At 38.7% G+C, this 121,896-nt stretch overlaps 2 protein-coding genes across 4 annotated transcripts; one reads left to right on the top strand and one right to left on the bottom strand.

Moving 5' to 3' along the window:
* Positions 1–1,715: 1,715 nt before the first annotated feature.
* LOC124170590 (protein unc-50 homolog) lies at positions 1,716–61,627 on the bottom strand. 2 transcript variants are annotated; one of them, XM_046549403.1, is made up of 9 exons: positions 61,370–61,627; positions 61,148–61,276; positions 55,589–55,740; positions 49,478–49,543; positions 7,818–7,938; positions 5,851–5,993; positions 4,937–5,038; positions 3,131–3,268; positions 1,716–2,034 (listed from the first exon to the last, which is right to left on the bottom strand). In XM_046549403.1, the coding sequence occupies exons 2-8, from the start codon at positions 61,234–61,236 to the stop codon at positions 3,132–3,134; spliced, it is 810 nt and encodes a 269-aa protein (XP_046405359.1). In that variant the 5' UTR covers positions 61,237–61,276; positions 61,370–61,627; the 3' UTR covers positions 1,716–2,034; position 3,131. The 2 variants fall into 2 exon arrangements, with proteins under 2 accessions (XP_046405359.1, XP_046405354.1); XM_046549398.1 differs by having other exon boundaries at positions 61,392–61,627.
* Positions 26,291–44,197, top strand: LOC124170579 (beta-1,3-galactosyltransferase 1-like). 2 transcript variants are annotated; one of them, XM_046549386.1, is made up of 8 exons: positions 26,291–26,530; positions 37,541–37,713; positions 37,948–38,182; positions 39,812–39,974; positions 41,530–41,673; positions 41,815–41,868; positions 41,972–42,306; positions 43,797–44,197. In XM_046549386.1, exons 2-8 carry the CDS (start codon positions 37,641–37,643, stop codon positions 44,113–44,115), a joined length of 1,323 nt encoding a protein of 440 aa, XP_046405342.1. In that variant the 5' UTR covers positions 26,291–26,530; positions 37,541–37,640; the 3' UTR covers positions 44,116–44,197. The 2 variants fall into 2 exon arrangements, with proteins under 2 accessions (XP_046405342.1, XP_046405336.1); XM_046549380.1 differs by lacking the exon at positions 26,291–26,530 and adding an exon at positions 36,789–37,427.
* Positions 61,628–121,896: the final 60,269 nt, after the last annotated feature.

Here is a 121,896-nt window from a genome sequence, read left to right as displayed (position 1 = left end):
CCTGGAAAAACCAAAGTCAATTTCAAAAGGAGGGTACAACTTGCTCTAAGAAAATTGTATCTGGAGAGTGTGAAATGGCAGTATATGAGAATTGGTTTTGCATACTTGCCTAAGATGAAAAACAATCCACATAATAACCTGTAGCTTGCAGACAATTTATTGAACCATTTATCTATGGAGGTTTTAAAACTGCGCCGAGTTCAATATTTGGTTTGTCCTTCTCCCTCGAAACTCCACTCGTTTGTGCTAGCCATAGGATTTGGCATTTTTTAGACTCCTAGAAGCAGCCGAGAAGAAATGTCTTGACAGCAAGAAAAAATGCAATCTTTTGTTTTACCTAAAAGATACTTTCCTTGTATGCTAGAATCAACACTGAAATCAATTAAACCGTCTCTTAGGATAGCATTCACACAGGGTTTGAAGCTACACAAAATATGTATACCTTTTAATCCAAGGACAGTAAACAAAATCCCCCACTCTGATAGTCATGAAGAGGACCAGGAATCAGAGCAACCATGGATAAATGCATTTGAGCACATTGCCAAGAGTACATTTCAGACAGTGTTAGTGAGCTTGAGATTTGCGGTGTCTCTACTGAGGGTACTGGGACTGTGGAATTAAACATTACATATGCTTTTGTGGTTCCAAATTCTTCATTGCCATCTACATCTAAGAAGATCTGTAGTTGTATTGGTGAAGATACATATTTTGCAAAGGTAGATTTTTAGCGAAGGTGGCTTCGTTAGCATGTCTATGGAAAAAGTTGTTTAGATTAAAAAAAATTAAAGAAACAAGAAATTTTGAAGAACCCATACTACATCACAGCCTCAATAAAACTAGACCCCCACGATGCTAAAAAAAATACACTTGCTGCAGCGAATTGTCGCTTAACAGGAGGTGGAGCAAATAATAGCCAATAAACCTATTGTTAACACTTACATAGGCACAGAATAGGCGTGGTGACGGAGATATTTCTATTCAAGAAACTTAAGCATAAATCCAGCAGAGAGGCGATGTTTTTTTGCATCACTTTCTTGCATTTACTTACCTTAATGACAAACTAATCACTCAATTTATAAGTGCCGTACCAAATCAAAAGCATTGCTTTGGCAATCATTATCCCAATGCACAACCAACCAAGCCACTTTTCTATGCTACTAGTGCATTTATGAGATCCTTCTATTATTTCGGTATTTTCCATTGAAAATTCAAACAATTACCAATAAAACTGTATCACTGTTATTTAATGCCTCCAATGGTGTATGTTTATTGTTCCTGAATGTTTCGTGGAAGTTACTTGAAATAATATATTGCATTTGTTTTTGCAGAGGAAAACGGTGGAAGGTGATAAAATGATCCTGCCTCGGAAGATATTTTCCATCATCCAATGTAATATCTTCATTATCTACACTAAAAAGTCTGCTAAGCATGCATCATGATTTAATTACATAAAACTACTGTTGTTTCAAAAAATATTCTCCGAAAAGCTGATGCTGCACTTTTAGTTCATTCAATTAAAAAATATTCAGCTTTCTTTTTCATGTTTTGCAGTCATTATTGAGAACTTTTGATCAAGTACTGCAGTTTTTCATTAAAACAAATATCTGCCCACTAATGACAATTAAGTCCATCTATGAAACAAATGTGGCTCATCCTTTCAATCCATCAGCATACGCTTATGAGCAAAAAGGCTTTGAAAGTAGAAAAAATGTACATAAAAAGAAAAATTAAATTTATTATCATATCATAACAGGGAATAAAAGTCACACGAATCCATGCATACAAATGATATGACCATCTACACCACTTCGTGTGTTAAGAGCATTCATATCCATATATTGACTTCATCAGATTTAAGGAGCCAACATTTCCAGTAACAACGTTAGTCTATTGTCAATGCCATTTTCTTAATGACAAAAGCTCAGCTCATCTGAACTATTCTGGAATAATAGGAGGAAATACACACTGACACTCCAATGATGAAAACTTCTTGAGTGGATGCCACTAATTTCATTTCTTTGGCAAGTCAATAACCTATTGGGATAAAAAGAGTATTGAATTAAACATCCTTTGAATGAAAGAACTGTTTCATAATCTAACTGAAAAAGATCTTGGAGTATAGAATAGAAATACAATTTATAAATTATTTAAACAGAAATTCTCCACTCTCTCATTGCCAAGTTTTAAAACCACACAAAAAAATAAGTTAATCAGGTTATAGTTCTATGCAATCAACAGTTTCATTCCCACTCCATTTGAATACTCTTTTAACTTGGAATTTACTGATAAAATCTTCATGCCACCATTACGATTATCTCTTTCCCGTAAATACTGATTCAATCTAACAAACCTTGAACAAAAATATGTATGTTGCTTAATGTAAATTATGCATATTTATGAAATTACTCAATAAAGTTGAGGCGAATTCCCACCAGCTGGTCAGCAGCTAAGGAGATAACAGCGAAGGGAATAAGTACAATATAGGAGATATTACATATTTTAGGATATTATCACAAACTAGTCAGCAGGGTACTTTTATGGTGTGAACTGCAAGTGTGAAATCAAAGGAAAAATCATTTGCTTTGACCAAGATTCCAATCCCCAAACTGATGTTTTTGGGCTAGGGTGAAGTCTTGGACTTAATGATACCAGCTCTCTTCATTCATCAAAATTATGCACAAATATGACATCTAATGACAAATAGATTTACAGCATCTATAAGGAATTAACTAGCTAGTCTTAAAAATGAAGCATTGTGAAATGGTAACAAGGCAAAGGGAAAGAGTTCAAGAAGAACGATTGGACATAACAAAATGCACAATTTACATGCATGAGAATATCAAAAACAAGTCATAAAACCAGAAACACCTAAGATATTTGAGCGATTAGAGTAGAAACTTCATTTAAAAAATATTGCCCTGAATAAAAAACTTACATCACCACTAATTTGACCATGATACCATTCCGATTCCTTTTTTCTAAACCTGTTCAAACTACCAATTTTAGCATTCATTAAACAATTAAGAAAAATGAATTCAGTGTTCAATGGCAAATGAATTAGAAAAATTTACAATAAAATAATGCTTGATTAATAAATGTATTGAAATTGAATCCCCATGAAATGCCTCACCTTACACAACTCTGTAATGGTAAAAATCCATAAAACTCCGGCTGATGTTCCATCCAATCACGATGGTGACTATATACACAAGGAGTAGAGCTGTTAATGGGTACAACAATACTTGAGTTCCATGGAGAATCGGTAATGCTGTTGAAGACAAATTGTTCATTAAATCATGTGTGAGAAAAATCGCACGCTGTAAAAACATGCAGGTAAAAAATACACATAAAAAAATCTCGACTGAACCCACTGGGATGCCAAATCACATACATACGAGATTATTATTTATTGTCAAGAGGCACGAAAGAGGAAAATAATCAACGAGACACTCATACTACAAAGATAAATGACTGTAATGAAATGCATAAATTGCTCCTTTTTTCCCTTTGCTTATTTTATTACCATACCAAATCTTAGCATTACTGTATCAGTAGTAGCTTGAATAGCCTAGATACATGATAATTGCCCACTCAATTCCGTTGAGCAACAAGTAGAGGCAGCTAGGAAGCAACACAAGGTAGGTACTCTTCTTGAAAACTTAAAGAGCAAAATTTCTTCCTCTGTGAGCCATTGTAGTTAAGATTAGTCTTGATAAAGTTCTGTCTTCTCACAGAGAATACATGGCCTGGTTTTGAATTTTAGGGGTAAGGTTGCATGTTTTATGACTTGTATGCAATAACAATTTTACTGCATCAACTACTGATTTGATTTATTTTGCTTTATTTTCACTTATTGAGTATGAAAAACTTTAAATTAATTTACTTCAGACTTAGACATATTACATTAAAGTTACCTAATATAGAAAGATCTTCCTCAATGAAACACATAGAACACTATGAGTCACTGCTTGGTCACTTGAAAACTTAGTGGAGGGATTTTGAGGAGAATTGTCCACTGAATGAATGAATATTAAAATAGAATAATAATCCAATGAAAGAGAGTGAGAGAGGTGAAATTAACATTTTTTCACAAAACTCTGAAGGAGTATAGACAATATTGTTACTTATACTCCACTGCTGAGATGGCATTTTTGTGTGAATTTATTAATGTATGTACATACATATATGTATCCTTAAAGTCACTGCCCATGCACAGCTAAATACTAACAAGTTTCTAAGATATGGAAACTGCGTAGTTTCTCAAAGAACCTCAGCCACAGATAGGCTTTCCCACATAAATTTTCTTCAACCCATTAACAACTGGAGAATGAGAAAAAAGATAGGCAACCAAATCAATCTCCCACATAATCATTAATTTCAGGTCAGAAAACAAGTCCATGAAATAATCATCGATTTACACAAATCAATATTTCATTAGGGGCATCTTAAAATCCATTACAAATACTGCCTCTAGGCCATTAAAGTTCATTAGATCAATGAAACTAAATTCATGAAATTGCCCTGCTTCAGGAACACATGGAAATCTGCATTTATGAAACAAGTTTTGTCAACACCGAACTAATTGATAAATTTAAGAAAAAATTATTATGGCTGATGTCCTAAGAAAAACTGCTGTTAGAAGAGGCTATAGGTTGGGTTGAAATAAGCAGGAATAAGTTTAGTAAATAAAACAATAACCCAGGAAGCTGGGTCAATCTAACACAAGGATTGATGAAAATCAATTGACAATTATAAATTTAACTGCCTCACTTGAGGAATAATATTGCCATATGGCACCAATTAGTTTATAATGTCAGAAATGACATTTCAGGGTAGCTTTGACCGTTGTTTTGACTAAATGGGATGGGCTATACATTTACTGTTTGATTACAATGAAATCATAAAATTTAAATAAAAAAGTGAATATTGAACTTACATTTATATCCAAGGAATGTGACATAAACATAATATCCCAAAGCAATCAGCCAGAGGGAATTACCAGCTAGGCGTGAGATGAACCAATCATTGTCTAGAAGAACTATAAATAAGTAAGAGAAAAATATTTTTGTACAAACTTTTCATCATTTTTTATCCAATGACATAAAAAATTCTGAAGGTATAGTGAGAATAAACAGTAAAAGTCATTACATGACAAGGAATATTCAATTATTCCATGCTGCAAACACCATTTGGCACAGAATTAATGAGTGAATGAAAAAACAAAACATGCACTTTATTTCAGAGGAAAATCACCTACCCCACAGTCCATTGTATCATGTCAATGACTCGTTATCATATTCAATGACTTATTCAAGAATTGAGAACAAGTATTACATTTCACTCTTAAAACTAGGTTAGAATTGTCAGGTACAGCATTTGATGAAAGTGAATCCTTTAACATACCACGCATTTTACCAGAGACTTTTAAATTTTGAGTTGCAGCCAACCTCAATTTATTTCATAGGATGAAAATATTTTCCACCACTTATGAGAACACTTGGTACACAACCTTGCTACTGTAAGCATGATAACTGAGTTGAGCCAAGGGCTTCAAATCAAATATCCAACCATTAACCAAAGAAATGTGAATTTCCTATCATAATGGAAAACTTCTTGAACATATCAGGCTTAACAACGGAAACGCTAATATCCATTTACCAAGTATACCAGAGAATAAAGTAATTCACCACAGGCAATGCGGGAATTATTTCGGAAACAAAGACAATGAAAGTTTTTAAATGGTGCAGCAAAGTCCAAAAAACTTGGACACCAATGACCCAAAAGTCCCGATAACCCAAAAACTCTGGTAAAGAGGTAAATCCCTACATGCCAAACATTAGGAATAATTACCATAATAAATCAGCAACTGAAGACCATGGAGGATGAGGAGGAGAGGGAAAAAGGCATTCAAGTGAACATCAAATGTAAACCCCCATTCCACCATTTCATGGCCTCTGGCTTGAGGTTTTAATAAGTATCTGTTGCTCACAAACCTTAAAGAAAAGAAGTAACAAAAGCAATATTAGAAGTGGGGACTTGACCGCACAGCGAAAAAAGTTGAACCAATTACAAGCATGTTCAAGCTCCTTATTACACATAAGGCTCCAATATCAATTTTTGAACACATTCCTCATACATTGCCACAAAAAATTTATGAATGAGAGAGCCTTACACAATTTTTTTTAAATTCAAGAAAAATTGTTATCTGAAACTGTTACTTTAACTTGAAATGAAAATAAATAGTTAGAGAAAATAGGGAAAAGGACTAAGTACAGGCCCAGTACCTTAGGCCCTAAAGAATCTATAAGAAGAATAAGATAATGTGACATTATTCAATTTTATCAGTTGTGCATCACTTATCAGGTCAAATGCAGCTGTAGTAGGCAATCTAGTACAATTATTCTAAACTGTCAGCTCACAGGTAGGTAGTTAGTAGATACATCATAAAATATGAAGCTGTACTCATTTGAGTGGATGCACCTTAATACCAAAATAGGAAAGATTTTCAAAATGACAGACAAAGACCAGAGCAAAGTTTAAAACTAATACCGTATTTATATGAATATAGTCCCTCATTTTTTACAAAAATGCCTGTGGGAAAAGTAACGGGGGGACTAAATTCAAACGCATTTTTTTAATTTTTCCCCAAAACTGAAGCCTCAAAATTAGGGGGGGGACTATATTCAGAGGGGGATTATATTCAGAGAAATACGGTATAATGTTTTCTATTCTTTTAAAAAGAAAGGCAGGGCCAAAATGCATTTGGAGACAATTTTACCAAAGGAAAATGTAGCAGCAGAATTTTATTAAAAACTATCCTAAAATGCTAATTAATTCATGTATGACCATACTGTAAATACTCTGTTCATCTCCTCAATCTGAAGGATTGGAAGTTCTCATAATTTACAAGCATTCCACTTCATCTACACTTGGTATTTGCTCTTAACTTGGTATTTAACTTTGAAGATTTGGGTATGGTGGGATGCCTTTAGCAAGAAATGGATTATAAAATCTATATCCCACAATTTGGAGGAACACCAAAACAGTTAAGCTCACATTTGAATCAAGCCTGAAGATTATGTCAGTAAGTAACAAATATAATTGCTTTTTAAAAAGAACTGGTACTGGGGAACCATTGCTCATAGCTATAATTTCTGAAATGGTTTATCTGGGTATTAAATGAAAACAGGATATAACTGGCCATTTTTATACAAAAAAGATCATCTTAGCAAGATAGATACTTTTAAGGGGGTATGGATGTGCTGCATTGATAAATTACTTCAAAAGAGAAGGAAAAAATCAGCTCTGAAAGGCTTAATTACAAAGAATTTCTTATACTATCTTTCATTGTTCTGAAACACTATTTTTATATAATAAAATATTTTGCAGCTCCTTCCATTCACTACATCATTTGCTAGCATAACTTACTTCCTGATATAGTTGTGAAAATAAAATTTGATATAATACGAGGTAAACAAATGTGGGCATCACTTCGTGGAATTAACTTTTATTCATGACAATATTTTGCAATGCTCTACTAAATCTTTGCATGGAAGTACTAATTATCACAATGAATTTGAAATAATTGTCACAAAAGAATTTAGATTCATCCTTAAGAGTAGTACGGCATCCATAAAGTTCATGCAACAAACATTTAAGACTAATAGCCATATATGTAGTGCAATAATTGTCTGATCTCTATGTTAATGACCATAAAAATGTCAATTAAGTTATTTTTAAATTTTACACTTTAAGTCAGTGCACTAAAGTGCGCATCAAATTTATACAGGTAAAAATAAGGATGAAGCCAAACTTACCATAGGAGTGAAGCTATTACAACACCAACAGATATACAGTCAACAAATATGACATACAGCAGCAGCTTCAAAAATGAAACAACTCCAAGTCCTAACGTAATGGCAAAGCCCACTGATGAAACTATAAAAAAAGGAAATGAGAATTAAAATACAACCTTACTAGAATGAATGAACGAAAAAACTAAGATACATTTCATTTTACAATCAATGGTTGTGATAATAGTGCAGAGCTTTACCGAACATAAGAAGGAATTAAACACTAGAGTAGTAGACTAAATATTGGGATGGTGGTGTGAGAAATAATAGGCTATATAGAGCATATTTAGACAATTAATTATTTAGTAAAAATATCCTGATGGTTTAACACCACGGAACTAAGAGAAATATGTTGGTAGGATGAAAACACATGGCTAAATTGCATTCGTAAAAATACATGGCTGAATTGTATCCTAATATGTGTGCAACCCGCGTTGCTCAGTAGTCGAGACCGAGGAGTGGTGTGGTTGGAAAGGAGGAAGGAAACCAGCATAAGAAAATAACAAGCATGATTTATGAACTGAGACATCCTCGTAATAACTGCAGCAAAAACAGTGCATTTTATAAGAAAAATGTGAAAAGCTACAAAGGTTTATCTGCGAACTCTGCATCGCTGGCAGAAGGAAACGAAACATTTCATGAGTTCTAAGGTAGCCAGAAGGCGGAGGCAAACGAAAATATGACTACTTTGGGTAAAATGAAAAGATAGCACGCCAAAAATTTTGAACTATATACCCTGTGGTGAAACATTCGTGAATACACCAATGCATAACGTAGTTCGGTCCTCCGCTTTGATATACTTGCTCTTACCTTCCGTCCACGGCTACACCAATTTCAACGGTGAGGAATCTCATATGATTATCCAATGGCAATGAGCGAAATTTCAATCATTACCTCAATTAAATATACTTGATTAAAATTAGTGCGCAAACTTTGAAACTCAACTATGAATCCTATCCCGGAACAATAGCATAAAGATTAAGCATTGAAGAAGCATCATTTTGATATAAAAACCAGTTTTGGTGACATGCCGCAAATGAAATTAATTTAGAAGAAAAATTTCCTTCCAGATAATAAATATTTTTCAGATAAATAATTGCAAAGTCATGCATCTAAAACAATAAACCCTGAATTCACTTCAAAAATGAAACAAATATCAACCAACTTCTGCTTGATGAAATGGAAGATATAAAATCGATAATTTTGTCAATTTTTATTCTGTCAAAACCTCACGGCATTTACTTTGCTGATGTGAAAATATTTAAATGGCGCGATTCAACGGTGTACTCAGACATTCATGCATTACACCCACGAGGTGTATCAGATAAAATTGTTATGAGATATCCAAGGGTGTACCACCTGACACTTAGTATTATCTGCGGTAGCTCGAGGTGAAAAAGGCATTGAATTATTAAACGTTACCTTAACATCCAAGATTTAAAGATTGCAAATTGACGACCATTAGGGTGTTACAAAAAATTGCAGAGACCCAAAACTTATGACAGCAGTGTAGAAAGGAATGATAGCGGAAGGAAGAGGGGGTGTGTACACGTTTTTACTACGTCCTTGAAAAAAAATTTGGAAAATAAAAATGTACAAGGCATAATCACTTTATAATCCACGGAGACCGTGGAAATCCACAATAGTGACCTACCACGATGACATTAAATACTGAATTTATGTTTACAAGACAAAGTCATCATTTGGGCGGAAATGGTCGCTGTCGGTTCCACACGATTCTTTTATCAGCTGAATATATTGATACCAGCGAAGTTCTTAATTTTTTCTTAATATAGGCAATACTTAACCAACACCAATAAAAACTGAGCAATTATTTCCTAAGTGCAAGCAGCATATAGTTGGACCAAACCACAGATTCATAATCGTTGGGAAGACACGGGTATTTCTAATATACACAGACGTAAAATATTTTAATCCAGGAAAAAGGTATTGCAGAGGAAAAACTAAGGAAAAAAAGGGAAATCTTCGGAGAGCGTTGAGTCGACATCGTCAATTCTTGTATGGGAAAATAGTATCAAAAATTTTCTTCATCAATTCATCCGAAGAAAATTAAACTGAAGAGAAATCATCCGATTTTTATTTCTACGTTCCTCATCAAATAAAAATTCAGGACTAAACTCAAACTGGAACTTCTGCGGGGAAAATGCGTCTGCCAAATGTGATAGAGGTATGTGCAAGAACCAAGAAACAGCAATGATCGTCCCCGCAAATTCAGTTGACGCAAAAATCATAACTTCGTAAGAAACATCCAAAGTAGTGTGGAAGAATTACTTACGTAGACAGAAAAATATGCTAATTATTGTGAATACGAAAAGAGAGGTATCAAAGGGTGTCATCAAAGGGCTACATTTTTATGGAGTGAAAGACTTTACTTTTGTCTGATGAAAAAAGGCAAGAGCACTTATCAATCCAAGTTTAGAGGGGAATGTGTGATGTTGGTTGAAGAAACCGGGTCCCACTGATGAAGTATAAATCGGAAGATGGTAGAAGGTAATAAAGGAAGCTTAGTGAGACGACTTGTCCCTTATTAGGCGCCTCGTCGGGGTTAAACAAATCGATGTCACCAACTTTTAGAGAAGTGATGAAATAGTTTTAGATCCGAGAACGCAGGAAAGGAGCCTAAGGTCCATGAAAAGGCGTCTCGAGTGGCTATAAATGTGTGCTAACTTCGGATATGCGCTCCAATTTCAGAATTGTCCGACAGATGTGATTAAATGGATTTTGGGCGAAAGCCGCTCGCGTCCCCTCCCCGCAAGCCTCTCCCACGGGCCAAATGCACCAAAATTCACACCGAGTGCGTCTTATTTCGTTAGTCTAAATATTTAATGTTTCAGTATCGTCTGTGGAGGAACGATCACGAAAGAATTTTTCAATTACCTGCTTTCCAATCTATATTTCTTATTTCAGGGCCATTCCTCGTCTTTCGCTTTTGTCAACAAAGTTTTGGTGAATTTCTTCACGAATCTCTCGTCCGTATGTATAATAAAAAGAAATATTTAACTTCAAATTTGAACGTTCATCAATATATTTTTGAAAATCCACAGCACTACGGTCAGATGTAGCCGGAGGTACTGCGGTCTCTCTCGAATATGTCATCAGCGAGTAGTCCTTAAAGTTGATATTAAAATCCAGCACTTTAAAAAATCTCGTACCGGCCGCCAAACGCATACTTGCAACAACGCAAATTCGGTCTTTAGATTGCCCTCCCAATGTTTATGTCGCAAATTTAAGTCAACTTAGTGCAATTAGCAAATAGACCTCTGTGAGGGATGAAATATGATTTGATGCTTTCCCGGCGAATGATGTGGGTAAAATCTTCTCGGGATTCAACGAAATTTATCCCTGATGATGAGCCCCGAGTCGGAGCTTGAAACGTTTGCATTATGGAAAAATTATCCCGGTGGGAATCCCGAGAAGAGTTTACTCACATAGCAAGGGATGTTGGAATTATGCTTGTAGCATAGGGATGATGCCTCCTTTTTGGGCGGTATTCACCATCGCATTCAAATCCTTTTTATTTTTGTGTATCTAATTTGCACTCGGAAAGGAATCGACAATCGCAGATTTTATAACTTTTGCTAATCCTCCGACGGGGGAGGCAAACCCAAAAGTGGGACCCTGTTTCTTCAACCAACATCACACACTCCCCTCTAAACTTGGATTGATAAGTGCTCTTGCCTTTTTTCATCAGACAAAAGTATAGTCTTTCACTCCATAAAAATGTAGCCCTTTGATGACACACTTTGATACCTCTCTTTTCGTATTCACAATAATTAGCATATTTTTCTGTCTACGTAAGTAATTCTTCCACACTACTTTGGATGTTTCTTACGAAGTTATGATTTTTGCGTCAACTGAATTTGCGGGGACGATCATTGCTGTTTCTTGGTTCTTGCACATACCTCTATCACATTTGGCAGACGCATTTTCCCCGCAGAAGTTCCAGTTTGAGTTTAGTCCTGAATTTTTATTTGATGAGGAACGTAGAAATAAAAATCGGATGATTTCTCTTCAGTTTAATTTTCTTCGGATGAATTGATGAAGAAAATTTTTGATACTATTTTCCCATACAAGAATTGACGATGTCGACTCGAAGCTCTCCGAAGATTTCCCTTTTTTTCCTTAGTTGTCGAGTTTCTTTAGGACTCAATCCAGCAGCCATCATCTTTAGTTTCGTCCGCTGTCTCTCAACATACTTCTTCATTGGGGGGAACCTTATGCTCCTTCTTGCACTTACACGCAAAAATATTGCATAATTTCAAATGTTCATTCAAAAGTGCTTGAGTTTTGTACTTCAGCAAAAACCCTACTTTTGCCCTATTCGCATTTTCCGTAAGTTTTAGTACTTCCTGTTTTACCCCTAAATCCATTTAGTAATACACATAATGGAAGGGAAGCATCAACATAGTTCGCACACCTTTATAGCCACTCGAGAGGCCTTTTCATGGACCGTAGGCTCCTTTCCTGCGTTCTCGGATCTAAAACTATTTCATAACTTCTCTAAAAGTTGGTGACATCGATTTGTTTAACCCCGACGATCCGCCTAACAAGGGACAAGTCGTCTCACTAAGCTTCCTTTATTACCTTCTACCATCTTCCGATTTATATTATCAAAGATAAACGACCTCCTAGCAGCATACGCGGGATGAATTTCGCTGTATTGGAGGCATGGGAGGGGTAGAAGCGAGCGGGGAGGGGAGGGGATCGGCCTGCGGCTCTTGTATCCGCGACGCTGCGTGGGCGTTGGAATATTTTCTTCGCGGACGCGGACTCAAATTAGGCATTTTGTGGCTAAAGGGTGGCAGATACGTCAACATGCACGAAATTTGGCCTAAAGGACAGTAACTCGGCAAAATCTATATGAAATGACGATAATATACTATATTTTTCGAATTTCAGCCTCCCCCCCCTAAATTGCATTTGAGCGAGGGTCAGGGGTTCACCTAGAGGTCTCAAATTTTTCAGGCCTTATTTTTGATCGGTCCCACAACTTTTTTTCACTGGGCCAGATGGATTTGAAAAAAATCGATTTTTCCGATCCGCCCTAATACATAGGTGTGAAAAGATTATCTGATAGGAGAATTGGGTGGAGAGCAACGCTACACTAATCTTAAGGCCTGTTTACACGGTACATTAACACGTACGGGTTATTGTCTAAATGTATGAACGCGAGAATGAACGTCAAAATGCACCGTGTAACCACCCAACTTGTGCGAATGCATGCACAGAAAATAGAACCTGTTCTAATTTGGTTCATGCATTCGTACATGTTCCGTTCCGGTCCACAAAAATCATTCACGCAAACGTACATTAACTCGTACGTGTTAATGTATCGTGTAAACAGGCCTTCAGGATTGTTAACCAGAGAAGATGATGACGAAGATGAGGCAATATCCAAATTTCGCTCTCAGCGGAAAACGTAGTTGCTCGCATTGGCCGTGGGGATCGATTTATTTTAAAAGTGATGGTAAACCTGAGTCACCGTTGAAACGAATTTTAGGCAAAACACCTTCTCTCAGCATCGCACCATTCCTAACACGATAGAAATACAGATTAATTTTGATGGAGGAATACTTCACTCGGAGAGTAAAGAAAAAACATGTTATATGGAGTCAGGTGAAGGGCTTCGATCGCATGGATAAATGAACGAATAAGAGTGTGCTGTTTAGTTCGTGCTCATTTCTTTCATGGCAGAAGCCGAAAAGGAAAGAGGGATTTGACTTCAGGTCATTTGAAATTCACAGCCTATTGGTTTTCTTCGCTTGTCAACACGTCGGAGAAAATACGCCATTTCATTCTTTCGACTGACTCCGTTACCTGGGAGGAAATTTTGGATGGAAGGATCGATCCAAGAAATAACTTCTGCATTCCCCCGCTCAATGCCACTACTCGAACTCTCCTCAACATCGACAAAACCAAAAAGTTCGATTAAAAAAATGAATTGATTGAAACGTAAGCATTTATTGAGGAAGTTCATTTCCAGTTCTATGTCCAGTACGTTCTACACTTAGATGGAAACTTAGAACTACATCAAAGTTAATTTTACGTCCATCACGTGGATTATAATAAAAAGGTTAGTAGAAATATTTTGTATGATGGTTCATCACTACCGAAAAATAAATAAAAGGGGCCTAAAATGCTAAAGCCACTACTACAGCAAAATTACCCAAGGGATAGACAAATAATTTCACGCTAATACATACACATAACTACTTTTCTCAATTCTGAGATGATAGGTTCTTGTTAAAAAATCAGAGCAAGATTTTCAACAATAATTAATTGAAGCACTTATCTCTAGCATTATGTGGCTACAAATAATGCGAACACGTTGCCTGATAATGCTTGTGATTGCGAAGAATAGCATTGAAAGGTAATTAATTCGATATACCACATCATGATGAGTATAAATTTCGATTAATACCCCAAATTATACCATATTTCCCGGTGAGACTCGGATCACTTTGTCCGTAAACGACGCGAGTGGTGACATTTGTAATCCCATTTAAATGCGCGGTGGGTGACAACATATTTAAAGGCCGACTTAAGGATCGCCTTTTCGTAATATTAGTGCTCATCCCTGTCATACCCTTCCTCGGATTTTCCAAACATCACATTACCCCCTTTTCTCCAGAATTTCGTCCAGAACTCGCCATTCACCCGCTCTTCAATACCTACCCTATTCCACTCAACTCCTTCTCCTGTCTTTCCTATCACCTTCCTCTTCTTTCTTCCCTCATTTACCCCACTCCTTCATCCAAAAATTAATGTAAATTAGCTGCACTTTACAACATTAGTACCCAGACGATGATGGGAAAAACATTGAAACCCCTGACGAATTCATAAATATTTTTGAGGCAAATTGGAACACTTAAGTCCAATATTCTTTTATCTTCTTGAAAAATTCAGGTTACATACATTAGCCATTGGTCAACATTTCTCTTAATCTAGCAATTGAAAAATGTACTCCGACGTTTTCTCAGATTTATTCTTTTTATTTGAGATACAGGAAAATAATGACTTAGGTCTGCGCTATCAACCCTGAATACTGCAAGATTATGGCGTAAGTTATAAATGAGTAATACGTCACCAAAACAGACAAAAACAGAACCACTATAGAGTGAGTCCTCTTAACCCACTAGCCACAAGCAAAGTAAAATACCCGTTTATAGGCGAACGAACAGGATGAGAACAATCAATCGCTCCACGTCCCATTCACGGCGACGGCAGAGGCTCAAAATGAGGACTGCTTCCTCGAACGACCGCACACGTGCCCACCAAATGCGGAAAGTGTGTACGCGCCGCTAGCCGACAGAAAGTGCAGCTTCATCTAATGAAGCGGTTTCATCCTTCAGGGGTCATTGGTCACGGCTCCATTTGGTGAGTTAGAATTAAGGCAAGTGGGCAACATTTGTTCGTGTGGCATTGCTAAAAAATCTCTTTTTAAGCAGTAATAGTGGTTTATTGTGTTTTTTTTTTGGAAAAAGTTCCGGGTCTGCGCATTTCATACAGGCAGGAAAATTCTCACCAAAAGAAGCCATTTCAGTGAAAGAAAGGTTTAAAGTAGAATAACAAATACCAATAATTTTGACGTCTAGCATTCTTATGTCTTTCAATTCATGAGTTCCAATTATAGAATAGAGAGGGATTTTGCATCAATTATGTAAGCTTAACCCTTGCGGAAAATGGCATAAAAGAGGAGGTGAGCTTTGAGCGGGCGAAGAATAATTCCAAACAATATGCCAAGGACGGATGGAATAGAAGTTGAATAGAACAACTATCCTTGGCAAGAGAAAAGTTTACGTTAAAGTGTACACGAGGAGCAAAGACTTTGGCATTGAGTCTGAACATGTGGAAGTAATTCGGGGGAACTACTAATTCGGAGTACTACGTTCTGGAGGTCAGACTCAATGTTTACATCTAAGCAACTACGACAGAAAGCGAATTGAGAGGGAGAGGAAAGAGAAAACCAGTGCACGGCAAGGTTTAAAGCTCCTCACACTTCGACAACATGGAATTCCGTGAGAGGGAAGATAATTATGATTAGTGATGGCAATTTGAAAACACCGGGAGGTGACTGAGAAAAATAATTTTCTAGCACCTCATACCCATGACAAAATTTCCATAAAAACACATCATAATGAAATTAAAAGTGCATACATCTGTACGTGTAAATCTGTAAAATTTATGTGTAAAATGTGTAACAAGTGCATCTGTATATGTAAAAGTGCATACATCTGTATATGTAAAAGTGCATTCATAAAAACACATCATAATGAAATTAAAAGTGCAGAACTCTGGGCCCCTGAATCATAAATGCAAACATTTTACCCTCTAGGATATACCGAGGTAAAATGTTCACATTTTAGATGCAAGCAAATATTCACAAGGGTCTGCACTGTAGAGACTGACAATTTCAAGATGATAGATATATTTCAAGATTCATCATCATTAGTCAATAATCCTAAGATTTGTTTTACGCAGCTCTCCATTCTTCACTCCTCGTGATTCGTTAAAAACTGCTACGGGCGTATAGACAGCGTTACCCAGATGTTAACAGAATTAAGCTGGGAGCTGTTGAGACTCAGGGGCTGCGCGCTAGGCTTAGATTGCTTGAACAATTGAAAATAGATACCTTCAGGGGCGACACGGAGAACATTATCTTAGACCCCGACTATGTTTCCAAGTCCGACAGAAGCTATAAAAATTAACAAAGATATTTGCCGAACGGATAGATATGGGAATTAGTTTTTTCCCCAAACCACGTAGGACTTGCTAAATAATTGCTAGGCGTAATTTTGCTTGAGCATTTGCTTTTTATACATAGACGGCTGGTATCCTTACACCCCTAGCCCCACGCCATTTTAGGCGGCTTGCGGGGTAATAAATAGATGTAGATTCCTCTCTCCTATCCGCTAGCCTTTTCATAGCAACGTATTAATTTTTTTAGATCCTTTTATAACCTGACCTATGAAACAAATTTAGGGCCGTCCGCAGCCCTTCTTTCCTTCCCCTTGTCCTTCTATGATTGTTTTATCAGACCATCATGCCTCATATGGCCGACGAAGTTGTCACTTCTTCTCCTTAAGGTTCTTAGAAGTATTCTTTTTTCTCCTACTCTTCTCAGCATTTCAAGATTAACCGAGTACTACACGCCACGAAAAAAGATCAGTCGCATGAGTCTTCTTATAAGAAAGGAAAACTCCCGCTCGATCAGCCTCTTTTGGTGAGGGATTGCTCGCTTACAAATTTAACTATCACCTTGCCATTTTCACAGTAAGAAGAATAGACCTCCAATAGTGTTTGCCCGCATGATAAATTTGAATACTTAACCTTAATGTTTTTAATACTTCGCCGGCCTCGGTCGCGGCGGGGTAAGTTTCCCCTATCCATGACATCGTTGTTTGTGCACGTTTAATTGTTTTTGGAGGATACCCCGATATAACATGTCCAATATGAGCTGTATTTGGTGTTTTGAAAAATAAAAAATAAATAATATTTTACATGGCCTCCGAGATACACTGGCCGGAACACTGCCTCTTTCACTTTTATTTCTACGGCCTATACGAAGTGCTGGAACAACGTTTTTAATGGAGTTTTCGAAGGAGATTTCAATTAAGTTTAACTCAAATACATTGTAACACGCCTCATTTCATGCGCCAATACTATTCATTAAAAAAATTATTCCCGTGGGAAAGCAGTACCATTACTACGGGGGAATTTCAGGCAACAGAAAACGATAAAAAGTTTCGTCGCTTCTGACAGCATTCTTACGGCAGCGTTCGAGACATATCAGAATATTATATTTAAAAAAATCATAGTATCTCCATTAGGACGAATACAATTTTACAACCTCCTAATTTTAAACAGTTGACAAACGAAATTCGGATGCTCCCGCCTCTACATCTAGGTGACTACGGTATTTTCTCAGATGCATCTTTTTCTACTTTCGCAGCAGGCAAATGTTGGAAAAGATCTATTCTGTGCACCAAAAAAAAATTTTATACGTAGACGGAAGTTTTAAATACGAAAAATGTAATGAAAAAGACAAAATACGACCGCTCAAGCGTTCTCTTTAAGTCGTTCGGCCCGGTGAATCTTCATAGAGAGTACAGTTTAGGAAACGGATTTGGTCTTCAGTAACCTCACCCACCAAAAAGAATCGTCAGTTTGACAGTGCTCGCGTCGATCGTCCTTAACGACTTTATCTTGCTCCCCCCTCCTAACGCCTAGGATGAGAAAATGCCTTCATATACCTCTAAAACAGTCAAGGTGACCGAAGCGCCACATTTTGATTGAATCTGGCCTTTGCACCGTGCGAACCGCGCACTCATGCTCCCCACCTCTCCAAACGGCCAATTTCGATATCGCCCGCGAGGGATGAAAAATTCATCGCCACGCCACCTGCAGCGCTCTCTTCCTCGTGGGCCTTTCCTGCCGGCACACAAACGGGGAAACAACAAAACGTTAACGCAAGCCGCCTCGAGAGTCTTCCGTGTCCAACTGAACCGACTCCTCCTCTTCAAAAGAGCTTAGCCACACAAAACGATGAATTTTTCACTCACAAGTATACTCATTCAAAGAGAGAGACTTTTTGATAGAGTGAAGAGACTAAGTCGTCGAACGCCCGTTTAGGTATCGCGACACGAAAAGGTTCTGGAAAAATATCGCGGGATCAAATATGAACGAACAAAGGAGGAGAAATCCCTGTTTTGTTTACTACCACATGACTTAATAAGTTCCCCAGGAAAATAACTTCTTATATAATCAGAAGCAGGGGCGCAGCTAGGAATTAAGGCTGGGGGGTTTAGGTGCAACCTTAGACCATATAAACTACTTAGCTTAGCTACGTAGCTTATATGGTCTAAGGGTGCAACTAATACCGGGGTGTGTGGGGGTATAGAATACTAACCAGGATAAGCGGTAGGTGCGAGATTTATAAATTGAGGAATTTTAAGATAAATGGTTCAAAATGGTGAGTTTTAAGGCTTTTTGAGGATATTTTATTAATTCTTGCACTATTCTATTAGTAATATCAATCCAATTAAGTTAAATGGATTAAACTTAAAATTTTCTCTGAGCTCTTAGGGGGGGATTTATCCCCCAAAACCCCCCCTCGCTGCGCCACTGATCAGAAGAGCCAAGCATGATGGGGTGGATTTTTTCCATATTGAAATAACCATTTGCAATATTCCACGATAATTTTCGATGTTGATGCATCTTATTCACGGTAAAAAATGGAACCATTTTGTGCACTGAAGGTGGTGTAGTAACAACTACAATTAGAACAGAATAAAAATTTATAATAGAGGAAATTTAAAAGTGCTTATTTCGATAAAAAAAAATGTCTTACCTCACAGGATCCCCCTACGCATTGCATCGCGGGCATCAAAGCACAATTAAACAGTTTAAATAATTTTGTCTTCCAAAGTATTTCTTTATTTTGAGCACAACCAGTTGCTCCAGTCATGACATTATAAGGCACGCTGTCGCATAAGATTTTCAGGCTTCCATATCATAACAAGTAGAGAAAGAGAGGAATGGGATGGTAAGAATGCCAAGAGGGAATAGGGTGCAACGTGTACGGGGATTCACCGGGAAATAGTAAATTAAATCAGAGGTGAGCGCGTTAGCAAGAGTGTCCTGATTGTGAATGTTTGAGTCTGCAAATTAATCTTATGATTAAAAAACTGCTATACCGGCAGTGTTCAATAAATAAAATAGCTATGATGGAAGGAGTATTCACAAATAGGACGCAGGCTGAATGGTTACGCACATTTTCCACAAGATTCTGTTTACCTTCGCTGAAAAATTACGAGTCGTTGAAATACATTGAAGATGCATTAAATACTGACCACTTCAAGTCAATTGTTGAACTCACAAATAACGTGCTCATGGTTAGCAAGATAGGTCTGATTGTGAATGCCAAAGTCTTAAAGTAAACCTGATGATAACAGAACTGGCGATACCGGCAGTGTTCAATATATAAATACATCCGCGGAAGAAAAAAAAGTTACTTTCCTTGGATACACAAAAGTAACACCGTTAACCCTTAATTTAACCAATCCAAGCACAAGGGCCGATTTTATGCGGTCGGTGAGGAAAGAGTGACGGAAACAAACATCATAAAAACTGGGACAAACATCATAAAAGGACCGCCGGAACCACAGAAAAGAGATAAACGCCGCAGGACCCAATCGTTCGTCCCCACCCATTACCAGTTTGCAGGACAAATACGGAAAGCAAACGTGTACAACATTTTGGGAGGATTGACTTGCGACGCTATCACTGGTGGGAGACGACCGAAAAAAAGGATGCACAAAAAGGACGCAGGTTGAATGGTTCCACACATTTTCCACAAGATTCTGTTTCCGCCCTCTGAAGAATTATGAGCCATTGAAACAATTGAAGAGGTATTAAAAAGTGACCAGTTGGAGCTAACTGATGAACTCACAAATAACGTGTTCAGGGTGTCTGATGAACTGGGCCTTAAAATATTATTAAATATGGAAAAGTCAAGGAAATATTCTAAAACACCTGAAAAATTTTACAAGCCATGAAAACTAACTGCAAATGCGTGCATTTGAAATCTCGGCAAATACATACATACAATTGTTGAAGAACGCAATTGCATACAATGCATTGATCTTTTTCAACAAATTGCACTTAACCTATCATTTTCAATAAAATAAAAGGCTGGCTGCGACAAATACTAGAGTCCTACATTTTCCGTTTACGTACTTCATAATTAAGTATTACTTAGCTAATAAACAGGAAGAGAGAAAATTATGGTGAAAACTTGGAAAAAGTTACCTTTGAAGTGGCAAATCTAGGGAAAAATGCGTTCATCGAATCAGGAATTAAAACTGGGAAGTTTAAGGCTACATGTTACAGTTATAAATTGAGTAAGGTCTAAGTAATCGCACACGGGATAAAATTGAATGATTCCACCTTCGGCCCACCATTTTAATGGCATTTTTGAGAAATAGCGTAGTTACTGTTTCATTCAGAATCACCACCCAAGAAAACATTATCCCTCCTGTAATAGGAAACTTTGGGTGCCCAAAAGGCCTAAACCACCTCCTCAGCGTTTCTAACAGGATGCGATGGGAGACAAGAGGCAAACATTACCCAAAGCCATAACGTCTCCAATCGACCCGTTGAATTCTCCACGGTACGCCAGGAACCAAGAACAACAATATCAATTCCGAGTTATCTTACCTAAACTAAGAGTACAGATTACATCAGATTTATCAGACATCATAAGTGTATATGTAAATGCAATCACTTCAACGAAAAATGCACCAAAGCTTATCACTTCTCCCGCACTGACTCATCCAATTTGACCATCCACATCGCCCTTTAGTATCTAAAAGTATCTTTATCGACGCTGGGAAGAACGAAGTGAATATTTTTTTTAATTAATAAGAAATACAAATAAAAGGGTGCCCAACCTCCAATCTCACCAGAATCATGAAAAATATATATCTGTCCATTCTTTCACTACTAGTCACCAGGCCATTGAGGTAATTTAAGAATGAGAACTAATAATAAGTTGAAGTTCAAATGCAATGAATCAACGGATATAAAGCCAGTTCATGTACAAAATCCTTTTATACTACGGAACTAAAATCCAAACTAACAGAGGAGTGAAGCCAGTTCTGCTATCAGTCGACTGATACAAGAACTAAGTCGATAACTCAATGAAAATGGCAAAATACAGAACCAAGGGGACTTCATTGAGGAGACCCAATTCCATCCCACAGAAAGTTGATTTCTGTTGCCACTTCGGCCGCATTTTAATCGGTTTTCAAAAATGTCAGCAGCGCAGTGATAAGTGCTATGCGGTCTATTTTTTTCCAATTTTTGCAGTATAATGTTTATTGGCGGATTTAGGGGAACCGGGGGCACGTGCCCCCCCCCCCAGACACTTAAAAAATAGACCATTTCTTTTATACGGTTACGTTCCTTTTTATTTAGCATTACGGAGCCTCAATCACTTATTTTCATATAACTAACTTTCATGTAAAAATAAAGAGAATGCTTCGTAATAGTTGTATCTTGTTTTTAATCTCAAATATGAGAAGATCGTTTGCCTTTAAGACTCTTCTGCCTCCCCAGAAAAAAATCCTGGATCCGCCCCTGGTAATGCTTGTGATTGCGAGGAATATCATTGAAAAGTAATGAATTTGATATATCACGTCATCATGAGTGTAAATTTCGGTTGACAACCCTAATTAAACGTTATTTCCCCGTGATACTCGGATCAATTTGTCCGTCAGTGAAGCGAGTGGCGACTTTTGTAATCCTATTTCAATGTGCGGTGGGTGACAACACATTTAGAGGCCGACCTAAGGATCTTCTTCTGCAATACTCGCGCACAGAACCATGCATTTTTTACGTCTCTTGGCCAGGGCTGGCCAAAATACAGGCCGAGGAGGAGAGAACTTATAATTTGAAATTAAAAATACCTTTGATTTGGGTATTCGAAAATCAAACAAAAATGTTGTATTTTATATACCTCTTAAAACACAAAATACATTTGCATGGAAAGCAAGAGATGTCAAAAAATATATAACATGCCTTGGCTCGTAATGGATCGTTGCAAACATGAAGAAAACGATACTAACGAAAACGAAGAAATATCTGAAGCATAATGTTACAGAAGTGTTATCAGAGCTACTTCAAAAGCATTAGTTATACGAAGGAATTTTTCATTTTAGAATGGGAAAATTCAAACATTTCTTCTCGAAATACAAAATAGAAGATACATTCAGGTAGTGCATTTGAAATACCAAATACAAATTACAAATGTATATCAAGTACGTATAAAATTATTACGGAGGCTTCCGCGGTGAGTTGATTGGTGATTATTTTTCGGGTTCATTCCACGTTGACTCATATTTTGCGGACGACAGTTTCGGGCGCGTTCCAGCTCCCGTCTTCGGGTCCAAAAGACCCGAGCCCGAGCAAGATACAACACTTACGAAGCATTCTCTTTATTTTTTTGGACCCGAAGACGGGAGCTAGAACGCGCCCGAAACTGTCGTCCTCAAAATATGAGTCAACGCGGAATGAACCCGAAAAACAATCACCAATCAAGTATGTATTTTAAAATACTTGTTATTGAAATACTTCCCGGCCCTGGTCTGGGCCAAAGCTACCCCGGTTGACCGTTCGCAATTTTGCAGCGCCATGAAATGATAAAAGGTGGTGGCGTCGGATCTTATTGCTTGAGAGAACAATTTCCACGTCGATGACCAGCAAGAGAGTTGGATCGCGTGCGTGGGCTGAAAAACTGACCTCGCTGGAAGCATAGGGTGGAGGGAGGCGGAGGAAAGGCAGTGGAGAAGAGAAAAAAAGGAGGAAGGGAAAGGGCCGCCTTGATGGAATTTGATGAGCAGGCCAGAGAAACGTCGTCTTTTTGTGACGAGTTCATCCATCCTCTTTGTCAATTCCACACAACCCCTTCCTTGGATTGAGATCGATGATAGAGAGTCCACAATCATCGAAATTTAATGCCTAGGGTTCAATAACAAGGGAGAAAATTGTGTTTATTTGGAGTTGTGTTAACGTAACTGGCCAGGATTAATCGTAACTACAAGGTATTATTGCAACGATGGACAACCTTACAATTAAGGGATGATACATCACCTCGCAATAGCGGCGTACCTATCCAGCAATAATACCATATACTTATCACGTTCCAATCACCAATATAAAATCACAAACCAATTTAGTAATGCTTAAAAATAATAGTGAATACTAATATAAAAATTATAAACCACTTCATGCACTTGAACTGCGACGGAAGTGCGAAATATTCTGACAATTCTCAACGGAATATTGTTGTTGAAGTTATCGCCTCATACGTAATAATTTGGTGCATCGCGCACGAGTACTTCTCTGGCAAGAAAGCAGCCCATTCACTTTTTACCTCATACATTCATGGACTTCAAAGGGTACGCAGACCTCGGGCGGATGAGAAACCCTTTCCTCGCGCACTCTGGTTGGTCTCCTGATTTATTCGTAGTCGTACTCCCAAACTCGATCTCATGGATTTATTAAGTCAACTAAATACAGTACAACTCGCTGATGACGATCACGCATGTAACGAAATACTGCCTATAACAAGGTGAGTTCCCGGTTCATTGGACTTTCCTATGACCGCCAATGTTAATTTCCCCGCATGTAACGAGCTCTGATGATACGAAATCCCCGCTATTACGAACTAGGTATTCTTTGGTCCCTCATGGAATTATTTCCTCTTTTACAGAGAAATTAAGAAGAGCTTCGGTACTTGACCGTTCCTTACATTATCATCAGCTGTTCTCACGAGTAGCCGTCACCACATAGTCCTACCGTTGATCTTAAAGTCCTTTCCTTTACAGCCGTTTGATGTAAAGGATGGGACGATGGTTAATAGTTACGGATATGCTGCTTAAATAGATTTACGGAATATTAGCCGGCAATCCTGTAATTCATAAGGCAAAATCCTTCATCATGAATGCAATGAAATCCCTTTTATAACCAAATAGAAATATTGTTCCCTGAAATTTGTTATAAGCGAGTTTTACCGTAGTACTCATTTCAAGTGGACTGCATCATCCCCAAAACCGACAGACGGGCTTAAATATCATGAGGATAGGTATTCTCGGGGCTAACTAATGCCTTTTCGTGGGGCTCCGCCAACGGTGGAGAGGAGATGAGATGCGCTTCCGACCGAAACGGAAACGATGACCGCACTCGACTTACCAAGCGTTCACGCGTTTACGCGTCGGGGAACAGCCCTGTGCCCCGAAAATTTGGAGAAAAAAATGTTTGCCTTCGCGTATATATTTTTCCTTCAGTTCAGTTCGTTCTTGGATGCGACCTCGGATGCAGCCTTGGCTATCCTGCATGTGAGTGTTTCTTCCGCTGAGAGAGGGCGGAAAAAGGATGTGCATTTGCTGCGATGGAGGGCAGTTGTGAAGTTATGGAGTGCAGAGGAATGTCAGTTTAGAGAAGTTACACGAAAAAAAGTGAAGAACTGAAGATTTTGGTCAAGTGAGTGTGTGAATTTTAGGGTTCATTTCCTTTTGCTTGCCGTCTCTTTTTATTTGCCTAATTTTCTCATCTTGCCGCCTGCCTTACATCATCCCTAAGACTAGGTCTTTCGCTGACTCCAACGTCGGAGAGTGAAAAGGTGATCCAACACAGGGACATTATCTTCCTTAAACAAGCTAGATGGATAGGCTCTTAACTATTCTAGACATACATCTGCCTCACGGCAAAATGTTATCCGCATATATTCAGTTCGTATTTCTAAAAAAAAGTTGTGCCCACATTATTACTTTTTTTAGCGTGTTTTATATATCAAGTAAAGGAGCGCGGCAGAAATTCAGCAATATTAAATGAAAATGCAACTCTAAGTCAGAAATACTACTTGATTCATTGATGACAATGTGCAGCAAGACATTTCCTAATTAATGTTTCGAAGAAAATAGCAAGGAAAACTTATTAATTTGTGCCCTGTTAACACAGAAGTTTGGAAAATAATTCCATTTTAAATGAGTGTCTTGGAAGTGCGCAGAAATGGACTGCTAGAGGAGCACTGAAATCCTAAAAACTTAGTGTATTCAAGGCATTAAACTAAATTTCAGCTAATTGAATTTCGTTTTGGATAGCGTAGTCTCCGCAGAGGCTTTTTGCGACGCCCTACACGCTCGCGTCTTCTCATTTCCGCGCTCAGCAAGGCATTCAGCAAGGTCTGAGGATTTTCGACGCCATGGACGTAAAATATTGGCATTGTTGTTGCCAACACGAGAAAAAATATTCCCTGAAGTTTCAAGGAAGAAATTTCCGATTTTTTAATAAAAAACATGTACTTTAAAAGAAGTGAAAATGATACCTATGAAAAAAAAACGATATCACTTTGACTTATGGAAGTCAAGGAAAATTTCATCTAACTAAAAAACGATAAACATAAATATATAATATTTTGCGAAGGAACGTCAGCTACGAACCAAGTTAACAACCCTCGACCTTTTCAAATTTTTTTATCCATTCTGACGGGTCGTTCATTTTCCCCGGCATTTACGAAACTGGTCACAAGTTTCCATAAATTCCTGTTTTCCATGACTTTTAGCATACCTCAGTGTCCCTCGAGTTCTCGATCTTTCGATGTATTTATACTGAAGTGAATACCACCTCCTGCCCATCATTGACTTTTAAAGACAAATGAGAACGGTGAGAAGACACGAGGAAAACCTCTCAGCGGGTCCCATTTCCTTTCGTTCAATTTCGCGCCCTCCCTCCCCCACCGCTTCCTTCCCGTAAGCCAGGCGCCAATCACCGTCGAGAGAGCCTCGCGACACACACGACACCATCGCCGGAGGATGGGCTGGATGGGTTAAAAACCAAGAGGGCGCTCGAGGGGGGCCGCAAAAGCGAAGAAGGCGCAGGAGCCGAAAGGACTAAGGAGGTTGGGGCAGGATAATAACGCTCCGATAATTAAGATACCAGCGGGAGGACGGACGGAAAGTATGGCAAACCTTGAACGGTTCATGTTCTCTTTCTGAGGTGCATAATAACAATCGAGAAGATTAGGAAGTAAACCGTTTTGCAAGTGGTGTTAAGGGACCGCAGAGGTTGGGACTGCTGGAGGAATCGTATTGAAGGTAAGTTGAGGAATACTTCCACTGTGACATATTTCATCAGGAAAATAAAATCATTTGTCTCGACCTGGAAAAGAACCACGGCCCGCCCCCCCCCCCCCCAATTTTGAAGTAGGTGCTTATAGCTAGACAACTTCTCGTACACCGGCGCGTGACTCCGTGAAGGTTTGAAGCTGGCACATCAGCAGTCATTACAAAAAATACAAAACATATTTTACACAATAAATTCTAGTTTCCTATCTTCCATATTCCGATTATCATTATCTCACAGATTGACCTGTTCCGGAACCCATGAACCTAGTAATTTCCGATGAATTTTTCCAATAAGTGAATACTACTATTGCGTATCAACAGCTTTCATGATATTAAATGACTTTTTATTCGAAAATTTGAAGGCCTCTCCTATCATTTTCGTCGCTGGGTAAGTTTCATTGTTTAATATTATGTTAATTACTGCGTCATAATAAAGACATTTTTATAGATAATTTATTGCTTACGTAAACCGCAGGATCCGGTTTCTGCAAGTAAAAAATCTTTTTAATTAATTTCACAACTTTAAGTGTTCGCGAAGCGAGTTTTATTCTGATGAGCTCACGCTATGCTTCACTTCACGTATTTGAGTCAAATTGATGACAATAGCTACCGATCGCTAATTGCTGTTTCGCATGGCGTGGGAAGTAGAGTAATGCCTCAATTGGGCCCCTTAACTCGATGTATCTAGCCGTGAAGAAAATAATTACCCTTCACAACTTACAACAGCAAATGGCTGAGACAAAGCCACACTGTACACAAAGTTGAAAACGAAAACATGTTAATGTAACAAACACAACCCGCTCCGTGTGGGAAACCAAAAACTTGATGCACAACATGATATTTTGTTTTATAACACAATGTCACATGTAACATATTACACGGATTTGTAACTTTTTGTGAAACATGTTATATGTAACTTGTTTTATATAACATGTTACACAGTGTAAACGCACTTTAATATCTCATGGTCGAGCCCTCTCTGACTTGAAGTCCCTGATCTTCAGTGAACTAAACGAGCCTACGAAATTTTCTTCTTTTATGGTTACATGTTCCTCTTCGTCCATTAAGTAATTATTGCGCAATTCATATTCCTTGATTCCGTCTCTCCATAAATCAACCCTATCTTTACCACTGAATCCTCTCCACGTATCACTCACTCTTCGGCCCCTAAATATCCTTCCCTAGACTTCACACCATATGCCACTGTTTTCAAAGCCTCCGTAAAACGCCACCTTTTCACCGCTTTCCAACCCCTAGGTCTCTTACTTATTGTTAGTTTGATCTTGATGTTATACATCCACTTCTTCTCCCTTTCCACAATTGACAACCAGTTCTTACAAAATTGACTTCCAGTCCCAAAAAGGTTTACAGCGTTATACTGCTAAGCTTCCGCGAGGAGTGGGCATATTTTGCGTCTCCTCAGCTCCACAGGATACACTGCTGGATTGTACTATAGGGGAAAGGAGACATTGCCAAGATAACCGTCAGGCCATGGCAGGGGAGGTTGACGCCCCCAAATCTCCCCTCCTTGACGATTGATTATGGTTAGAGATACGTGAAAATGGCACTTTCATTTTTATTTTATCGCACTTTCAATAACAGTTTTTCACATTTTGTAGCGTCTATTTTTTATAGAATAAAATAAAATTACTTTGTTTTATTCCACACTTTATTTTAAACAGCACGACCCGGGTTTCAGCATCTAATGTTATCATCAGGTCTAATCCTTACCTGATTATACCTGATGATAGCATTAGATGCTGAAACCCGGGTTATGCTATTTTAAATAAAGTGTGGAATAAAAAAAAGTAATTTTATTTTATTTTATTCTATAATGAAGCAATTCCACAAAGTAATTCCAGAGACCGTGTCTTATATCTATTTTTTTATTTTCATAATGAGGTAGATGACGATAAGATTTAGTAAAACACAGTTATCTGACAAAATACTGAATATTTTAAATAATTATGTTGTAGAAAAATACTAAATTAAGGAATAAGACATACAGTGGCAGAGGTATAGCTAGCCCGCGCCCACTTGTAGTTCGCGGCCACGTAAATTCCCAGCCAACTAGCAGCTGGCCAGTCGCTAACATGAGCGGTGAGTGTCAGCGGAGCATTTAAACTGCGCTCGGCACAAAATGTACGAATTTTGCCGTCGAAAAGGCAAATAATATCACAGAAGTCCAGTCATCGCATCTATTCCAGTCCAGTCATTTTCACGCATCTCTAATCATGGTACCTTTGATAACGCGGTCATCTCGCCATATGCTTCTTCCATTGCCACATTTCCCCTGAAAAACCGTCATCGAACTGCTTCCGATTTACATTTCAGGGCTGCATGCATTATGTTACAGTGATCCGCAATCGTCAAAAGTACATTTACCATGCTGATTTTCCCGGTTGATGCAGTTCTCCACTCGGTTCTCTCATGAGCAAAATGTCCAGACGGCGATTACGTCAGTAGCGCGGACAAAAGAATGATGTATAAATTGTAATTTTTTACACATACATGAGGTTACTTAATTTTCTCTCGTAAGAATGGCAGGAACAATCAAATATTTTGCGAGCACCAACTTGATATTCTAGTCGAGTAGATCCGAATCGTCGAAAAAAGGCTGGTTAACCTGCGGTTAAATTAGTAGAAAGACCCGAGGTAATATTATACATCAGCCCTTTATGCTGCGAGATCATGTGGTACTCGGATAGTTAAATTTCGTAATTCGGGAGGGTGCTATTTAGGGAGGTTACTTACCCATTAACCTATTGGGAAACTGCATAAAAAGTGCTTTTGAGTTAGTAGTATCACCGGGTAGATTTTTTATTTACTCAAATGGAAAAATATGTAATCCAGATAACAAGTAGAGGTTTCACGTTATTATATTAGAATTCAAAAGACGGGAGACCTTGAAGTTAATGAAAATTTCTTCCGATGATTTATAAGTGAATTATATAAGTTCACTTTTCCCCAGAAATGTTGCGAAAATAAATAAATAAGAAAAAAGTAAAAAAATTGAAACTGGGGAAAAATAATATTTTTGAAGACGGCAAAATATATCGCCGTGATGGAGCCTCGATGGAGCCCCACGGTGGTAGTAAACTCTAACCACTACACCTGCATCATCAGGGAGCCACTATTGTTAAGTAATGATACACTTTTTTCCAATATTTTGCATTACCTATGCATTGCATTACCTACCATTATTTCATGTTTGTAGTTGCGAGGAATAGCATTAAATAGTTATGAAATTTACAAATGACATCATCGTGCATATAAATTTAGGTTAACACCCCTAATTATTCCTTATTTCCCCGTGAAAATCGGATCACTTTGCCCGTCAGCGATGCTAGTGGCGGCTTTTGTAAACCTATTTAAATGCGCGCCGGATGACAACACATTGAGAGGCCGACTTAAGGATCCTCTTTTATAATATTCGAGTTTATACTCTTGTGAGTCCGTTCTCTCAATGGTAATTTTCTTCCTGAACGAGTCAATGAACAAGAATCGTAAAGACGTCTTCCACTTATGAAAAGTGGGCGGCAACCTACGCGTTTCTATGCACTTTAAAACCCACTTCCGACCTCTGGCTTAATTAACTGACTGATTCATACAAATATTTGGATTGAACGAGACGAGAAACACTAAAAGTCATACAATCGAAATCTAAAATCTTCTGAAATCCTAGGAAAAATTGTAGAAACACTTAATTTTCTATTTATTAAAGTGGCAGAGCCCCTCACCCCCACCCCCAAGCTATCGAAATTTATCAAAATAGGTACCGTAGAATGGGTTGAAAGCGAGTTCTTACTTGAAATTGAGAGAAAAGCTGGATGAGGATTTTTTTCGTTGTAGCTTCCTTACCTATTATTATCCAAATCCTTTTGATGATGAGCTCTTTCGGGTTTGAGAGAACGGTTCCAACTCTACCATAGCAGAATCAGGTAGGCAGCTGAATCTAGTGGCCTTAGACAAGGAGAAATATGGATAATCATCTGGCCTAAGTGGTCTAGATGGAGAAAATCCTATTCTGTCTCATGGAATCTTACACTTCGCTTGCTTTTTAATAAGCGAAAAATATTCGCAACGCGTCGGTGAGCACAGACCGATCCATTTTTCTCAATGCTAGCAAGTTTTCGCACTCGTAGTGAATATTTATGAATGCGATAAATTGTATCATCAGGAATAAAAATTTCGGCGAAAAGCAAGAATTTTATCTTATTTCTCCGTGAAATTCGGATCGCTATACCGTCAGCGACGTGAAGGGCGGCAGATCCTACCTTCATAATATTTTCTAATTCTTACCGCTTCTCGGTGACAATTTCTCGGAATCAACGACCAGTATCAACTTAAGTCTACCAGTCCACCAAAAACTCCAGGTGTGGATAACTTGACGCGAGATAAGGAAGTCCAGGTTGGTGATCCTATCGCTCCGGATTTTCTAATCTCAATCAGAGAGAGGAGATAAGGAAAGATGGGACATGAGGAGCGACCAAGGGGGACTACGTAGAAAAAGCGCTAGTCCATCAGAAGCATTATTAATTTTCTTATGGCGCATTTTAATCGGTTTTCAAAAATATGTACCTAGATGTGAGTTCGGTGGATTCCGTAGGATACCGTTAAAAAAATAAAAAACACGATTTTAGAGGCTTTGACAAGGAGGTTATAAATATCTAGAGGCGCTGTTTCCGAGTTGTTAGCGTGGTCAATGTTCCGCCATCTTGGTTTGACAATTTTTGGACTTAGTCTCCGATTGATATTTTGATGTGGCTAAGTTTTGTTCTGAAAATGAACTACATTCAGTGAAAAATGCTACCACAATCACCAGTATTCTTCCGGTGATTGTCATCGGTTTTTTTTCCCATCATTCGCGGTATTTCTATTAATGTATAAACTCTGAGTCTGTTAGCCACTTTACTGGTGGGGATATTCTAGAAAATATTAGAATTTTCGTTGGCTATAATAAAATTAAATACCAGTATAAGTGCAGGTAAATGACTAGTTTACTCTCGTAAAATTTTATTTTCAGCTGAGCTGGTTGTAGAACGTAACCGTGGTGATTGATAATAATTTTTCCCTGGGAAAAGATAAGTTTGAGTCATAACTTCGCGAAACCTACCTATGAAGTAAGAGGAAAAGGTTAACAGTGTGGGTTTCATGGTTAATTTTAATGTATTAACGAGTTATGACCAAAAAATTTCACCAATTAGTAAGCATAGACCCTTATGGGATTCTCAATGTTTTGTTTAAAGTGGGCGTGGCTTGTCCTACCCAAGCAACCCCATTTCGGCCACACTTCGCTCCACACTCGAAAACGGTTGTGCCCCTTCCAGATATTTACAACCTCCTTGGGTTTCGACGCCAATTTTATTTATGAATGACATCTTCTAGCCAAATAGTATCACTCCAACAATAACTCTCTCCATTCTTTTGTTGCAGCCCATGTTTCGAACGCATTCACCCTGGACTGTTTGTCCGGTATGCGAAAAAAAAACAAATCCAAATTATTGAAAGCAATATCGATTCGTGTTTGCAACTCCTGCCAAAAGTTCGCTCACGGTAGACAAGGAAGCAAAGCGAGGCCCCTTCTTTCTGTGCTTTTCCTGTCAGGTCCGGGGCCGCAAGGATACTTTTGATGTCCTCTCCTAGGAGCCAATAGGGTGGTTTCCTATTATTTTTTTATTGCCTTAATCGAAAGATTATTACTCCTGGAGTACGTATTTCGCGCTTTTAGATTTTTAAATGACAACATCTATTTTTCGCGATTAAATGAAAAGTGAAAATTTTCAAGCGCGCGAAAACGCGACGCTTAAGTATGAATGTCGGGAAATATCTCCGTACGTCGTATTTCTGGTTCCCCCTCCCGCCCGGTGAGATGACCTTGAGGCGAGGCTTAGCTCTGATACGTCGCAGGATGCTAGCGGATAGCTGAGTACCTTGCTGAACGGTAGCGCTTGGCTTAAAAAAGGTTTATTAATACCTTATCAAACGAAGAAAACTTTCCGACATTAGCCAGTTTTAATAGGTGATTATTAAGACATGTTTCCCTGAGCTCTGTGCCTCATGCTTGCATTGGTAACCTCAGACGATGCATAACTCCTATCCTCTCGTGTAGAAACTAGGTCCCTGTGACGTCATGCGGAGTGGAATCGCATGGGCGCCAATCTGGCCTTTTTCAAATGAGGATAAAATTTGACCCTTGCCATTCGTCTAAACCGGTATTTCAAAAACCAAATAATTTGTGTATTATGAATACACTAATGGTGGGTAACGAATCGCAATCAATGCCTTTCGTTTTCTTTGATGAAGGAAACTACCCTATTCCACATCCAGGGTTGTTACAAGATTCCAGTTTCTAAATTCCCTGACTATTCCTGACTTCCTCCAGACAAAATGTTAAGTTCCCTTGACTTTTGCGCTCCATCATTTCCATCATTCTTAACATCATATACAAAATCTATGCTTAAAATTTTCGCTCAGGTCACCCAACCACACCTGAATTTAACTGTGATTCAAGTTTTCCCGGTAAATACGAACCGCTCGTGATTTTGACAGGTTATTCGAGGTAGCTTGTACTGCGATTAAATTTTCCACGAACAATACATGGCGAACCTAAGTGCGGAGCGGAGGAATTTGCATCGAGAATTTATTTGGTTGATGGTGGTTGGAAGCAAGGAAACATCATAAATATTTTTAGACTTAGTATTAAAAATGATGAGTGAAGCGATGTCATTCGAACCTTAACTTTCGTAAAAATTAAACGAGTAATTTTTTCCGAAATAATGCATTTTAACAGCCGGTTTTAACGTTGATCTTTCCACATCAAAGACGCATGCACTCAGCCAGCCAGCAGCTTGGCGGTTATTTGATTCGCTGTTGATGACATAAATTTTCCACGACTATTCCGTGAGTTTCCAAAATTTCCTCACATTTAACAACCTTGCTATTCATCCCCGCCCAGGAAGTTTTAAAACTATTTTTAAAAGATTTGTTGTCATGTTAGTGTGCCCTTCAAAGCCATCCTAGTTAGCAATGTGCAACACGCTACGATTTTTTTCAGAATCTGCTTTCAACAGCCAATGAAAGCGATTGCTCCAGACTTTAGTGCAGAAGTCTAGGCAAAAAATTGTTGAGATAAGTCAAATATAAAGGTATGTTACTGGCTACCTCGCCCATTTTCACTTTGGCCATGGTGCACATATGACCAGCCTAGCGTCTTCCAGACTATCGACCTATTCTCCATATGGCATTATTTTGCTCACTCACGTTTCACGCTTTCAAACTGCGAATGTTTTATCTGACCTCTATCACTTAGTTTTTAAGGTCAAAGGTAGCACGGAAAGTTACGTCTGTTCTTCAATTTAATTAAAGTACTCTGAAAATAATAATTTAGCTTGTTTGGCATCCTGAATAAATTGTAGGTCAATTTTTCGTACGTCTAGTATTACGCGCCAGCGCCTTCACTTCTGCGATTCCAGGATTTACTTGCGGATGTTTTTCATGAGGCAGGACGCATTCGACGAAGATTGTGCATGATAAAGTGATAGAATCGATGCCACATCTAGGCGGGACTTCGTTAGAGACAAGGGGCGGAATAAAAGTGTCTCAGGTGAGTGATACGCCGGGAAACGGCACCAGGAGAAGTGAAATGACAGATGGATCGTTTAAAGTTTTGTGAAACAAATTTGAGACAGCGTCAGTTCACAAGAAAATCTCCCGTCGCGTTAGAAACGGGAAAACGAATGAACCAAACCAATTGAAAATTGCAATAAATGATGCATTGTCAGTAGATATCAGTTTTGCACGGTGGAAATGTTTGATCTTAAAATGAAACTTGCTAGCATTGGCGTCCATCTTCTGGGTGTCCGTCGCCTCAGTTGACTTCATTTTACAGTAGTTTAGTCCCGTTTCGAAGACGTGCTCAAGTCGAGTCGTACTTATGTATAAAAATCAACTGTTTACGTGCTGGACGTCAGCTATAGGACTCAGCAATTTAAGTCTCGGGTATTTCATGGTACTAAATTCATTGTCATAATGAAAACAACTTTGGTAGATTCCTTTGGATGAGGTAGAAAGAGGTGCAGAGATAACCGGAATGTGTAAGTAAGTTTAGGTTTCAGTACGCAGAGGGCATTGTGAGAGATGGGGACGTGCCACATGTATTTTTTCCATTCCTTTGAATCATTTCTCCCTTGGATCAACTGCTTAAATAATCCTCCATTCCAAGGTGTCCACTTTAAATCAATGAAAAAATTCCCTGAGATGTCCAGTTTTTTGGTCATTACAATGTTGCGTAACATCTTTATATTATAGTTACACAGGGAGGAAAAAATTTGTCACGATATTTTAGCCCTGGATAGCTGATGCCAATAGAAACCAAAATTACCCATGATTAAAGATACGTGTAAAGAGCACTTTCAATTAAAGTTTATACCATTTTGTAGCATCTATTTTTTTTCTTTATTTCCCTAATGTATCATTGGTAGATGAAGACAGTGTGGCGAAACAGTTTTTCCACAAAATACGGAATAGTTTAAATAATTATGGGGTAGATCAATAATAAATGAAGGACTCATTAATCAATTAATCTTTGCATCCACGATGCTAACTGGCGCCCTGATTGTGTGGAGTGCAGCATATCCAAACTTAAGTTTTTTCTTGGCTGATGGCTAGAAACTTTTGCTTAATATCGCAGAAACTACCAGGGTTCTCCCTCAACCTCTCTAGTAGCTGCCGAAGAAAATACAAGTAACCAACTATGAAGCAGTAAGGTCCAAAGTCCAGAGGCGTAGCGAGTGGGGGTCCGGATCTCCTACCCCCTTAGAAATAGAAAAACACAATTTCTCTGCTTTTTCATGGAAGACGACAAAATATTGAAAAACTATGAATTTTAAAAATATTTATTTGAAAAACCAAGTTTTTCCTATTGTGAAAAGAGTTGATATTCGTTTAAAATTCCCCTGCTTAGTACCTTGTTTCTCAAAAAATTTCCCCCAGATCCCCTTCGTTTTGGACTACCCCCGCCGAACGAAATTCCTGGGTACGCCACTGCCAACGTCTCGTGGGAGACTCACTCAAGTCTCCCGCGAGACGTCCACATTCGAGATGAGACCCGAATTGTGACCCTGTTCACGCGGTGCCGACTGGCCTCCTGCCAGGCGCTACCGCCCAGCAATACCGGATCCGTGCCGTATCTACAGCGTCACTATCACAGTCGGTCACTGCCGCGCTCAGCCTAAGTTTCGCCATTATCGCTCTCCGCCACAACGCTATTCTAAAATCGTAAGACAGCAAGCCCCGCCTATGTAAACGCCAACAACGTAAGTCGGGTGGTGGAGGAACAGGGTGATGCGTTTTCCGATCGACGAGTTTGAGACAGACGTGGGTGCTGACGACATCTTTGTCGGTGGCGGCTACTGACCCTCTTCCGACCTGGCGGCGGTGGCACATGCAGCGGGAATCGGGTAAAATGTAACTACGTACTTTCCAGGACCGGATCTTTTTATGACGACGCAATCCCTGCGTGATGACGCCATGAAGGAACCCGATATAATGTCAAATGCAAATGGCAGAAAGGTAAAACACAAAATGTCATTATCGCTAAATATATATCGGTAACGATCTTCGGTAGTGTTTAAATAATCGTAGTCAAGTTCATAGTTAGAAAAAACAACATTTCCAAAAGAAATAGAAAGAGAGGGGAACGTTTCTGTCTTCCGGCAACTGTCGCATAGGTTGGTGAACTCGCAGATTTCGCGCCTTCAAGTTCTCGGTGGAAGCGGGCGAAAATGGCGGCGCGGCGGCGGCGGTGTAGCTTGCCCGCGTCCACATCTAGTTAGACTCCCAGCCAATAAGCGGTAGGTGTCGGCAGAGCATTTCAACAGCTCTCGGCACTAAATTTACGAATTTTACCATAGAAAAGGCAAATTTGCGGTTTAAATATCATATAAGTCCAATCATCGCGCCCAAGTCGCATTTATTCACGTGCATCGCATCAATATCGCATATGCTATTATCACGTATGTCTACTCATGATATTTAGGTCGAAAATGCGCCATTTTTTAATTACAAAACTTTTGAGCCAAGCTCTCCGAATGGCCGCGAGTTTAACTTATTGTCGGATGCTCTGGACAACTAATTATTTCGGGTGATTTGCCTGCCGGAGATCGCGATGTATCCAAGACATCCGGCAAGTGAGCAAACTCGCGGCCAATGGGAGAGCTTGGCTCAAAGGTTTTGTAGTTTAAAAATAGTGCGCTTTCGACCTAAATATCATCAATAGTTTTGGTTCCTACTCGCATCAGCTATCCAGGGTTAAAGTTTCGTGACACAATCTTTCTCCACCCTGTATTTAGACACCTCAATGAGGTAGATAGTTGTTACGCTATTTCATTCTTTATTTATTAATGAAAATGTAACCAGAAGAGTAACCAAAAATCCCCACTAACCCTAGGACGAAAACTGGGTTTGTTTTGCGAGGAGTCCACCCATCGGCACCAACTTCCTCCCTTCTCGTTCGCCACCAACCCCCTTTCACTCTCACCCACTGATAAGCAACCCACACAGGGAAGAAAGCCAGTCACCCATCTAACATCCCCGCAAGCTGAGTCCAAATATTTGAAGAGAGTTTTTTTCAGTCTGGTAAATTCTAAAGACGTATTTGAATTGATCAGTAAAAACATCATCTCTTATCTCGGCATTGGCACACCTTCACAGAAAGAAAACGCATTCTTTTCCGCACACGATAGCTTGACATCACACTGAAAGGTTGTAATACAGTGCGGCGGAACATCCTTCGAAGTTGATAGGGGTTAACACGATGGGCGACCTCAGCTTGTAAATCAACTCTTAGGGAACACATCTGCGTATGGTAAGGAGACAAAGCAATTCTCAACCGAACGGATGAACGTTCCCGACAAGGCTGGGGAACTGACAAAAAGCCATTATCAACTACGCAATGTAATGTATATCACTCTATCACAGGTACCACTGGACAAATGCCTTACAGGATAATGAAGATTGGCTTTTCAAGGAAGATAGATGAGAGATGAAAGATATACTATGAAGTAACATCTCCTCATGAATGGGGTTGGTTGATATCTCGGCCACGCGCAACCCAATGCGACCTCTCGGCTTCTCTATGATTCGCCTCAAACGTAAGCACCCATTGTTCCTCCTCTAATGAAAATGTGAAGTATCGTATCATTAATTTCAAACTTAGCAATACGAAAGAACAAACACACCATATATTCGAATCTTCGTTTCCGAGAACCTTGTTGAGTACAGTACAAATTAAACAATGAGAAATTTTGAATAGAATTTTGCATGAAATATAAATATTTCCCTCGAATTTTTCACAACATGACTCAAAACTGTGGATTAATTTGCAGGTGCGATATATTTCCGGAGGTTTCGGCGGTACCTAACGTTTCTATTGGCGTTGGTATTTGTCACGATTGCCTCAATTAAGTACAATGTCCTCATGCTGCATGAAGAATCGGATCCATTTGAAGCACTCAAAGCCCGCTGGCTGTCAATGAATCTCACCGACATAATCCGCCCAGAGGAGGAAACAGCGCTTATACAGCCGCGAGATCTGCCTGAGGCTTGCAAAACTTCTGTAAGGTTAGTGATTTTTATCGATGAAAATGGTACATATAGAAAAAATACCTAACACGAAAATATTCAGCCTCAAATTTTACTAAGCACACAAAATTGACGAATGAAAAACTGCCGATTATTGAGGATATTTGATAGTGGAGAGATGTTCATGTCACATAAGAGAAAATATGGAAACGTACAGTTGGCAACAGGCGATAACTTTATTGACCGGCAAAAAAGGACAACCATCATCGATCAGGAAGGAAATTTCTCATGCTTCACAAATTTCTCATGTTTATGTTCTTCACACCCTCCTAGAAATGCGAGGCTCAAAATTCAATGTGAGACTCACCAACCAGCAATGTACTTGAGTCCTGATGTACTCTCAAGATTCCAAAACTGGATAGTTGGATCCCTAATAACTACGTCTTTTTTCCACGGAGGAAGCATACATCTACATAGCAGCCGTCTACATAAAAAAAGCAGATGCTGAAATAAGATTACAACTGGCATTTATTAAAGCCCTTTATAGTTCGGGGGAAGAACAAATTCGCATATTTATACAGCAAAATATCTCTCTTAATTTATGGCTTCTGTCGGACCTGGAAATATAGTGGGCTCTAAGATGATGTTCTCTGTGTTGCTCCAAAATATATCTATTCCCAATTGTTCAAGCAATATAAGAGTTGTGCGCAGCCTCCATGTCTCTAGCGGCTCCAGGCCTAATTCGCTTAACATCTGGGTAACGCTATCTATTAGACGCCCGTAGTAGTTTTTAACGAGTACAGTGGGTAAACAGTAGGGCAACTGATTGGAGGGTCCTATTTTCAAATCTCAGAAGAAGTCTTTTGAATGTTTTGAAGGAAACACTACAAAAAATCTTTTGAGTGCCTAGTGACCTAAAAACTAGACCCCATGCCCTGAATGTATGAATTTCACATTACAGTGAATTAGTTCAGCATGACCTTCATCCTCAAAATATCTAAACCAACTTACACATTGAGGCTCTGAATGAGTGATGATGATGAAAGAGGTCAACAAATCAAAATGTAAGGAGAAAAAAATAAAGATCTGGAGTGAAACCCAAGACACATTCGCCCAGATTGCTTACCACGAAAAGCAGCAAAACATGCCATGATCATGCAAAAGATCCACAGAGAAAAAATCATTCGCCTTGACCGGGATTCGAATCCGGATCCCCCGATTTCCGGTCGAGTGCTTTAGCCAGTTAAGCTATCGAGACGTCATTCTTCCCTGTGGATCTGGTGTCGAGATAACTCAGATCATAATCTGATAAACTACATCAATATTAGCAAATTATTTACTCACAATGCCAAATGATTGGTTTACCAAACCATTTAACCTTTGACCATTAAAATTATATTGCTACTAAAGAGGAGATATTCAAATACAACTTATAACTCATAATGGATGTACAAAATAAAAATAAAGTAGATAATGTCCATTCCATTAGCTCAGGGTTAAGCAGTCTTGATTTACATTATTGATGGAATGCAGATAAAATGTACAAAGACTATTAGGAGGGAAGATGGAGAAAACTTGACAACAATGAGAGCATAAAAATAGAAAAATCACAGTTCCTACGTCCAGCTAAAATTCCCAAATCTTTTGATCTTCTGGTCTTACTTTCAGTGACCACAATGAAACCCCGCACCTGATCATCACGGTGTCATCTGCCCCTGGCAACAGAGGTGCTAGAGATGCTATCAGAGAGACATGGGCTGAGAAATCGGTCTTGCCCTCTCTTGTGTCAGTTCTATTCATTTTAGGCAAGTCTCCAGATGAAAACATGACAGTAAGTATAAAACTCTCATCTTCCAACCTGTCACACTAATGTCATTACATCCCTGCATGGATGTATGACCCTTATTTTTCAAAATTGAAAAAAGCTGTTTCCTTACTTGGAAAATTGAAGAGGACAACCATGTGCTAATATCAATCTCAGTTTACAGGAACATGCACCTTAACATATTCAGTGTGGAGCACGTCAATTGGCGTGGTCCCATCCAAGTCAAGATACGGAGTACATCAATTGACGTGCTCTGCCGGTCGGGCCGGGAGCCCTTTCTCTGCCTCTGTACGTGACAAATATCCACTTCTGAGTCTTCCGATTGTGTGTATGGCCTTCAGCAAGCTTCCCTCTCTTGAACCGTGTGTGCCATTTGTAAATAGCAGTATTGGAATGGAAGTTATGGCACGGAAACCTCCCTCTATTTTTCTTTCTTATTTTGAAGGCCGTATTTGACGACTTTAATGAAAATCGGGCGCGCATTGAATGTGTTAAGGCCCTGAGGACTTACAGTTTTTTTCATAATTGGATGGTAAAAACAAGTTATGATAAAAAATACTGAGGTAAATTACGATGTAAATTAAGATGTATTTTCACCAAAGGTGGGTTGACTTGTTCATTTTTTTGCCACTCATTTAAGAGATCAGTTAAAAAAGTCCCACATTCCTCTGAATCTTCCCTGTATGTACCTCGTTTTTTGCCCAAAATCTTTAGAAAAAGTCAAGGGAGGACTGCATTCAAGGGTAAATGACTTTAGTAACTAATTAAGCAACCTAATCATCACCATCAAGGTTTCAACATTGATTGCCTTGTTGTAGATTCGTTGATAGTTGGAAAAAAGAATCCTTTCCCTCAAGTTCAGTTTCCAATCGAGAGCTTTTGAAGGAATGATTGTGAGATTTAAAAGAGTCCCACAGAAAAATTAATGCTCTCCTCTTTGTGCATCATAATTAAAAGTATAAAAATAAAAAGGCTATAAGAATTTCTGATTTTCAAGGCTATCAGCAGATAACAGGCATTTTGATGTAAAATGGGTATTTTCTCGTCTTGTTTAAAAAATATACCAAGGAAAGCAACTATAATTATATTGCATGCACTCAACCTGAGATAAATGCTGAGCAAACATTTAGAATGAATTTCATGTAATAGTGCCCTTTAAAACATCAATTAACTCATTAATCATAATATTTGTTAATCTGATAATAAGAAAGTTCAGATTTACACCATGAGCATCTAGCATGTTGAACATGTTAAGCTTCAAGGCCTGCTCTGAACTAAAGAATTTTTTTCCCCAAAAAATCAAACCTCAAAAATTAGGGGGCAGGGCAACTACATATATTTGGAGAAATACAGTGGTTCTTGATATTTAGTTAACTGACAGCTAAAATTTGAACAACCAGCTTTTGTAGTGTATTTTACTCTTTTGTCTAAGCTTGTATTATGACATACATTTCAGTGATGATATAAAAACAATATGCTGTTTGTTTCACTGGCCTTTATTTCGCTATTACCATTCATTTCAATGCTATGGTAAAAGGTAAAAAATAATTTTTAATTGCAGAAATCAATACAAGTGGAAGCAAGGATTCATAATGATATCATAGTGGAAGATTTTGAAGATAACTATGAAAATTTGACAATAAAAACCCTCTTTGTAGTAAAATGGATGATGAACAACTGTGCTAGAGCTACACACCTGCTAAAGGTAACAATCACATTAAAGAAAATTACTCAAAGAGTCATTATGCATAATTCCAAAAGTTATAACTAATGCTGCAAGTATGAAATAGAGTGAAATGTAACATAATTATAACATATTAAAGTACTAGCCTCTCATTGCTTCCAGACTGATGATGATATGTTAATAATGGTTGACAATTTACTGGAAACTCTAACTAGGGTGAGTAAAATTAGTAAATGCTCTGAAAGAAAGTTTGAGCATATATTTAAATTGAAAGGCATGCTGAAGACATAATAAAATTATGATAATGCCTCATTTGCAGATAAATTTGAATATCAATCAAGAGCAAAAAATGGAAGGAATTGATTCCAAAGACAAAAATAACAACCTGGGTCACTATGTACTAACTAAAACCAAAAGTTTAGCTTCAAGTATGCCTACTGTAAGGAGTTCCAAATTAAAAGATATTAATGCTACAGGAAAATTCATACTTGGCTACCTCTACAAAGATCCTAAACCAATCCGAGATAGAAGTTCTAAATGGTTCATACCCTGCGAGCTTTACACAAAGGATTACTTCCCTGATTTCATTTCGGGCACAGCTTACGTTATAGCTGCTGGAATAGACACCTATTCAACCATGATGTCCATTTTAAGGTAAGGAAGCATTTATGATTTCACTATCATTCAAAAATCATTTAATTCTGAGGATACAATACTAATTGCAAAAAATTATACCTATGATGCTATACTCGATAAAATTACTGACATGCATAAGAGACATCATTGAAAAAGAATTATTTGTGATTTCCCACATTATCAGTTAAATGATTATCTATTCAAAATTCACCTAGGATTCAGGTGGATCTACAAAAAAATCAGCATGTATCCAAATTATTTTTATTGGATTTCTTTTAACAATCAAAAGATAAATTACCTAAATGAACTAACCAAAGAATATGTCTAAACCAAAAATTCAGCTAGGTCTACAAAAACTTTCTGCGGATACTCAAATGATTTTCTTTTTGACTTCAGCTCTATCACTCACTCATTCCTCCATTAGCTTTATCAACAAAAAACTGCTTACTCATCTGAACGGTTTGCTCACTATTTCTGATGAGCATATCAAGAATAACTTCATAAAATGGTATACATGAGGGGGGACCTAAAAAAACCATACACAATTTTTTTAATTCAAAATTTAATTTTTTGTGTTAAAAACGTTTGTAACTTTCGAAGTACTTTTCATTTACACTTATATATTGTTTAAAACGTTTTTTCCACTGTGCGAAACAACCTTGGAACTCGTCATTTCCGATGCCTTGCAGTGCCGCCTACGATTTTCTTTCCACCTCCGTAATGTCACCAAAACATTTCCCTTTCGTCATCATTTTGATGCCAGGGAGCAAAAAGAAATCACAAGGTGCGAGATCAGGAGAGTAGGGTGGGTCAGAAAGCAGTATCATGCTATTTCTACCAAATACTCAGGTTGCGACAAGCAGCAACTTGCAGGAGATTATTTTTTCACCATTCGTCTAATTTGCCAATCTTCAGCTAAAATTCGTTGCAATGAACTCCTCGAAGACCAGATTGTTAAATGAGTTTGTCAATAGTTCGCCTCTTATCCTTGTAATCAAGGGCACGAGTTTTTTTCCACAGTTTCATCAGTTCTGGACCTGGATGGTTGGGTCCCCCCTTGTGTCTATATTTTAATTTACTTTCTTTCGTACCATGGTATGCATGCACTTAGATTGACTGAGTACTTCAGACTACTTCTAAACCTTTTCTTTTCAATGTGTATAGAGCAATGTAGATAACATTGGTCCACAAAGTCATCCTAAAATGTTATATCAATACAGTGATCTTCATTTTAAGTTACATCAACAATAAAAGATATATATTTAAATATTGCATATTATGCAACATGATAAAAGCATGTAAAGACTAATATGTAAATATCTTGCTTTACATGATAAAAACTTAAATGCACAAGTATATTCCTCAAGTTAAGTGATTTGAACCGGATTTACGGTGCCAAAAACATATAAAGTGGAGTGGTGTTTTCATGAAATGTTCATGATGAATTTTAAAAGTAATGCTGCATGTAATATTCTTGTAATACTACTCTTTGAAAACTTGTTTTACAGAAACTCCCTGTCAGCTAGACCTGTATTTCCACTGGAAGATGTATTTATAACTGGTGTCATTGCCAATGAGGGAATGGGTATACAACTTTTGAGAGGCAATGACCAATTTCACAAGACAGAGGCTATAGTACTTCCATGGTCAATCAACGAGCTGGCTACCTGCTTCCACTACAAATCTGTGGCAATCCACGGATTAGATGCCAAGGAAATAGTAAAGGGGTGGAGGTCCATTAAAGGAATAAACAAAGAGAAATGTAATTCCATGAAAGGACATTTTTATACATCTTTGTACAGTATTATTTGGGCTGTCATATCATAGCACCTATGCTGATGCTAACTTACAAGTGAGACTATGTATTAAAAGACTCTATGTATTAAAAGACTCCTAGATGAATAACAGATTCCTCCATTTTAAAAAATGTAAACTTTGAGTGCCAGAAGTATGGCATAGTCCCTTTTCTACAAAAGAAATCAAAAGAAAGTTTTTTTGTTTTACGGAATTTAATAAATTTTCTGCAAATAATTTCACTATGCTGCAACAAAAAGCTAGTTATTATATGGAAAATACGTCAAATGAAATAAGGAATGCTCTAAAATTTGGTATTTATTTATGACATCCTGAGATATATGCAAAACCTGCTATATATCACTGCTTCTTGGCATTATTTGCTTCTAGATGCAAAGGAGATAGGAGCAAAATAAAGTGAAACTGTTGATTTGTAATCAGTACATATCAAAGCCACTAAAATAATTATGATTACACAGGGTTCCCACTCAGAATAAATAATGAAATTCATGGTTTTTCCAGAATTTCACAGTCTAAATGTCGTCAAATACACACTACTGATAAGACATTTTAGGTAGAAATATTGATCACGTGACAATCGCCAGCCGCAGGTTAACTAAACATTTCACAAACATGACAGGTACAGTGAGACCAAACATAGCAATAAAAGTGCTAACTCTTAAGACATCACCCATTGTTAGCAAAATTTATGGGCTGGCAAAAGGTTGTGAGTGAGAAAATGGAGGGAGCAGAGTGGCAGGGAAGTGAAGAAGTGTCTGATTTTTCTCCAGCATTAATGAACACTCTGATTAGCCGTCTTCCAATCACAGCCTTAAAGCAAATGTGTCGTCAAGGCAGACAGACCGATAATTGCACTTTGAACATACGTGAGCAGATAAATGTGTGGACATAGTCTACGCTCGACTGGCCTTGAAACATGATCAAGATATCGATTTTTTATTTGATCAATCAATTGTAGTTCTACGACCAAGTTTGAGAGATTTTTAAGGTTTTATGAAGGAATCCACGGCTTATCCACAGTTTCAAGGTTTTCACGAATGGGTGGGAGCCCTGTTACAACTACTTTACTCAAGAGAACACAGAAAATTACATCAATCAAGCACACTACAGTACCCTAAGTGAGAGGCACTGTTCTTACTTTCAATCTTGGCAATGTTAATTACTGTTATAATCCATCTCATATTTCCAAAAAGAAGTTGGACATTTTTAACCATTAACTTCTTTAAAACATTTTTTTACTTGAGCATTATTTTTTCTGATTACAGTATCTTGAAAACTGTCACAGCAAAATATGGAACGAAATGTAAATTTTCAATGCAATGATCAATTAAGCCTTCCAATACGGATTAACAAGACAGGAGTGCATCAATCAATTTACATGCTTCCACTTTTTACAATGTGCCTCTGCACAATGAATACGCCCAAAATGTATCAATATGGGGTTAGAGAGCATGAGATGCATCTATATATGTATGTACATACTAACTTTGGTCGCAGTCCATTGATCAGATTCTACAATCACTCAAAAAGTAAATTTCAATAATCAAATCCATTAGTAAAGTTTTCTATTTTGGGATGAGTGTTGGGTTGACAGTAACAATAGGCAGATGAAGTCAATCTCCATAAGAACAAAGTTTTGAGGGAGGACAAAAACGAATTGAGTCTTCACAGGCACTGTCCTGCTTGTACATATTAACATTCCCCTTGCCTCAGAGTACTGTTCCCACAAAATTTGATTAGGGTAGTTTCCTTCATCAAAGAAAAAGAAAGGCATTGATTGCGATTCGTTACCCACCATTAGAGTATTCATAATATACAAATTATTTGGTTTTAGAAATCTCAGTTTAGACGAATGTTAATGGTCAATTTTAACCTCATTCGAAAAAGGCCAGATTGGCACCCATGCGATGCCACTCCACGTGACGTCACGGAAACCTAGTTTCTATACAAGTAAATAGGAGTTTTACATCGTCTGAGATTACCAATGCATGCATGAGGCACAGAGCTCAGGGAAACATGTCTTAATAATCACCTATAAAAACTGCCTAACATCTCAAAGTTTCCTTCGTTTGATAGGGTATTAATAATCCTTATTTAAGCCAAGCGCTACCTCCTAGCAGCCTGCATCATATCAGCGCTCAAAGCCTCGCCCCAAGGTCACGTCACATGCCGACAGCGGGAACCAGAATGACGTCACATGGGGTTTTCCCAGCATTCATACTTAGCCATTGTGTTTTTGCGAGCTTGAAAATTTTCACTTTTCATTTAATCGCTAAAAATAGATGTCGTCACTTAAAAATATAAAGGCGTGAAATAAGTACTCCAGGAGTAATAATCTTTCGATTTAGGCAATAAAAAAATAATAGGAAACCACCCTATTCACTGCCCATTGCTCACAAATCACTTACATTGTAACCAACAGATGAAACAAAGAAACTAAGCGATTAATGAAAAATTATCTTCGTGGCTCCGGACATTTAAAAAATTATGTTCCATACTCCATCTGTCATTTTCCTGAGGAAGAAACGGCAAACTGCAGCAGAAATTGTTTTGAAATTGAGTTGAGCTGTTCTTGTGTTACCTTTCTGGTGATTACTTTCTCCATTAAATTATTACACATGTGCAAATTTTCATCACAATATACTTTCTTCTCTGACTCACAGTTTGCATTAACAAAAATTGGAAGAAAAGCAAATGAAATGAATGACTACAACACTATGTGTTTCAAATATTTCACGCTAATTCAAAATTGATTAACCCAATCCAAATTTTAATGCTAATTTCAACAGATTCTGCACAATTTTTTCTGGCGAACGCCGCTATTGACCTAATTATACTGTAATTTCATGCAAAATGGTCCACGATGCTAATTATAGCTAATTAATATCCATAAGATGACCTTCATGCACTGTGTTAGATGTACAGATGACCAGTGAAAGACTAGATGACCGGTTGGAAAGTAAGACACCAATGGTTTTTAGACTATGATCTAAGAGTTAGAAAATTAATACAGAGAAAATTATGAAAGGAGGAGGGTAAATAACATAGCATGAGAATCGGTAGAGAAGTGGGCAGTAACTAGCTCAATAACTACAGCATTAATAATACTGGAAAGTGTTTACAATGAAGGAAGGAGACATTACTCAAAAGGAGAGATTATTTACTATCTTGGTTTGCATTATTTAAGGATAATATTTACCTTTACAAGGAAAGCAAAGATAAGACTCGTGAAAACCTAAGAATGGGGGATATGAGATAGAGAAAAGAGGCTCTTGCGAGAGAGGAAAATAAATGAAAAAGTATTGAACATTGTTTCCAGTAGAATGTACAAGAAAAATAAAATCCTGAGGAACAAAAGTGCAAGTAAAAGAAATTAATCTTTTTTGCTCTCCTGAAAAGTTGCTATTTTTGAGATATTATGTTGTTAGAACATAGCCATCGATAAGGCACTTTTTGCGGGTAGCCCATTGCTCACCTTTTCACACCACTTGAAAGATTCTCTTGATTCATTTTCTGGTATTACCCTAAATAATCTCATATGACCCTTATTGCAATTCTCTTTCCTGCATGCTCCAGGCATGGCGAAAGAAAAATGGTGGAAGATGCTCAAGTAAAAGTTTTCGGCAACGGCAAATTTATGAAAATAGTATGAGACAAAAATGAAAATTTGTTCTAACACAAACAACTAAGATTAATCAAGAAAATGAATTATGAATTATTAACATGATCATGTAGTTTCAGAGAGAATATTTTGTTACAATAGAATCTCCTAAATTGCCGTCATCGTCAAAAAGAGTTGTTTATGCCATCACTAATATGAAATGCCACACAAGAAAAAGTCATATAAAGCAATAAAGGACCAAACTAATGCATAGGAGAGGGACAAAAGCAGGGCATGTACTTTGAAAAATGAAAGGAAAAAATGAAAATTATATCTTCAGGGATGAAGAAAATATATCTGACTGAAAGTATTATGACAATGAGGTCATTCACTCAGACCCAAAATGTAAAAAATGAAAAAAAAAAGTAATGACAAAAAATTTCTTCTCATTCAGCCACCCTACCATGTTTACAAAATAAAAACCTCTGAAGCAGCTCTCCACTGTTCAACACGCATGACGTCATCGAAGTTTCAGATAGTTACCTCCTTCAAAGAACACTGCACAATGAAGAAAGGATTTGCTCATGAGAGGGTAAACAACCACTAATCAGGCCAAGAAGCTAGGTTGAGGAGTAGTTGACACATAGTGACCCTATTTGCTGGAGTGCATGACCTCATCAAATTTTCTAGGAAATTGTTACAGCCATAATTCTTCACATCACTCAAGAATAAGGGAAAAGATTTCAAAGAAGGAAATGCTCATGTCTCTATATATTTCAAACTTAATCAAAATGGATGATAAGAAACAATTGCTGAATGAGCCCATTAAAACTGAGTTTTACCACTGTTTCACCACAATTAACATTAATAACTACCTTTATACCTCATGATTTTGTTTTACATAAAATTTAAGAATTGTAAGACACTCTCTCTCTCGCTCTCCCTCTCTCTCTCCATGAAAAGGAGGCAGTGAAAACATGGATGAAACTAATGCAAGTAACTTAATTTGAACATATTGTAATTCCAGCAAAAATAAAAGAAACCATACCTGACAGCATAAACATACCGTATTTCTCGTAATATAGTCCCCCTCTGAATATGGTCCCCCCCTTAATTTCGAGGCTTCAGTTTCGGGAAAAATTATAAAAATGCGTCTGAATATGGTCCCCTCTTTACTTTTACCATTGGCATTTTTGGAAAAAAAGGGGGGACTATATTCAGACAAGTAAGGTAAATGTTTGCCACCAAAATACATATCCCAATAATTTGAAAAAGGAACCATTTATTTCTGGTGGTTGTTGTGAAATTTGAGTTTCATCCCAGCTTCTACTGAATTTGGCATGTGTAAAATCAACACCTTATAAAACTTCAGGGTGTAAATTGGAGTTTTTCAAAATAATAGTTCACAGAACACACACTACCCTTCACCCCAATTCCACCCTGACCGAATAAGGCAGACAGTGCCTCAGGTAAACCCACTTAGATGAGTCCAAGGAACAATGGTTCCAAACATTATGATGGCCTCATCCAATCCAACAATTTGCCAATTTTCCTACCGCATGGTAATACAATGTATGTATATGGAATCGCCATTTACAAGAGGACCTCAGCACACACACGTAATCTAGACGTAAAGTAAAACACCTACATGGTATAATGCCTACATTTAAGTTTGGCTCAGGGAAAAATTCACCCACTACCTAATGAACTGGAAGTGTATTTGTATTCTTATTACTCCATAAGATATGGCACATAAAATAAATTTGTACTTACTGCAGAGCCATAAGCTGAGCAGGACCAAGAAAGCAGGATCATCCCTGGCGAACTGAGCCTTGTTTTCTGGAATACAACAGACAAAAAGTCATAAGGAGATGAGTAGACTAATTATGATGGAAAAATAATACATGCTAAAAATAATAATTCAAAATTATAATTATTTTAATTTTTTAGATACTTTCTGACCTTCCAATACATGCAGCACTACACATATTGAAGGTGAGAAGTCACAAAAGGAATAATTCCAGTCAATAAACCCAAGAAGTGTGTTTTAAAGCAACTTCACATCAAAACTTATCCTATCAGCATACTTGGGTTCAGCACAGGGAATTTAAGAGCCATCCATGAAAAAAATGTTGATGTACTTAAAATAAATCCTAAGAACATAATGGAAACTGATGAATGTGATGAACATGATATGAAGTGATAAATAACAAGGAAGGTAAACTGAATATTTTTTAACTGTCACAATTTCGAGCTTTGCAAAACCTATAAAAATGCAGTCTAAAATATGATATTGTTGCAGGCACTCATTTTATTTAGTTACACACACTAATAAAACAAAATTACACCTATTTTTATGGAATAAAGCCCAAATACTTATCAAGATTTGAGAAAAATGAGTTGGGTATCTTTTCAATCACTACCAGTATCATAAGCAAATCAAAAAAGGCATCCCACCAGAGGGCAAACCTTATTTATGACCATTTTGTTAAATGACGAAAGATTCACACATTGCAACTATTTATACTTTTGCATACTCCTTAACTTTGTAAAATTACTTGATGTGCAGGACTAAAAAATAACTAGGTTTCAATCCAAATTAAACAATTTCTTAAAATCAAATTAGGTTTCACAATGAATGGGCCATTAGCAAGGCACAGAAGTATAGAGAAATCAGTTATGTACATGGCTGAGGATGCTGGAGTGTGGGGGAAATAGGTAGAAGAAGAAAGTTCAGCTAATCAGTGGCTTTTTAAAGTACAACATGGAGGATCGTAAGTCAGAGGCGGCTCATGGCCTTTCAAGAGCGTGAAGAGCTGGCGTGACTCCCTTCATGGGACAGCTTTTGCTACTGCCCCTACACTTCCCCTCCCTTAATCATGGACACGAATTCAATAACAGCAAACAGTTTTATATTTTGATTCGTTCAGGCTGCTATGATGATATACTGCATTTAGATGGCATAACTAATTAAAGTATTGGCTACAATATCCAGCAACTGATGTGTAATGAAAATTATATATTCACTACCATTTTCTTTCTTGCCTTCATCAAATTACTGATTGGACCTCAAAACATAAGTCTTCTAGGAACAATATAGGATATATAGGTCAGACAGGAAGAGATTTCAACACGAGATTCAATGAACATAGGAAGTGCATCGCCCATAGTAACCCAACTTCGATGGTGGCCAAACACATCATTGAGAGCGGCCACAATCCAAACTTCACAACCAAAGTTCTCCATAAAAATACCAAAGGGAGGAAATTAGACGCCTTGGAACAATTAGAGATCCACCAACGTAAACATTCCCAGGTTTCCCTTCTCAACGACAACCTCTACCTTTCAAAATCGCCCTTGCTTTCCATTGAGTTCCAATAGTGCGTTTCCCAGAAGTGTTACAATCCCTCCTCCCCCCCTCCTGTCGCCCACTCGACGTGAATGAGATCCCACAAGAACCATACAATGTATCCTAACCGCCGACCCCCCGCTCCCCACCCCCACCTACACACCCTCAGAAGAACGCGTCCCCCTACTAATCCGCACGGCAGCCTACGGGCACAGAAGACGTCTTTCCCCCCCACCCCCTTCCACACCATTCACCGATGGCCCTCGGAAACAACACCTGAAGATAAGAAGACCGCCACGTGTATTCAAATGCTTTCATTTCTATGTTCAAAGTTTGTTAACCCTGGAAAAAACCCTTCAATTTCCAACCTTTTTACCTCCTCTGGTTTTTCCACTCTCCCCTCCCCCATCCAAATTCTGGATTGAATTACTGAGTGAGTTGGCAACATTATTTTTGACATTGAAGCCTGATAGAGAAGGTTTCACTTCGAGTGAGGTCAACCTCATTTTTGACATTCTGACAAGTAAATGCAGTTTACAATAAACTGAAAATGATGGAACATTGTCACAAAGAATTGCATTCTAAAGTAAAGTCCACAAAAATTTGAACATGGAAGACAGAAGAATGTAGAAGGGCTGCCAGAGCACAGGCAACGCAAGTGACATTGTGTAGAAGTTCACTAGGTAAGGGAAGTGCTATGAAAAGCACGTCACCTGGCAGGAGGTAGCCACAGAGACTGAAAATTCTTCTTGGCCTAGCATTCCGTTCTTTTTACCTATTTTCATCACATACACTTTCAACAACCACAGTAGTCTTCTGGGATCAGTAACACTTACAGGAGTGATTCAGAATCCACAGTTTCCAAAATCTCAGCCATTAATAAAAAGAAATGCGTATGTTCTTCGACTAAACATTGAGTTTTGATATCCTATTCAAAAACTCTCGCGGCTGAGCTTAAAGCCACCGAGTGCGTCCACCGGGTTGCGGATGGTGGGTCGACCTTTAGATATAGAGGTTAGCTGCGAGATAAGCGAGTTCTCTCGTCGAATAAGCAGTCGTGGACAAAAAGCGGCGGTATTCTGAGGGGGTATTGGGCTACCCTTGGGTAAGGTAGGCCATTTAAAAGATACCAAAACCTGTGAAGATACCGTGACTTGGCGACTGGGGGCCGCCAATAATTATGCCTCTCATCACCCGGGGGAGAGGGCAGCAGCTCTTCTTCACATGTGCAAAGGTGGAGACCATACTGGTCGGTACAGCGACACACATTCCACTACTGGCGTGGTAACATTTACTTTAACGGCTGTAGTACTGCAATGTGGAAGGCAAGGGGAAACCACCACATTATCATCCCGAGGAGTCACGGCTACTCCACTCAATTTATATAATAACATGATGGAATTCTCTCGGGTAAAATATTCCGGAGGTAAACTAGTCCCCCATTCGGATCTCCGGGCGGGGACTACTCGAGAGGGTACATCGGTCAAACGAGATAGAATGCTACGGATAGGAACATGGAACGTCAGATCACTTCGTACCTGCGGTAAGCTAGAGAACTTGAAGGTGGAGATGCGAAGAATGAACCTCGATGTATTAGGCATCAGCGAAATGAAGTGGCCCCAGGAAGGAGACTTCTGGAGTGGAAGCTACAGAATGATACACACGGGATCGCTAAATGGTAATGCTGGAGTAGGCATAATGCTTAGAAAGAGCGCCGGGATGCGTGTTAAAAGCTACCTGCAGTTTAATGAAAGGATAGTAATGGTGAAGATAGATACTAAACCCGTAGCTACTGTAGTGGGACAGGTTTACATGCCTACGTCAGATTATGAAGACGAAGAAGTAGAAGATGTCTACCAAGATATAGCGGAAGTTATCAAGCAGGTAAGAGGGGAAGAAAATCTTATTATTTTAGGGGACTGGAACGCTGTCGTCGGCGAAGGTCAAGACGGAATAATAACTGGGAAATATGGGTTGGGTAACCGAAATGAAAGAGGAGAAAGGCTACTTGAATTCTGCACGGAGCACAGGCTAGTGGTTGCCAACACTTTATTCAAAAATCCCCTGCGAAGAAGATACACGTGGAAAATGCCAGGAGACCGTAGAAGATTCCAAATCGACTACATTCTAGTGAAACAAAGATTCAGGAACCAGGTGAAGGACTGCAAAAGCTATCCAGGGGCAGATATCGATAGTGACCATAACCTAGTTATGATGAAATGCCACCTTAAATTTAAAAAGTTGAAGAAAGCCGTGAAAAACATATGGCAGGTTGAAAAATTGAGGGAGGTTCAGCATCAACTGGCTTTTAAAGAGGCTGTAGAAAATAAAATAGGGGAGGATCCGACCAACAAACCAATGGAAGAGAGTTGGAAAACCATTAGAAGTGGTCTGCAGGCGGCAGCTGAGGAAGTTCTTGGTAAAAGAAGAGTCGTTATGAAAAAACCATGGATCACGCAGGAAGTATTAGATCTCATTGAAGAAAGAAGAAAATACAAGGCTGCGAAAACAGAGGAAGGACAGAATCGTTACAAGAGGATAAGGAACGAAATATGTCGTAAAGCGCGGAAGGCTAGAGAAACGTGGATGAAAAGCATTTGCGAAGACGTGCAAAACAATCTTAAACATGGAAAAGTAGAGGCCGCTTATAGGATAGTGAGGAACCACTTTAAGGAAAGGGGCGTAAGATGTAATACCCTTAGGGACAAAAATGGAGAACTATTGATTGAAAACGAAGAAAAAGGGAAGAGATGGAAGGAATATCTGGAAGATTTGTACAAAGGAAGTCGCCTCAGAACGAATGCTATCGAAAACGAGAGGGAAGTGGATGCCGATGACATGGGAGCCCCAATTTTAAGATCGGAATTTGATGCAGCTGTAAGAGACCTCAGGATAAATAAAGCGTCTGGCATTGATGACATTCCTGCAGAACTAATCAAAAATTCAGGAGAGAAGACGTTGAACCAGCTATACAAAATCATTAGTGAAATGTATACGACAGGTGAGATACCAAAGGATTTCGAGAGGAACATTATAATCCCTATTCCTAAGAAGAAATGAGCGGAGAAGTGCGAAGATTTTAGGACCATAAGCCTTACTACACATGCATCAAAGATACTGACAAGGATCATCTATAGAAGAATAGAACGAAAAGCAGAAGAGTACTTGGATGAGGACCAATTTGGATTCAGGAAAAACAAAGGCACAAGGGAAGCAATATTGGCCCTAAGACTGCTCATAGAAAAGAGAATGGAAAAGAACAAGCCAACATTCGTTGCGTTTGTGGACTTAGAGAAAGCATTTGATAACGTGGATTGGAGCACAATGCTTGGAATCCTAAAGGAAATTGGGGTTCTTTATAATGACAGAAGAATCATCCACAGTTTATACAAAAACCAAGTAGCCGTGATAAAATCAGGGCCCAGCTGTGAAGAAGCAAGAATTAAGAAAGGAGTGCGACAAGGCTGTACATTGTCACCCGTAATTTTCAACGTTTACATTGAAAAAGCCATTAAGGAAATCAAAGAAAAGGCATTGGGAGTGAATATCCATGGAGAAAAAATAAGCATGCTAAGATTTGCCGATGACATAGCCATTATTGCAAAAACAGAGAAGGATTTGAAAAATATTCTGGTTAATATGGTTAGGGTAATGAGTAGATATCAACTGAAAATAAGCACGAAGAAAACCAAGATCCTAGTATGCAGCAGAAGAGAAGAAGTCAAGACCAACATTAAAATAGGGAGGCAAAAACTGATAGAAGTGGATGAATTCTGTCATTTGGGAAGCAAGATAACTAGTGACGGGAGAAGCAAGAAAGAAATTATCAGCAGAATAGCCCAGGCGAAGAGAGCATTCCACCAAAAGAGAGACCTGCTTACAGCGGGAAACTTAAATATGGATGTAAAGAAACAATTTATAAGAACCTACATCTGGAGTATGCTCCTATACGGAAGTGAGGCATGGACAATGACCGCAGCAGAGAAAGCAAGGATAGAGGCCTTTGAAATGTGGTGCTACAGAAGAATGATGAAAATCAAATGGATCGACCGAGTTAGTAACGAGGAAGTCCTAAGAAGGGTAGGAGAGAAGAGAAGCCTCATGAAAACCTTAATAAGAAGACGGAACAACCTTATAGGCCACATCTTGAGACATGATGGCCTGATGAAGACAATCGTCGAAGGACAGGTGGAAGGCAAGAATGGAAAAGGAAGACCTCGAACAAAATATATGGAACAAGTAAAGAGAGATGTGAAAGAGAAGAAATACGTAGGAGTGAAAAGATTAGCTGATAGGAGAACTGAGTGGAGAGCTGCATCAAACCAATCCTAGGATTGTTGACCAGTGATGACGATGATGATTCAAAAACTGTCGACAGCAAATGTATAAAATTAGATTCTATGGAATACATTCGTTTAGGGGATAAAAAAAACCTTATATAATCATAATAAATACTACAGCATTAAATAATAACAGAGGCTTTGTGGAAAATCATATTCATAAAAAGAGATCATCGCAGAGACAAAATTACTTACGTTTTCTATACTGAAAATCTCGGTATACCTTCTGAGGCGCCACAATTAAGTGTAGCATCTGCCATGCAGCACTCTCAAAGTCCATTTGCTGAAATTTGAAGAGACGCCTAAGGTACTTGTAGCGTTTGGCTGCGGCAGACATGCAGTCTTGCCTGGAATAAAGCAATAACATAAAGATTGATATAAAATTGATGGTGTAAACTTCCCACCACAAACCAATTTCTTATAAATTAGCAAAACAATTTCCTGCCAAAAATAACCCATTTCTTTCTTAACACAGGAAAACATTTCAAATTTCTCACCACCATAAAGACTTTTAATGAGGATGATACAAAGTGGAGCGTTCAAATTTTCACACTCCAATGCCCATCAAAGTGTATAGGGCAAACGGGACTACAGTAAAACCTCTGTTTAGGGACAACCATGAATAAACACCAATACTCAATTCCCGGCAGAAGGATGTACATTAGATGATGTACACCATTGCCTAAGGTTTTCTGACCTATCTCCAAGAAATGGAAAGCTATTTTCCTCTAAAAGTAGTGTTCATTAACCCTAGAACGACGGGCTGGGTCCAATGGACCCAGTTGGTAGTTTTGAAAGTTTATAATTATGTAAAAAATGCACGGAACTGATTTTGACGCCGTGACTTTTCCTAAATATATGTCCTCTAAAACTTAGCAAGAAATAACGAGAATGGGCTCATTACATTTTATAGTATATTACAAAGTTACATAGTGGGCGGACTGGGTCCATTGGACCCAGTCGACTATTTTCAATGCTATGGGTAATTCATTTCAACTTATCAGCAATTTTCTTATTTACTTTGTATTTTTGGGAGATTCAATGTTTATGGAGACATAAACAAAGCCGTAGGCGATAGTTATTACCAATTAGTGGGCATTTTTAATGGATTGGCTTGAAGCCTTTCGTATGCTCTTCCAATGTCACATTTAGAGTGACACAGTCAGAAACATGTATCCACATCGTTTCGTAATGGGTAGTTTTTGTAACTTTCTCTGGTTTGACGCACACACATTGTGAATGATCAACATTCAGCCCCATGATCTGTTAGTTTTATATGTGAGACCGTTCATCTAGCGTCTGCGGTGCTTCCGTGGTGGACAGTCAGAAGCTACGCTTGCAAGCTGGAGTGGTCTCGCTGCCTACCGACATTTGCTGTTATTCCAACTATCTAACTGAAGAAAACTAAGAATTTGAATTCTATCATTACATTTTGATACCATGCATGGTAGGTACAAAACTTTATGGATTATATAAAAGTCTATATTCCTTCATTCTAATGTACTTCTTCAGCATTTACCTCATTTACCAAATCGTTTACTCCTCAGATGGATTAGTTAGATGAAGTGGTGTATTGATTTTCAACTACTATGATATACAGCAATGTCATTATTCCTATCTTTACAGGATGCTTGGTGGTACCAAATTTTGTGTAGTGAGGTATTGATGTGAATGAATTCATAGAGTGACTATTGATATACTGTGTAGTTGAGGAGCTAAGAAGTCGGCGTCGCCATTTGGATATTACAGTAAAAATAACTATCAAGATATTTTTGAGGTAATAAGAAAAAAGGATTGTTTATAATTATTGAAAAAATTAGCTGTTCTAGCAAAACTATTGAACTCTTTGAATTGCTTGATGATATCAGAAACATAATACGAGACAGTGCTTTTCTAATTTTTACCTGAATTTACAACTAAGGAGTAGCACGAACTATGTTATCTTCCATTTATACCAAGTAAAGTTTGGAATGTAAAATTGATAAATTTCATTGTCACTTTATTCACAGGCTTGCTAATAGTGACACACATTTGGAGTGCATTCATCTAAAGACTGCAGAACAACGTGTTCAGCATCTAAATATACAGCGCTAACAGGAGGAGGGTAGTAGTGACTCCGGTGGAGATGAAGCCTAAAATGTTGAATAAGGATGGAGAAGAACTGAACCTTGGGCGATTTTTCTTCATCTTTCTGAGGAGATGATAGAAACACAAAGGGGAATTCCTACAGGGAGAAATTTTTATTTCACGCAATCTGAAAGAGGAGTGGAAAACGAAACCTCATGCCACTAAAAAGGGTAGAATGCGAAGGCATAATATTTTGCGTCATATCCCGTGCGCCGTGCGGAATTTTTATTCTGTCTTCTGCTCTTTTGCTAATTTTGCATCCTAACATCTTTGATGTTGTTAGAAAATGGACCACCATTGAAAGTTATATAGTTTTTCAAGCTTTGTAGAATGAAGAAGATAACTTTGAAATAAATAAGGTTCTGGCATTGCTAATATATATCATTTTTACAAGTCAAAAATGAAAATTTTTCACAACTTTGGAGTAAACTAGACGGGCGACCAATATTCAACAGTATTATGGAGTCAAAAGTAATACTGCGGGTTATTTGATTTGATAATGCGACAGAAATGAGGAAAAGCAGAGGCGAAGACAAGTTGCAGACTATTAGAGAGATATTTGATGGGCGGTATGAATATTTGAAATATGCATTCGTGCCAGGATCCTGCATGACAGTTGACGAACAGTTATTGATGTTCCGTGGGCGCTGTACCTTTAGAAAGTTTGTATCATCAAAACCAGGAAAGTATGTAATAAAAATTTTGGCTGCAAGTCGTAGTAGTGATTCATTCAAGTGGAATGTCCAAGTATATACAGGTAGAGAATCTCATAAAAGTCGAGAGGTCAATCAAGGGAAAAGATTAGTTGCAGGTATGATTAAGGGACTAATCAGCCAGAAACATAAGTAGGTAGCCCACTACTTTCCAAAGGTTTAGCGATTGTAGAGATCATGAGGTAAAATAAACGAGGGATTCCACCCGAGCTCACGTCTGTAAATGCCATATAGCCTACAGGATTTCCTAAAAAAGTGGTATCTCATGAATCTCATGGAATCCAAGAGAAAATCAACCATCGGAAGAATTTACATCGTGAAAAATAAAATGTGACACACTCCTTGACAATCTTAGCAACCTAGGAAAATAAGTGTCGTAAGTGCAACTACAAAAGGGATAGAAAGACACGAACATCCTCTTCACAATGTGCACAAATTATATGCCAAGATCATTCAGAAATTTTATGCAATCAGCGCCTGTAATAGCATAACAGATTTTGTAAATTCATCATACTTTTGTTTCATTAAATTTGTTACATATCTAATTTATCATTGACAAAACATCCATTTTGTAATTGGTGTTAATGTTATTGTGCTAATGAACATTCATAAAAATGGGAAAGGTGGACTGATATTTTTTCCACAACATTACCAGTTTATGATGAATTTAGACTGAGTTAAGTGATGTTTTCCATCTTATTTACTTCCTCAACATATTTCTTCGTCTTTATTATTATTAAGAGAAGAGAGGTGTCCTTAACAACTGCATTAAATTCCCACAGAATGTTTGGGCAGTAAAATAAAGTGCAAAATGAGTTTTCTATGGGTCACCTCCAAGTTAAAGGCATTTCCTAAGACGATTAAGGTCTGTAAGTGAGAGGTTTCACTGTAAGCTTCAGAACTTGTATCAAGAAACAGAGGAACCAAAATATAGTGAAAATAGGTGTATGGTCACCTAATATCTCCTTGAGACAGGCAATCAGTTCCACCTTGATCCAATAAATCCTCTACTCCCAACTACACATCAAGAAAAATGGAAGGAAACTGGACACCTTCAAACAATACATAATTATTCACAGTAAAAAAAAGATTCCCCTCCTCGACAACAATAACTACCCCAACATTCCTCCCAGCCCTTTCCACCCTTCCACAAAAATTGTTTCGAACACCCATCCCCACAGTATCCTATCCAAAACTAAAATTCCTCAATAAAAAACCACCACCTTTCCACAACCACACCCTCACTACTATGACACTGAAACACCCCAAAAAATACCTATTGACCCTTGACAAGAGTCATGAGCCACCACATAAGGAACACCCTCCATGTGGGATCAGAACAAAGGTACCCGCCATCATATTAAGTAAAAGGCTGTAAATTTCACACGTGACTTTACTAACGACCAGTTTCGTCAGGTGACCATGATGTCACACAGCGACAAAACTAGTCCTTAGTAAAGTCACAAAGTTTTTTACTTATAATTAAGAAATTTCACCCGCACATGTCTCAAACCATCAATTTTACCCACCATCAATTGAAGAGCTATTGCAAAATACACTGGAATACAACCCACCTAACAATTATGCCTCTAATCATCCACTTATCTCCAAAAAAAATTGCATTCCCACCTTTAAGATTTTCCCTGTCTCAACTCACACCTCCCCAATACACTCATAATAATGCATTATCGTGAACTTACCAGGCTTGGAAAAATTGATACAGTGATTCAAAACCAAACATCTCATTTAAAAAAAAGAATTATTTCACTCCAAGTAGACAATCGCCTAAGATTCATAAAATCCTAGCCAAAAAACCAAAATTCTCATCCATTTAAATATGAAAAGATTGGCTGCATCCAGCCACACTGCGCCCTATGATCAAAGGACCATGGTGTCACAATGACTCATTGTCAGGACAAGAATGAATATTAAAGAGTGCAGCAAGGTTCTCACTCGATGAATGCATTGCATCATAAATAACAGCTGAAAGAAGATACTTTATATCGATAGCTTTGGAGAGGGAGCTGGAGAAATCATCCAGAAGAAACGATTACTCAAGTAAAGACTTCATCAAGTAAATATGCATACCACACCACCTCAACTTTACGCGAGTCCCTCGGTTTCAATGCCTTCTTGAATACCTCAATATAATGCCTCACTGATACTGAGTGATATTACCTCTGACAAATCTGTAATTGATTACAACAAAGACGTGACTATTTAAAAAAAAAAAATATATAGTACACATGTACTTGAATTAGCAAAACTTAGTAGAACACTCTGAATCAAGAACCAAAACCTTTTTTTTTTCAAGAACCAAAACCGTCAATTGTACCGAACAATAACATTCGCTTTTCTAATAATGCCATAACATAATTTGGACTTTCATCATACGCATTAAAGACTATTCAAATTTTTATCATAGCACCAACAGTATTATCACACAAAACATCAGGCTGATAGTACCAAATAAAAAATCAGTAGCAAATGAAAAACTGAGAAAAATAACACTGATGTGTTCCAAAATAATGTGTGATAAGAAAACACAACCAACGGGTAACTCTCTAAAATCTTTTTTACACAAGACATGTTACTGCACAATTCAGAACTACAATTTTTTCTCATCCTGAGATGCAACTGCGCGAATGCATAAACAGAATCAGAACACAGGCTATTTTGCCATCTCGCGTTCATCCATTCTCGCATACGTTCCTAAAATTTGACACTATACACGTCGCATTTAGAATTGCGTTCTCGCAAGTACGTCAATTGTGCAAGTACATGCCCTCTGTAAAACAAGCTCAACGCAACTCCGAGGTAACACAACTCTCCGAGGCAGAATAATACGCATATCGAAATGCAATCCAGATAAATAATTTCATTGCAGACTTTCTTAGTGCATGGTTAAACTTACCGATAGGTAGCAGGAGGAGGAAGATAGGAAGACCTCCTAAACTGACTGTTTAATGATGAAGGACTGCGGGCTGGAGGAGACACCGACATTTGTTGCGATTGATACGAACTGGTGACATCAAAACGTTACCTTATAATGAGAGAAAGAACGTTTTCGATGTATCCAAAATACTTATGCTTACTCTGGAGACCATTTAAATTCAACTCAAACAGTTTTACTCACAAATAAAATAATATTTTCACACCTTTTCACGATTTTTGTCATAGTATGACAAACACAACACGGTTTATATACAAAGGAGGAAGAACGTCGCACTATATTACCACGTCAAACTTGAGGCAAACTCGCTCCCTATTTTAAATATTCAGGCAAAACTTAAAAATCGGGAAACCACAATGTAAAAACATCACCAACATTACTGACGTTTATTCAATATCAGAATTTCGCCAACGACTCGGAAAAACGAATGACGAAACTTGTGAAGAATTACGCACACCGTTCCTCATCCAGCACAGGGAAATGACGTCAAGAACCGCGTGAATTTAAATGGAAAAATTAATTTAATTTAAAATACGAATATAATAATTCCTTTTTACTATTTATATAATACCTCCTTCAATCCTGGCTATGCCTATCAAGGCCACCATTTAATTAAAAAATAATGAGTTTTGGAAAATTAAATGTGAACCATAAATTTTAATAAAACATTAAATTTTTTATTTACAATCAATTTAAATAATATATAGGGTAGAATGTCCTCTGGTTGGCACCCACTACCCCCTATTAGTTTGCACTCTGCGATATAGAGTATCAGAAAGGTAAATGCAAAGAAAAGTCCTTGGTAAATGTATACATGTTTGTAATTTCTTATTTATTGCTGTAAATAGACCATATAACATAAAATGTACATATTTCTTCTCTTTCACATGCTTCTTTACCTGTTCCATATATTTTGTTATAGATCTTCCTTTTCTGTTCTTCTCATCCACTCATCCCTCGACGATCGTCTTCATCGGGTAATTATGTCTCAAGAAGTGGCCCATATGACCTTATAAGGTTGTTTCGTCTTCTAATTGAGGTCTTCATGAGGATCTCTCCTCTCCTACTCTTCTCAGGACTTCCTCATTACTAACTCGGTCGATCCATTTGATCCTCATCATTCTTCTGTAGCACCACATTTTGAAGGCCTCTCTTCTTGCTTTCTCCACTGCTGTCATTGTCCATGCCTAAGTACTCGCGTAGTGAGGAGGTCGAGGTGGAGGTGGAGATAGAGGTAGAGATGGAGATTGAGGGGGAGGTAGAGGTAGTATCATATAGTAAAGAGGTTTGCACACACAGCTTTCCCATAGTCTCGACCATGAGCCAGTCTTTCACCTAGTGGCATCAAGTATAATGGTAATTTGGTTAATTGTAGCATTTTTACAATGTTAAGCGATAGTAGTGGTGATGATGATGACATGTCATCAGCATGTAAGTGGTGGCTGATTGGTCGTTAAGTAATGGCGAATTGAGTGCTCATCCCATAAATCAAGCGCGACAAGATCTAGGAGAATATCACCATCTGTATTTGCAACTTAAGTATTTCTCTGGCAAATTTCAGGAAAGCATTAGGATGTCACATGAAATGGGTCTTGAATGCACCAATCACGGAGAAGCCTCCCGATATACCTTGTGACACTCCGCTCAAAAGACAAACTCGTTTGTCTTTGAAAGTGGTCGTGTGCCCTTAGAGTCCCTGAACCAAACTTAAATGTAGGCATTATACCATTTCGGTGTTTTACTACACGCATAGATTACATGTGTGTCCTGTGGTCCTCCTGTAAATGGCGGTTCGATATTATAACTGTCGCCATTTGGCAAGTGACATTACAGGTTGAATGGACACTTTGAGAGAGGGAGAGCCTTACCTCATGGTCAAGCAGAGGTTTATTTTTTTTGTGTGTGTGTGGATTGTTCCTTTGTGCGAGTGAACGATGTGAGCGTGATTCATTTTTCCCTCCCCCACCTTCAATTCCCGGCTTCCCAAGTCCCCGTGTTGTGAAACGAACTAAGACATTCCCTCCCCCCTCATGGTGTTATGACTCGAGAGAGCACCCATTTACGAACCCTCCCACTGCCCCCACCCCAGGTACACCACCCCTTTTTGGGGACTTTTGGGGATAAAAACCCTGTGATTTTGGCTGCCGGGAGGAGAACGAGTCGGCTCTCGCGGTCACGCTGGACGTAAGATTGCCAAACTAAAGGAAGAAGTCGGCCTGGTTTTTTTTTTAAGTGTTGCTGGCGAAATATGCAGTCGGAGGAGGTTTATCGGGATGTGGCGTGGGTGGACGGGCTAAATTGAAGCGCTACAGGAGAAAGGAGACTGACCGGTAATTTTCCGTCGCCGAAGGAAAGCCGTCCCGCTCTACCCCATCAAGGAGACACAGCGGAAGGCAACAGCCCTCACCAAGAGCAGCAAAAGGCAGAAACTCAGCCCTCAGCATTGACGCGACCCAGATGAGATAAGTACTACTGCCCCTGCCCCAAATCAAGTTAAGAAGATTCCGGACCAGTGTCGTCTACAAACCCCAAACTGAACCCCAAAATCATTCCCCCCATTCAGTACAGAAAAGCTGTTTCCCCCCCCGATCTTTATTGTGTTCTGATTCCCCCTATTACCCCCCTCCCCAGTGTGCGAGTGTGTATGCGTGTGTTAGTTTGTAAGGACAGGGTATGTTTTTCTTTTGATTATATTATCATTTAACTATTTGATCAGATGGTGCAAGATGAACTGATGAAATCAATCGGGCGAGAATTAGTTGTTTCACTTGTGTTTGCTCAGTTTTCTTTTGATGTTATATTCAATCGATTCTCACGTATGCCGGCAAGGATGCGGCAATCTTATGTATGATTATGTATTTACGATTATTTGCTGTTCTCATTAATTTTGTACTCAACTTAGGATTTGCAAGAAGCTCTCGTTCTTTCAAGTGCACCAATCACCAAAAGGTCACTCATACATTCCTTTCCCTTCTCGCACACCCCATCCCCTTTCTCTCCCGAAAAAAAATCCCTTCCTCTTTTCTTATACACCCCCAATCCCTCCCACTCTCCCGTTGACCCGTGACGAGAGGTCACAATATACATAATATTTCCATGCGGTAGGAAAATAGGCAAAATGTTGGATTGGATGAGGCCATCATAATGTTTGGAACCATTATTCCTTGGATTAATCTAAGTGGGTCTACCTGAAGCACTGTCTTCATTATTTGGTTGGGGTGGAATTGGGGTGGAGGGTAGTGTGTGTTGCTGTGAACTACATATTAGGTGTGCAACTGAGTTCCCGCTGTTTGTTAACAGATGGCTCTAGCAGTAATTACTGGTTGATTTTGACTTATTAGAAATGTCACGAATCAAGCTTAGACATTTGGTAAACAAAATACTCGACAACAATGGTGAGTTTTTTTAGCATCATATCCTTATTGTTGCATGAAAATGTCTGAGTTTGTGCTGGGTAACCGTCACTTACGGGAGTGTTCATTTTCTTTTTTCATTCGAAGAAAACAGAGGCTGAACTACTCTTTATCTTTTATCATGCATGCAAAATTGTGGGAGAAACCTATCATGTGATCATCCACTGTTGGCTAGATTGTACAAGTTATTAATTTATGGTGTTTCATATGATTTGACTAGGGAATTTCAATGGATTGGGCTGGGGAATTGTATTCATCCAAACAAGGGAGTTACAGCTCAGAAGACAAGGGAGTTTCAGTCTAGAAAGCCAAAGGAGTTTCAGTATAGCTATTAGCCAAGGGAGTTTCAGTCTAGCTAGTATAGCCAAGGGAGTTTTAATCTAGCTACCCAAGGGAGTTACAGTTTAGTCAGCCAAGGGAGTTTCATTGGGGTACCTGGAGAACTTAAGTGCACGGCCACTGCACTGCCATCCCTTTTCCAAACTCCACTGGTTTTGTTTCAATTTCAATGCAGTTTCAGCGTAGAAGCAAGGAAGTGAGTTTCAAGGTTGTTTCAGCCCAGTTTCAGTTAAGTTTCAAGGGAGAAATTTTTACCTGAGTCACTATATGCACGCCCATAACACACAATGCATTTGTGTTGCCTCGAAGTATCACAACCTCTATCTCCACCTCCCCCTCTTACCTCCTCACTATGTGAGAACCCTAACATCCGTATAGAGCCTACTCCATAGAGAAGTATACAATGCATACATCTGTATAGAAGCATACTCCAAATGTCAGTTCTCAAAAATTGTTTCTTTACTTTCATGTTTAAGTTTCCCGCAGTAAGCAGGTCTTTCTTTTGGTGGGATGCTCTCTTTGCCTGGGCTATTCTGCTGATAATTTCTTTCTCGCTCCTCTCATCACTATAGTTATCTTACTTCCCAAATACCCGATTCATCCACCTCTATCAGTTTTTGCCTTCCTATTTTAATGTTAGTCTTGACTTCTTGTCTTCTGCTGCATACTATGAATATCTTGGTTTTCTTCGTGCTTATTTTCAGTTGATATTTACCCATTGACCTATACCCATATTAACCGGAATATTTTTCAAATCCTTCTCTGTTTCTTCTATAATGGCTATGTCATCAGCAAATGTTAGCATGCTAATTTTTTCTCCATGGATATTCACTCCCAATGCCTTTTTTTTATTTCATTTATGGCTTTCTCAATGTAAACGTTGAAAATTGCGGGTGAAAATGCACAGCCTTGTCTCACTCCTTTCCTAATTATTGCTTCTTCACAGCTGGGCCCTGATTTTATCACCGCTACTTGGTTTTTATATAAACTGTGGATGATTCTTCTGTCATTGTAAAGAACCCCAATTTCTTTTAGGATTCTAAGCATTGTTCTCCAATCCACGTAGTCAAATGCCTTTTCTAGGGGTGGATCCAGGATTTTTTTCTGGGGGGCAGAGGGCACAACTCATATTTGAGATTAAAAACAAAATACAAAAATTACTGTAGAAAGGATTCTCTTTATTTTTATATGAAAGTTACTATAACATTAACTTAAATTATTGAGGCTCCATATAATACATACACAAAATAAAACAAATGCAATGATAGCTGTATTAAAAATCTTGCCTCCATGCCCCCCTCCCCCAAATCTGCCTATGATTGTCAGGTCTATGGTCCTAAATTCTTTGAAGTTTTCCTCTCCTTTCCTAATTGCAATTGGGATTATAATATTCCCATCGAAGTTCTTTGGTATCTCACCTGTCAAATTCATTTCACTTATGATTTTGTACAGCTGATTCAATGCCTTTTATCCTGTATTTTTAATTAACTCAATGGGAATATTGTTGTAAGACTCAAAGTATGGATGATTAAGCAATGACAAGACTCCACACCGATGTAATTTAACGGGAGTTTATTGTGACTCCCAAAAAAAAAAAAAAAAAAAAAAAAAAAAAAAACAATCATGTACACAGCACTCTGTAACACAGCCAATATTCACTCAGGTGGCATGCACGCATGACCCTTGTTGCCTAGCTCTAGTTGAAAACTAACTGTCCTTTTCGCACCCCTTACGTGGCACTCCTCGTCCCTCTATTGGTGAGCTCGTAAATCGTCTGCTGGTGACTTGCCCAGGGGCACCACAATAGTCAATTCCAAATGATTGTTTTATCTTTTAATTAAGGTCTCTTACAGCTGCATCAAATTCTGATCTTAAAATTGGGGCTCCCAGGTCATCTTCATCCACTTCCCTCTCGTTTTTGATAGCATTTGTTCTGAGGCTGCTCCCTTTGACAAATCTTCCAGATATTCCTTCCATCAGTGCGGTAGCCAGGAATTTTGTTTGGGGGGGTTCAAAATCAGGGGGAAAATTCTTGAAAAATAGGGTTCTAAGTAGAGGGTTTTAACCCTTTCCTATCGGCGCCTACAGTTGGAAAACGTTTTCCGTGCTACGAGTAGCATGAGAATATTTTAAACCTCTCTGTACGGAGCTCATTTTTGGGGGTGAGTTGCCTGGGTATTTTCATCCCTCAGATTTGGGACCCAGCTCAATGGGGCACCTGTCCATGGCCCTTTTATTTGGACCTTAGACCCTATATATGGACCTTGCACCTGTCCCTTATCCCAGCCACTGGACTACACCCTCTAACCCTGTCATAGCATGAATCCATGGTCAACTTATTGCGATACCAGGGTTTCTTTTTCAATCAAACATAGTACATATTTGATTTCCAATAATTTATTCTTATAAAAGAATTGCTAACATTTTTTTAGGTACTGTGGAATTTTAAACGGATTTCTAGCTTTAATAGCAACAAAGTTAGTAAATAAAAGGTAATAAGATAAAAATAGTATCATTCCGGAAGTTCATTATTTTTAACACCAAAATTTTGTTTAAAAATTGCTTATGCACAGAAGAAAACAAAGGTTTCATTTCAAAGTATAAAAAAATTGTAATATGCAACAAAATATGTAATTGAAAAAAACTATTGACAGTATAATCACTTTGCAACCAATTTCTGCAGTGAGGATGATCATGTGTTAGTGGAAGGGTCGGGCTTTTTGCATGGGGAGTGGCCCTAAGGACTCGCTAAGCTGGGTCCCAGGCCAGGCCTGAATGCATCAGGCAATTGCTACCTCAGCAGTCACTTCCCTTCCCTTGCGTCGGCCAGAACCAATGTCCACTCGTTTGCGTTGAAAATTCCGCGACAGCTATACCTGACATCAGGTGTTATTATTATTGAAGTATTCTACCAATTAAGATAGGTTTCCATGGAGTGCTCAAGAAGAATTCCGGGAGCCTCCCCTTACATCATGCACTTCCCTCTTCAGTGCTCAATAAGACCTACTACCTTTCATTCTATCTAAAAATCCTATTCTTTTCCTTCCGCTCCCTCGTTTACCTAACATTCTTCCCTCTAACACTGTTTTCAACATCCCATCCCCACTAAGTACTCACTCCATCCACACCTTCTGTCTCCTCCGTATCTCATCTAAAAGCTGCCTTTCCTCACCAACTATGTCCAGCACTTCGTCATTCCTCCTCCTCTCCGTCCATTTCACCCTCTCCATTCTTCTCCACACCCACATCTCGAATGCCTCCAATCTTCTCTTGTCCTCCTTCCTAAGTGTCCACGTTCCTGCACCGTAAAGTGCTACACTCCAGATCAGACTCTTCACTAACCTTTTATTTAAATTCTTACATAGCAAACCTCCCAGAAGCTCCTTTCAGTTCATGAACGCCTCCTTTGTTAATGCAATTCTCTTCCTAATATCCTTACTACTGTATCCGTTTTCCTCTAATGTACTGCCTAAATAGTTGAACTGCTCAACCTGCTCAAGTTTTTCACCACCCACCTTTATCTTAAGTCTCACGCAAGGTTCTTAAAGTAAAGGTTGCCTCATTCGCGACTCGGGCTCCCATTGGCTTGACGTCACGGTAGACCCAACTTCCAGCGCCATTTCAAATTCTAGCCTTTCCGCGGGCCTAACTGCTTACCGCAGCGAGTTCTTGAATTTACCCTCTATCGAACACTATAAGCCGAATTTTAAATTGAAGGCCGATTTATGAAAATAATGATGATAAGATTTAAAAAAAAGATAAATTCGTGTATTCAGACGCCATAATTTCCTGATGAAGTGATGAAATGGGAAGGTGTGCGAGTTGATTCCGTGTCCACACTTCCTTCCTGTAACTCTCAAAACACTGTTTTCCTTGCTACTTCCGCAATATAATTTAAACTTAGATTAATATGGCTGGGAGGAAAATACGCAAAAACCAAATTAGTTGCTTCAAAAAATTACAGTTCTGCAACTTTTTAAATAGAAATTATGGTCGTTTTCATTCTTCGCCGGGCTTTGAAAATACAGACTGTCCCAAGGGTCGTGTGTCATTTTTGACCTGTAAATTTAGTAACTTTGCATGGAGCAATGTTCATTAAAATTAGCATATGTACTTATGGGAAAAAGTCCTAAGTTTTGTTGAGTGTAAAAAAATTTTTACAATTTTGACCTTTTGACCTCACAATGTGGGTCCAAACCAAAAATCTCAACTTGCCTTAATTTCAATGTTTAAAAAATCGAGATAGAAAAAAGTCTGAATTTCATTGACCAAGATGACTATTCTTAGGTTTTCGGACACGAGAAACCCGAAAATAATACTTTTATTCACGAAAATTCAACTGTTGACCCAGTAAGGTCACCGTCAAGGTCACAAAGGTGGCAAAAAGAATAGTATACCAACAAAGGTGTCGATCCATGGGTTTTATAGGGTGCCCAAGTCATTGGTAAAGTCCAAAAACCCTTATTATTCACTAATTGACCTCCGAGGGTCACAATGGGGGTCAAAGGTCATAGAGTTTAACGTCGGGCCATCATGACAACCAACGTGTCAAACCATGGGTTTTGAAGGGTGCCAAAGTCGGTTAGGCAGTTCATAGATCCGTAGTGTGGATTTTTAGACCTCCGAGGGTCACAATGGGGGTCAAAGGTCATAGGGTTAAACCTCGGGCAATCATGACAACCAACGTGTCAAACGATAGGTTTTGGAGGGTGCCAAAGTCGGTCAGGCAGTTCAATGATCCGCTCATAGACTTTTGCTGTTGAGGGTCACAATGGGGGTCAAAGGTCATAGAGTTAAACCTCGGGCCAATATGACAGCATAAGTGTGGAACCATGGGTTTTAAAGTGTGCCCAAGTCAGTTTTGCTGTTCGTAGATCCATATTGTGTATTTTTTTACCACCGAGGGTCATAATGGGGGTCAAAGGTCATAGAGGTATGTTTTGGAGTAATAGGAAAACTAATGTCCCCAGCCAAAGGTTTAGAAGGGTGACCAAGTGAGTGGTGGTAGTACACATATCGACTGTCTTTTCCGACAAGCCTCCCCCGCCCTCTTAGTTTCGAGCCGTTGTTGATTATTTATTTCCCTAGACATCCTTTTTCCCGACTCTGTGTCCGCGCACTATTGTCCGCGCAGCGTGTACTAGAAAATTCCAGGTGTGCGTTATAACGAATTTAAAAATTCTAAACTGGAAGACCTAGAAAGTGTAATGTTGCAGGAGCTTCAAAAGAAGAAGAGCTTGGCAATCGAAACCATATCTACAATTGGATGGTTGACTAGCACAATGAAAACTCCATGTTCACATTTCAGTTTATTATCCTATTAATGTTATCGTTTTATGATATTTCTCTAAAATCGTCAAATTTTTATCAGATTGCTTGATACAATCAAAATAAAAGCTGGATTCATCCATTGCTTTTATTTTTTACCTTAAGGTTTTGGACATAGCCAATATCTTTTTAAACGGAGTTTTGTCTTACACTTTGGGCGACAAATCAAAAGAATATTTAGAGAAATAAATAATCAACTGCGGCGTTAAAGTAAGAGAGCACGGGGGGCCTGTTGGAAAAGACTGCGAGGAAATGGAAAAAATTCGGAAGGAAGGGATGGTAAGCGCGTTGCATACTTTCTTACTCTATGGTTTAACTCTAAGACCTTTGACCCCATTATGAATTTCGGAGGTCAAAAAATCAACAATACGGATCTATGAACTGCCTAACCGACTTTGGCACCCTCCAAAACTGATCGCTTGACACGTTGGTTGTCATGATTGCCCGAGGTTTAACCCTATGACCTTTGACCCCCATTGTGACCCTCGGAGGTCTAAAAATCCACACTACGGATCTATGAACTGCCTAACCGACTTTGGCACCCTTCAAAACCCATGGTTTGACACGTTGGTTGTCATGATGGCCCGACGTTAAACTCTATGACCTTTGACCCCCATTGTGACCCTCGGAGGTCAATTAGTGAATAATAAGGGTTTTTGGACTTTACCAATGACTTGGGCACCCTATAAAACCCATGGATCGACACCTTTGTTGGTATACTATTCTTTTTGCCACCTTTGTGACCTTGACGGTGACCTTACTGGGTCAACAGTTGAATTTTCGTGAATAAAAGTATTATTTTCGGGTTTCTCGTGTCCGAAAACCTAAGAATAGTCATCTTGGTCAATGAAATTCAGACTTTTTTCTATCTCGATTTTTTAAACATTGAAATTAAGGCAAGTTGAGATTTTTGGTTTGGACCCACATTGTGAGGTCAAAAGGTCAAAATTGTAAAAATTTTTTTACACTCAACAAAACTTAGGACTTTTTCCCATAAGTACATATGCTAATTTTAATGAACATTGCTCCATGCAAAGTTACTAAATTTACAGGTCAAAAATGACACACGACCCTTGGGACAGTCTGTATTTTCAAAGCCCGGCGAAGAATGAAAACGAGCATAATTTCTATTTAAAAAGTTGCAGAACTGTAATTTTTTGAAGCAACTAATTTGGTTTTTGCGTATTTTCCTCCCAGCCATATTAATCTAAGTTTAAATTATATTGCGGAAGTAGCAAGGAAAACAGTGTTTTGAGAGTTACAGGAAGGAAGTGTGGACACGGAATCAACTCGCACACCTTCCCATTTCATCACTTCATCAGGAAATTATGGCGTCTGAATACACGAATTTATCTTTTTTTTAAATCTTATCATCATTATTTTCATAAATCGGCCTTCAATTTAAAATTCGGCTTATAGTGTTCGATAGAGGGTAAATTCAAGAACTCGCTGCGGTAAGCAGTTAGGCCCGCGGAAAGGCTAGAATTTGAAATGGCGCTGGAAGTTGGGTCTACCGTGACGTAACGGGACTTCTGCTGGCGCATGCGCAGTTACGAATGAGGCAACCTTACCGTCTAAGAACCTTGAGTCTCACGTACAGTTCTCGCTCGTGATGCTTTACAAAATCACATAACCTTGGTCTTCTTGTGATTAATCCTCATCCCATATTCCTCGCAACGCTCGTGTAACGCATCCACCAGAGCCTGAAGACCCCTCGCTGACTGGCTGATCGCCTGATCATCCGTGAATTCATCACTGATTTGAACATCACTCCTCCCACTTTTACTCCAGCTTCTAACTCATCCCACGCTTCCCTTACCATCTCGTCAGAGTACACGTTAAAGAGCAGTGGCAATAGAGGACAGCCTTGCCTCACTCCGTGGCCCATTCTTGCCCACCCAGATTCTCCGTCCACTACCCTCTCTTGCGTAGTCTGTGCCATGCACAGATTACGAATCAGTCGCCTATCCCTCCAATCTACACCTATTTTCTTGAGAATATCCATTAACTTAAAAATTAATTACCCAGTTCACTCTATCAAATGCTTTTTCAAAATACACAAAGCAGGTATACACATCCTGGTCATATTCTAGGTTCCTCTCCACCAGGGACCTCATTATCGCTATTGCGTCATGAGTTGACTTCCCTTTTCTAAAACCAAACTGATCATCGCCCAAATACTCGTTTGCCCTTGCCTCCATTCGTCTGTTCAATATCCTCAGTACCACTTTCGCCACATGAGATATTAGGCTAATAGTCCTATAGTCTCCGCATTCAACAGCTTTCTTTTTTTTTTGGTAGCGGAATTAGAACCGTCTTCACGAAATCTTCCAGCCAAAACCCCTCCCCATAGATCCTGCGAACTAGCTCAATAAACCTTTTCTTACTATCCCTCCCTAGATTCTTCAGCAGCTCACACGGGATATTGTCCACGCCTACTGCTTTCCTGGCCTTCATATCACGAAGTGTTTTCTCTATTTCGAAATCTAATATCCTCAGCCCAAGATTAACCTCCTCTACTTCACCTTCTTCCTCTAAAGTCAATCTCTCTGGTCTGTTCCTCCCTTCATAGAGATCCTTCACGTATTCCTTCCATCTACTCTGTACCTCTTCTCACTCGGTTAGCATCCTTCCATCTTTAGCCTTAATGTTAGGCATGGTTTGCCCTCTTTTGCCACCCGATAGCGAATTAACTTTGGCATATAATGCACCTACCTCTCCTTCCTTCTGAAACTTTTCCATTTCCTCACACTGTCTTTTCCACCAAGCCTCCATTGCTCTCTTTGGTTCACGCCGTAATCGATTATTTATTAGTCTATACATTCTTTTGCCTTGTTCTTTGTCCACGTTCTTCCACTTCCTCCTCTCCTCCATTTCCCTTATCATGTTATCCATTATCCATGGTTTCTTTACCCTGCTACTGTCAACGTACTCAATTGACTTCTCAGCTGCTTTGACTATTCCAGTTTTAATATTATCCCATCTTTCCTCAACAGTTTTTGTACTTTCAATCTCCCGGGTGCAACTTTCAAAAAGTTCCTTATATTTTCTCCTCATACTCCCCTTCCGAGCTTCTACATTCCATTTCTTCACCTTCCTAACTTTCGTAAGTCTTTTGAATCTTTCGTTGCATTTCATAAGTAGGTACTAAATTGTGGTCTGAATCCGCATCCACTGCAGGGAAGCTGCCTGAGTTTTTCACACTATTCCTAAACCTCTGCCTTACCATGATGTAGTCTATTTCAATATTTTTTTCTTTTATGAAGCAAAGTAATTGTGTTTATATTTTTTGGGTGGTGTCCAGACCCCCCAGACATCCCCCTGCCTACACTATGGCCTTCCATCTCTTTCCTTTGTCTTCATTTTAAATCATTAGTTCTCCGTTTTTATTCCTAAGTGTATTAAATCTTACAATCCTTTCCTAAAAGTGGTTCCTCACTATCCTATAGGCAGCTCCTACTTTTCCATGCACAAGATTATTTTGTATTCCTTTACAGATATTTTTCATCCACCCTTCTCTAGCCTTCCTCGCTTTACGACATATATATCTCATTCCTTATTCTCTTTTAACAGTTCTGCACTTCCTCTGCTTTTGCAGCTTTTTATTTTCTTCTTTCTGCTATGAGACCTAATACTTCCTGCATGATCCATGGTTTTTTCATATTGACTTTGCTTTCACCAAGAACTCCCTCAGCTGCTGTCAAAGACCACTTCCAATGGTTTTCCAATTATCTTCCACTGATAAAATGCTCATATCCTCCCCTATTCTTTTTTCCACAGATTCTTTAAAAGCCAGTTGATGCTGAACCTCCTCCAATTTTTAAACAGGCCATATGTTTTTCACAGCTTTCTTGAATTTTTTGAATTATAGGTGGCATTTCATCATAATTAAGTTATGGTCACTGTCAATATCTGCCCCTGTGTAGCTTTTGCAGTCCTTCACCTGGTTCCTGAATCTTTGTTTCACTAGAATGTAGATGATTTGGAATCTTCCAAGATCTCCTGGCATCTTTGATGTGTATCTTCTTTGCAGGGGACTTTAAATTAAGTATTTGGGAACCATTAGCCTGTGTTTTGCCACATAAAAGATAAAATTCACCCTTTTAAACAGTCAGGTGCATATCTAGATATGCACCTGACTGTTTAAAAGGGTGAATTTTGCGACATGCAACAAAGTGTTCATCAAAGGTACAGGCCAAAGTCAAACCACCAGGATGAAAGAAAATGGAGATACCACCTCTCTTGTGGCGAAACATCTCCTTGAAGAGAACCATTTGTGTAAACATGATCTGGAGATCGTCCACGTACAGAGGAAAGGCTGAATACTCAATGCAATAAAAAGATTGGAAAATTCTGCAAGAAAGAGACAATTCCTTAATGAACAAACAAACATTCATGGGCTGCTCCCCTCTCCCTTGCATCCCATTCCCCAAGTGCACCACCCAAAAATAGCAGTGAAGTTTTCTCGGGTTCTGCACCGCCGGGAAAAAACCAAAAATTATGTCAGCCAAAGATACATTTCCCCCCTTCTTCTACTTTCCCCTTCCACTTCTCACCCTCACTCATCCTAAGAGTATAAATACAGCTCTAGAATTTGGCATTTACACATTGTAATCTAATGGTCCAAATGCATCGTACACTATTCAATAAATTTGTGGAACAGTGCCATCTCTTATTTTATTAACTTATTTGCAATAATAAAATGGAGTGTGTAACACTCCATTTTATTATATAGTGTGTAACACCTTGATGCCAGTATTAAACCAGTAGGTTGACATCAACGCTGGGTTTTTATCCATCACTTATCACTGGGTTACCCTTTTGTTGCAAATTTCTAACCTTCAAAATTTAGCCATTCATTAGAAATATATGTCAGCCCGTGCCAATATCCTAATTTTGATATGATAAATTACCATAAAAAAGTATACAAAGCAATTTTAGCTAATTAATGATGCTTAGAACTATGACAAAAAATACTAAACAAGTCAGCAAGCTGAAAAAAAAATTAGGAGTATATTATCCTATAAGGGGGATTTGATCCTGCAATCTTCTCTTCCAAGGCAGCAGATGTTCCCCACTATGACACCAAAGTACCTTTCAACCCATCGCGTAATATGAAAAATGCCAATCAAGAGTTAAAACTGGGGCAAGTATGAAGTCAGGGCCGGATTTAACCAAAGTTACGCTATAGGTACCTCTCCATTGAGCGTCCTTCCTCACTTGACTTCCCCTCCCTCCCCGATTTTTATGATAAGGCATAGCCACTCGCATGAGTTGAGGTTCGGAAAAAAGGAATAAACAGATATATGGCTGACAGCATAAGTTTATGCTTGAATTTTTACACAGGGAAAACAGAGTCAATTCAATTTTAAAAAACAGTTTGGAGTTAAACTATATGAAACAGTTAAACTTTTATGCAACTAAAACACTTTATGAATACCCTTTCCAAAAATAATGTCTAGCCTTAATTCATACAACAAAAAAGAAGAGTAACTTCAAAAATAAAAACATTACGTATTGCTGTGACTGAATGAACTGCGGTAGCACGAAATGTAGCATAAGTTAACTAATTTTAAAATGCATGAAGAGCAGCGGTACAAACGACATTTTCCATTAAAGAAAGCCTCTAAAATACAAGTATGGCCGACTGCATACATATCTTCCTGCAATATCTTCTCGAGAAATTAGAGTGTAGATTAAAAACATGAATGAAGACATAATGGGGCCTGACTCAATCGCAACGAGAACTACTTCAGAAGTTTCCTTATTGTCTTCTTTTCGGCAAATTCATTAATTGTGGCATCGTAGTTCAAGCTCTGCTATACATAATCCTAACTTAGCACATTTAAAGCCCTAGCAAAGAGGGCACCTGCAGGCAGACCGAACCCACATATGTAATAAGCCTGCTGACGGCAGTGCACTTCAAGGCGCCTCCAGTACAGATTATTGCTGGCTGCCCTACAGAACGTGCCCCTTGGACTGCGATGCCCCTAGGCACGTGCCTATTTTGCCTTATGGTAAATCTGGCCCTGTATGCAGTAAATCCACGCAAAATAATGCTGAAATCCAATGTAAAAGAAAAACAGAATGAAACATTTGTAATACCCTTTGAGAATTTACATTCTCAATTTCAAAAAAATAAATTTTTTGAATATATGTATACCTAATAATATTTTAAAAATATATTTGAGGTGTGTAATTAAGGACCGCAAACAGAGTAAGGGAAAGGTTGACATGGCTAGGGAGAGATGGCAGGGATACCTTGAGGAGTTATACATAGGAAGTAAACTTGTCAAAAGCACATAAGAAGCACAAAAATTGTCAAAGAGAAAAGTGAAGTAGAAAAGGATGACATGGGAGTCAGCATCTCAATATTGGAATTTCATGCACCAATAAGAGACCCATGAAAGAATAAGGCCCCAGAAATAGATAATATTCCAAGAGAGCTAATCAAAAATGCAGGAGAGAAGGGTGTAAATAAACTGTATAAAATTATCTGCAAGAGGTACTCAACAAGAGATTTAATGAGGGACTTTGAGAAGAACATCATCATTCTTATACCCAAAAAGAAGAGAGCTGAGAAATACGTACGAGGATTTTAGGACCATAAGCCTGACGATACATGTGTCAAAGATACTGGCAAGAATCATATACATGAGCAAATAGAATGAAGAGAAACCAACTTTCATAGAATTTGTTGTTTTGGAGAGGCATTAGATAAAGAGGAATGGAATCCAATGCTAAGAATTCATTAAGAATATTGAAAGCTCAATGGCCAGATATCAGCTGAATTTCAGCAATAGGAGGACTATGACATTTGTACGCAGAAAAAGAGTGGATGTATGGACAATTATTAGACTAGGAAAACAAAAGCTTTAAGAGGCGAATGAGTTTTGTTATAGGGTATGAAGTAATACTACTTTGAACTTTTCCACATAAAACTTTATTTCACCTGAGTCAACATGTTTCACTGCACTGCAGCATTATCAAGACTCACGAGTTTTATTACCTAGGAAACCAAATTAACTATAATGGACCAAGCAAGAAAGAATAATCATTAGAGTTGCACAGGCAAATAGGGCTTTCTACAAAAAGAAGAATCTTCTTACAACTGAGAGTATAAGCATAGAATTAAGGAAACAATTCATCAGATGCTGCATATGGAGCATGCTTCTCTATAGAAATAAGGCTTGGACATTAGCAGAGAAGTCAGGGGAGGAAGCATTCTAAACTTCTACTCCTACAGAACTACTGGTGCTACCAAAGAATGATGAAGATAAAATGGATCACGTGAGTAAGTAATGAAGAAGTGCTTAGAAGAGTGTCCGAAAGCAAAAGTGAAGAAGAGTGTCCGAAAGCAGAACTAGGGTGGGGCAGAGGGGGTGCGTGCCCCGGGTGGTGAATTTCAGGGGAAGGCAAAATTTGAAAAGTTTATTTAAAAAATTATCTAATATTTCTAATTATACTATTTAATGATAATTAATAATTTATACATTATTGAACACTTACATTAATAAAACTTCTTAATAACAAACTTACGGTGCATAATTTCAACTACCGCATCTCAAAAAAATAGCTTATATGTTTTGTGTTTTAGTGGTGAGGGAGTGGAAGGAAGGGAGGGGTCAAACGAGGGGGGGCGGAAAACTAATCTTTCACCTCCCCTTGACAAAACTCCAAGTTCTGGTTCTGGAGTAGCGTTAGTTGCAGAGCACTCGCTTGGATCCGGGTTCGAAATGATGTCACGGAAAATGATTTTTCCAATGTGGATTTAGATACTTTGTGTTAAATAGTTATTTTTAGCTTTTTCGGAGAGATCAGGCTACAGTTTTTTGTTTGTCGAACTCTCATCTTCAAAATAATGGTTTACGATCGTAAACCCATTATACCCCAGTGTTGCTTGTAAGTAACATCAGAAATGCATTCATTTTCAGCTCTATCCAGGAAAGATTTAAACTACGTGTTCTTTTGTGCGGCAAAGTTTAATGACGAAATATGTAGCTGCCACAATAATTATGATTGTGCAGATTAATTTTCCCGTTTTTTAAAATGAGATGTCTTGAAATTATATTTCTACCAGAAGAGGTTCTGTGCTAGAAATGGCGAAAAAGTTTTCTCAGATTAGCCAGATTATATATAATATCACGGAAATCTCCACGGAGAGCACATCAACGTCGCCAACAACGCTTCCCTGGGATTCGTATGCCATTTTGAGGAAGAGACAATTATGCAATGACTCATAATTGAGCCTGGAAAGTGAATCTTGAGCTTAACCGAGAGACACTCTTTTGCGCCAACCTCGGTAATTAGAAATTGCAAATGCACATACGCACGTCCATGCAACGCGGAGTCGAAAGGTATTTCCATCGCGTGCCCAACTACGATGACCAGTGGCGCCGACTCCATGTGGCCTGAGGGGGACCGAGCCCCCTCAAAATTTCTTTATCATGGGTGTGAGGAAAAAATGTGTCAAGCTTTTCGATTTTCCTCGGAGTGTTCAGATATCGAGATTCGAGTTATCAGGGTTCTAATGTTTATCATATGACTCTTCTAAAATGCTTAAAAAACTTAAAACTCACTACTTATAAAATTTTCCGGGGCAAGATCCCCGGTTTGGGCCCCCCCATTATTTTTTGTAAGTCGGCATCCCTGACGATGACGCAAGAGAAATAACAAGCTAAAATAGTGCTGACGGTAGACATAATACATTTGTTGGCCATTCGCTCGAGAGAGCATAAATAAACAAGCTAGCACGACGTTGATTCCACATTTCAATTACCTTAATTCATTGACGTCATCTTTTATTTTTGGCTACCGGCTGGTCGTTCATCTGGTCAAACGAGAAGAAGTTTCCCACGCCCTGAATGGACTACTCCAATAAAATTATATGAAAATGCTACAATGCCAACCAGGGCGGATTAAATTCATCGTTTTTCACGGCTCATTACTTTCCGCGGCGCCCAACTGGTATGCAATGCTTCTCAGCGATAGTTAATACATCTGAGGTCTGATATGCGCATCCTTTCTGCCTGTGACTTCACGGGCGTATTGAAGAAAAGATTTCTTGGAATCAGGCATAGAGTTTATATTACTATATTTATGGAATTAGGGGCAGTTGTGTCATGGAAAATTAGCAGCGGCGGAATACACTTTCCTCAACTTTTTTTACAAGTGAAATATTAGTCTGTATTTTTTTATTACAAGTTATTATTTGCATTTTATTACAAAATATTTTTTGTCGCGCATTTATGTAGCGTATTAAAAATTTTGAGGCACCTGAATTGATAAAAGTGTTATTTGACTATTACGTATTTTCTTAACCAGCCCTAGAACGGCGTTTCGGCACAATGACATCTCTGATTAGGGATGTCGTGCGGATGAGCGGAGACTCAATTTCTTCTTTCGAGCCGTCAGTTTCTTTTTACACGATTTCATAAAAGCTTTTGAGATAGCTCTGTTATCATATTTATTCTGTAGCAATATGGCTTCCACTCGTCTAGTTTTTTTCCGCCAGAAAGTTGGCCTTGTCACTGATTTTGCAGGAGAAATAGATAGCGGTATTTAATACAGCATTAAGCTAAGCCGGATGATTGTATGACTTAGAATGAAGTTACCGATGTATGGAAAAAGTTTTTCTGTACACCTAGAGGCGAAGGGTTTCATTTAACTTGACACTGCACCATTATATAAAAAATGGAAGTAGTACCTACATCTTTTTCTATTTCCAATGCAAAAACAATTTTGTCGTTTATACCATTAAAGTATTCTTGTAAAAAATCTCAATTTCCTTTTAAGTGAGATTAACACTTTCAAGCCGCATTTTATTAGTTTTCTACCCTACTGATTGATACAACCATACCCTGTGGCTGATCCAAGATAAGGACAATGGGAGGCTTGGAGAGGGGCCCGAGGAGTGACCTCTCAGCAGTAGTGGGAGTCCGAACAAAATTAACATTTTATCTAGAGTAAATTGGATAACCCAGGTAGGGCAGTAGCCCCTCCCCCTCTAGCCCTTCCCTGCATCCGTCACTGACCATACCTATTGAAGCGTAGAAGAAAAAAAACCCTACTCAGACGCAGTGACGTCATGGAAAAATTAGCGAATAGCAAGAAAAAATAGCAAAAAAAAATAGTGCCGGAACGCATTTTGCTTAGATTTTTTTAACAAGTGAAATATTACTCTATATTTTTTTATTACCGGTTATTGTTAAAATTTTATTGCAATTTTTTTGTTTTTGTTACAAATGTAGGTATATATTAGAAATATTGAGGAAACAAAAATAATAAAATTGTATATTATGATTGAGTATTTTGTCTTTTGGCTGACTGACCATAATGTCAGTGCCAGAACGGCGTTTGGGCGCGTTCCGGCACCATTACCCCACTGCCCAGGCGGTAAAAAAATCTTTTCCTTGCTCAATGAGCAAAACAAGTCGAATTCGACATTCGCAATGTCATGTTAGAAAGTTAGAGAGTGGATATTTAGGAGGGGAGGTTAAAAGGGGGCACGGGAGAGCCAGTCTCCGCTACCATCATATGACACGCGATGAAGGATAAAGGCGCGAAAATCATCAGGGTTCTAATTTTGATCATATGACTCTTCTAAAATGCTTAAAAAACTTCAACTTCACTACTTATAAAATTTCCCGGAGCAAGATTCCCGGTTTGGGCCCCCCAAATATTTTTCGTAAGACGGCATCCTTGTCATCATCACGACTCAAATTTGACCGGGTTCTATACCCATTGATGGCCCAGCTGCCGGTGAGTATATATACCACCTCTTCAGCGGCGATGAATGTACGCAAAGTGCGTACGCGGGACAATTTTGACAATACAAGTGTAAAGGGACCAGTTTAACCTTTCCAGTATTATTGAAGGAGAATGTGAGAGACAGGCTTCTAGTGAGCGTGTGCAAAAGCACTCTAAAATTAAGAAGACTAAACCTAACCGAAATCGGAAGCCGGGAACGGCCCTGATTGGCCCAAAACATGTGACAATTAAAAGTACAATTTTTTAAATGGATTTTGCACAATTTTACAGTTTTTTGATGCATAAGTATGCATTTCGTTCATTTTGTAAGTTTTTTTGCCGTTATTTTTCCATTTTATCATTTTTTTGGAAAATTTTATGCATATTTTTTTATTTTGCTGTATTTTGTTTTCTTTTTCTTTTCAAGCAACAATATTCCAATCGATTACTTCCTGCACAGGCTGACGGCCAATACCTGGATAAGGAAGTAAATTGTTAACAGAGTAAAACAATAATAATAAAAATGAAAGCAGTAAGGGCGCGAAAACGAGAGGCCCGAAGAACTTTATCTATTCCCCTTCCCAGGAGGAGAGCAGGGAGGAGGAGGGGACGAGGAAAAATGGCACGGGTGGGGTGAGGTAAGGGGAAGTGGATCGTAAAGCGGTGAACGAGGAGGGGAGCGCCCGAAAATTATAATATGTAGTGGGAATAGAATGAGTCAATTGAATCGATTGTGTTGATGTTAAGAATGCACCTTTTACAAAACGAAGAAAATAATTACTTCGGATTCAAACCCTCCCAAAACTTCACCGCAACCACGGAATAAACCAACTCGGTTAAGGAGCCACATCTTATCAAATCATAAACGATGAGTCCAGGGGCGTAACTAGGCATATGCTTTGAGGGGGGTGATGAGATGGCCTGGGGTGGAGACCCCCCCAGGCAACAGGGTTTCTAGGAAAATTTTTTAAAAACGACATTCCTGTAAATATATTTTATGTTATTTTGGCGCTTAAAATTTAACTTTAAGCAGATGCAGTCATTATATGTCAAAACTAGACATAACAATAGTTTTAAATATTTCTTTTATTTGTCTGAGGCTTTCGGGGGGGGGGGATATATACCCTCATCCCCCCCATAGTCACGCCACTAAATGAGTCCAAATATGAATCTAAAAAGAGAAAACTCTCGCCACGGAGCCTGAAAGAAACACACCGATGGCCCTGCGCGTGCGTGGACCAGAGTTTCCTCAGTGCATTCCAACCGATACGGCTTTTACCGGAGGAGTTTGTCTCTCGTTTTGCAAGACCGGTCGCATCCGCGTTGGTCTTCGTCGGATCTTGGCAACTAAAGGGCAAAGGGATGCAGCTTGTCTCTTGTGCCAACCCTACAAATTTTTACCGACCCGGCCCCGACAGTAACATCGGATTCGTAGGTTTCTACATATTTTGTCTCGTAGAACGAACAATTTTACCCATAGAATTGTAGGAGACAGTAGGCAATACGATCGTGCAAAAATCAATCAGCGTGACACTACACGCTAAGAGAAAGTTTCGTCCAAACACCTTTCCATCTCTTTCGAATAAAAACTATGGTAAATGCGTAAAAATGATTGACTACCGTGATCATTTTCAGGGATTGTTCAGCGATAGGCCACGTTTTCCTGACACTTTCTCTAAAAAAATGGTAAGGCTATCAGAGCCACCGTGAAGGGCGATTTGAATGTTGGTGCAGGACATGAATGATCCCAAAGAAGGACAAAACACTCTCGTGCGGTATTAGGAGTATTATTGTTCCATAACCTTGGTATGTTTACTACGAGTGCTGGCGGCAGTAAGTACGAATGGTAAGGGTACCACATTAACTCGTCAGAACCCAGAAAAACGACCTCATATCGTCGTTGAAGTAACATGCATCGTGGTGATATTTGACTTCTTTTATATTGGTTTGTTTGTAAATCTATACATTTATAACTCCATGACATGAAATTCCTGCCTGTTGAGTCTTGCTTAGTTTATCTCGTTATTGATTTCATCGCAAAAATATCAATACAATGTCTTATAAAATTTGTTTTTATAATAGCGATGATCTAAATACGACAATTTAGGCTTGTACATTTTTTTTCAACTTATGGAGCTGAAGGTAGACTATTGGGAACACAAATATTTGTTTTGTTTTTCGTTATAGTTGCAAATAAGAAAAAGAAAAAAATGTTAGTGATATTGACTTTAAGATGAATTATTCGATGATTTCCTTTTACTTAATTACTTGTACTAAATTTATAGTTCAGTCTTCAGTGTTGATAAGCCAAAAGATGATATTATTCTCTGAATCATCTTGGTTAAATTCTTAGATTTATATCGTCCTCTTCCCGAAAAATGCTATTACCTGTAAATCCATACAAAGCTGTGTTGGTACATCTTTAACGTAACTATTTCATAGAGATCATATAGAGAGTAGAAGAAAAACATCCAAATTTAAGTCACCAAGTTTTCATTTGATTCTTTGATTGAGACACAAATTTTGGAAAAAAATCAGGTCAGGTAAAAGTAACTTGAAAATACTATAAAACTTTGGAGATAATATGAAGAGTGCAAGAAAATATAGGTACATCGCATTATTAAAAATTTTATTTAATTAGGAGTGATTCAAAATTTTTTGTATTTCCTTCCCTCATTTGAACAGAATTATTGGTTAAATTTTACATTTGATGCAATTAAAAATATTACACTTTATTTTCCTAATTTAGGACTATGAAGAAATGATTCATTTGGACACCTAAACATTTGGACTCCTACTAAACTAATCCTTCAACTTTTAGGCGTCAAAAATTTAAAAGCATTCTTCGATTTTTTATTATGGGTAACTCTCAATGGGCATCTTGATACTGCAATTGGCATCTCGAACGAGCCATAATGTCATAATACGATGTTACCCAGATACGGATAATATTTGATATTACTAGTTATTCCCTCTGAGGGCCCACCGCAATACAATCGCTGACGTTTTCAAAATTATCCCCTGGACACATAGCGAAATAGGCAGGGGTGGTCTGGGGCGATTGGGGGCCCTCGGCTAGGCCTCATGACGGGGCCTTGCTTACAGAGGGATTCGGGGGTTCTTCCCCGGAAAAGTTAAGGAAATTACATGCCCGGGAATGGATTTTGACGCTATTATGACTCTAAAACAACTAGATAAAAATTTTTTAAATACCAAATTCGTAAGAAAAAATACAATTAAAAGTGAAAATTTCACTGCTCATAAAGTTTAAAAATTAATTATGGTTCTATTATCTATTTAGTTAATTTTTCCTTGAAACTGCGCTGAAATAAAAAAAATACCCTCGACAAAACCTTTTCGAATTACCCTTTAAAAAAAGGATCAGGTTCTCTTTTACCTTACGACAACTTTGTATTATATATTTTTCATATGATCTTTTTACGCTTAGTATGCTGTAAATAAAGCAACCAATGAAATCTTAGAATTTTGTAAAAGCAAAAAAAAAAAAGATGGTTCAAGTAATGTGAGTTAAAGTGGGAGGAATGATGCTCAAATCAGTGAGATTCGCTAATGATCAGGTGTTGATTAGCCAGTCAGCGAGGGGGCTTCAGGCTTTAGTGGATGCATTATACGAGTGCTGCGAGGAAAATGGAATGAGGATTAATCACAAGAGGACCAAGGTTATGCGGTTTTGTAAAGCATCACGAGCGAGAACTGTGAGACTTAAGATAAAGGTGGGTGGTGAAAAACTTGAGCAGGTTGAGCAGTTCAACTATTTAAGCAGTACGTCAGAGGAAAACGGATACAGTATTAATAAGGATATTAGGGAGAGAATTACATTAGCAAAGGATGCGTTCATGAACAGGAAGGAGCTTCTGAGGGGTTATCTACGTAACAATTTAAAGAAAAGGTTAGTGAAGAGTCTGATCTGGAGTGAACCGCTTTACGGCGCAGGAACGTGGACACTTAGGAAGGAGGACGAGAGAAGACTGGAGGCATTCGAGATGTGGGTGTGGCGAAGAATGGAGAGAGTGAAATGGACGGAAAGGAGGAGGAATGACGAAGTGCTGGACATAGTTGGTGAGGAAAGGCAGCTTTTAGATGAGATACGGAGCAGACAGAAGGTATGGATGCTAGTACTTAGAAGGGAGGGGATGTTGAAAACAGTGTTAGAGGGAAGAATGTTAGGTAAACGAGGGAGAGGAGGGAAAAGAATAGGAGTTTTAGATAAATTGATGGGAAGTAGGCCTAACTGTGAATTGAAGAGGGAAGTGCATGATGGAAGGGGAGGCTCCCGAATTCTTTAGCACTCCATGGAAACCTACCTTAATCGGTAGAAAACTTTAATAATAATACGCTTTAAGATAGACGAAAGTGTTGTCGGGCCCCCTAAGCTCGGCGCCCTCAGCGATTGCCGACAAGCCGACCTGGCCGGACCGCCCCTGGAAATAGGAATAACGATGCGCAATTATTTGCTTTTCCAATACCTTTTAAATCAGCGATTCACACGTATTGTTAAACTCCAGAAAAACGCGCAAGGAGGCTAATGATTTTCCGTAAAGGCACGTTAAATACCATTCATAAAAATCATTTTCTGTAACCTCGATCGAAAAGTTTCTCTGGATGACCTTGTGAAGAATCATCAGCAATTTTCTGTCGCTTTTTGGAAAAACAAAGCAGTAAACAGAGGAAGTAACTGATCCGCGTCTGCCAGCTGAGCAGTACTCGTGTAACAGTATAATTGGCGGTTCTCCGCATCGTTCGTAAAATAAAGGTTTGGTCTACAGCGAGATGGAGCAAGTCTGTTCCCTGATAATGAGCGAGTGCAATAACGCTGGTCGACAGAAAGATGAACGTCGAATGAATGTGCATAAAATAAAGGATTGTCTTTACTCTTCGACCTCATTATGCTGAAATGCTTATTTTTCGCACCATAACGGCTGTATCTTCGGAATTGAAAAGTAGAAGTATATGCAAACGCCAACAATCAGTGGCGTAACTATGGGGGTAAGAGGGGATGGAACCTCTCCTCCAAAGCCTCAGAGAATATTATAATATACCAATTTTTACCCTGATGTGATCATTTCCCGCGGAATTACGAGCGAAACCCAAATTTTAAGAGCCAAAATGATGTAAAATGTATTTCCAGGCATGTGACATTTAAAAAATTTTCCCGCTGCGTTGCCTCGAGAAATGGGGAAGGGGGAGGGTCGCCCATCTTGACCCCTCAACCCCCCCAAAGCATATACCTAGTTACGCCACTGAGAATAATGATGTGGTTGTTCCACATTAAAAAAAATATTTAAGCAATCGGGACAACGAAGTCTGGCGTCATCGTCATCCCAGACGATGAAAAGAGACTTCGAAACATGGGTCACTTCAGTAAAGTTTTTTTGTATGTAGATTAATAAAGTTTGCATTGTCACTGAATTACATTATGAATCCTTTCCATAAAATCACTCCAAAAACGGTCAATTATAAAAGACAGATCGTTTTAGAATTCACCAAAAGATTCTAGTCAACAATTATTTTAAAGTAATCGCTGTGATGGCGTAGAGTCCTTCGTATCGGGCTACGCTGTGGAGAGTGTGCCACGAGAAGTTGTCGGGATGCTGACCTATGGAATCCAGCCAGCCGTCTTTCGAGGCGAGGAATGGATAGGGAAGAAGGGAAAGGAGCACTCGGGATGGTGGGAAAGATGACACGAAAATAAATTAACAGAAAAAAAAGATGAAGAGGAAGAAGACGGGGGAAAAGTGCACACTATAAAAATGGAGGGAGCAGGATGGATGGGAGACTCGGAGGAGTGGGGCGGGGAGGGGAGGGGATGGAGGGGAAGGGGGATGCGCGGAAATGAATGCGCGGGAGGGGAGGGTTAGGGAGGAGAGAGAGCATCTTTCTCTCTCCTCTCTCTCTCTCGCTCTCCTCCACATCCCTCTCTCTGTTCTCTGTCGTATTGATCTCCACGGATGCCGGGAGATAGCGGAGGAGAGAGAGAGAGGAAGAGAGGAGGGAGGGGAGAAAGGGTTTGGAGGGGAAGTGATGGAGGAAGAAGGGAAGAGGGGAGGGAGGGTAGGGTAGGCGCGTGGAGGGGAGGAGGGAGCCAGGCTATAGTGCGTTCGCGAACCGACGATATGCGATTCCGATGCGCGATGCGTTCAGTCTGCGATACTTTATGCATCTACATGATCATCCAGCCCCCATGGCTGCCTTTTGGGAGAGTGGCAGGTGATGTTCAGATGCACGGCCGGCCTCGGCGGCTGGGCGGCAGCGTATGCAGTTGTTCTCCCCTGCTAAGTGCTGACCTACAAGTCGAGTATTTGAATTTCTAGGGATGATTTTCGTCATCCAGAGTCCAACAATAAGTTAAATGGATGACAGAACTACATTTAACAAATTTTACAGGGAAAATGAAGACATCTTGGGTGTAAAATGATTGAAAGGAATCTTGAGGCATACTCAATTTTTGCTATAACTACTGACTCGTTAAAGCAATGACTAATTTTACTTACTTGCTTTAAAACGTTAACCTACTGCCTGTTGTAGGACTTGGTGATTTAATAATAACATTCTGCAAATGCATTTAGAATATAATTTTAGAAGGGATATGCTTACGAGTAGAAATTACCGTAGATATTAGGCCAGATTGAATGAATATCCTGTTTTTACTTTTTTATGGATAAGGGTTGCATTTACCTCCAAATTTCTCGAAACTCCGGAATAGTTGATTAAGTCAACTTTTGAAAACCAAGTAAAGTCACCAAATAACTCACCCATCTACCATATCATGCATCATCGGTAAAAGAGCCTATTCGTTTTAATGTCCGCGGTAGGTAGATCATGAGAAGAGTAAAAAGCAAGTACGACACATAATTTCCAAAGTTATCCCACTTATTGAGTAGTGAGGCTTGTGGCGGGGGAAGTGGAACGGTAGTAGTGTCCGCAACGACTATTATAATAAATATTTTCTCCAACGAAAGAAAACTTCTCATTAAGTATCAAATGAAAAATACGTCAACTAGATAAATGCAGCTATTTTATCCTTCAAATACGTATTCAATAAAGCTAAGAGTAATGAATATTTTTTTTGGGAAGTACGGTCAATGAAAGGAATTAGTTCCTTAGATAGAAAACAGCTGTTTACAGAATTATGCCTTTAACCATCAAGAGATTAAACGTTTCTTAACCAGAATACGATTCTCCTATTAGCCCAACATATGACCATTAATCCTAATTATATCCATCTATATCCCATATAATTAATCTTTTTTTGCCTGGAATTGGAGAAATTGCAGAATATCGGTGTCTTATATCGACCAGGACGTGTATATAAATCGCATCACACATCGACTCGGTCGGGAAACAACCGAAGCAAGGGGCTCGTAGTGATGGGGAGGGAGTTTGCATTCTTGAGGATGGTGTGGTACGTGCCGGTGGAATGAGGACAAAGAGGGAGGGAAGGGGTAAAGGGGTCGCGGGGGCGGAAGGAGGGGGAGGAGGAGTGATACCCTGGAGGGGTAAAGAGAGGGAGGGGGGGGGGGGACGGGGCGAGTTTGCGTGTTCGGCTCCTGGAGCGCGCTGGCGTACGTTTGTGTGAGTGAGTGTGTGAGTTTGTATGTGCGTCCAGGGGGAGGGGGAGAAGAGGGGAGGGTGCATGCAGGGCGGGAGGGGAGGTAAAAATCACTCAGTCTAGCCTTGGGTGGCTTGGAGAAAGCAGAGGGGTGCCCAAGAGGGAGGAAGAGAGAAGGCAGACGGAGACGTGCACACACCACCCAATTCTTCGCATTTCCATCCGGAAGGAGGAGGAGTCTTTATCAGACCGTCGAGCGGTCCACACATCACCTGCCGCCCCGCGCAGTACAACCCCATCGCTCTCGGCCGACCGATTTCTTCCCTGCCGATTTCCCCTAGATTGCACCTCCTCCCTGCTGGGAAGAGGGAGGTCAGGAAGCCCCCTGGCTGCATAAAGAGGCCGCCCAGCAGGATTTTTCGGGAGCCGGACTCGGCGGGAGAGAGATAGATATATATATAATAGTCGCGAGGTGGTGGTCGTGGAGAACGGAACAGCAGCTGAGAAGATCAACTCCGCCCTGCTCTCGCAAACACAAGAGGGAATGAGGTGGACTCATATCGAACACAAATAATCACATCATATCAACCCCGGTAACGAGTTTCGTCGTCCGTTGGAGAAACATTTATTTCTCCCTCGTTCATCCACACTCGATACAAAACACGACAATCGTCCCGATTTTGTGAGTACGTGGTCCCGAAGTGTGCCTGTGTGATCGTTCCTCATCTCCTCCACACGTTATTTTTTTGCGGTGAGCCACCACGTTTTGGTCGCGGAAGGAGAATAGAAAGTGTGTGTAAAACTCTAGAGAAAACAAATACACGAACGAGGGACCAGAACGTGAAACAGAGAAGAGAGAGAGAGAGAGAGGGTACCCATGTTTTAATGTGTACTACTCCTGAGTTACTCTTCGAGTTCAGTGACCGGTCCGCCACGGCTGCTCCGCTCGCCGCTGCTTCCGAGTCGCTGCTCCTGCTGTGAGCTCACCGGTCCAAAGAGAGGAATTAGGTGGGTGACTGACATAATGTTTTCTCACATTTTCCTTCTTCGACTTTTTTTTTCACAAACCCTGCTTCACCCTCCCGGCTATTTGTTTTCGGTGTTCCGGCAAACTCATAATAAACAACAAATAAGGTACTCAATGGAATTTCTAGCCCGATCTCTTTAGAATTCATATTTGCTCGAGCTGAATAAAATATCATCCAAACAGAGCTCGGCTCTAAATGAAAATTACCAGTGAAATAAAATTAAGAATTCTACAGTAAAATGATAACACAAACCAATTGGGTCTCCAGAGAATTTAAAAAAATGTAGATCTCGTTCGAATGTAAACTTCACCGGGCAAAATAAAGTATTACCTACTTACAGATAAATATCGGTCCTAAGTGCAAATGGTCGGTGAAATAAAATTACGATTTAACGCAGAAGGAGATAATACGTAGAATTGAAACTATTGTAAGGTGAATTGCTCAGTGAATTCTTCTTAGTTGTCGCTACTATAAATGGGCGTGATAAATATGTAGCTTTTATTGATACACAACTATGTTTCACGTAAAAGGTAGCAGGAACGGAGCAGATAGAAGCTTATATAAAAAAACGAAACGATGATCATTTTGTCGTTGCGGGGGTGGATGAGGGTACTGGAGGATCCGCAAAGTATATAAGTAACAAATAAGTATTTTGGACTTACCCTCGAGCCGTATAGAATTAGCATAAACGTCACTGGCCGCAAAGAGCATGTGCCTTCATCCGGGCAGAGTAAACGTTCACGTATATTTAGAGTTCCGAGGGAAGGGTCATAACAGTTTTAAATTATCAGTTATATACAATATTTCTGACGGTAACTTGAATCAAAATGGATAATTTTCACAAAATCATATCATTCATATGAAGAGGAATTGATCGTTTCACCTAGTCTCTTTTCATTTGCCGAGATAACTGAAGAAAGAGCACTAAAATTTTGGCCAAATTTGAAATTCCATGTCTTTATACCAATACCATTCTCGAGGAGCAGCGTAACTTAGATATTAATAAGGTGACTATGGTTGTAGTAGAATGTTTTCCCTCAGGTAGACAATCCGTGGCATGCATGGTAAACACAGTTATTCCGCGCAAAAATTCGCCAAGGCATGCTTCCGTCGCCGCTGGACTTGAAAAGGGCACCGAGAAACGGTTCGCCCTCTCTCTGTGTGCTTCGGTTCCCATATTCTCGTGGAATCGATGCCCTCCCCCGCGCGGGGGTCCCTGCGTTCTGATCCACCGCTCTCATTGTACTCCCCTTTCGCGCTGTCGCCGATTCGGAAAGGGGGAATATACACTGACGGGAGGGGTCCGGGACACCTTTCACCTTTCCCATTTATTTATTCATTTCTTTTTTTCTCCACTGCCGCCGCTCGCCCCGGAGAGCTGCGTGTGCTCCCGAGAGGCGCGTGCGAGGAAAGCCTTTCTCCTCCCCGCTTCGACGGGAGGGTCGCCTCCCGTTCCCACGCGGAACCGCGACCCGACGAAAGTAAACACACACTCGTGTATATACACTCGTAGACTCGTCGGTGGGGACTGGCTGGCCATGCCTACACTACCCCTCTTCAATGCTCCCGCCCTCGTCCTCTCCGTTTTTCTGTCCATTCCCCGCCAAAAAAAAACTCCAAATCCCTACCGCCTGGATGCTACTCACGCACGCTCTCATCATTGCATTTGAGTACTCGCGAGAGATGCTGAGGGAGAGGAGGTTGGAGCTCAATTCAAAGTAGAATTCACCTCACTTGGATCAATTCAAGCGGAATTGTGTAAAAAAGGAATTTTTGGGAGGCTTGAATATTTATTGTTTCCATTACTGATTCTTCTTAATGGTTAACTTCTTAATCATTGATAAAATACTCGAGCTCTCCCTGTTTTCCTCCTCTTACACCGATTCCCATAACAGTGTGAATAGATGGACAATTCTGGAAGAAAAGCCATGATGAAGTAAATAAAGTAGACGAGGTATAAATGGCATTAAGATCAAAAGGATTAGATGAAGTAGTAGAATCAGCAAAATAAATGCTGAATAAAGTAAGGAATAATGCTTTTACTTAAAAACCTAACTGAGAACTCTTTATAATGACACAAAAATTTCGAATCAAGTTGGGCGCACAAATAAATTGGCCGAACATTTTAATGGCGTTAGTCTCTCAAGTCAAAGACTTCGAATTTATACAAGTAGAATCATATTTTCGCAAACATTTGATAAATTCAGGAAATCCTGCGTGAAAAGTAACACATTTTAAGAATTTGAAATCGTCTTCATTTATTAAATTCTCTTTATCCAATCAAGTTCCATTGATAACGAATAGAGAATGTAAAAAATCATGGATTGCAAAAATTGGTATTTATCAAAGCATAGTGCCAAAAAAATAGTATTGAGCTTAATTTTAAATTCACTTGAAGTCCTTGTGGACCAATGTTTCTTCCATTTTCTCTTTTTAATACGGCTCTGCCCTCTTCTTTGTCTGTTGTCACATTAATCCTCGAGCTAACAAGAACCCTCAGGGTTTTTTGGGGGCATGAGAAGACATCGATGATTTATCGGAATTTGAATCAATTAGTAACACAAAGCTCTACCCATTTAATCCTCGAGGACACTGCAACAGATATATGAAGGAACGTTAAGGGCAGCAAAGTACTACGAGCATCTATAAAAGAACAAAAAACTTTAACTCGAACTTTTTTATTTTCAAAGATAATGTATGCATACTGAAGGGAATCACAGGACTTGCAGTTAGTTTTCAAACCCTAATATACAGTGTAAGACACCGCGAGCTAATTTACGGATATTTCCTTGAATTATTGGCAGGTAGCACAAGAAAAAAAATCCTGGTCTTCATGTGAAAGCGCAGATACTTTCATCAACCGTAGGGGTTGCAATCAGTTACACCTATATTTCTCAGGCAAAGGGATTACGCTCACTTACAGACGACACTAAGACAGGGTAAGAAAAACAGGCAGGTGAAGTATAGCATATTGCGCGGAAACTTCCGCTTCCTATTCCCAGCTCTAAGCCTCCAGGAAAACGTCCTCCCACCTGACTTGTACACCCAGCTGACAGGAAGTTTACTCCCACGTAGGCGTCGTGCATTGCAGTTTCTGGGAGAACTCACGAGAGAATGCTCCTCTTGTACACCTCGATGCTGGAAACCATTATTTTGGCGAAGGGCTTCTTCTGTTCAATCCATCAAGGACAGCTGAGCAGCAGAGGGTAACAACGAAAAACAAGATTTCTAGGACAGGTAACGTAACAATTGAAATGCAAAAAAGAAAAAAATCTAATAAGGGTTCCGCTGGTAGAACCAAAAGACAAATAACCTGAGAGGAATTAATGACGGTTTTGGTGTGAATTAATGATAGAGAAGTAAACCTGTTGACAGGAGGAAATGAGAGCTGGAGGAGCTGTTGCTGGCTAATTTTGGAACTTAAATAACTGGTGGCATTGTCGATTGATTATAATTTTCACCCTTTTGACAATTCTCGAAGAAAATTGAAAATATTAATTCTTCACCGTCCCAAGATTAACAATAGTAATTTATTTACGCCAGACCAAAACAATAACAATGGTATGAGTACCATACATTTTTGCTAAAAACTGCTATTTTCGTTATTATGTCGTTACTGATTGGAAATTTTAAATTAGTCTTTGCAGATTCACATTGAATTGGCAATAGTTAATAGTCAAATTCACCAGTAAGACAAGAAAAATTTATAAATCCAGAACCAAAATCATCCCGCAATCCTTTGAACGGCCATGTGCTGCTTTTCTTACTTCATGGAATCATAGCTGTGAGTTAACTGTATCTCCAAATAAGTTTTCATGTATCTAAGCATTATCGTGGAAAGATTTAATAATCAACCAGTTTATTTACTGTATATATGTTCAGTTTAAGTCAAAATCATTTCGCTTAAAGCCTCTTTCAAGCACGCAATGTCCTTTCTTTGTCTGAAATTAGAAATGAGTAATGAGCGATTAAAGTTTACCACTAAAATAAGTTGAGTCCGGGAAACTTGTCTGAGTAACTTATTTTGCATTACATACATTTTTTTCCTGTCTCATTTTTCGATTTAATTACGTGATAAGTTCAATATATAGGGAATACTGAATAATACAAAAGGATTAAAGGAAGAGCAGTTGAGGGAAATCGTTAGAGACGGAGTAGAGAACAGAGCAAATAGTTGACACTGAGGGAGGACAGGAAGATCAAAGAAGTGGTCCGATACTGGAGGCTGGTGATTGCTGATGATAAGTTTTTGTGAAAATATGCAGTTATATATCTAAGTAAGGAGTAAATTTTAAGGAGTTAGATCTCGGGTAGCAGAAGAAAGATGCTCTTCTGATGGTATGATAAAAATGTTTGAGTCTTTTACTATTTTCGAATCAAGGTATCGTTTGAATTGCTAAACCAATTAAATAAACTTGGTTCGCTCTAAATGGATCCATGCGTTGGCTCTATGAGTAAGGTTTTTCTGTAGAGTAAGAAATCATAAAGCCGTGAGAGGAGAGTGGGTTCTGATGCTCCTGGGAAAATAGTCCCTTCTCTCAGTTACGTCTACTCACCTATTGGATTCACATTTTTCCTCGCCGATGAAAAAAGTGGCAGTTTTAGACGTGTTTATTGGTGAGAGGAAGCGAGAGAGCCAAAAGGAGACACAGAAGAAGCAAGGATAAGAAATGGGCCCGATAAAGAAGGTAGACGCGGAGTTAGATCTGAGAAGAAAGAATCTAAAAATTCATATTCATAACTTATTCCTAGCGGTTTTTTTTGCCTCTTATACGGAATTTAGGGTATGTATTTCTTGAAAAAGCCCTTTAAAGACGCGGTTGGTTCTAGTCATTGCACTCACCCACTCAGTATTTCTACATGAAGGTTGGTTTAGATGATGACGGAGCTCACACCAGAGTAAGATACACTCCACTGGTGAGGACGACTTGTTGAGGGTAGGAGGCAGTTCCTCTCCCTGGCTAACGCTTCAAAGGGAGGTTAAGAGATGAAGGTATTAGGCCTCTGTAGCCTTTCTACTTGGACATCCGATTGACACATGTGATGGTAACGGTTGTATTCATGTTTTTGGAAAACTTTAACATCTGTGGTAAATGCATCATGCTGAAGTTTTCATTTAAAGTAGAGTGTTAGCCAGGAAGTTAAGTATAGCCAAGATTGTATCAATATTGTCACCTGAAAGTTAAAAGCGTTCTGATGTCTCAGAACTATTTGAAATTGTTTGAGGAGCCTCGAAAATAAAGGATTGTTAACGAGACCAAAAAAATGGAGAAGAGCTTTTAATTCGAGGATAATTTATTTTTAACTGCAAGTAATTGAGAATACAATAGAGAGCATTAATGAATTCGTTGAATAACTATGGGTGATGAAGAAGCCAAAAAATGATTTACGGGCAATATTACGTCAAAAATGGGCGCGATTGGGATGCATATGCTTGGATAATAAAAAAAGTTGAGTTTCAAGTTTAAAACGCTAAGCCAGATAGACGCGTGTATATGGTGGCAAGATGAGGAGAGAAAGATGAAGTTTGGCCGGCGTGTCGCTGTGGGAGAAGAGATCAAAGAGATCCAGATGGGGCAAGGGAAGGATGGGAAAGATTGATGGGAAGAAATTTATGGAAGTTATGATTTGCCTCCGTTTGTTTATCTGACTCTAGATACGGATGAAAGGAAGGAAGAAGGCGATCGAGGTGGCGAAGTGAAGAGTTTATTCGCACATTTTCATTCCATCATCGCATGCGATGAATTAAAAATGACGCAACAATATCAAGGCATGAAATATTATTTAAAAAAACGCGATGAAAAGGAAGTTCACGACAAGCATTACGATTATTTCCGTTACCTAGGAGAAATTTCCGATGAAAATTTGTTGATCAGAATCAGTTTTGTCTACGAAGCGATTAATGTTTCTTTTTTTAATTAAGATAATTATGGAAAGACTGTATCAAAAAATAGTTTATTTATGTAAATAAAACTGTAACATCATTCGCAATAGTAATATTTTGCGGCATGGTGACCTGAGGAAGACAATCGTCGAGGGACAAGTAGATTGTAAGAACGGAAAAGGGAGACATCGAAAAATATATATGTATCAGGTATAGAAGGATATGAAAGAGAAGAAATACGTAGGTGTTAAAAGATTAGCTGATAGGAGAACTGAGTGGAGAGCTGCTTCAAGCAAATCTTAGCATTGTTGACCACTGATGATGATGATTTTCACAATAATTTGGACGAAGTTGCGAACAAGCAAATTTTTGTCACTGCTTACTACGCCGCCAGTGTGCCTAAAAATTATCACTGGGAAATAAACGAATTTCATCCATCTATTGCTTCAAGACCAGTCTCTAAAATATTAACCTCCTCACTCTGACTCTGGCCTGAGAGATGATGTGTATAGAACTGATTTCTCCAATAATTAACCCATATAATTTACGGAAGGCAGCAGGAATTTATCTGATATTTGCGACATCTTAAGAATACGAATAAAATAAATTATTACGACGGAGTGAAATCATCTTCAGCTACCCGCTGGTACGATTAAAAAAGCAAATGTAATTTACAAATTCAGGCCTAACCCGAAGTTATTTCACCTGTTCTAACCAGAATGAATCCATATTTAGTATACAGTAATTGAAAAATTTTTTTCTAATTCTCGGCTCTGGATGCAGTTGGTGAAGATTGAAGATTCTATTACTGCCGAGTTTCATGGGATTCCTCGTCATCTTTGCATGTTTGCGACGGACGACTCAATCACAGAAAATTTGGATGATTTGAAAGTCCCTTACCCTCTGCAAAGCCCAAACACACTCCTTCGGACTCCCGTTGTACGATTGAAACGGACTATGACGTATACCTGCGATCAGGTACCTACCGAGAAAAGACTTTTCCACACCTAATATACCACCACGACTAAGAAAAGATTCGAAAAAACGCTCGTTTAGCCTCAATACCTCTCACGTTTACTTCTGTCTCTACGATTCTTCAACACCTTCCCCATCACCAAAAAATTTAGGATAGGATAGGATAAATCATCCCGAATGCGACAAGAATAACATCAGCGGGAGAAGACATAGTCATTCTCCCATAGACTTCCCAAGAAACTAAAACAGAGAAAAAATCAAACCCTGGTGAAGAAACTCGTCTCCCATGCCATCACTATTCTTCTTCCCAATTCAGACCTCTCTGCAATGGTTTGAGACGTTACTTGTTAGAACTTCTTCATGCATGACAGGAAAGAATAAATTGCGTACTACTTCCACAAAAATTTATTTACTCTCGACCGGCTTCGATACAGTGTATGATACACTATTAGAACCGTTTGTGAGTGAATAAATTACTGTGGAACTAGTTAAGTTTTATTCTTTCCCTACAGTCAAAACTTTATCTCATTCTCACTTTTTCCACGACCCAAATCTTCCACCGTGTATTTTCTCCCCTGTGGGCGTGACCGCTGACATCATAGGGTGGGGCAAACGAACTCGGGTTTTCAAATCGGGAATCGAGGCAAGTGGCTTGAAACCGCGCCAACCTAGATTCGACTCACGTATGGCAAGGCCGTGAGGCAGAGAGCTATTGGGGAAGATCTTTCTCGGAGTGGGTATACGACGGGAAGATAAGAAATTTCGCACAGTTTCTGGGCTATTTATCTTTTAAATTCATGTATTCAGATGGAGAACAAGAATTAATCGGAATAATAGAGGGAATCATTTCTAATACAACTTTGTGCGAAGATAAATGACATTTCTCCGTATGTTATTGGGCATAGAAAAAGGAAAATAAATAACTTCGTTGACCCTTCTCGAACATTAACGTACATAGCTCAATATTTATAGCTTCTGGCACAATTTATTACGCCGCAAGGTATTCAGGCCTCAGAAAAATGGCGATAAATAGCGGGAAACAGAAAGTTTACTGATATATATAATACGGCGGATTATCACTAAATTCAGTTCATCTAGTAAAATATGTACATATCTTGGAAATAACTGTAACAGTGGCCCACACAAGAACACGAACCCGGGATTTCGAATCGGGAATCCAGGCAGGCGACTCGAAAAACCGCGCTAACCCAGATTCAACTCACGTCTGGCAAGGTCGTGAGGCAGAGAGATCTCTTGTGGGGAGAAGATCTTTCTGGGGGTGGGTTGCTGCCAGGGGAGGAGAGGAGAGAGAGCATTGGGGAAGGTTGGGCGCGGGAGGGTTAAAAAACCCCGGGAAGCGAGGCTGCTTCATCCGCACTCCCGGGTCCGCACTCAGTCCGGAAGCCGCCACGGGGTGATTGTTTACCCCCGCAGCGGGCGCTGCTCCTCCTCTTCCCGCTGATTCCTTCCCTCCTACTCGCTCGCAAGTCAAACACTACGGTCCGCCCTCCTTGTTTGCCACGCTTTCATCAATAAAAGGGTTGAATGGAGGACTCGGAGGAAGTAAGAGGGCCGTTGGAGACGGGAGGATTTGTGTGACAACAAGGGGAGGGGGAGAAGTGGGGCGATGCGGTCCTTATAATCGTCAAAGTGGTCGCGGTACCTTTAATAGGACACTGTTCACTTCTCTCTCCATGCCTGCAGCTGCAAAATGGAATTTCAACGACAAGTTTTGGAAAGTATAATGAATCTTGTATATCTTATTACCGAAAAGTATTCCGATTTTATATGTAACATATATGTAGCAAATCATACCGGCATGTCCCCCTACCGTATTCAACTATACTCTTTTAATCACCTTAAGGATATTTTATTTTCTTGAAGATATTCGCAGCTTCTTTTATCCATTTTGTAAGTTCCCTTCGGGAAGAGGGGTGAAGCGTTGAGCGAAAAATGGTTTCCACGCAGCATTTCCCGAAAGGAACTTAAAAGATACACTTAAAGGATAGCTTGCTTTCGTTACATCTAAATATTACATCTATTCTATTCCTCTTCCTCCTTACTGATCTGACTTCCTTCTGGCACTGCTTTCTGTATACAGTAATCGCTCCATCAAAACCGTCTCTCCTCCGTATCTCATCGAGATGTTGACGAAAGGTTAATCAATATTCTAAAATTGCTTGCGATAGAAGAACAAAAAATCTCCAGATTAAGCTGGTGGAATTTTTTGAAGTTACTTACAATGAAAAATACTCGATTCCTTACTTTAAAATTTAGGGACAACTGAAAATAGTTTCTCCATGGTGTTTTTTTCGTGAACCGTGGTCGGTTGCCTTTTCACCCTTCCGTGACTGTGCGGAGTAACTCAGTTACCTCAAATTATGTTAATATCTTATTACATCGCATGATATTCAAACCACTGAAAATTTAAAAAAATAGCAGTAATAGAGGTAACAGAAATTTAACTCCTAATACAGCGCGTAATCCTTTAATTTTTCACATCTTATTAAATGTGTACAGATTGGAAATCACAATAGCAATGGCTCACAGAAGGACACGACATTTCATTTTCTGTTTATATTTTCTATGGTAGGTAAAGATATACTCTTTTTATATGTATTTCAAATTAAGAACAAATAAAATATAAAATATAATAGGGACTGTTGCGATCTAAGTTCACTAAAATTTCATGAGAGAGCAATCACAACATGGCAAAGGGAGTGTATTAAATAAATTTGGAAAATTGGAAAGGCAACCTATATCTGATTCAAGGATGTGATTAACGAGGTCGAGGTAGAACTCATTTTTCCGAAAATTGAGAGCGTCAGAATCAACAAATATTCATAAATTCAGCAACCAGTCTTTAAACGAATGATGATATAATAACTCACAGAATAGTTTTGGATTTATCTGCTGACTCCTTTGCCCCACAAGCACTTTCAGCGAGAAAAGGCGAGCCTTTAGAGGAATTTGAATCGATTGAACACAAGAGCGCATCGCATCGATCATTGCTTGAAGATGTTTGTTACCATTTAACTTTAAATAAATGAGGAGAGGAAAATGTGCTAAAACTTGGATCAATAAATGGTTTGAAAAGCAGTCGGTCAATGTTTTCAGGATATAAAAATTCTATGCTTTGAAACAATTGAATCCTCTCTCAATCATGGCAGTTTAATTTTACTTTTCTACGGTTTTCCTACGCGTGCCCGTCTTTATTTGTAGTAAGTACTAGTCAATTGCTCTTCGCGTGAGAAATTTTCCTTAACCCATCCCAGAAGTATTGTTCCCATCTCGTTTCTCATTTTATCCGTCATTCACACTAATCAGGCTCAAATATGAGGAAATTAGTTTAAGAAATCTAACAGCAATGGATATCATTTGAGAGATTTCTTTCCTTCTTAAAACATGTTTCGATGTATCGCAGAGTAAGTACCGAATGATAAAACCGGTGAAACATGTTGTAGCAAGAAAATCAATCTGCGGAAGGAAGCCGAGTTACTGTTAGACCTGTCCATTTCATCTCCAGCATCTTACTCCACCATCAGTTGAGAGTAGTCCTATAGTTTTGTGATCAGTTTGCCTAATGGTCCATGTTTCCGACCATTTCTCAGTTTTTGAGTCACTAGGTGCGAAGGTTATATAGTATATCGGGTGGAGGGAGAGTGAAATTTCATGGGTAGGATGAGAAATAGATGAAGGTTATGAGGGCGGGTGAAGCGGGAAGTGGAGAAGCGTATTTACTTTCTTCCGACGGCCTATCTCACGACAGCAGACGCCGGAAAGGAGGAGGAGGGTGGGAGGAGCTCAGAAGGAAGGGAGGGGATGTGTCGAAGGGGCTCTTCTCCATGGTGAAGAAAACGAGGCGGAGGAAATGAAAAAAAGTGAGCCACGCCGAGCGCGAAGGGACGCAATGGAAGACGAACCGCCGGTTCCAGCAATAAGGGCGAGCTCTGTTGAGTCCTGGGACTTGGATGTGTTGGATTGCGGGAAGAGGAAGGGTGACTGCTATCAATGACGGTGGTTTGGATAGGTCGGGATACAAAAAAGGAACATAATTATTGGCCACACTCATTCATCATCTCTTAGTAAATATATACAAAAGTGCTCAAGACGGCTGCGCAATAACCACAAGCTGTCGCCAGCATTTAAACCCCTCAAATTGGTATCACTATGAGAAATGAAAAGTTAGCTAATGAAATACCAATATTAAGATATCAACGAAAACCTGATACAAACTTTTCTTTTTCGTGAGTATTTCATTTAATGGAAATATAATATTCATTATTATCACCACATTCAGCCAAACAGTTACATCACCAGATATCCGATTCATTCCTAGTCGTAGATGCTCTTTTTCATATTAAATCTGAGCTCATAACCTGATTTTGCTTACAACGATACTTACTCAAGCCAAAATTTGATTTACAACCTCGTTATAGGACCTATTGAGCGCAAGAGAAAGAAGAAACAAGTACAGCTCGGGTTCATATGCAATATTTCAGCAATTTTCTTTCGATTTGAGAACATGGATGGTTAGCAATTGCTATCTTCAACTAATTAGCAATATTATCAGTAATTTAAGACAAATTTCGTTCTACTTCCGTGACTTCGGTATTCTTTCATTCCGCCACATCTCTAGCTTTAAAAATTCACCTAGGTTGCAAACAAAATTTCGTCAAAAAGCTCTCCTCCATCAGGGTAAAATACCCAAGAACCAGAAAAATAATTCAAGGCGTCGCTGACACGAGAGAAGTAAAGGCTGAAATATTTCATGAGTGGTGAAATTTGAGAAAAAAAGACGGCGTGCGTGAGGCGCTCCATTTTATTTTCCTCATTAATCTCGTCTTTTGAATAGTTCCCCAAGTGTGTCCTTTTCATCGCGTGTCCGCTCCTCAGAGGCGGGGTGAGCGAACTGGGGCACCGACATCTCTTTGCTAACGAGGTGATATTAAAACTGGCGGGAAGACATCTGGAGCATTGAACTGGTCCGCGTACCTGATCGAGCGTCGATCACGTAGGCCAACAAATCGTTTAATACCATTTTCTGCGGCGAGATTATTCGTATTTTAGTCTATAAATCCAGTGAGTTTAAGAAAACGTGTGACTCCCGATTCACCGGTCGAAGTTAGTATAGTTAAATTGCTCTTTTTAGTGGCATATTACTAGTTTTAAATTAAGGTCATTGACATAAAATCGAGGGCATATACAGTAGACCCTTTTCAATATTTTCTTACAGCTCAAATACGGACTTTTTGCCTCAGATCTCATATGTAAACACTTTAATTTGAAATGCGAATAAATTTTGAAAAGGATCAACTTAGTATGCATTGAAAATTTCAAGATGATAGTGTGTAGAGATATACATCATTAGTCGTGAAAAACGACCGTACCAGTGATAGTAATGTATGCTCTTAATGTCGAACAGTATGCATTTGTTCACCGCTCCAGGCCAGAGTTAAGATAAAGTGAAAATATTTCTAGAGTGGTGAGGTAAGGAGGAGAAAAAAGTCAAAGTGTCAAGCAATCCTGGTAAAGATGCTGACGACGTTTACGTTTTATTGATATGCAAACCTCAACTGCAACAGGCATTGGTCTATCACGGTTACCGGTCGTTTTTTACGATTTTCTAGTATGATAGGGAGAATTAAATCAGTCTATTAAGGTTGTGTAAAACTTTTTTCCGCGATGAGTACACTTACCATTAAGATCACAGCATTGCAATACTCTATTAACAATTAGCGGGTTTTAACCCGCACACCTGACGATGAAAGTTTTTTTAATGTTATGGAAACACATTAATAATTTTAAATATGGATGAGGCTTAATTACCCAAGACCAGTTCCAATAACTCATTGCCTTTCCCAAGAAGGATACATGGGCGATCCGTTTTCATTTCCCTCCGCATTAACGTGGACTTTAAAAATTATTTCCCCGAAAGTGTGTGTGTCCTTTTCGTCGCGTGGCGTGCCCTCTCTTAAGAGAGGCGAGGCAATGGGGGGAGTGTGTTTGAAAAGGGAAGCGGGGCGCGCAGTGGTTGGATGACTGCGAGGCGAAAGGACGGAGGGAAGGGGGAGGAGTGGAGGGGGGAGGCAGGTAAACAAGATGAGGAGGAGGAGGAGGAAGAGCAGGGAGGGGGAGAAGAAGACACGCGCGGCGGGCCCTCCTCGCGTCTCTTCCTCAAAAGTCTCTCCCGCGCTCCGCGGAAAACCTCAACCCCTCCATCCCCCTCCAACCTCCCCCCCTCCCGTCTGGCGCCCCCCGCTCCCCTACCCTCCCTCGGCCTTGCACACGGTGCGATCGAAAGAGACTGCTGGTGGGGGGAAGAGTGGAGGGGGAGAGGGGGTTTGCTCCAGGCTGGTCCGTTGCGTGTGTAAGTGTTGGGGAAAGGCTGTGTCTCTTCCCGCTGCTGCCTCCTCCTCCGTCTGTCTCCTCCGCGGCGCACCCCTGACCTGCTCGGCTGGGATTACTCGTCCTCGACGAGGCAGCCTACTCGTGTGTAGTGAAAAGATACGCAATATTCTCCTCCATTATTTTCTTCACATTCGCATCGCGGGTGAAAATGTGTCCTCTAAGTATTATGTACCTATTATGACCCACCGAGTAATTAGTGAAATATTCAGGTAATCAGAGCTCGTCAGACAAATAATGGTATCCATTTGAATGGATTTGTGATATTTTTAGAACTATTAATTGGCGTTGATATCTCGCATGCTTACATTCATTCGTTAATGATTTCAAGTTATTGATATATTAAGACATTAAACTGATTTGTGAGCTGTACGTTGTTTGTAAACAATGTTCAAATAGGATGTAAAAATATGTAAGAAATAAATTATATATTTATAATTGATAAGGACTAACATAACAGAATGCTGTGCTTTTTGAAATTTTGACACGAACACCAATCAAGTCCAGCTATGATGCCTCGAGTTCTAATGAAGTACTAGACGATTGTATGAAATTTTTGCACCGATATTCACACCAAATCATGCAAGGTAAATATTTGTGAAAGTGGCATGTTCAGGCAATGTAATTCTGTTATAATGGTCATTAAAACCACCACCGAACAAAATCAAGAATTAATACTCACATGGACTGTAAAGGTAGAGCTAAATTTTAATGTGAAAGAGGAAGAACCAGTGTCGCTCCTCTAATTGGTTTCATCCCGTGACACCTACTACCCTCTCATTAAATTACGTCGAATAAGCCGACAATGTGAGTACAATCGGGTAGTTTGGGCAATACCCCTGGACCCTGAAAGTATGAGGCAACCAAAATGGCATAAATATGAAATTAATATATTTCAGTAGTAAAACATTTTGTAGGTTTAAAGTGTGATATTTGAAAAAATTGGCACGCTATATTTATTATAGTATAAAGAATATTTTAGCCCGTTATGGAATGCCTGGATTCAAGTTCTCTCATCAGTCCTGAGGCCACAGAGTGTCAAGTAATGTCACTTTTTCAATGTTTCAGCGGCAATGCGTAGCATGTGTGCACAAACGGATGCTGCGTCTACTTCTTGTGATCGAGCGCTCGGAGAGGGGGGGGGGGGTCGAAGTAAGGAACGATTGATTTCTTTGAGAGAACCGATTTCACACGGTCTAGGATCGATTGATGCCAGGTGAGGAGCGTCGACCATTTCCACACGTTTCATGTGTTTCTGCCTCTCTCAATGTAATATTGCGAGCTATAGAAGCTTAGAAATGCTCAACTTCCCAATTAAAATGAGATTTGCCGTGATTTCATTGCGTTTCTTGTGGTACATGAACCCGAGGATGTTTTGGATCAATTGAATATCAACCTCCAAGCATAAAATTTCTGGCCAAGTCGTGTTATCAGGCGTGAAAATTTGTGCTGAAGAGTAAACAGAGCTTTAGTGACGCCATTGAGATAAACAGTGGCAAAATCTAGGAAATTGTTGACAACTGTTTGAAAATTAAGCCATAAACAGTTTATAAAAAGAATCCGTATATAAAAGGATGAATTTATCGATTAATTGGGATAGTATCAGTTGATTGATTTATAATTAACTTTGAGTTTTAGCAAATGCCTTCCGTTTGTATGTTAACTTAGAACTTTATTGGTGTACCTTCCATAGTAAGGTCTAATGTAAAAACTCCCTGTTTTTGGTTATGATGAGTTTAGGAACAAAATTTATTGAGCCATTTCAGCCCCATATTTTTTATAATAAAAGATTAACCAAAAGAAATAATAATTTTGGCCGAATCTGAACCTGATTACTTCTGAAATACATTTTTTCAAGGAGTTGAGTGGATTTCCTTTCAAAATCATATTTGTAGCTTCTTCTGCTGAATTCCTCGAAGTCAATAAGAGTTCCTCAAGCCGAAATACTAGCAATTCTTATTATAATTGGCGTCTTACCAATTGTTAGCTGAAGGGGTTGTAAACTTGGGAGAAATTATGAAGGTGCTTGTCATTTTGGATCCAAATATTTGATTGCGGCTCTTCTATGTAGTAGAAGAAAATTTAATCTGACGTTTTATGTTCGGTGCTCTATGAGGTTTGCTTATAGAGTCTATCTATTCTAATTCAAAAATCTATTGTAATAATATGCTTGTTTTTCAAGGTCTAATGTGTTAAAATTTTAAGTGATTGAGATGTATTTTCACAGTGATAATGAGTAAAAAGTAAACCGAATATCAAATTCATTATATAACATGTAAACTGAAACTTCTAAGCGAAAACAAAAATGTGAAAATATTTTTTACCTTATATGCAGAATTTTGAGGAATATGTTGAGGAATACAAATGAAAAAATGACACAAAGAATATCCTCACATTAACTGCATTAGCCATTCAAACAATGACATAATTTTGTAAATTTATAAAAGATAGTGCGGAAATAGTGTTTTCAAATGATCTAACGAGATTGAGATAGAGGAGCATAAAAAACGTAAAATATTACCTTTCCACATAAGTAAAGAATAAGGAAATTGTCATATTTCCATTCAGTAATATGTGCAATAAAATTCACTAGTGCAAACGCAACTCAGCCGCAATAGTTTTACAAATGGACGTATTTGTAAACAAGTTAAGCGATGAGTGAAATGACTTGATGAACAGAGACGCGCACATCACAAAAAATAGGTATAAAATATGAGGTCGTAGAAAAAATCTAATTACAGGAATAAAAAATAGATTCAAGCATGAAAAATTACGCTCAATTTACAATTATTTACCATATTTCGTACGGTGCTTAGAAGATGGGAAAATAATGGGATCACCATTCTAATTCTATCCCAAATTCATAACCTGCAATGTTTTGCATCCGACAGCTTAATGATCCATTTCCCACCATTCGAGCTTGGAGAGTATTATTGGAGAGTATTCCGAGGAAATGGCAATAAAATGCCGGACACCGGAAAACTCATTTGCGGGAATCTAACGACGCTACATCGCAGCTATTTTCGGGAAGAACATTTCCACGCTCGATCAGTTCAGAGATCCAAGTCTCCGATTGCATCTCATAGCTGCAAAGACCACGAAGGATTGCATGGTTCCTCACAATCAGATAGACACGGAATCAGAGGGCTTGGATCGCGGGAGATATATTACGTGATCAGCAGAGAGCGTGATTGTCTCCCGTTATGCTTATCCCTCCATGAGAGAACGATTGGGATAGGGGAGGATTTTCGAATCAGGATATCATTTTGAAATAAGACGGCCGTTAATGATGGTTAGGCGCACAAATCATGGTAATGAAATTCCAAATTTAGTTGGTCCCGTTAATGGTTTATTCGCGTTCGGAGTTCAGTTCCAAAATTCTCCCTCCCTCAGCGGATATCCTTCAGGTTCCTCGGGACTAAACCATCAATGTGGATACCGTGAAACCGTTTCTACGAAATGGATTTGCATATGTGATCCCTAATATAGACTGGGCGATCAACACTCAAGAGATTTGGGTAAACTGTCACTTATACGGGATTAATGCGTTTTATCGGTTTAGGGATCAGAGAAAGGGCTATCATTACCCCCATTTCGATCTCGAAATCTACCGATTAACGTCCCTCCCTCGATTCACGAAGGACACCGCATTTAGGATGAGATTTCTGAGAGATTAAGCCCATTTCATAAACGAAATAGAAGAGGAAGCAATTCTAGGCGTACAAATGGTTAAATTATGTGTTATGTGTCATTTAGTTACAGTGGTATGAATTTTTGTGCAGGTGTATGGCACCTTCATAACGGAACTGTATTTTCCTGAACGTAGCATTTAGAAAACCACACTCGTTATGTCAAGACTTTTTTCACACCACAGGGAAATGTGTCTTCATTTTTATCGACGATGATGACGTGCTATACTAGCCAATGATCCATTAAATAAACGTTGCCGCTGCTGACAAAGTAGGCTCGAACGCCGAACGCGCAGCGGCGCACAGTGGGCTAGAATCGAAAAAAGCTGGCCAAAACCTCAAAATCGATTTCTTGAGCTAGGAAGTTGAAACTTCGCATACACATTTTCAAATAAATTGTGCATAACTACCCAGATTATTTTGGTCCTGTGTTTTCACTTTAACAATATATGTGAGGTCAAAGTTGAGCAAATTTAGCGAAAAACGACCACCCTCGGTTTTTACTGAAAATTGCCGACTTTATCCTCGTGCAGTGGTTTTATAAATAGTTTTATCGACAAAAATGTTATACCATCTTAATTGCCACTTCTTATTCTTTCATTTGAAGGGTTTTTAAAGATTTTGTTTCATCAATAATCATAGATACATAACAAAATGGCGGAGCCTGTTTTCAACCCATTTTTTTACATAAACGTAGAAAAAAGTAGACATTATCACCGGCTTACACTAAGTAACTTATATCGTGTCGTTTTTTGAAGCTTCTATATTGTGAATCTAAAGTCAAACCTTGCACCAACTTGCAACCCCGAATTTTAAATCGTTTTTTCGAACGCACGGACGACTCCGGTTCTGGCCGGCGGCGGCGGAGAGTACGGCGACGCGGCAAGCGGGTGGATGCAATATGGTCTCATTCACTTTTATGTGTGGATAACAGATATATTAGTGACAGAAAATAATCACCAGAAAGTAAAATTAATAAATATTGCTACGAATGACTCTCATTATGCATTCGCTGGGCAATGCGAGAGGTGCACTGAAAGGTTTCTTTCTTTGAGTGCATTCCATGGAGAATGGACTTAAATCGCGTACTTAAAGTGGGGAAACGGACTCTTTTATTAACAAACAAGATCTATTTCTAGGCAAGAGTCCTCGATGATCCATGGCCTCCCCTTTCTAACCTGCCATACATATTTAAAGGCCTTCTGACAACGGTCGTTTTATAGTATTGTTGTAGTGCCGAGCCCTTCGAACTTGTTTTTCGTTTGAACTCCTGCTAGCTTTAAAAGTTTCGGAAGGCATATTACTCACATCGAATAATGTATTCTTTCTAATAAATACAGTTCATTTTAATCTATGCCTTATGCTCAGTTTAAAGTATTGATTTAAATCTCTTACCTATATATCAACGTCATTATTCTTAATAAACTGCGCTGCTGACAAAATGGTTATTTTTCAGAAATATGTTACCATACAAACATAACATAAACAAAAGCAACACAATTTACACTTTTCCCAACTAACATACTGCAATAAGCACTGTCAGCAATAAAAGGTTACTGTTTTTCATTCACTATCTGACGAGTTTTTATCACTTTCACTGTCTGAGCTAAAGCATTGTTTTCCTTTTTAAAAAACAGATCCATTACATTTTTCGGCAAGCTGTGTGTTTCCTCCAGTTTAATTGGCGTAATTTTTGTCATTATCAGTTATGACATTAGGAGTTGTCGTCGGAATAAATCCCTATTTGTGGCCACTCGTGCCATTTTTCTAGTCAACCGTTCACGGAACTTTCTCACGTCTTTATACCGTGCCTATATTGCTTCCCCTGACAGTTGTCGCAATTAAGAATGGACTCTTTTGCAATGTCAGCTCCTTGAATGAAGACCTTATGTACGGTTGGTGGCATACCATAATTGTATTTAAAGCGTCAGTGAGAGAGAGAGAGAAAATTAAAATATTTGGAGAGGAAATCTAGAATAATTGTGATGACTTTTGAATACTCGTGCATGTTTCCTGCTTCGCCTAACGAACAGCATTTTTTACCTAAACAAGAAGGCACAAAGGTGCTCACGAGCAATAATTCATGAGACATAGGCCCTCGTTCCCACGTGCGATTATATTGCGCATGTCCTAACTGCTGTCAAAGCCGTGTTTGCAAATTAAAGTGCACTTTATATGCGACGCGAAACTTGGATATGTGGAAATGCACGTTAAGATTCGAGTCGCAGTAACATGCAGAACCATTTTTGGAAACGTCTTATATAACCTCTGCTACAATAATTTCACTCGGGTAAATGAAATCATATGCTCGCGTCACTCTCTCATCGCTGGGGTTAATATTATATCCCTGGTATTTCAGATTTTCGAAGACCCTTGCACCGAAATTTGCTGTGTGAGCTGCATGGACACAATTACTTAGTGAGAGGGCCTCTTAATCTGACATAACATAATACTCGGGGTTACATTTTATCCACTTGGCAAGAGTTCTACTTGCCTCCGAGGATGGTCACTGTATCTTCCTTTTGCATTCGTTTTCCTCCTACTCGTTCTCTCGATCCAACCCTGAAAACATGAATTGACTTCCATCTGCACTGGCTAAACTAGAGCAACATGTAAATTGTGCTGCATAAGGAATGGTTATTAATTGCTTTAAATCAAGAATATAAACTAAATAACCTTACTGGATAAGAATAATGAACTCTTCAAGCACCAAGACAGTACTTGATTTGGCAAAATTCGGCAAAATCAAGTACTGTATTGAGCTATTTTCCATCACGTTTAAGGAATATATTATTTGTTATTGTTAAAAAGTTTATTAGTAAGTTTAAGCACGCGATTTAAGTTCATTCTCCATGGAATGCACTCAAAGAAAGAAACCTTTCAGTGCACCTCTTGCATTGCCCAGCGATTGCATAATGAGAGTCATTCGTAGCAATATTTATAAATTTTACTTTCTGGTGATTATTTTCTGTCACTAATATATCTGTTATCCACACATAAAAGTGAATGAGACCATATTGCATCCACCCGCTTGCCGCGTCGCCGTACTCTCCGCCGCCGCCGGCCAGAACCGGAGTCGTCCGTGCGTTCGAAAAACGATTTAAAATTCGGGGTTGCAAATTGGTGCAAGGTTTGACTTTAGATTCACAATATAGAAGCTTCAAAAAACGACACGATATAAGTTACTTAGTGTAAGCCGGTGATAATGTCTACTTTTTTCTACGTTTATGTAAAAAAATGGGTTGAAAACAGGCTCCGCCATTTTGTTATGTATCTATGATTATTGATGAAACAAAATCTTTAAAAACCCTTCAAATGAAAGAATAAGAAGTGGCAATTAAGATGGTATAACATTTTTGTCGATAAAACTATTTATAAAACCACTGCACGAGGATAAAGTCGGCAATTTTCAGTAAAAACCGAGGGTGGTCGTTTTTCGCTAAATTTGCTCAACTTTGACCTCACATATATTGTTAAAGTGAAAACACAGGACCAAAATAATCTGGGTAGTTATGCACAATTTATTTGAAAATGTGTATGCGAAGTTTCAACTTCCTAGCTCAAGAAATCGATTTTGAGGTTTTGGCCAGCTTTTTTCGATTCTAGCCCACTGTGCGGCGTTGAGAATGCTTATTTCTTGACTGTTTACATTGGAGGCTGACCAATCCTAATAATGAAGTGGAGCCCCGCGTGATTATGTAACCCTCAGAACTTAAGTGGCGTGAGGGGCTGCCTATACACAATTGGCCGCTGGAGTTTTATGCAGAGATTTCCATTGTGACATTTTGACATGCACCAACTATTTCTAAAACCTTCGATTTCTAAAACCTAAATTGAGATATATACAAAAGGAAAGTCGAATTTCATGGGAGGATAATATGGACTCTGAAATTACCGTATATGCAAGGAGGAAGTCCAATTGGAAATATCCTCTTCTTAAACTGGCTATCTGCACTGTAGAATAACATTAACTACCATCATATAAGTTTTTATTCAATTAAATCCTTGAGAAACAAAAAACAGATGAAATAAATGAGTAAATACCTGAGCCATTGAGAAAGAATGTGCTTAACATATTCTTCAATAACTGTGCAATATTTACTCCAGATAATTTTGTAGTGATTGTTGTTGTGAAACACATTGAACGTCATCGAGCTCGGACGTAATCATACTTTAGAGACTTGAAAGAATTCAACAACTCGCTAAATGCGATAGATATTTGCGTTAAATTATGCGAAAAAAACTTTCTGAATTTTACTTAACTTGGAAAAAGTATCCGTATTGTGTGCTTACAGATTCTCATTACCAATATAAATCGTGATGGAGTGGAGTTCTTCCATATTGAAAGAAAACTTTTACCCCCGACCTTGGTTTTAGCATTACCACATCATTTTCAAGGAACAAAATAGTTTTTAATGCCTTGAATTTTTTTCCTTGAATATGATGTAGTGACATCGAAAGCTAGATCGGGAGTAAAAGTATATAACCGTTGAATAACTCATTCCCTAATCAGTGCGTGGAGCTTGGTGAGACCCATGACACCCACTGACAAAGCTCTAAAGAAAATAATAGCTGAGTTTAGTGTAAAAAAACACATTTAAAGAAAGAGGATGTAACCGAGTGAAAGAGAGAATTGGAATGAGGAGAAGCTTGGACATTTTTACAATTAAAAAAAAACGGCGTGACTCTCAACTTTAATTTTTAATTGCATCGCTAATTAACTGAGCATCTGCATTAAAGTTTCGCAGGATGGGGAGGAAACGAGCACAGAGTGGAGATGAGGGGAAAATAAGTGAGCGAAAAAAAGTCAGAAAAGGAATAATGACGAGTGGAAAGGGATGGAAAATGTTCTCGCTTCCCGTCCCACAAAACCATTAGTGAGTGGCTCTTTCACCAGCGAAACGCAATGCGAATGGGGAGGGAAGACTTGAAGATTGAAGGAAAATGAAAGTTGAGAGATAAACAAAAGAAGAATGAACACAGATTTGCGCGAGCATGTAAATACATACGAAAACCGAATTCCTCACATTTGCGAGCAAATTCACATTTAGGCAAAGGCACCACAAGTACGGCAAATGTTTTTGAAAAATTTCGTTTACATACAAGTTAAAATATTCAATCTTCCTAAAGTTCATAAAATCGTATATTTTTACCTTATTCTCACCTTACTATTCCCTAATTTTACCTAATATTACCCACTTGTGAGTTATTTCTCAGATTTTGATCCTAATGATAGCATAAAAATTTATTGCCGAGACAACAGTGCAAGAAACCAAATCATTTGAAATATGTATTCATATATTTTTCTCTACATGTTTCTAAGAGCTCGGGAGAGGCTAAAAAATTGACTTTTGAGAGTTCAAAAACGTTTTGTACCTTTATTTTAAATGCTCGCCACTTTAGGAGCAACCACTACCTCGTGTCTGCAAAAAATAAGGGTAGATATCACTCATTGAGAGTAATCTCATTTTTAAAACTGTTTCTGTTCTTAAATAGTCTTTCTACCACTCGAAAGAGCAAGAACTATAGGCATATCAGGGCTATTAACATGCCTTTAACTAATGTTAAAATACTGTAATGTACTTAAGCATTAAAAAATAGAAGGATTGAGTTTTGATTGTGAGAAATGGAATTGATATTTGTGTCAGAACATTTTATTCGAAATGATGGCGGCCCTTGCACAGATAGAGAATTCGTAACACGATATTCTTAATATCACGGATTTGACGTTCGTCCTAGTGTCTTTCCAAGCAGGGTTGGGTTGTCATATAAATTCATAATTGTTTTTGTCACTTATAGACTGATTGGTAAGTCATAATTTGATTTCGAATACTTGATGATATCTTCCTAGATAATTAAATTTGTATGAATGAGTGTTATTTTATTGGTGGAAAACAAGTATTGAAGGGTCTTAAGTATTATTTCCTAATATTTCGAGCCTGTTTCTTCCGCATGACTAGATACTTTGAAAATCAATTTCATTTTCACATGTTTTCGATTCAATTTCATGTACAAATAACCATTTTATTCGATATTTAATGCCTTTGGGCACACTATTTTATTGGTATTTTAGTATTCTTTTTATGCTTTAACATTATATCCTCGTAGGAGGAGTCTTAAGTAGACCCTGACATATTTTCATATTTGCCAAATATGATTTGTATTTAACTTCATACTCCGATAATGCCGTTTATTCCAACACTGCCATTGAGATTAAAAAAATTCAAATGATTAATTATTGTTCTCTAAAATCATAGTGGCACACTCCATGAACTGATATATTCACTTATAAAGTTGGTTATCTTTCTCTGCCCAAGAAGTAGTGATTTGTTAGAACAAATGCACGCGTAAAAATTGACGTCCTGCTTCAAAGCTATTTTGACGTTTTAACAAGAATATCATTCGAGGATTTTTGTCAGAAAGGTATGGAGAGAGAGAGAGAGGGAGAGAGAGCAGAGGGAAATGCGTGGGAACAGGAGGAAGTTGGCTCTTTGGGAGGCATTTAATGCGCGACTGCAAACACACACAAACGAATCTGTCTCGTCCACTCGCCCGTTACTCGTCTCCCTTGATTCGTCCAACTCCACCCGCCACACGGATTTCCACCCCCTTCCCTTCCTGTCTCTCTCTCTCTCTCACTCTATATTCGTATTCATCTCCTCCTCTCTCTTTCTCTTTTCATCATCACTTCTGGCGTGACTTTCCTAATTATGGGAGGGCGTGCTGATGAAGAGGAGGTACAGGGCGGGGGGAAAGGGGGAAATCGTCCTCTCTCGCAAATCACTCCGGGTAAAAGTGGCTCACGGTGACCACCCTCCCAACCCCCATCTCTCTCTTCATCCCTCTCGCCCGTATAATGTCCTGCTCCACCCCACCACACCACTCTCTCCCATGAAAATGCGTCCAGTTAGGTGCGTCCGCGCTCCCAAAATCTCTTTCCCTGTACCTTCACGTTGGCACGCTCATTTTCATTCGCAAATCTGCAAATTGCTGCCGTTCGTCTTCTTTGCGCTCTTGTTTTTACACCTTTCATATAAAATGAAATTACTGATGACGGTAAAATACCAATAGAATATTTTATTTAAATAAAAATTGCATGCCATGAAAAATTTATAGGGAGTTTCCATAAATTTGCATAATTTAAATGATGGAAATTAATCTTCTTCTTATACGTTTTCGCAAGCATATTTTTTATTTGAAAACTAAATATTTTGGAATGAGATTTTTTTCTGAGGGCAAATATTAAATAAGTGAAAGTTTAAATTGTAAGAGTGATCGATAAAATTTTTTTATCTTACGACTAAGAGAGGGTTTAAATTTGTAAGAATTTAAAAACAAAGATGAAGCTTAGCATTACGTTCAGTTTTTTTTACTGAATTAAAGTATTGTAGAAAGCGTTAATCACTCGGGTATAAGCAAAGGTTGTCGGAAGGATGCTAAAGATTTAGCTGAGCATTATTTCTACAGAACGAAATGGTGAAATCGAATTTTCCTGAAAATGGGCAATTCATAAATTTTAATATCATCTATTAAAAATGAACAGCTTACCATAAAAGATGGTATTTTTTCAGCATATGAGAAACTCTATCTCATTTGCATACCCATATCACAAAATACTGACCATCAAAATTGCAATTTATATCTTTAGCAAATATTTTTCACATATTTTCCAAAAACTGTACACCACAGAAGTTTATGAAAAATAACACAATTGGTTCCTAAACTGGTAGATATTCTGATAGTGGAGGTATATGGTATCATGCAACGTTTTACCTCAGAAGAAACTTTTTAATATCAAGCATATTTTACGCTTTCTTTAGGGTTGTTGACTGATGATAAAGATTGCATTTTATCTCAATAGTTGATTAATTAGTGAATGAAATTGAGCAAATTATTTTTTCATAGTCAAGATGGTTTTATATCGCTCATATCAACTGAAGACTCGTGAATATCAATCGATTATCGAAAATATTTCCGTTATGAAAAATATTTTCGTATTTGAGCAGGACATTCACTCTTCTTCTTAAGGAAATAAACACCTAAACCAACGTTTACGATATTTTAGCAAGACAACTCAGTAATATTGATTTCATAGGAGTATATTTACATTTCAAAATTAAATAAACAACCTCGAAATCACATGGAAATAATCAGGATAATGCGATTACTTAATGGTAGCGAGTGACCTTCGAAACAAAAGGAATTCCCGCGGGCATTTTTAATGGGACCGAAAAAAATGGCTTAAAATCGTCAAAAACTTTCTATTTCGAACTTAGTTCTGATATAAAAATGCCTCTTTTCGCACTCCTACGTGTTGTGAAAGCAAATATTAGGGCTGAACTCTAAATCGCATCAGGGCCGGCATCTCAACGCGGAGTCCATAATCCACTGAACGGAAAACAAAATAAGGGAGGTGTCGCGGGATAGAGTCAGCAAGCAAGCAAAAGCGTTGGGGCTGGAGTTTTGGCATGAATCTGAATTTGGGAATAAATGGACGAAGAGAGAGAGAGAAAGCAAATGGGATCCACTTGAATAGATGATGGAGAGAAACACGTCGGATGGCTGCGGAGCCACCTACAAACGCGATCAGCGATTTCACGTCGATTCCAGCGACGCCGCGCCCGCGACGGAGAGGGGTCGAACTAACAATCGCACACACGGCCCACTGGCCTGTGCACGACCTCCGAAAACGAATGGACCGATTCAAACCGTGACGTCAAATTGATTTCCAAACGAATTAATGCCCTACATTAATCACCGAGTTTGCCATCCATCTGGAAAGGGAACTCTCCGGTAACCAATGTATATCACAAAATCATACATTCCACTCGATCAAAAATACAAGAGCATACTTTTTTTATACATACCCATAACAAAGTATGCTCTACCGAGCACAATTCATCTCCTAATTCCTTGATGTTACGAGAAAAATCAGCGATTCGTGATCTATTCATAATGTACGGACAAAATTGGTATGTTAAATTTTGGAAGTTTCATATAAGCACGGGGAAAATAATTGAATAAAAGTGAAAATATTGGTGAGACTGCTCTAAAATATAAAATATCCCATTAAATGGAGGATTACCAATGTTAAAGCGTTATTTTTGAGGCTTTGAGCAAATATGTTGGTAAGCAGTAGAGGAAATGCGGTCAAGAAAAGGCAAAAGATTTTGTCAAATACTTTTAGGAACAAGATTTAAATTATCGGATTAGGAAAAACGTCCTTCCAGTTTGCACTGATAAACATTTCCACGAGAACTTATGTCTTTGTCTAGATAATAACCGAAAAGAATGTAGATCTTTGAATGTTGATGAATTGAGAGGGTCAAATATCATTCATTCACAATTGTTCATACCTCAGATCTAACGATATTCTTTCGAAAAAATAAATAAATGAATTTATTTGGAAAGATTCCTATCAATAAATTCCTAGGAAGCGTGATCTCAGGAAAGCATTTCAATTTCCTAGTCCTAACAACCAATGTTTCGTCTGATTCTTTCAAACCCTCCCTTCATTAGTACATTCTTGCGAACACAAGTGCCGGAATTCTGATGAAACTATGCTGAGGCAAAGAATTTTCAGCCCCCGGGGAATATTCCTCAAGGCGAATGCCATCACGTTTTCTTAACTGCACGCCCTCGCTTTCTCAAAAATTCTCGCTATCTTATCGTGTCAGACTTCAGCTCATCGTTAAAACAAGAATTCCATTCCGAAGCAGAGTCTGCGAACGACATGGGCGGACATGTATAAGGGCGGTGATTTTTTGACGGAGGAATTAGGGCTTGCAAGGACATTTATGAATAACTCTTCACCATTAAAAATATTTTACCAAGAAATTATCAGGAGCGCGTAAAAATATTATAAGGTATTTCAGAAAAATACTGAAAATACCAACAAAGTTAACAATGACGAAATTCTTCATTGCAATTATGGAGAAATATGGTGAAAGGTGCAAAACTATCGGTAATATTTTGGGTCAAATAGAAATTACGAAAACAAGTTTGGAAGGTTAGGTTACGGGAAGAGGATTCAGAGGAAAACCAAGGCTGCAATACTTATCTTCTTCAGTCCCAGGACATACATATTGCTATTTTTGGTCTAAATTTCATGGTTAAATAGATGCTAACAAACAACATTAGCAATTTCCGTGAGTCATGCTTCTGTGTGGTGCTGTCATATGTCAGGATGCACTGAACTAGTTGCGATAACGACTTTTCACTCAGCCAAGTGGGAAAAAAATTAAATGGCTATATATATTGTGTATAATACACCAGGATCGTGGCGGGTGGAGCAGAATATGAACAACTTCAATGCAGTAACATGCAAACATTGACACAGAAGGGATAACAGCGTTTTTTATGAAGAGCAACTGAGTATTAATGAACAGATTAAAGACGATATAAGATCTACACAGCGCGAAACTGTAGATGGAAGATTTTAAAAAGGGAAATACCTATGGATGTCGCAGCGCCGACAATGTGACTGATATTTTAAACTGTCTACGGTATGGGCGTGTCCTTTCCGTTCTGAATTTGATCGTACTCAACCAAAAACCAGTTCAATGGCATCAAAAGCCCTGGCACTGAATCAAGTGACAATTCTTGGCTACTTTCCCAAATCCTGGCCAGATATAATAATAATAAATTCCCCACTCTGGAGACTTTCTCTTCTAAAATGACCTTTCAACTTCTGAAATGTCATAAATTCTTCTCAATGTAGAATGAAGGAAATATTTAAAATATCTCGTAATCTAATTCACATACATTAACCTATTTTAAGAGAAATATTGAAATACAGAAAATAATTTTTTTACATTACTACCTTTAAAAGCGTAAAATCACCTAAAAAGGTCATTAAAATTCATCGTTTTTTGTAACACTTTTAGCATGGAATAATTTTGAAAAAGATCTCAAAATTGTTTTCACTCATGAATAAAAAGTAGGAGACTTTGAAGGTATTATATTTTCACTGTAAGAGAGTAGGATGATAAGAAAAGGGTTTTCGAAAAAGTATTTTATTGCTTTCCGAAGGAGACAATTTTGACTACATCAAAATTGGTCAAAATTGAGGCATGGTGTGGTTTGATGTTTATGTATAAAAGCACTAAAGACTAAGGAAAAAGGTTTTATATCGAAGAAAAGAGAAACCTGGAGAGGCAAACCAATGCAATCTCTTCCCCACTGATTGAACGGACCACGATGCACGAAACCCAGTGGACCCCAGAAAGATCATTCTCCCAAGAATAATGTCGCTAACAGGCCACCTTCTCAAAATATTATAGAGCGGAAATAGCATTTTGGGGCACGCAAAGGCAACGCCATTCCCTCCACTTTTCTCCAATAAGAGATGGACCTACGCGACGTGACAGAAAGTTCGCTAGTAGATACCTTGTGTGCACATAAGTTCCACATCAGCGATCTCTAATGGAAAATGAAAAAGCTTAAGATATTCTGGCTGCTAGCAAAAGAAACTAGTAAAATATATCGGGGAAAAATAATAAGAGCTGAAAGAAAGACGGATAACTTCGTAAGTAAGGCCGGTTGGCAAAGAAAATCAGATTGAAGAGAATAATATATTGAATCAGTTTTTTAGTAATTTAAAAAAATGGTAGGCTAACCAGGTCTTTGGGAATATTTTTAAGAATTTTAATTTTACTCAAAGAAGAAGTTTAATCAGCACGAAAATTAATTTATATTTTTTCAGCCATCTAAAAGTTATCCATGGATAATGAAAGTGAATTCCTCAGTTTTTGGATTTCTACACTACTTTTATATTAAAAAGCATCATCGATTACGTAGTCATGCAATTCATCATCAAATTAAACAAAAAATAAAAGAAGGCTTTACTTTGGAAAATTATATACCCTAGTAGAAAAATATTATATAAAATTGGTCAGAATAATAGTTTTTTTTGTATTCTTATTTATAACCAAGTACGTGTCCCAATTATGTCGCCCAGTATTTTCATCAAAGCACAGAAAAAAGTGAAGAGGCGTAGAACTGATTGAAAGAAAAATTATAGCCAGAGCGTTGTCATAGAACTCAATTAATGAACAATGGTACCGTCAATGTGAATTAATATACTAGTTACATGTACTCTAAAGTAAATAGAAAATTACCACCAGCGAGGACCTAACAAGTAAGGAAAATAGTTTTATCATTATTTCAAAAGCTGTGATTCCAAAAGGTATCGGGTGAAAGCTACGGAAATCCCTCAAAAATTAACTTGAAAGTACGATACTCATTTTCTTGATAGACAGCAGCTGGCTTCATACCATAGATGCAATAATGAAAACGCCGCTCCTGGAAAAAAATGGAATATTACACGGCCATACTTTGACCCATATTCCTCCGAAGTTGGCGGCGCATTCGTATTCTAGCGACTCCCATGGAGCACAATACCGGTCCTCCACGACACTCCTGAATATTCTCCGCCGAATATGCAACCTTCCTGCGCCCTCATTATCCTGCTCCATTGCCCATTCCTTTGAACCATTCTCTCCCCCTCGACAAAAAAATATTATCTTCTTCCTCCAACCCGCAACTACTTTTCCGTCATATTAAACCCCCGGTCCTTTTCCTGGTCTTAACCCCACCGAAATCTCGTGGTTCCCTTGTTACCTGAAGCGAGAGGCCACCGGCTTAACTCCGTCCTTCAACTTTCCGTCACACAGCAGTCTAAGGAAACAAAAGTAAATAAAAAAAACAATATATTTTTTTTCGAATAATCATTCCTTTGGTTCCTTGGAAATAATCCTTCTGCCTTTGGAACTCTCTTTCAGCTGATAGCGGAGGTGGATAAGCAGGGAAAGAAGGGTGGAGAATTTCGCATGGAAAGGCACGCCCCCTTAGACTCATCTCTTACAATTCCCCTCTATTTAGCTATTATTTCATAAAAAAGCAGTTATTTTTTCCAGAATAATATAGTTTTTCGACTACCATTTGAACACATTACAATTCTTCATCTTAAAATTTCATAATAATTTGAGAAATTTTATGGATTAATATCCATCTTTATAATGTATAGCTAACCTTTACACGACCGTAGAATAAAACATAGTTTTTAGCTGATAGACACATATATATTTATATATATGATATAAATCATTTAGATATAAACACAATAAATCATTTAGATATAAACACAATAGTTCTGGCTGGCGTGTCCCACTGTCGTGAATGACAAGCAGAATAACAAAACCTTTAACCAGGATGAAAAAATCACAAAAAAATGAAGATTTATGCCTACTTACAAACATAAATAAAAATTAAATAACTTGAATGAATGCTCAATTTTACCGGCCATAACGATGGAATGAATTTCTTTCGAAAAATTGACAGAGAATTCCCCATCTATCTTTCTTGACTTCTTTTATTCAATTGTTTATTCGGAGATTATGCCAAAATTTTGTGAATACTATATCGAGTCCACACAGATCTAATAAAATTTTCTTTGGCATCATCAGAAATTTAGCTACTAATTATTTAATTTTTAAATTAGTCATAAAAACATCCACGGAGGTGTGGAACAGATACTACTCAACCGGTTGAAAATTCTTGAAACAGGTTACCATTAACTTTTCTACCTTTTCTCACCCATAATGAAAAGAGCTATGTCAATTTCACGAAGAATTTTGGAAACACTAACTCTATCAAGCTATATTTGACGAAAGTTTAGAAAAGAGGAATCATCTAAAAACCTTTAGGAGAAGACTTACTTGGCCGCATTGGAGGCATGCGGATCTGTTCAGAACAATCGTAGAAGGATAAGTGGAAGGGTAGAAGGTCAGGGGACAGACATAAATGATTTATTTAGGACAGGTTATAAATGATGTAAAAGTGAAGAAATACGTCGATATGAAAAGGCTAGCGGATAGAAGAGAGGAATGGAGAGCTGAGTCAAACCAACCTTAGAATTGTTAACTAATGATGATGGTGACAAATAGAGAGGATTTATAACAGTTTCCAAAACACCCTCTACGATAGCGAGCATTTATTTATATACATTTTAATGCGAAAAAGGGACAGCCTATTTCCTTGCCCACTCCTCTGCATTTTCCATCTGCCTCCTCCTGCTTCTTACCTAGTATCACTCCCGCGCATTCAAAACGTTCACTTGAGGCCATCAAAAGGAATCTCCGCGGACGGGAGAGACGCGGGGGAAGTGAAGGGGAGGACAGAAAGGTAGCCTTAAGACTCTGCCGAGCGCTTAATCGATTCCCTGTGCCCTGAATTCCGTTGCCTGCCTTCCTTCTGATGTTGATATCCTTGAAGGTGGAGGAAAAGGAGTATGAGGACACAAGGAGGTTAAAGGTATTTCGCCCTGGGCCAAGCCTCTCGGAGAAATTTATGACGGGAAAAACGCTTTGGAGAGCCAGGAATCCCACGAAAAATTAATTTTATTTGAACAAAAAACAAAATTGAACGCACAAGAACTTACGTGGGGGAATAGCACAGGTTTTTAGACGCGCGATGACGGCAATTATTCATTGGCATTTGAAGTACTGAAGTGAGACGTTTCAATAGCACAGTGCCTATTTCGCGGAGTAGGGCATTAAAACTTTACTCCATGGTTATTTCATGTGAAAAGCAGGCCTCAAGATTTTTAGAGATTTTTCCCTCGGTTCCGTCAGTAGTGCCAGGCATATATGCTTACGGATTTCTAAAGGAACTGCTGGAGGCGATCTTGAATCGTTTTTACTTTGGAACACCTTTTCCATTGATTTAATTAATAATTAATCCTCTATATTATATTTATATGTGAGATTAAGAGGCTCAAATTTTACTGTAATTACCCGATCATTATTTAAATGGGCAGAATTCTTATAAAATATTTTAGAATGCCCAATGAACAAAGAAGAGAAAATGGTTTGACGTTCGACTTTCAGCCCCATGATTTATTTATCAGATTATTCATAGTCTTTAGCTGAATCGCAACCTTGATTCTAGCGAATTGATTAGTCGTTGAAAATAATATTTTTAAGGAATACTTGACTAAAACTCATACACATTACCAATACACCCCAAAACGCTCAATGGTGATGATCAAATCACCTCGAGCAGCGTTGAATAAAGATAATACAGATACTGTAATCAAAGAGGCGTCCATGGGCCCTCGCAGTATTGAGAAAGATACAACTTACAACAAAGGTTTGAATCATTAACAGCTACAATCACAAAGAACCAAAGATCAACTAAATTCTACATCAAAGAATCAACTAAAATATTGCTAAAAGATCATAGAGTTTTAAAAAAGCCAAATGATTGAGACTGGAATCTTTTGATGTAAGGAGATGGTGAGGAGAGAGAGATGAGATGGGAACTGTA

Source organism: Ischnura elegans, chromosome 1, assembly GCF_921293095.1.
Source record: "Ischnura elegans chromosome 1, ioIscEleg1.1, whole genome shotgun sequence".
Lineage (NCBI taxonomy): Eukaryota > Metazoa > Arthropoda > Insecta > Odonata > Coenagrionidae > Ischnura > Ischnura elegans.
Note: the sequence above shows the minus strand (reverse complement) of the source record. Positions and strands in the feature narration are given on the sequence as shown.

Excerpts from the sequence above, each read along its gene's own strand:
- LOC124170579 (XM_046549386.1), top strand. The coding sequence starts at position 37,641 with ATGGGGTTGGTTGATATCTCGGCCACGCGCAACCCAATGCGACCTCTC. Across the intron at positions 37,714-37,947 it reads CTCTATGATTCGCCTCAAAC|GTGCGATATATTTCCGGAGG; the intron begins GTAAGCACCCAT and ends ATTAATTTGCAG. Across the intron at positions 39,975-41,529 it reads CTCCAGATGAAAACATGACA|AAATCAATACAAGTGGAAGC; the intron begins GTAAGTATAAAA and ends TTTTAATTGCAG.
- LOC124170590 (XM_046549403.1), bottom strand. The coding sequence starts at position 61,236 with ATGTCGGTGTCTCCTCCAGCCCGCAGTCCTTCATCATTAAACAGTCAG. Across the intron at positions 55,741-61,147 it reads CCTCCTCCTGCTACCTATCG|GCAAGACTGCATGTCTGCCG; the intron begins GTAAGTTTAACC and ends GCTTTATTCCAG. Across the intron at positions 5,039-5,850 it reads TCAGTTGCTGATTTATTATG|TTCTTCTAGACAATGATTGG; the intron begins GTAATTATTCCT and ends ACTTATTTATAG.